General features: G+C 45.6%; 5 protein-coding genes and 2 long non-coding RNA genes across 17 annotated transcripts in view; 3 read left to right on the plus strand and 4 right to left on the minus strand.

Moving 5' to 3' along the window:
* Window positions 1–5,656: 5,656 nt before the first annotated feature.
* Window positions 5,657–31,933, plus strand: zgc:123278 (UEV domain-containing protein). 5 transcript variants are annotated; one of them, XM_030381088.1, is made up of 7 exons: window positions 5,657–5,791; window positions 7,430–7,495; window positions 23,267–23,354; window positions 23,483–23,561; window positions 23,672–23,835; window positions 24,247–24,361; window positions 31,084–31,933. In XM_030381088.1, exons 3-7 carry the CDS (start codon window positions 23,352–23,354, stop codon window positions 31,191–31,193), a joined length of 471 nt encoding a protein of 156 aa, XP_030236948.1. In that variant the 5' UTR covers window positions 5,657–5,791; window positions 7,430–7,495; window positions 23,267–23,351; the 3' UTR covers window positions 31,194–31,933. The 5 variants fall into 5 exon arrangements, with proteins under 5 accessions (XP_030236948.1, XP_030236947.1, XP_030236946.1 ...); XM_030381087.1 differs by having other exon boundaries at window positions 23,496–23,561; XM_030381085.1 differs by lacking the exons at window positions 5,657–5,791; window positions 7,430–7,495 and adding an exon at window positions 22,840–23,090 and having other exon boundaries at window positions 23,496–23,561.
* Window positions 31,934–38,104: 6,171 nt separating this feature from the next.
* Window positions 38,105–66,535, minus strand: LOC115561228 (vascular endothelial zinc finger 1). 6 transcript variants are annotated; one of them, XM_030381094.1, is made up of 8 exons: window positions 66,433–66,535; window positions 49,295–49,417; window positions 48,684–49,031; window positions 47,595–47,664; window positions 45,745–45,916; window positions 42,731–42,772; window positions 42,310–42,378; window positions 38,105–42,124 (listed from the first exon to the last, which is right to left on the minus strand). In XM_030381094.1, exons 1-8 carry the CDS (start codon window positions 66,471–66,473, stop codon window positions 41,799–41,801), a joined length of 1,191 nt encoding a protein of 396 aa, XP_030236954.1. In that variant the 5' UTR covers window positions 66,474–66,535; the 3' UTR covers window positions 38,105–41,798. The 6 variants fall into 6 exon arrangements, with proteins under 6 accessions (XP_030236954.1, XP_030236955.1, XP_030236950.1 ...); XM_030381095.1 differs by having other exon boundaries at window positions 48,684–49,036; XM_030381090.1 differs by having other exon boundaries at window positions 48,684–49,417.
* Window positions 66,536–84,801: 18,266 nt separating this feature from the next.
* On the plus strand, window positions 84,802–86,453 carry LOC115561563 (gap junction delta-2 protein). The gene is made up of 2 exons (XM_030381705.1): window positions 84,802–84,976; window positions 85,143–86,453. The coding sequence occupies exon 2, from the start codon at window positions 85,184–85,186 to the stop codon at window positions 86,285–86,287; it is 1,104 nt and encodes a 367-aa protein (XP_030237565.1). The 5' UTR covers window positions 84,802–84,976; window positions 85,143–85,183; the 3' UTR covers window positions 86,288–86,453.
* A 617-nt stretch (window positions 86,454–87,070) lies between these two features.
* wsb1 (WD repeat and SOCS box containing 1) lies at window positions 87,071–97,766 on the minus strand. The gene is made up of 9 exons (XM_030381147.1): window positions 97,553–97,766; window positions 94,750–94,918; window positions 94,331–94,602; window positions 93,496–93,627; window positions 92,673–92,773; window positions 89,266–89,438; window positions 89,054–89,167; window positions 88,585–88,692; window positions 87,071–88,367 (listed from the first exon to the last, which is right to left on the minus strand). The coding sequence occupies exons 1-9, from the start codon at window positions 97,590–97,592 to the stop codon at window positions 88,205–88,207; spliced, it is 1,272 nt and encodes a 423-aa protein (XP_030237007.1). The 5' UTR covers window positions 97,593–97,766; the 3' UTR covers window positions 87,071–88,204.
* A 1,065-nt stretch (window positions 97,767–98,831) lies between these two features.
* Window positions 98,832–101,361, minus strand: LOC115561642 (uncharacterized). Of its 2 annotated transcripts, XR_003979944.1 has the most exons (4): window positions 101,328–101,358; window positions 100,697–100,735; window positions 99,326–99,527; window positions 98,832–99,227 (listed from the first exon to the last, which is right to left on the minus strand). It is a non-coding gene; the product is annotated as an uncharacterized LOC115561642 (long non-coding RNA). The 2 variants fall into 2 exon arrangements; XR_003979945.1 differs by lacking the exon at window positions 100,697–100,735 and having other exon boundaries at window positions 101,328–101,361.
* A 1,527-nt stretch (window positions 101,362–102,888) lies between these two features.
* LOC115561392 (uncharacterized) lies at window positions 102,889–104,164 on the plus strand. The gene is made up of 3 exons (XR_003979910.1): window positions 102,889–103,135; window positions 103,703–103,797; window positions 103,884–104,164. It is a non-coding gene; the product is annotated as an uncharacterized LOC115561392 (long non-coding RNA).
* A 23,992-nt stretch (window positions 104,165–128,156) lies between these two features.
* cuedc1b (CUE domain containing 1b) overlaps window positions 128,157–144,179 on the minus strand; it is a 23,409-nt gene continuing 7,386 nt past the window's right edge. The window contains exons 3-11 of the mRNA XM_030381427.1: window positions 135,521–135,639; window positions 133,996–134,119; window positions 133,642–133,864; window positions 132,156–132,221; window positions 131,995–132,069; window positions 131,816–131,909; window positions 131,210–131,268; window positions 129,049–129,119; window positions 128,157–128,747 (exon numbers count right to left, since the gene is read on the minus strand). Of these exons, the coding sequence (XP_030237287.1) occupies window positions 129,058–129,119; window positions 131,210–131,268; window positions 131,816–131,909; window positions 131,995–132,069; window positions 132,156–132,221; window positions 133,642–133,864; window positions 133,996–134,119; window positions 135,521–135,639 (822 nt within the window). The 3' untranslated portion in view covers window positions 128,157–128,747; window positions 129,049–129,057. The remainder of the gene's footprint in view (window positions 128,748–129,048; window positions 129,120–131,209; window positions 131,269–131,815; window positions 131,910–131,994; window positions 132,070–132,155; window positions 132,222–133,641; window positions 133,865–133,995; window positions 134,120–135,520; window positions 135,640–144,179) is intronic.

The following is a 144,179-nucleotide window of genomic DNA, read 5'->3' on the forward strand; positions in this document are numbered from 1 at the left end:
TTACCTGAACTGTCTGCTATTGGGTCCTACCTGCCTGCCTGCCACCCGCCAACCGTGACAGTTTGAAGAATCGTTTCAATTTCAATCTTGAACAAAAAAATCGTGATTCTAATTTTTCCAAAATCGAGCAGTCCTATCTCAGAGTGCTCTAACCCTAATGTCTCTGCCTCAGGGTGCTCGACCCTAATGTCTTTACCTCAGGGTGCTCGATCCTAATATCTCGATCTCGGGGTGCTCTGACCCTAATGTCTCTACCTCAGGGTGCTCGACCCTAATGTCTTTACCTCAGGGTGCGTAGACCCTAATGTCTACATCTCGGGGTGCTCTGCCCTAATGTCTCTACCACAGAGTGCTGATGCAAATGACTGTTGCGCCTGACGCAACTCTAAAATGGGTTGGTCTGAAACCCGTAGGTGTGTTTTGGGCGTAACGTGCAACAAACCAACGAGGGTTCCATCTCCCATCCCCTTTAAGATCCAGCGCATTTGAACTTAACAAGTTGATATTTTGACAACGCGTTTGCAGTCTCTGCTGAGACAGATGCATGACCACATGAATTTCAAACATCAAGTGGCTCAGTTTATGGCCTAATAATATGGCCTAATTCACACATGGAATAGCGTTTTCCTCTTCAACTTCAGAAACTGAGTCGTCATGTCATCGAATTGCGGTAAAGAGAACTTAACACATATATGATATGCGGTCCTGTGGCGACAACTGTGGGTCTATTCAATGATATGTGGCAATACATTACCAAACATCGTTTTACCAGTACTGTATACATTATCGGTATCGACTTATAATATACTTTGCCATGGACTGTATTAGGCGTTACGTGTTTAGTTTGCTTGTGTTTAAACAGATGGGTGCATGCACGTGCCAAGCATCATTCATTCTTTTAAACACTTACACGCGGTAAAACAATGTTTTCTCATGATCAAATACTCATCAATCCTAAAAGTTATGGGGTTGTACAGGATGTCTGTGTCAGAAAATATGTGTTTGCTGTACTGTGTTTGCAGATGCATTGATTTAAAAGTACAACTTATTACTGCTGCATCAGCTGTTCTTTCCCAAATAATTTAACCACGTTATCATTTACCCTGAAACAAAATCTTGTTTTTGGAAGGCTGGGATATGCTTTGCTCGAGTTTATTATTGTTATAATTATTATTTTAATGCATGGCATAGCCTACTACAGTGTTGATTCATGCAGCCCCTATGGAAATGTTTCCACAATCCACATGCTATTTCTATGCAGTTTCAAACATATGAACAATCTTTGATATTTCAATTAGGCTAATTGTTTTCATGTGCTGTACATAGCCTATGTGTGTGTGTAAGCTTATGTTACAGTTCCGACCTGCCTAGGCACGTCAAAATAGCAACACCGATCGCGCTATCCGCTAGGGCATTTAGACAAGGTCTGCGCCGGTCAGTGGCGCAATTACTTTATCGATCTGTAAGATAGCACCATGTATAATTTGTGCCGGAACACGCCTCTGCTTTTCGCGTGTAGTGGAAGGAGCAGGCAGTATAGTGGCGCGAGTTGCAGGGGAAGATCAGCTTTGCGGCGGGTGCAAACTAGCAACGATACATGCGTCGGTGTAGAAAGTAAATTGTGGGCGGTTCTATGGCAATGCCGCTATTTATCCAGCGCAAAAATGAATCTCGCCCAGTACTCTTGGCTCAGTTTATGGCCAAATAATATGACCTAATTCACACATGGAATAAGGTTTTCTTCCACAACTTCAGAAATACTGAGTCCTCAAATACATTTCGGCAAAGAAAACTTAACACACATATGATATGCGGTAACTTTGGTTCTATTTAATGATATACGCAATACATTATAAACATCGTTTCTTATCAGTGTTGCATTATCGTTATCGACTTGTGTTCCTAATATGCATGTGTCCCCCCGTTAATATACATTGCCATGGACTGTTTTATGTGTTACGTGTTTAAACACATATAGATGCACACACGCGCGCGCGCATTCATTCATTCTTTTACACATACACACACTTGATCAAATACTCATCAATCCTAAAAGTTATGGGCATGTGCACGATGTCTGTGTCAAGAAAATAATGTTTTTACTGTGCGTTGTTTGCAGATGCATTGATTTAAAAGTACAACTTATTACCGCTGTATCAGCTGTTCTTTCCCAAATAACTGTCCAAGAATGTGTGGCTAGGTAGATGAGAAAAGCAAAGTGTTTGCGCGAGGTGCACAAGCAACATTATGCATGCGCCCTTAAAATAGCATCTGAACAACGTGGCACTGACTTTAAACCAGGTATTTCCTGGTTTGTGGCGCAAGTGATTTCTGAAACTGCAAAATGGCACCAGGGAATGTTTGCGCCAGAACACGCCTCCTCCTTTCGCCGAACCGCCCCTTGGGGCGCAAGATCATTCCCTAATTTAGCAACGCGTGGCGCAGGAGGGGAAAGAACGCTCTGCGCCAGTTCCTATGCACCAGTAATTAAGTCAATTGCGCCAGATGCAAGATAGGGCCCCAGATGTGTTTGGGCTTGCGTCGTAAAGGACTGTTTTTTATAACTGTTTGGATGCAAAAATTGAAACCATTATTGTTCATGGCTCCGGACATAGCCGTGTCCTCCTGGTTCTGGGTTGGGTTTGTCTGTTTCTTCTGTCACACTAGATGAGCTCATGCATGAACACCAATACATGGCAACTGTGAAAATTGTTCCCGACCCACTCAAACCAAATGCGTCCTCAGTTCCATTATTGTTGGTGACCAGCTTGTTTTGGGTTCACAGCCCCCAATTCTCTCTCTCTCTCTCTCTCTCTCTCTCTCTCTCTCTCTCTCTCTCTCTCTCTCTCTCTCTCTCTCTCTCTCTCTCTCACCATCTTTCAATCATTACAGCCATCTGATGAAGTGATTAGTTTAATGTAAAGCCCATTACCCATCAGACAGATTTCACAGGATCAGAGTAGAGTAGAAGCGGAAGCATACGACACTATTGCAAACATAAGATCCACACAAGAAAGTGTTACATGAACGCACACACACATGCATTGGTGCAGACAGAGCTATTATGGATTTCTAGCCCAATCAAGCCCTTCAGGGAATTGCCCCATCAGCAAATTGAAATGAATGAACTTCATTAGAAATGCAGTAGCAACATTACATTTTACACATTATCTCTCTCTCTCTCTCTCTCTCTCTCTCTCTCTCTCTCTCTCTCTCTCTCTCTCTCTCTCTCTCTCTCTCTCTCTCTCTCTCTCTCTCTCTGAGAGTCTTTTCCCAGTCTGGTGGGATCATTCCAAATCATGCAACATGTACAAAATTTTATGTTAACCATTAGAGATGAAACATCTACAAAGATCATGAGCAAACACCTGAATGAAGCTCAGAGCTTTGTGACACCTACAATCTCCAACCCCTCCTAGGAATCCTCTCTCTAGGCTTTTTTTCTTCTTTTTACTATGCATCTGAGTGTAGGCCACAAACGCAACTAACTATTTACAAGTGCAAAAACGCCAACATATTCTTTATTTTGCCGACCACTTGTTTTTCATCCCGACAAATGTCCTCTGGTACTTTCTCGTAGATCGCACCATCTTTCCCCGTCTTTGTTAAATGTTAAAGTGCACACACACACACACACACACACACACACACACACACACACACACACACACACACACACACACACACACACAAAAGACACACGCAGAGACACACACACTCAGTCACACACAAATACAGCGGTAACACGAGAGCTACTCACCATCCTACCACCGGTTCCAGAATCCCCACTAATGTCCGAAAGTCACCTGCAGCTCTCCATGTCTCGCACGTCACACCCCCCCCTACACCCACACACACTGATATCGAGGGTGGAGGGGGTTTGGGGTGACAGACACAGTGACTGTAGTATTAAATGTCCTGATGAAAATAAATTCCTATTGATTGTTGCTTCAAACTTTTTCAATCGATGCTTGAAATCCCTGATGTGTCCAAACTGCCGTCCCTGGTGCTGCAAGCGGCCACTTGTTTTGCCTTCTGGTGCGACACTAACAGTTATTGGGGATGCCTGGAAAAGCCCAACTTGCAAAAGGCGTGTATTATACAAAATTAAAAAAAAAAAACGCAAAACGCTTCACGTAAATCCTCTCTCTATTCTCTATATCTACTTAAGACAAAATATGTGCTTAGGATTTCTAATAAGAAAACCCCAGGCTGCTAATGCGGAGAGAGTGAGGTGGTCCAAGTAAAGTACCCCACATTCAACAGCCGGTCTAAGCAGGTGGGCGCTCTGAGGGGGGGGGGGGGGGGGGGGGGGGGGGGGGGGGGGGATGCTGTGTTGCAATGCGGATGCTGCCGCAGCAGCTCCTCCTCAGCCTCCGCTGTTCCAGATGTGGAGAGCAGAGCTCCGTGTGAGGTACAAGCCTGGGCTGGCTGCAGGGAGGGTGCTTGGGGTGATGGTGGTGGTGCTGCGGCTGCTGCTGGTGGTGGTGGGAGTAAACTGCTTCTGGTGGTCGAGGCTACGCGATGAAACCTTCCTACCTGTTGTTGGCGTTTCATTTTAATTGTCGCTCTCCTCGCGGGACGCAGGGCGACGTCGGAGCGAGATCTGCAACATGTGTCCTCCGTGAACCACGTGAGGTCCTCTCAGCGTGCTGGGCTCACTGTTCGGACAGAGCCATGATGGAGACGGTTAAAGAGAATCAAGCCGCCGGTAAGGCGTCGGGGAGCTCTCCATGTCGCGCGGTGTTCTTGCGGTGCTGCTCGTGCGCGCGTCCTGCAGACTCTGCAGAGGATGCGTAGTCCGCGATATCTGCTGAAACAAGGCAAAATGCTCCCCCATCTAACGAGGATTCTGATCAATCAAATGGTCTGACCCACGTGTAAAATTGTCCAAAGTGGCTTTAACCCAAATGCAAACCATTTTAGTCCGAGGAGCTTTATGTATTTATTTTTGTTCGGCCAAAATAGTTGGTGGACATACTAGGACGAACTCCGTTCAACTCTGTTCCTGTTTAGCAGATTTGCACTGAGACCATGAAGCTGCTGATCCATCAGTTAATCAAACGACAGCCCGTCTCTTTGTCTTAAAGGACGCGTCCCGGGGGGAACTATTAATTGCGTGCGTGTCATTAGTTGTCAGTAGGTGTCATTAATGGTTTGTGTTGCAGTTCAAAGGTGTAAGAATTCCACTTCACGTGTCACAACTAATCAACAACACACATAGCGGTAGTTAATCCCCATTACCTGTTAGTGCGTGTGTGCGTGCGTGTGTGGTGTGTGTGTGTGTGTGTGTGTGTGTGTGTGTGTGTGTGTGTGTGTGTGTGTGTGTGTGTGTGTGTGTGTGTGTGTGTGTGAGAGAGAGAGAACGTGTGGGGGGTGTGTCAGTGTGTGTGGCGGAAAGACACTCATACATTGATCCTTCTTGTGTCCACTAGATGGCAACGCCATAAACAAAAATTGTGTAGCTCCACGATTCATTATTTACATGAATCTAATGTTGTATGATGTAAAATAGCTAAACCGGAGAAGATTTGTCTTCTCAACAACATAAAGACAGGGCCAAAGCAAAATAAGTTGTCATAGAAATACAATAATTGTACATTCCTCAGCATTGCACAAACAATGACGGCAGATGCTTCTTTATTTTCTCAGACAGATGGTGCACTTTTATCACACGTACCAGTCGACACCCAAGCAGTGCTGTGTGCCGTGCCGCCGTCAGGATGGAAGAGTAGACAGGGGTAGCAGCGTGCGTTCTGGAGGTGGTTCATGAAGCATCTCTCGAACACAGGTAAACAAACAGTTTATTGGGAGTGGGCGGAATGGTACATAAGCCAGTGGCCATGTTTGTAGCTTTTAACTTATCTACAAAATCATAAAACCTTATATGATGTTGTCCAATATGTGAAATACTGTGTAGTTGTAACTAGGGTTAGGTTTAGGTTGGTAATACCTCAGATATTATTGCGTACTTCCTAGGAAATTAGGCAACCAATTCTTAGAAACACCTATTAATTCAAGTTACAATTGTAGTTATCCAAGGTTTATGTTGGTAACAGCCCAAGTTTAATGATGTACTATCTAGAAATCAGCATAGTACTTTCCAATAAATTACTTTTTCTTACATAGTTATTATTCATAGCTACACCCATTTAGAAAGGGTTAATTCGATTTACCTTAGAAACTATGGAATTACTTACCCGGTAACAACCTCCGCAGGAACAGTTTTCCTCTAGTGTCATGGTTCATCTTCTTAAATACTGGGTACAAAGCTATTTGTTCCCATGGTGTTACCACGTTATTACCATATAATTTTTAATAGATACATTCCATTGTCCATGCAGTAAACTGGAATTTGTACCATACGTTCTGCAACGTTACTAAGTAAAGCATGACAATTTACCCAGTAAGTTAGCTGAAACTGTACTGTTAAAGGAAGCCTCGTTTGTTTCCATGGTATAACCAGGTTCGTACCAAATAATTTGTAATAGATTATTCCCTTTTCCATGCAATCAACAGAAACTTGTACTATATATGTTCTGCAATGTCGTTCACTTTAATTTCAGTTGTAAAACCCCAAACCACTGTTGGTGAAAGGCATATTAAAATTAAACAAAATCAAAGGCTTATCTTTCAAACAATGCATATCTCACAAACAGGAACTGAACACTGAAAAAATCGGACAAAATAAAGAGCCGTCCACATCAACTCAATTTAAATGATACCATATAGTACATTTCAATAACTTATCATTAGCGATGACAGAAGAGTAGATTTTAATGTCACATAGCTCCACGATGCTTGCTTTAGGTAAAGTATAAAAATGTCCATACCAGAATGAAATATCATATGTAGATATAAAACTAAATAGGTAAAATATAAAAACTTCTAAGCTGAATTTGTTAGCTTTCATTAAAGTGAGACAAAAAAAGCACATTTTATTATACACAGCAACTTCAGAAACACCAACAGCTTCAAGGACTGCTTCTATTGGTTTGCCCTGGCGGAGAAAAGTAGACACTCAGAGAAATTTACAAGTAATTAAATTCAGCATAACACTATATCCAAATATTTAAACATTATCAACCAGTAACATTTCAATATCACTGCAAAATGGCCCAAATTTAAAAAATACAATGATGAACTGATATCCAAATGCAGAAGGATAGATACTTTATTGAAATGTGGTAATCAAGCTAACCTCTTTAAGACCACTTTAAGTCAAACTCACCCAGAACTCGGCAGCTCTCAGATCTGGGGCTTTTTTTGCACGGCTGACACTTCTTTGGTGAAGGGAGAGCCGAGAGCGCAAGTCTTCTTGTCCATCTTCATTCCCTTGTTATCCTGCTCCAGTGATGAGTCTGATAGGCTAGACGCAATGCTCAAAGGAGATCCCATTCAGTTTGTCAGAGATATGGTGTCTTTTCAGATAGTTCCTGATCCTGGAACACTCCGGGGATGAAGCCCACAGATAGTAGGAGGGGAAGAAAGAGAGGTAAGCAGAGGCAAACACTGTGTAAGTGGTTAAACCTGTTAATTTTCCGTTGTTGTTTAAAGCTCTATAGAAGCACCGCTTGGTGGTTCATTGTGGTTGTGGACAACAGTGTATCTTTACTGTAAGCGATAAACAGTCAAATGGAAATAAAATGGAAAAGTAATCACTTGAAATTGACAGTGCATCCATCAAATTATTATTTCCTTCCACCAGTTCTATCACAAATCTTTTTTAGTTATTTAGTTATTTAGCTATATAAGTATTGTAAGCATGGCAACAGTATGCTCTCCTCAAAACCTGAGTTAGTTTGACAAATAACTCCTGATCTGGCATCAGGCTTCAGGTTATATTCCCACACAGGTGTGGCTTCCCCCTTCATGCACTGACCATTCACAACACTCTATGCTTCAGGCCTCGAAGGTGGACACCACCGTGACCCCCATCCCAGTTCCCCATTAATTAAACATTGTGGTGGACTCTATGGACATAAACCAGTGTAATAAACCTTGCCTCTTTGTTAGAGGAGATAGAGAGCACCTTAACAATTATGTAAGGAAACAAAACGAGGAGGACACTGTAGAACCACAATCAATTATCTTTATTAAACCTACTTTAGGAGACAACGGGACGGGAACACATGTGAATGAACCTTTAGGTTAGACCCTCTTTTCCTGGACATTTCTCGGGCATTAAGGGCATCAGCCACCCGCAAAAACCCCCAGCAAAAGGGCACGGCGCACAAATGCTGCTCTGCAGCCACACCAAACCCCTTAGGGCACTGCACATCAAACTTGCACTGCAACCCACTACACAGCAACCGGTGACGTCAGAGCCCCACTGTAGCGCACTGGACGAGCGGTCTTACCCCTACTACTTCCCCCACTCGGTCCCCTGTACTGCCGCGTCTAATTAAAATACATTTCATTACAGCACTGAACTCCAAATACACAATACAAAAATATATATCTAGCTAACAGCTACTTAACTCTCCCAAGAGTTGAGACCCTCCCCCGGGGTCATAAATAACCACACTGTGTTATTGACAAGTTTTCCCTTGCTCAACTATGCAGGTTGTAAGTGTGTTCTGTATTAGGAGTTATGTTATGATCTGAGGTGCATTACGCACTCGCATCTCGTTTTGTGTTATAGTGACGCTGTCACTTTAAGATCGACGCATCAATGTACTATCTCGTTCTCTTTTATAGGGATGATGTCTCTTTAAGTTTGCGCAACTTCTTTGTTGATATGCCGGTCGGCACCATGTATGTTTTTAACGTCGACACACCGGTGAGTTGTCGGCGTGGGAAATGGTCTCATAACTTCTTTATCACAATTTCCACACTGATGAACCCAACGTTTGTGAGGCAAAAGTTGCACAGCCCCAACCTCACCAAGTACGGGGCCTTGCCACTTCCGTCTAAGTTTGCCTCGATCTTGGACTTCCCTCGGCCAGTCACCGTGATGTCACTGCAGAAATTCCTTGGCATGATGAACTTCTACCACCGCTTCATTCCCAAATCTGCTGCACTCCATGTCCCCCCTGCAGGAGGCCTTGAATGGGAAAGCACCCGAACACCTGCTGTTCCTTGGAGAGAGACACTGCATTCACAGATAATAAGACTGCTTTGGCCAACGCAACGATGCTGGCACACCCACCACATATCTATTGACATATCTATTGCCATCACCACAGACGCTTCGGACTATGCCGGTGCCGCTGTGCATAAACAGTGAGTGAATGGCGCTTGGCAGCCTCTCACTTTCTTTAGCCCGCAGTTACGCCCCAGTGAACGTAAGTATAGCACTTTTGACTGGGAGCTGCACTTTACCTTGCTATTCAACACTTCCGTTTACTGACTGAGTGCCGACAGTTTACAGCTTTCGTCGACCGCAAGCCTTGACGTTTGCCATGGCTAAGGTGTCTGAGCCGTTGTCTGCCCGCCAACAGCGACAGCTCCCGTACATCTCAGAGTTCTTTACAGATATACAACATGTTGCAGGCAAAACCAAACTCGTCACAGACTGCTTCTCTCCTGCCATCGTGGGGGCAGTCCAAATATGGCTTGACTACACACACATGGCAGCCGATCAGTCCACCGACCCGGATGTACAGTCAATCCGGACTGCTGCCATTGGACTGCTGTTAACGTAGTTTGCCTTCAGCGGAGGTGGGACCATGCAGCTTTGTGACATCTCCGCTTGAAAGCCAAGGCCTATCTTTCCCACTTATTGGAGCCTCCATGTTTTTGAGGCTGTGTATGGCCTCTCTCACCAAGGTCGAAAAACATCTCAAAGGTTAGTGGCAGCCAAATTCGTCAGGCATGGGCTCAAGAAAGATGTGAGGGACTGGGCAGACTCTTGTGTGGAGTGTCAGCGTTCCAAAATTCACCGCCACACAAAAGCACCTCTGGCGCATTTCCCTGTGCCGCAGCAAAGATTCCACCACATCAACATGGACTTGGGGGCCCTCCTCCCTGGGTCTCACTTACCTCCTCACCATGGCTGGTAGGACCACTCGATGGCAGGAGGCTGTCCAACTGACAGCAGTGTCTACTGCTGAGACGGCCCGGGCGTTCATTGGGACCTGGGTCGCCCAGTTTAGCAACCCGTCTGACCTCTTTTCAGACGGGGCTCACAGCTTACCTCTGAGCCCGCAATTGCGACAAGCCTGTCCACACGGGCAAAAAACTATCTTTTATCCTCCGTTTTCCTTGGCAGCATTTCAGGAATTTCTCCGTAAAGCCGGACTCATTTCAAAAACGCATCTAGCTGTAGAAACACTCATATTCAAGTACATAGTACATATTCAAGGCCTCTATGTGGCACTGATTCTCCACCAAATAAAGAAGACAAGGGGGATCATATGTATCAAGCCTGCGCGCTGTATACAAACATCGAGGAGGAAAAGGCAGTTAATAATAATACTTTTTAATCAAGTTAAGTAAATTTTTATTTCTATAGCGCATTTACAGACGGCACCAAAGTGCTTCACAAGAAAGTGCTCAAGCGCAATAAACAAAGAAATGGCCTTAGTTTGACGGTCGGGATTATTGCCGCCGCCTTGTGGGGGTAACACAGTCCTTAGTCTGGAGAGGACTGAATGGGACAGGGTCTAGGTCCCCCACACCCAATGCCTATGGCTTCAATGTCCAAGTGAGTGAACACGTTGTGCGCTGTTAAGCCGTCTAGAGCAACGGTAGCTTCCTAGACAGGGTAAATTAGGTTTCAGGATGTCCTAAGTGACCGTCTGAAGTGTGTGCAGTGTTTGCGACCTGACCTAACCCTACCTCTGATGTTTACTCAACATGAAACACAGCTTATATTTGGGGGAAATGGTTCAAAAGACACTTGCCAACGTTCAACACAGTTTACATACATGTGTTCCAATAAACAGTAACATTTAAACTGGGAAAACATAGATCACATTTCCGTATTAGATCACCAGACGTGCATTCAACGTTCGATTCACAATCACAATCTAATTATACATATGTATATATATATATATATATGTAACAGGGTGTCATATCTCTTAAATTATAATTACACAAAATTGCCTTTGTTTGGTTCTATTACCTGAAATGTAGCTTTCCAATGCCGCCTTATGTGCCCCTTACTATTTGATTTTGTTCTTTGATTTGGCTCCACCTCCTTCAGTACTCCCGCCCACATTCCAGAGAACCCCATAAGTTTCCCGTGCCCCCTGCCCTCTTCCCTTTGTTCTGGTTCCCTTGGGAAGAGGTGTGTACATTTATTTTGTGATCAAATCTTTGACCATCTTATAGCTTATCATTATTTATATTAGTTATTTTGATTATACATTATTTAATTGAAGTCTGGGGTAAATATCTATCCATGCATAGATTTCAGTGTTTTGGGGAACTTTGTGTTTTGTTGCGATGTCCTAGCATGCACCTGACCCTTGTGTAGTCATGCTAGTTCCCCTCCCCCCCTGTGTGTTTCGTAGAGGAGTTGGAGTAAGGGCACTTTCTAAGAGGAGCTATTTGTTCATGTGTACCTTCAGGTATGTCTTTTATTTCTTTTATTTCAATAATTTTGGTTATAATATTGTATGTAGGGCCCTTTGTTCTGGTTCCCTTGGGAAGAGAGGAGTTGGAGTAAGGGCACTTGCTAAGAGGAGCTATTTGTTCATGGTTCTGCGTCGGGTTTTAGTGGACCAATCACAGCCCTTGCTGTTGCGTCGCCTCGACGGATGGTTACGATTTTTGGGAGGGGCATGTCCGGCCCTTGCGTTGGACGCTAAGGAGGATCCACAAGGACGTAAGGGTTCCATAACCCCCTTGCGTTGCGTGAACGTGGAACCATAAAGAGCCCAGTTCGTTCAGTCACAGTTCTGTTCGGGCTACCCACAGTGTGTGTGAGTGTGTGTGTGTGTCTGTGTCTGTGTCTGTGTGTGTGTGTGTGTGTGTGTGTGTGTGTGTGTGTGTGTGTGTGTGTGTGTGTGTGTGTGTGTGTGTGTGTGTGTCTTCTGTATCAGTGTAAATGGTTAGGTTTGGTGCAGGGATTAACAATACCGCAGCAATGATCGCACTTCAGGATGTACGATGGCTAGGAGGGCAAACTTCTCCTGAAACGTCCACAGCTTTCGGACAGCTCAAGGCAACAACGTAGGACAGCGTCCTCCCTAGTATTCTCACATGGAGAGCCTCTTTTCCACCGTCACTTTCACTGACGTCTAGGCTCACTCCACAACGAAATGCTCAAACAGATGCCTCACTCCCAGTGGTGTAGTGGTCCCTGGAGAAGTGGGTATACTCTAAATGTTTGCCCTTTTTTAACGCAGCCCAGAAAAGCCCCCTTTTTTTAGAAACAGTGACATGTGAGACTACTCTATTTAGTTTACCCAAAAATCCTTCAGTAGCATTTGCTCATAGTCACATAATTTCTGCTGCTTGATCTCAGGGAGGAAGGATTATGAAATTAATATACCAACACTGGCCCACAGACTAGTGACAGACAACTCTGCATTTTGAGTGAACTATTCCTTATTCCTGGAATGACACGTATTCTCTCACTTGGCAACTCAGTAATGTATTTTGTAAACTGTGTCTTTGAACAGCTGATTTTCAGCATGGGCCAGAGTGGGCCACTATTATAAAGTAAACATGACTTGATCAGGAGCAGTTTGTAGGTATTACTGGTCACACAGGCAGCCTGCATGAATGTAAAATATAAATGAGGCAAACATGGTGTTTCAGTAATTTTTTTAACATTTATTTAAATAAAATACTTCAGATCTGAATTTGACAATGCATCCTTGTTCATATTTCATCTTAGATTAAAAAAAACGCACATCATTCTCTTCCACATAAATCATCTCGTTAGATATATATAATATCAATATATATTTAAATAATCAAATGATGATTGAACATCATCATTCAAATTATTCAACAATCGAATCAGTAAAGGCAGCGAGTATTAGCCAATAAGAGGCAGAGTAGCGTGGGTCATGGCGCACAGAGCTTTTGGCCGTGATATTACAATTATATTATATTATATACTATACTATTATATATAGAGCTCCGGGAGACGCAAACCGCAACAATCACTTTCTCCTCCATGCTGTAGTTCAACCCGGACTGCACTGCACTGATTTTGACGGTTGAACGATGATTGGCTGTTACGTTACACATGTCACTCAGTGGCCACGCTGTTGATCGCTGATCGGCTGTCATCACGCGAAATTCGCATCAAAGTTTAAATATTTCAACTCGAGCGAATTTGTCGCTGCACAAATCCTCGTGAACGCGCTCGCCTATGCGAAAGTGTGGCGCGACAAATCAAAACTTTCTCTCGCGAAAAATTCGCCCGATACGCGTCTCTAAGTTCACTTGTATGGGATCTTGTCGCCCCGTCGCATTTAGTGTGAACGCAAAAAAGTGGGCAATTTGGCTTGCAGATACTTCTGAATGGTGTGCATCTGGGGGGATTTAGAAGTGGGTATACGCAATGATGACTGAAAAATAAGTGGACTACACCAGTGCTCCCAGCAACCGAGGTGACGCAAAACCGTACTAGACTGAATTTAGCACTAATAAAACAAAACAAAAACTTACATACAACCGCCTTATAAGGGCTTTTTATGGTTCTACGTTCCCGCAACACATGACCACGCAGACGCTTCGACGAACGTGAACGTTAATGGTTCTGCATCGGGTTTTAGTAAGCGGACCAATCACAGCCCTTGCTGCTGCGTCGCCTCGACAGAAGGTTACGATTTTTGAGAGGCGCACGTCCGGCCCTTGAGGTGGACGCAAGAAGGGTATGCAAGGACATAAGGGGTCCGTAACCCTTGTGTTGCGGAAATGTGGAACCATAAAAAGCACTTTACTTCGCCTTGCACACAGCCGGGATCCTTCACTATATCGGCTCCCTTTCCCGCTCGTTTTCTCTCCCGCCTCTCTTTCCTTTCCCTGCCCATCATGCGTCATAAAAGCCGGTCAATTTGTACCCGCTACATAAGGCAAAAATAAAAAAAGAAAAGGGTTAAAAGACAATCACTGTAGGAGTTAAAATAATGCAAAAAAAGAGAAGAGAAAATTAAAAGGTAACCAGGGGACACTATGCACTGGCACTTAAAAAGACACTAATCAAAAGCTAGTGAAAAGAGGTGGGTCTTTAAATGAGACTTAAAAATATTCAGAGACTCGGCTGCACAGATGTGGAGGGGGTCTGGGGGATGCTACTGCAAAGGCTCTGTCCCCCCTAGTTTTTAGCCTGGACCTGGGCTCTGACAACAACAGTTGGTCAGCTGACCGTTAGCTGACAGTTAGTAATTATATTAACCAGGGGGTTCTGTATTTAAAGCTACAAAAATAATGCATCTCAAACAAACAAATTTGACGGATATCTAAAGTTGCCACCTGGTGGGGGGGCAATGATGCCCGGAAAACGCCAGATATGTCTAATCGGTCGGCCCAAACGACTGCGATTTCCCAAAAAAAGAGTGTGAAAAAAAGAGTGTGAAGCTCTGGGGCAACACTGCGTATCACCCCCAGACTGTTTCGAGGTCTTCATCGTGCTATGAAGGCCTTTCTTCGGGCCTTCCTCAAAGAGAGTGGCTGGGTGGACAAGCTCCTTTGCGTCATGCTGGGCCTTAGGACTGCCCCTAAGGAGGACCCCAGTCCCCATCAGAAGAACTGGTGTTTGGCTAGCCACTGCGACACAACAACTCTGTGGACACTACAACTCCCTGGTCTGCAGCCCACCAACGGAATGTGCTTCAGGATAAGGCTTTTTGTGCGGGTACCCACTTCTCACTAGGGATGGGAATCGAGAACTGGTTCTTGTTCAGAACCGGTGCCGAGTCAACCGATTCCTTGGCATCATTAGCAAGCCTGCTTAACGATTCCGCTTATCGGTTCCGGTCGCGGCAAATGCATCATGACGTCACACACACGCTGCTTTGTTTTGGTTCAGAACGCAGCAAACATGGCGCCGCCGAGGAAGAAGCGCATTGTGCGTTCACACCAAACGCGATGGGGTGACAAGATCCCATACAAAGTGAACGTAGAGTCGCGTATCGGGCGAATTGGGCTTCTCGGGGTTTGTTTACCGGCGTTGCTATGGTTTCCGGTCGTGTGTGTTCCAACGGTTTATTAGGTAGGCCCATCTAATAAATCTCTGTCTAATCAATACTTCATTTTGTTTATGTCAGTTTAATTTTGTTACAAGTTGAATGCAAATGAGCACTGTTCGCATTCCAAAAGGCACAAGCTCTTACTCGACTGTTTTCAGTCTGTGTTTTTAGTTATATGGCACATAATGTTGGCATTTGGGCTTCAAAAGCCAAACATGTATTTTTTTGTCTAGACCAATTGATTTGAAAATTTACAATTTCCTGATGCTAGACGCACTTCTGATCAGATATTAAAGAGATGTAATACAAACAAACACATTTGTACTTATTTTCTGACCCAATGAGAATCGATAAGAGAATCGATAAGGAATCGGATCGAAAAGCAGAAATTCCCCTATCAATTCCCATCCCTACTTCTCACCACTGCCTCCCACAATCCTTCACTCCCTCACGTCAGCAGTCAGCGGAATCTGTCTTCATTCATCTTGATACAACCCGGGGTGGGGTGGGGGGGTGGGCTCTTCCATGTAGAGGCATAGAGGCTTGGGACAAGCATTTTGTGGTAGACATTGGTGGTAAGGCAGGGCACATATCTGTGGGCCGCCTTAAGCCAGCTCATCTGGATCTGGACAGACCTATGGCGCTCGCCCAGCCTCCACAACGGGGGCGTCCTGCCGCTCACCATACTGTGTTATTAACATGTTTTAACTTACTCCACTTTGCAGGTGTTTGTAGTGTGTTCTGTATATTGAGTTATGTTATGATCTGAAGTGCATTAGGCACGACACCTCAATGTACTATCTCGTTCTCTGTTATAGGGACGTTGTCTCTTTAAGATCGCGCAACTTGTTTGTTGATATGCCGGTTGGTGCCATGTTTGTTTTGAACGTTTTTAGCACTAAAATTTAGCAGTTCGATTTAGCATTTCAATTTTGGATTTAGATTCATATATAAAGATTAGGATTTACATTAAACATACAATTTGGCTTCAGATTTTGCATTTCGATTTTGCATCGAAATAGCATTTAGTTTTAGATACGATTTAGATAGAAGATTTAAATGTAGATATGAAATGTAGATTTAGGATGTAGTATAAGTTTAAGATGTAGGATTTAGATTAAGGTATAAGATTTAGATTTAGATATAAAATGGAAATTTAGACACAAAATGTAGATTTAGGATGTAGATTTAGGATGTCGATTTTAATTCAAGATTTAACATATGATTCTAATTTTATATGTGTTAAAAAGTAAGTTGCAAATTGAAATTGAAATCTGTATCTCAAAAATAGTTACATATAGTAAATACAATAGTACATACTGGGTACAGACTAGACGATCATTCAATTGTAGAAAACGACCATGCAGATAGATTAAGATATATTTATCTGAACTGTTTTGGCTGTTTAGTGTGTGGAAGGAAACTATTTGGCCAAAAAAGTACCACACACCAACCAATTCTCAGGAAAAGCCAGGTCATTAAAAAAAACAACTTAATATACCCAACAGCACAGGATGATCAGTAAAAGAAAACTGCTACAACCATCAAAAAATCTGGGGTTTGCTGACGAGAGTCGGAAGGGAGAAATTGGTAACAAAATCGGGCTAATTTACCTGCAGTGTGTACCCAGCGTAACTTTTACAGATTGAATTATGATGTTAAAAATATCTTAAAAACATAGTTTTGATTAGAACTCTGATCATTAAACATGAATTTAGATGAGATAAAAAAAAACGTCACCTTATCGTGGTGGAGAGGTTTGCGTGTCCCTGTGAACCTGAGGGCTGTGTTGTCTGGAGCCTCGTGCTCCTGGTAGGGTCACTCATGGCAGAGTGTTCTCAGGTGAGGGGCCAGACTAAGAATGGTTCAAAAACCTCAATGAATAACTTAAGAAGAGGAGATGTGGCCCGGCCCGGAGGAAGCCCGGGGCCCCCGTCTGGAGCCAGGCCCAGACGGAGGGCTCGATGGCGAGCGCCTGGTGGCCGGGTTTGCCACGGAGCCCGGTCGGGCACAGCCCGAACAAACTACGTGGCACCCCCCCTCTCATCCCATGGGCTCACCACCTGTGGGAGACCCGTTGGGGTCGGGTGCGCAGCCACATGGGTGGCAGCGAAGGTCAGGGGTCTCGACGGACCAGACCCGGGCGGCAGAAGCTGGCTCTGGGGACGTGGAACGTCACCTCGCTGAGGGGAAAGGAACCGGAGCTTGTGAGGGAGGTGGAGCGCTATCAGTTAGATCTGGTGGGGCTTACCTCCATGCACAGTCTCAGCTCTGGTACCGTACTCCTGGATAGGGGTTGGACTCTATTCTTCTCCGGAGTTGCCGAGGGCGTGAGGCGCCGGGCGGGTGTGGGGATACTCATAAATCGCCGGCTGAGCGCCGCGGTGTTGGAGTTTACCCCGGTAGACGAGAGGGTCGCCTCCCTGCGCCTAAGGGTCATAGGGGGGAAAACTCTGACTGTTGTTTGTGCGTATGCACCAAACAGCAGTTCAGAGTACTCGGCCTTCTTGGAGACCCTGAATGGAGTCCTGTATGGGGCTCCAGTAGGGGACTCTGGAGTTCTGCTGGGAGACTTCAACGCCCACGTGGGCAACGATGGAGACACCTGGAGAGGCATGGTGGGGAGGAACGACCTCCCTGATCTAAACCCGAGCGGTCGTTTGTTATCGGACTTCTGTGCTAGTCATGGATTATCCATAACGAACACCATGTTCGAACATAAGGGTGCTCATAAGTGTACCTGGTACCAGAGTATCCTAGGCCGAAGATCGATGATCGATTTCGTGATCGTGTCATCTGATCTGAGGCCGCATGTTTTGGACACTCGGGTTAAGAGAGGGGCGGAACTGTCATCCGACCACCATCTGGTGGTGAGTTGGATCAGGGAATGGGGGAAATTTCTGGATAGACCTGGTAAGCCCAAAGGAGTAGTGCGGGTGAATTGGGAACGTCTGGAGGAGGCCAACGTCCTAGGTATCTTCAACTCACACCTCCGGCTGAGTTTTTCTGGCATTCCTGTGGAGGTTGGGGACATTGAGCCGGAGTGGGCGGTGTTCAAAGCCTCCATTGCTGAAGCTGCGGTGGCTAGCTGTGGCCTCAGGGTCTTAGGCTCCTCAAGGGGCGGTAACCCTCGGACACCGTGGTGGACACTGGTGGTCAGGGTCTTATGCCGCTTTTCCACTGCATGGTACCAGCTCGACACGACTCGACTCGACTCGACTCAGCTCGCATTTTTTGCGTTTCCACCGCGAAAACATGGTATCTGGTACCTGAAGTGGCTGCTTTTTCTAGTACCGCCTCGCTCTAGGTTCCAAGCGGCTGAGCAGATGCTAAAAGGTGACGTCGGCAGACGGCCGGCCACTGATCAGAGAGTGTGACGAAGTCACGAGAGCGACATGGCAACCATGCTGGTAACAGCCATAGCAGCGCCGCAGCCAACATATTCCACTTCTTCAACTTCTTCAACATGCCAGCTAATAATAGTAATGTTATCGATGTCCTCCATTGTTGTTATGTGGGTTCTCTCCATGTGTGGGTTGCGTAGGTGTTGTTTGCGTCGCGTACAAAAATACGTCACGGCCCTTTCGCGCAGCCGACCCCGCCCACATCCAGGAGGTACTATTTGCGGTGGAAAACGACCCGTGCTGCTGCCGTGTCGAGTCGTGTCGTGTCGAGTCGAGTCGAGTCGAGCTACATGTGCGGTGGAAAAGCGGCATAATAGTAATGTTATCGATGTCCTCCATTGTTGTTATGTGGGTTCTCTCCATGTGTGGGTTGCGTAGGTGTTGTTTGCGTCGCGTACAAAAATACGTCACGGCCCTTTCGCGCAGCCGACCCCGCCCACATCCAGGAGGTACTATTTGCGGTGGAAAACGACCCGTGCTGCTGTCGTGTCGAGTCGAGTCGAGTCGAGCTACATGTGCGGTGGAAAAGCGGCATTAGGCTCCTCAAGGGGCGGTAACCCTCGGACACCGTGGTGGACACTGGTGGTCAGGGAAGCCGTCCCATTGAAGAAGGAGGCCTTCCGGGATATGATATCCTGGAGGACTCCTGACTCGGTTGCAGGGTACCGACAGGCTCGAAGGGCTGCAGCTGCTGCTGTGTCGGAGGCTAAGCAGCGGGTGTGGGAGAAGTTCGGAGAGGCCATGGAGAAGGACTTTCGGTCGGCACCAAAGTGTTTCTGGAAGACTATCCGGCACCTCAGGAGGGAGAAACAGGGACACTCCAAGCTGTGTACAGTAAGGATGGGACTCTGTTGACCTCCACTGAGGAGGTCGTCGGACGTTGGAAGGAACACTTTGAGGAACTCCTGAATCCGAATAACACGCCCTCTATGTTGGAGGCAGAGCTCGAGGTTGATGGTGTTTCGTCGTCAATTTCCCTGCTGGAGGTCATTGAGGTAGTCAAACATCTCCGCAGTGGCAAAGCCCCAGGGATTGATGAGATCCAGCCAGAAATGCTAAAGGCTCTGGGTGTTGAGGGGCTGTCATGGTTGACACGCCTATTCAACATCGCGTGGGAGTCGGGTACAGTGCCAAGTGGCAAACCGGGGTGGTGGTTCCCCTGTTCAAAAAGGGGGACCAGAGAGTGTGTGCCAATTACCGGGGTATCACACTTCTCAGCCTCCGTGGTAAAGTCTACTCCAAGGGGCTGGAAAGGAGGGTTCGGCCGATCGTCGAACCTCAGATTGAAGAGGAACAATGCGGTTTTCGCCCCGGACGTGGAACTACGGACCCGCTCTTCACTCTCGCAAGGATCCTGGAGGGGGCCTGGGAGTATGCCCATCCGGTCTACATGTGTTTTGTGGATCTGGAGAAGGCGTATGACCGTGTCCCCAGGGAGAAACTGTGGGAGGTGCTGCGGGAGTATGGGGTAAGGGGGTCTATCCTCAGGGCCATCCAATCTCTGTACTCCCAAAGCGAGAGCTGTGTTTGCTTACTCGGCAGCCAGTCAGTTTCGTTCTCAGTGGGTGCTGGTCTCCGCCAGGGCTGCGCCTTGTCACCAATCCCGTTTGTGATATACATGGACAGGATATCGAGGCGTAGTCGTGGTGGGGAGGGGTTGCAGTTCGGTGGTCTGAGAATCTCGTCACTGCTTTTTGCAGATGATGTGGTACTCATTGGATCATCGGCCTGTGACCTTCAGCACTCACTGGATCGGCTGGTGGCCGAGTGTGAAGCGGCTGGGATGAGGATCAGCACCGCTAAATCTGAGGCCATGACTCTTAGCAGGAAACCGGTGGATTGCTTACTCCGGGTAGGAAATGAGTCCTTAGCCCAAGTGAAGGAGTTCAAGTACCTCGGGGTCTTGTTCGCGAGTGAGGGTACTATGGAGCGTGAGATTGGCCGGAAAATCGGAGCAGCGGGGGCGGTATTGCGTTCGCTTTACCGCACCGTTACGAAAAGAGAGCTGAGCCGCAAGGCAAAGCTCTCGGTCTACCGGTCGATCTTCGTTGGTTACTGAAAAAATTATATAAAAGTTAACTTTAGTTGATTGGAATAAATAATGTTCCTTCCCTCTCTCACACAACCCCAGACACACAAACACACACAAAATTGATACACTTTATGTAGTGTAGTGCAATCATACAGCCAGTCAAGACGAGCATGTGCTCACCAAAATGGTTGGCTGGTTGAAGCAAGCCCCCAGGAACAGTGTATACTTGTCAAGTCAAGTCAAGTCAAGTTTATTTATATAGCACATTTTAAAACAACAGTAGTTGACCAAAGTGCCGTACACAAATACAATATAAAAAACAAAACAAAGAACAAGAAGGCTTAAAAATGCATATTAGCAACCACAATGAATAAGATAAAATAAAATCTTAATCTGTATTAAAAGCCAATGTAAAAAAGTGAGTCTTTATTTGCGTTTTGAACTGGTCTATAGACTGGGCAGATCTCAGACTCAGGGGGAGAATGTTCCAAAGATTAGGAGCGGCCACAGTGAAGGCTCTTTCGCTTTTTGTTTTTTGTCTGCACCTAGGTACATCCAGCAGCACCTGCTGAGCTGACCGAATTTCTCTAGATGGAGCATGGATGCAGAACAGCTCCTACAAATATTTAGGTGCCAGCCCATGTAGAGATTTAAAAGTATACTTCCACAATCCACCAGTGCTCAGCGGCCAAGCCTGGTATTGCAGCTGTTTAAGCGGGCTGTGGACGGGTCCCTCGATTCAAGGGGCCCAGAAGTATATATCTCCGTTCACTCCAGTACAAGTGGGGAACAGGAATGTGTCTCCGCAAAAAAATTCTGGATATCAACCAAAGGCTCATAATTATCTGAACAGTATCTGACAGTAATATTCCAAGCTGTCAGGATGCGTTCCCCCTGTTCTAAATGGTCAAATTTAGTGATATCAGCCTGAAAATCACAGCACTTATCTGTTGTGGGGAAATAAGTCAGCAGTATGAATTTCAGATGTGTGAGCCTCCTTTCCTATGGAACAGAGGGGGAACAGTATCTGACAGTATTATGAATGAGCACACTTCCTTCCAAAAGTCCATAACATTCAAAATGAAAAGTCTCTCACAAAAATAATATTTTTTATTGATAGAAATCTACAATACAACATCTTCAGATAAAACTCGCTAAAGGAAGTCAGTTTTGAACCTTAGCTCTCTCCAAAGTGCCTCTGTGGTACGAGCACAGCAGCTCGTGGGCGATTTTTTTGTGTACGCGCGCTTCCTTCGCTCTTCGGGTAATTTCGGACGGGGGCGGGGACTAGGGGAAACACATCTCGACGGGGAAACCGATCTCGACACAACACCGGCCTTGCGCTGGTTTGTTGGGGGGGGTGTAAATATAGTAAATATTTAATATGACACGACTCTTCTCAATGCTGGAACGCTCCGTTCACTTGCATGGGCCCTCCACAGCGCCAGGGTCTTCGGTTACTACAAATCGTAACAATAAATTGTAAAAAGACACCATGTGAAGTTATTTTTTTCGTTTGGCAAGTAGCCGCTCATTATCGAAAATAAGCCCCTTCAGGTCGAAGCAAGACACCTCCGTTTCGCGTCGGTGTCCGGTTCGCCCTGTCTGGGGTTATTTTCCCGATAATGACCGGCGTTCTATTATCCCTTACTTAACGTCAATTTTACTCTGTATGTGGAAGGGAAAATAGCTTTATTTGTAATTACAATATTAGGCTGCTGTATTTTCAGAGACCCCCACAGGTATTTGAGTTTGCTGCTTTCATGGGAGCCAGACCTCTCAGCTCAGCTCCTACTGGCTCCCACCTAACTCGAACCCTGCTTCCATGGTCGGTAAACAATGCGATTGAGATCGCTCAGACCTTTCGCTGTTGATACTACAATGCTAACAATGCTAAAAAATAAGAATATTACTGCGTCCGGTACGTCATGAACTAGGGCGTGGCTAGGCTCCCATGATGCGGAAGCATATCTCTCCTTGATGTTCCCCTGCGCCATTGAGCAGTTTACATAGGAATGAATGGGCGCCATTTTGGAATCCGGTGTCCATTCTATAATATGTCCATGGGTTGAAGCAGCCTCACCTGCCCAAGTCTGATTGGACTATGGGGCTGGTTGAGGCTTTACAACTGTTGCACATTGAGTGATAAGTGTGCAGTTCAAACAAACCATCTCCACACACTGGAGATCTCCTGCATGGCAACATGGAGCACCGTTGTCATGTTTATTGGGATTATTCCTGGTAAAATAAAGGTAAAAAAAACAAAAACATTCACTGCAACTTTTACAATTACCTGGCTTCAAAAGCACCTCCCTGCGTCCTTGTCTGGATGAGTCCAATACAAATCACGTGGAGTCTCATGATAACCCTTCATTGGTCTACGGTGGACCGACCATAAAAAGCCTGTCCATAAAGTGACGAGAGAGATTACATGTAGAGCAACCAGCTGAGGGTTTTTTTGATCGGACCTGGATTTTTGTTTGTTTTGTTTTAGATTTCAAACAAACATCACTATATTATGATACAATGGATTCAATTAAGAAATTGCTTCCCAAGGTAAGATTAACATTAAGTATGACACTCTCTGAACAAGTTAGATAGTTATATTTTCCCTATAAAGCTGTGTGTGTGTGTGTGTGTGTGTGTGTGTGTGTGTGTGTGTGTGTGTGTGTGTGTGTGTGTGTGTGTGTGTGTGTGTGTGTGTGTGTGTGTGTGTGTGTGTGTGTGTGTAGACGTATTTTCAAAGGAAACGGGTTGCTCAGGAGGTGTACATTGTAGTCACTCATTACAAAAACCTAATGCCAGTGCTGGACAATTATGGTGAGTATGCGGTATAATAGATGTTTTGTTATATATCAGTCTTTCCGATACTCGCTCAGATGAACTAAGAAGTCATTGAATTACTTAAAAACATATTTTGTAAATAGTAACTCCTCCTTAACCCATAGCTTGTGTTTATAGTATTCAATGACGGCAGAACAAACTACTTAATGAGTTTATCGGGAACCATTCCCGTCATGTTTAAAGGTAAGAACCCTAGTTGTGGGACACATTATAGCTAGCTAGCTAGTTATAACAGCTCCTCAGAAAGCTAACATCTTGTATCCAACTGCCTGTGGTTTTCTTGCTGGCTACAGACACGAGCTACAACATCCCAGTGTGCTTATGGCTGGATGAGAGCTACCCCCAGACAGCCCCTATCTGCTATGTAAAGCCCACCAAGGACATGGTGACGGTCAGGGGGAAACACGTGGACAGCAACGGGGAGGTGATGCTGCCCTTTCTGCAGGAATGGAGCCAGGTTAGAGCGCACACGCCTACAGTCATCACATCCCATCTGGTCGACTACTAGATATTGCAGATGATTAACCAACAATCACACAGAGCAACATAACATGAAAAGAACATCTGCATTAAGTCATGTAGCAGACACTCTTATCCAAAGCCACTCACAAGTGAGGCAGAGGGCCATCAGAGCTAATAGGTGACAGAAATATGTTGTAGTGCTGCACAACCTGTTCTAAAAGACCAATTCCAGAGCAACTTGAGTCGGTACAATTCAAGGAAACTGAATACAGGCTTAGTAAAACAATGACAACACTGATGCCAAAGTCCTCCTCACTTTCGGAGACCACGTGTGCGGCAGGATTAGATTGGCCGTTGTCATGACGCCTGCTTATGGCGTCTGATTGGGTCTTTTCCCCGGCTCCAGGAGACGTGTGACCTGGTGAGCCTTCTGCAGGTGATTTCGGCCGTGTTTGGTGAATCTCCGCCCGTGTGTGTCCGCCCCCCACAGGAGACTGCCCAGGAGACGGCCCAGGCCTCGTGTGAGGATCCAACCACACATCACGTGTTAAAACACTTCCACAGTAACCATAGATATATATACTGACTAGATGTCACCTGAGCTGCTCTGTTCAGTGAAACGTATGCGTCAATAGACGTTTTTACACTGCCAAATATGCCCTTCTTATGCACGCCTTTTTTCCGGCGTGGTCCACGCGTTTACACTGCCCGAGGTATATTGCCGGCTTTAGGTAACACCCCAATTAACCCTCCAGGACTCTGCACACATCGGCGGTTTCATTTTGATGTCAATGCGATTAGACGGCTCTGCGGTTCCAGGGGGGTGGGCTTGGGTAGAGGCGTTGCTGCGCTGTCTCTACAACAGAGAGACAACGCAGCGATCCAGTTTGAACAGACCCCATGGTCACGTGAACCAGGCTGAACAGACCCCATGGTCACGTTAACAAGGCTGAACAGACCCAATGTTAACCAGGCTGAACAGACCTCATGGTCACGTGAACCAGACTTATCAGACCCCATGTTAACCAGGCTTAACAGACCCCATGGTCACATGAACCAGACTGAACAGAACCCATGATCACATTAACTAGGCTGAACAGACCCCATGGTCACATTAACCAGGCTGAACAGACCCCATGTTAACCAGGCTGAACAGACCCCATTTTAACCAGGCTGAACAGACCCCATGTTAAAGCTATACTGTACGATGTGAGAGAGCTAGCATGATTTGAAATTAGCTTCTCTTCGGAGTTCCGTTTAACTCCTCCCCCACCCTTCAGGACTCCCTGCCCCAACCCCTCGACACAGAGCCGTGCACGAGCGCTGCTGCTGCATACGGCTTACTTCAACGGCAACCATTGCGTCACTTTTCAGGCCATTCAACTCCCTCAGCTGTCGCCATCGCTGAAAAGCTAATCGAATATTTATTCTCGTTTTTCCTCGAGCAGTCTCCAACTTCTTTTTTGTTGCTGCCTTTTCAGTTTCTGTCTTTCTTTTTCTTGCCTTTTTAAAAGGATGAACCGGGGCAAGTAACGGTGGCAGTGGTAACTTCAGTTGTTTCTCTTCCATTGTGTAAACGTTGTAGGCTCACTAGGTCTAGTCCACTGTCATGAACTACTATGACAACAACGCTTTCTTTGCCCTCCGTGAACGCGCTCAGGCCGGCTCAGGCCCGTACACAGAGGGGAGAGAAAGCGCAGGCTTGTGATTGGTTCTTTAGATCCGGGCACAGTGTCTCCGATTGGTAAGCATTTTAACAGGTTTATAGCAGATACAGAATTTGTTTTTTTTTCGCTTCTTTTTCATTGCCCATAAGTTATTTATTGCTGTCAGGATGTAAAAACCAATTTCAACAACATATTAAAAAGTGCATATTACTGGATCCCGTACAATATGCCTTTAACTGGGCTGAACTGACCCCATGGTCACATTAACCAGTCTGAACAGACCCCATGGTCCCATTAACCAGGCTGAACAGACCCCATGTTAACCAGGCTGACCAGACCCTGTGGTCCGCTTAACCAGGCTGAATGGACCCCATTTTAACCAGGCTGAACTGACCCCATGGTCACATTAACCAGGCTGAACAGACCCCATGTTAACCAGGCTGAACGGACCCCATGGTCACATTAACCAGGCTGAACAGACCCCATTTTAATCAGGTTGAACAGACCCCATGTTAACCAGGCTGAACAGACCCCATGGTCACAAAACCAGGCTGAACAGAACTCCATGTTAACCAGGCTGAACAGACCAAATGGTCATGTGAACCAGGCGGAACAGACCCAATGTTAAGCAGACTGAATAGACACAATGTTAACCAGGCTGAACAGACCCCATGTTAACGAGGCTGAACTGACCCCATGGTCACATTAACCAGTCTGAACAGACCCCATGGTCACATTAACCAGGCTGAACCGACCCCATGTTAACTAGGCTGAACAGACCCCATGGTCCCATTAACCAGGCTGAACAGATCCCATTTTAACCAGGCTGAACTGACCCCATGGTCACATTAACCAGGCTGAACCGACCCCATGTTAACCAGGCTGAACAGACCCCATGGTCACATTAACCAGGCTGAACAGACCCCATTTTAATCAGGTTGAACATACCCTATGGTAACCAGGCTGAACAGACCCCATGGTCACAATAACCAGGCTGAACAGACCAAATGGTCATGTGAACCAGGCGGAACAGACCCAATGTTAACCAGGCTGAACAGACCCCAAGTTGAACCAGGCTGAAGAGACCCCATGGTCACATTAACCAAGCTGAACAGACCCATGTTAACCAGTTTGAACAGACCCCATGTTAACCAGGCTGAATTGACCCCATGGTCACATCAACCAGTCTGAACAGACCCCAAGTTAACCAGGCTGAACAGACCCCATGTTAACCAGGCTGAACAGACCTCATGTTCGCATTAACCAGGCTGAACCAGTCGTGGCATGTTAACCAGGCAGTGGTCTTCACGGAAGCCTCGTTGACGGGTCGGGGAGGAACGTGCCTCTCCCACTCAGTCGGAGGCGAGTGGCTTACACCCCCCACAGCACACGTAAATGTGTTGGAACTCGCCGCTGTGAGGAAAGTGCTGTTGCATTTCTTTCACCTGGTACATGGCTGCCACGTTCTGATCAGCACAGACACAGTTTGTCGGCGGCAGCGTACATAAACTGACAGGGGGGAGTGTGCTCCTCTGCTCTCCACCGAAAGGCGGGCGAGCTCTGGCTTAGGACTCATCAGTGTCTCCTCAGCCTAAGAGCCCTGCATATCGCGGGCGCCAAGAACTTCGGGGCGGACCTCATGTCTCGCGGGGGTCCCCGCCGAGACGAGTGGCGGTTACATCCTGACATTGTCAGACTGATCTTGTAGAGGTTCAGGACGGCTCAGATGGACCTGTTCGCGTCGAGGGACAACACACACTGCATGTGGTGGTTCTCTCTCAACCCTCGGGATCTTCCCCCGTTAGGGGTGGATGCATTGGCACACACACCTTGGCCGCGGGCTCTCTTGTTTACGTTTACCCCGCTCCAGCTGATCCTTCCTCTTCTGGAACAGGTCGGACAGGAGAGATTGTCCCTCATTACAGTGGCTCCGTAGAACCACTCAGCTCTGTGGTTTCCAAAGCTAACGGCGCTCTCACGGAATGCGCCGTGGTCGGTACTGTTCAGATCGGATGCACTGACAGTGCACCACCCGCCCGATGTATCGGGACAGCGGTTGGTTTGGCTCCTGAGAGGTCGATCCTGCAGGGAAAAGGTTTGCCTTAAGCGGTTATCAACACTATGCAGAGTGCTTGGGCACCTTCTACTTCATCCCTCTGTGCAGCAAAGTGGGGCGCTTTCTGTAATTGGTCTGACAGGAACCACGCTGTCCCATCCCTATGCAAGGTGGGAAGCGTGCTTGTGTTTCTGCAGGACTTATTGGAAATAGGTTTGGCCTTCTCCGCTATCAAGGTCTATGCGCCGGCAATGCAGGCTGTGATGGTAGCCCGGTCTTCAGCCATCCACTGGTCAAGAGATTATTGCGTGGGGCTAGATGTGTTAGGTCGGTTTCGCACTAGCTTACAACATGCTGGGATCTCCCCACCGTGTTTCGCGGGTTTTCCAGGGACCCTTTCGAGCCTCTGTCTCAGGCCCCTTTGGATGCCCTGTCTTTTAAGACGGCGCTCTTATTAGCTTTGGTTTCTGCCAAGCGGACCGGTAAGTTGACCGCTCTGGCCATCAGCCCGAGCTGCTTGTTGCTTAACGAGGACAGCTCCTTTGCACTGTTCAGACCCAATCCTGCGTTCCTCCCAAAGAACATTCACAGTTCTTTCCGGTTGAGGGATATTGTGTTTAAGGCTTTTCACCCCCCGCCTCATTCTAGTGAGGCGGAGGCGGAGTTGCATCTCCTGTGCCTGATGCGGGCGCTGGCTATGTAGGTACATGTAACGCCCATCGAGTGGGCGTTACAGCCCACTTGACTCGGAGCGTGGCCGCTTCAATGGCTCTACTCAGAGGCGTTTCGGTTTGAAGACATCATCGTGGTCTTCCCTGGCCCCTTTGTCCGTTTTTACATGTTAGACATGTCCAGGGGTTCACTCGGCCACTCTGTGTTGGAGTCCGGGGCCCCTTCTACGGCTTAAGAATATAGGTATGTTCTTTTAAGTGGCATCGTTAATATTCTCTCGCCAGCTGGCGAGTTGGATTTGACTGCCAGTATTTCTCTTCCGTCGTTTTTCAAATGAGAAACGGACTAGGGGGGTTTCCAATTGGCTCGCCAGGTGACGAGTTGGATTCGTCTGCCAGTATAGCCCTCCGGCCGTTTTTTTCAAATAAGAAGCAGACAAGAGAAGTTCCTTATCGGCGAGTTGGACTCCATAGCTCCATCCCCGGTGGTAGCGGATCTAATGGAAACCGTATTACTCTGGTTTTTCTTTACATTTTCATGGATTCCATGAAGCACGGATTGAGCCAGAGTTTAACAGACTCACTTTTTATCTTGATCATCGCCTTGGTTGATCTAGGAGGAATTCGTTTTTTATTAAGCTGTTGTTTTACGCACATCATCTGCTTTTTTGAGTCTGATGTGCCCTGGTGACTTAAGTATTTTGACTGGCGTCCAGCAGGAGTACATTGTTTGGGCTCCGCTCGCAGCTTCACCTTAGCCCATAAGGCGAAGCCTAGACGGCGTAGCCTACATGAAATAGAACGATAGTTCTGATATTTTAACTCTAGTTCCATGATTGTAGGCGTAGCCGTCTAGTTTCCCACCGGCTGTACCCTCCAAATGCTGAAAGAATAGCATGGAGGATGAGCGGTTGTATGCGCCGCATTATATACACAGTGCTGTGGGAAATGTGGGCGGTGCCCACGTTGATTGTTGCATAGTTTACATTTGCAGTACGCGCGGGCACGCACAAGGGACAAGCCCATAAGGCCAAGCCTAGACCGAGGAATTTCGGCAAGCATTTCCAAACCTGTCGCCATCTCATTGCGTCTCACACTCACTCGCTCAGTGAACTGCCTGCTGTTGCTATGACTCAGGGGGCGAGCTGAGGGGCATGCCCACTCACTAGCCTCTGCATGCAAGGAGAGTTGGAACGGCTCGTGTCGTGGATAAAACCCACGGTGTAATACTTTAACAAATTACGAGAGGTCGAGAAGAACTAGGGTCGAATGATCAACATCACTTGAGTTGGTTTGCAAAGAACTCGCGAACAGTCTCGGAGCTCCGGGTTATACCCTAATTGTGTGGCCTCCCCCAAGATGTCCTTGGCCAATCATAATGCTCTAAACTACGGGCCCACCCCGTTCCTCATTAGCATTTATGTCCCGCCCACGATGTCTAAAATACATTCCATACAGTAATTCAAGCATTACGTACAAAAGGGTTACATATTAAACATTAGTTACATGAAGTTACATATTATACATTAGTTATATGTGAGGTCTTTAATTAAAATCTATTCATCGCCTTGTTTATTAACCTGATCTTAAATCACCATGACTTACCACATGGGTTTAAGAGAAGATTGAGCCCTGTGAAAGCAATATTAATTTAAACAGTAAAATATGCATTTGTAATAGTTAACAATGCCACTTTATTTGTCTGTGGCATATACAGTCATAATCCTAAAGTAGTGTCTGATTTTAACCGGGGTATGGATTAGTTAACCTAACTCCAACTACAGAATATACATTCTAAAAACAGACGAGGAACCAGTGGGCGTAACATGTTTCTCTAAGAGGCCATTTACATGAGGCGTCGGGGGTTCATCGGAATGCAGGCTTTAGTTTAACACAGGAAGGCCAGTTAATATCAAGTGTATAATATTTGGCTCCGTTGAAAATATATTTACCTTATATTTTCATATAATTTATACTTAAAGTTAACATTACTTATTATATCTAAGTTAACTGAGAAATAGACTGTCATTGACTACAGATTGATGTCTTGTGTGAATGTTTGCCGGTCAACCCCGAACTCTCTGAGGTGTTGAATAACAATGGAACAAGGTCTGGAGCCTGTCCCTCTCTCCCCTAATATACATTTGGCAAATATCCTTTCAACCCTTCATTATTTTCTACCACACTCGCTGCACAGACACAGAACGTTATTTTAATAAAAGTAACGATAGTAAGAAAAATTGGGAATCGTATAGTTTTTTGCCTGAGGGTCAGAGGCGCTGCATCCCATTAGGCATACCAGGCAATTGCTTGGGGCCCCGGGCCACTACTAGGGGGCCCCCTAGAGCCAAAAAAAAAATAATAATAAATAAAATCGCTCCCTTCCCCCCCCCCCCCCGGTCAACAATCGCTCCTTATCCCCCCCCCCCCCCGTCAACAATCTATAAGGTATCATGATACCTTTCTAGTATTGGTATACCGTGCAACACTAGGCTGAACAGACACAATGTTAAACAGGCTGAACAGACCCCACGGTCACATTAACCAGGCTGAACAGACAAAGGGCGTAGGTTTGGTATGAGCTTTGGTTGGGACACACTAAATCAAATCAATAAATTAAAATAATAATGTTTCGATGACGGATTCATAGGACCCTTAATAATACTAACAAATACAGCAGGGTTCCTACAGATTCCATAGGTCCCCAAATAATAGTTCTGGAAATACCAAACATGCTAAAACAATGTTATGGCCCAGAGGTGACATATGCTATCTGGGCCTTTGTCCGCTTGGGGCTGGGACGCTGCTGTGGAATAGTATCATTGACGTCAACTCGTTGGACATTGCAGGCTCTCTCCAGTTCTACAGACAAGCAGAAGGACTTGATGAAGACGCACAACTATTTCTGACAACAGAAGATGATCAGCCTTTTCATCAAGACAATGAAACTAACTGTTAAAACCTACTATATATTTTCCATTATAAAATCAATGTAGGCCTATTATACATTTGTAAATGTGTTTCCTTTAATATAGCAATATCCCCGCTATTTAGTGTCACTAGCCTATTGTTTGATAAGTTTTGTATTCTTTTTGAAGGTCAATGTTTAAATAATTTTCTGCTGATATATTCTAAATAGACATAGGTTAGTATAGTAGCTAGGGTGTATTATACACATACATATAATGTCTAACACACATACATTTATGCATAGATATTTGTATATGGTGTATAGCCTTTTAGCCTACCTAATGCAGCAATCTTTCTCTCCTTGCTTCCCTCTACTTATCTCTATATATTGAATGCATGCGACCAGCTTTACATAAGTCTCAAACATTTGTGTTTTGTTAATCATGATGCTTAATACTGTATATATATCTTTAGTGAAAATGACTACAGTAATCTGTCTGTCCCCAGTGATTTACAGTTCACAAGATGTGATGACAAATGTTATTTCTGTTCCAGGCTAGTTCCTATGTGTTTTTATTTGGTAATCTACGTTTTAAGAATTGATGAATACAAGCTTGAGATTGATTATTAATTAATCACAGCAAATTGTTGTGTTTTATATGTGCATGCATGTAGGCCTATGTCTGCAGATATGCTTGTATGTATGCATGTGTTTATGTTGGTGAAGGGATATACAGACATTCTTTGTACAGTTTGTTGATTGTTGTATACCCAGCTCAAATAAAAAGATTTAAAAAAAAATAAGCTGCAGTTTGGATGTTATTAATCCCTTCACTTCCTGCCCATCTCATAATTTTTCTTCACTGCTTATGCCGTGGGACTGTGAAACCGCTCAAACCATGAACCATTCAGATGCAATTTCTGATCATTTGTTATAATCACTACTAAAGGTTGTGGTAACTCGGTTAGGTAGGAAGGCTCAAAGCAAGGGCCAGGCAGGGTGTGAGGGTCCAAAGCCTCAAACGGCGGTTTATTACACTTGGTATCAAACAGTTTCTCAAGCGCACGCTGTACATCCAAGGCGGGGGGTTGCTCGAGTCGTGGTCCACGTGTCCGCCGTGCGGCTCACGGTGCGGGGTCTCGGTCCTCTGCGTCGTCCTCTCTTCCACTCGACTCTCTCCCTTCTGTCGGCTGGTGGCCTCCTTTTAACTCCTGGGTGCCTCCCGCCCAGGTGTTCCTCGTTTCCCCGATTGCGGCTCTCCGGAGGACGGGGTTTGTCGCCGGCTGTTGGCCACCGGCGGTATATCCCGGCCTCGACTCTCCCGAACAGGGGGCGTGGCACCGGGGGAATGCCACACACTCCCCCCCTTTGCCTATGCCCCTCCGTGCGCGGGGCCCAGCCCCCGCACGCATCTCGGCGGGAAAGAGCGTCGGCGTTGGTGTGTTCCCGCCCCGGCCTATGCTCCACGGTGAAGGAGAAGGGCTGGAGGGACAGGAACCACCTCGTTATCCGTGCGTTCGTGTCCTTGGCGGTGGCCATCCACTTCAGTGGGGCGTGGTCCGTCACCAGGACGAACTGGTGTCCTAGGAGATAGTAGGTTAGTTTATTGACGGCCCACTTAATGGCCAGCGCTTCCTTCTCCACCGTGCTGTAGTTCCGCTCGTGGGGGAGGAGCTTCCGGCTGAGATAGGTCACCGGGTGCTCCTCTCCGTTCCGGGCCTGGGACAGGACCCCACCTAGTCCCACCTCGGACGCGTCTGTTTGAAGGGTAAAGGGGAGGTTAAAATCAGGGGTGACCAGTAGCGGCTCACTACATAAGGCCCCCCGTAGGTCCTCGAAGGCCCTCGTCGCGGCCTCCGTCCACTGGACCCTATCCGGGAGGGCCTTCCGGGTGAGGTCGTTCAGGGGGCAGGCTAGGGTGGCATACCCCGGGATAAAACGCTGGTAATACCCCACCAGCCCCAGGAACGATCTCACCTGCTTCTTGGTCTGGGGTTGGGGCCACTCCCGGATAGCCGCCACCTTGTCCTCCTGGGGTCGCACGTTCCCCCTCCCCACCCGGTACCCCAAATAGGCCGTCTCCTCCCGCCCCAACCGGCACTTTGCAGGGTTGGCGGTCAGCCCGGCCGCCCGTAGGCCGTTAAGCACGGCCCGCACGTGCTTGACGTGTTCGTCCCAGCTGGCGCTGTGGATGATTATATCATCGATGTATGCCGCGGCGTAACTGCTGTGCGGCCTTAGGACCTGGTCCATCATCCGCTGGAACGTAGCGGGGGCCCCGTGGACACCAAAGGGCAGGACAGTGTACTGAAACAGGCCCCCCGGCGTCGCGAAGGCCGTCTTCTCCCGGGACGACGGTGCCAGGGGGACCTGCCAGTACCCCTTGGTTAGGTCCAGCGTGGACAGGTACCGGGCCGGTCCCAGCCGCTCGATCAGCTCGTCTACTCTAGGCATGGGGTAGGAGTCAAAGTCAGACACTTCATTTAACCGGCGGAAGTCATTACAGAACCGGTGGGTCCCGTCCGGCTTGGGCACCAGCACAATAGGGCTAGCCCAGGCGCTACGGGATTCCTCAATTACCCCCAGTTTCAGCATCCGCTCCACCTCGGCTCGGATGGCGTTGCGCCGGGACTCGGGTACCCGGTAGGGCGGGATCCGAACCGTCACCCCCGGAGCGGTCCGGATCTCATGAGAGATCACCGAGGTCCGCCCGGGCACGTCCGAAAACACGTCCCGGCTCTGCAGCACCAGCTCCCCGAGTTCTTGTCTCTGTGCGGGGCTGAGGTCGGTCCCCATCGGGACCTCAGGGATCGCGGGCCGAACCATCAAGGCCATGGGGGCCCGTAGGGGGGGGTCGTCCCCACCCCGCCACTGTTTTAATAGGTTCACATGATACACCTGGGTGGGCTTGCGTCTCCCGGGTTGCCTCACCTTGTAGTTGACGGGCCCCACGGCCTCTACCACCTCGTACGGCCCCTGCCATTTCGCGAGAAACTTGCACTCGCTGGTTGGAACCAGCACTAAGACCCGGTCGCCCGGTCGGAAGTTCCGCACGCGCGCCCCCCTGTTATACACGCGCGCTTGGGCCTGTTGTGCACGGGTGAGGTGGTCTCGGACTATGGGCCAGACCTTGGCCATTCGGTCCCTGACGAGCTCCACATGTTCGATGGTGGTCCGGTGTGGAGAGGGATGACTCTCCCACGCCTCCTTCGCGAGGTCCAGTATTCCACGGGGCCTCCTCCCATAAAGGAGTTCGAAGGGCGAGAACCCCGTGGAAGCCTGGGGCACCTCACGAATGGCGAAGAGGACGTGGGGGAGTAACTGGTCCCAGTTCTTCCCGTCCGCCTCGATGCTCTTCTTGAGCATCCGTTTGATGGTCTGGTTGAACCGCTCGACTAGCCCGTCCGTCTGCGGGTGATACACCGAGGTCCGGAGCTGGGAGACCTGTAGCAGTTTTAGTAGCTCCTTGACTACGCGGGACATGAAACACGAGCCTTGATCGGTGAGGATCTCCTTTGGGAGTCCCACCCGGCTAAAGAGTAGCACTAGTTCCCGGGCTACCGCCTTGCTAGTCGCCGCACGCAGTGGGAGGGCCTCGGGGTATCGGGTCGCATAATCTAATATGACGAGGAGATATCGATGACCCCGGCTCGTCCTGGGGAGGGGTCCTACAATGTCCAGCGCTATTATTTCGAAGGGGGTCTCAATAATGGGCATCGGTATGAGCGGGCTCCGCTCCACTGCCCGCGGGGCTACGCGCTGGCAGTCGGGACACTCCTGGCAGTAACGCGCTACGTCTCTACGAACCCCGGGCCAATAGAACCGCGCCACCACCCGCTCTCGCGTTTTGTCCATGCCCAGATGTGCGCCGAGCAAGTGTGTGTGGGCCATGAACAAAACCTTAGACACGTAGGGTCGCGGTACCACCAATTGTTGTATTACCTCCCCCTCGCGCACGTCGACCCTGTACAGCAACCCCCGCTGAGTGCAGAAGTGGGGGTGGGTCAGGTGGCTCACTGAGTCCCTCACCTGACCGTCGTGGGCGACCACATGTCCCCACGCGTGCCGCAGGGCATCGTCCCGATGCTGGGCCATAGCGAACTGTCCCGGCCGGGCCGAGTTCTCCCCCCCGGCCTGGGCGAAGTCCGATAGCTCAGTTAGGGGGGAGCTCTCGGGCTCCTCGGGGGTGTTCCCCCTCTCGGAGGCGGTAACGGTGTCGGAGCTGGGCCCGGCTCCGTCTCCCGGTACCGGGCGTACCTGGTCCCCGGTAGATCGGGGCGGGCTTCCCGGTGCCGACGGACCCTCTCCTCCGGAACCCGGCGTGTCGTCCGTCTCGGTCCGCGTGGCGGTCGGTCGGCGGGTCGCTCCCAGTGCTGGTCCGTGGTCGGCGGCGGTCGTCGGGGCGGGTCCGGACTCCGACCCGGACTCTCGCGTCGGCGGGCGCCTTGCCCCTCGCTGGGCCGGGCGTCCGCTTCGGCCGGCGGGACGGTGCAGCTCTCGTCCCCCTCGGTTCCCCCTCATGGAGCTCCAGAAGCGGGTGAAGATGGGGCAGTCCCGGCCGATCAGGAACGGCACCGGAAGGGTCGGTACTATCCCGGCCCGGGCGACGAAGACCCCCTGTGGTGTGCGTACTACCACGTGGCAGGTTTCGTACGTCCGGGTGTCGCCGTGTACGCAGGAGACCTGCATCGGGGTTCCCGGTCTGCCCCCGGCTAGGTCGGCCCTCACCAGGGTCACGGCACTCCCCGTGTCCAGCAGGGCATGGGTGTCCTGGTGCATCACCTTGATGGGGACGGTGGGGGAGTCCTTGTCGCCCTGTGTCCAGCAGGTCGCCAGCATACAGGTGGGGCGGTCTCTCGGGGCAGTGCAGGCGGAGGGCATGGGGACGTCCTGTCGGTCGGGACAGTCCCGGACCAGGTGTCCCCGTTGTCCGCAGTGGTAGCAGCGCAGGATCTCGGGTTCCCCTCGTTCTCGGGGCGGGGTGGACGGCCGGGTCCTCGACGGCGGTGTTGGAGTCTCTCTCCGGGTGGCCCGGGGGTTGGGCCTCGGGCCCGCCGCCAGCCGCTGGGCCACCTGCCAGTTCTCCAGCTGGCGCACGAGGTCGTCCACGGTCTCAGGGTGGTGGTGGGCCAGCACCCTCCGGGCGTCGGGGGGCAGCTGTCGCACGACGTTGTCCACCACGACCCGATCCACGGGGCTGGGTCCCGCTCCGTCCACCAGCCACCTCCGGGCTAGCCGACATTGGTGGGCCACCTGGGTCCGTACGAGTCCTCGGACGTCGAACGTCCACTCGTGGAAATTGAGGGCCTTCGCAGCAAGGCTATGTCCATAGTAGGCCAAGACGGCCGCCTTGAGTGCGGGATATAGGCCCGCGTCCCCGGGGTTGAGGTCCTGACTCGCCTGCTGGGCGGGTCCGGTCAAAAACGGGGCCACTATACAGGCCCACTGGGCCTCTGGCCACCCCTCCCGGGTTGCCACCTGCTCAAATGTTTCTAGGAAGGCCTCGACATCGTCGTCGGGTCCTAGCTTTGTGAGCCGGCTCGTCGGGGCGGTGATCGGCGGGTCGCGGGTGGCCTGCTGGGTCAGGCGGAGCACCGCCTCCGTCAGCAGGGCCAGGCTGGGGTCCGACTCTCTCGGGCCGGCTGGTCCTGCGGCTGTCCCGGGGTTCTGCATCTACGTCCGCGGGTATTCACCTCCGCGAACGGAGGAACCGCACCGGGAAAAAAAAGAAAAAATCCAAAAAACGAGGAGCCACTGCCAAAACGCGGGGTGGGGTCCTTACCGGGAGCCGTACGTGGACCGAGTTGCCCGCAACCTCCACCATATGTGGTAACTCGGTTAGGTAGGAAGGCTCAAAGCAAGGGCCAGGCAGGGTGTGAGGGTCCAAAGCCTCAAACGGCGGTTTATTACACTCGGTATCAAACAGTTTCTCAAGCGCACGCTGTACATCCAAGGCGGGGGGTTGCTCGAGTCGTGGTCCACGTGTCCGCCGTGCGGCTCACGGTGCGGGGTCTCGGTCCTCTGCGTCGTCCTCTCTTCCACTCGACTCTCTCCCTTCTGTCGGCTGGTGGCCTCCTTTTAACTCCTGGGTGCCTCCCGCCCAGGTGTTCCTCGTTTCCCCGATTGCGGCTCTCCGGAGGACGGGGTTTGTCGCCGGCTGTTGGCCACCGGCGGTATATCCCGGCCTCGACTCTCCCGAACAGGGGGCGTGGCACCGGGGGAATGCCACAAGGTAAAAACGAAACATTGCACTATTTAGGGAACAGAAATGCTTTGCAGTGTAAAGTTGCTTAGAGAAGCCGTCGGGGTAAAGATGCCACCCACACATACCAGCTTTCCAAAAAATCCTGATGCTCCCCAAACCTTGGCAACCTAAACGTATCTTCTCAATATCCTTTCAAACTGTATTGATACACTAAAGCCAGTGCAGGGCTGTTACGCCCTCTATTGGGATGTCTTGGAGTACTGTCCAAAACGTGTGTACTAACTGTTTGGGATCATTGTGGACCACCTAATTGATGTGAACTCATCTGTACACTGGACCATGACATCGCCGTCTTCATGTGATCGAATTCATCTAATAGCGATGGAGAGACAGGTTTTTTGAGCTGGCAAGGGGTGACATCTTTTCCCCGACGGCTTTTCTACACAACTTTACGCCACTGCAAAGGATTTCGGGTCAAATTAGTGGCTGAGTGCCCTCCTTACTAGTGTTCCCTAAATAGTGCAATATTTTGTTTTCCTTCTATAGCTTTTAGGGAATGACAGAAAAAGGGAGGCAATTTCAACCCAGCCTACTAGACCTCTATGTCAAGCAACTTGAGATATGATCAACAAACCACTGCCTTACCTCATAGATCCTCAATGATCTGTAGAGGCAGGATATCACCTGATATAATAGGATATTACAATACTCATCTTACTGCAAATCCTTCGACTGAGCATTACAGACCAGCCAGTTCATTTGTTTCTTTTATTCAGCCGAATCCAAATAAAAGGCACATAACATCGCTATAATGCATACATAATTATTCTCAACAGATTTACATAAAAAAAACGAATGTAGGAATGTTTACCTTTCTGCTAATCAGAAAGTATACTCTTCATATATACAAAAAAATGACCTTTGTTAGTGTCCTAATACAAAAAGATTTATAAAAGGTAATATGTTTCTTAGTGCGTGTCGACATAGCTAACACAATTTTTAACTAAATGGTAAAAAGATCTACAATCATTTGCCTTCACAATATCTGCCAAATTCATCATGAAAATAGTTAAAATACCGTACAAATTATATTTTGGTTGACGAAAGGCTTTGTTTACAGTTACATAAAATGACACTTATGGTTGAATGTCAACAATATATTCACAGTAACTGTTGAGATGAAAATACAGGTTTCCATCACACCAGTATTTTAAATTTGATAATCATTTGAAAAGGCAAAACGTGGACTTTCAACTAAAATAATTTAGTTTCCCTTTACACAACTCCACCACAGTACATGTTGGAGTGAGATGTGGATACTTATTGTAAAGGCACAGCTTTATCACCTGGGACACCAAGGTACAGTGTAGTGCCTGAAAACTAGCTAGGGTCACATCTAGAATGAAAACACAACTCTTTCACCAATATAACTAATGGTCCTTAAATTAATGATTCCCTTAAGCAAGCACAGCGTTGTTTGCGTTCTACGTTATATGGGACAAGTCTGTCCAGACATGGACACAGGTTTTGAACAGCAGGAAGTGAGCCACAGGGTCACGTGCTCCGCATCCATTCTGATACCAGCTGACATTCTCACATTCAGGAACATTCACGTATGCCATCAGTGGAATAGGCATTAACAGATAAAATTGCCAGTTTATGCAATATTTCACCCACTTTGTGTATTTGGCTTAATATTCACATACCCACCATCAAATCAATTCAAAAGAGCACATCTCACAACCCTGTTTGGTACGAAGCAGTCCATTATCACCTCCTATTCACTTGCATTGAGCCTTCAAATATTGTCTGAATGTGTACTTTATTGTTTTAGTTGAACTTAAGTGCATAGACCATTATGTCCAAGTGGTTGCACTGGGATGTCGCCTGGCTTCATAAAGGAAGGGCGGCAGAGCTGTGGGTAGGAACATTCAACTCTATGAACGCCAGTTATGTCCTTAGGTCCAAGTCTCATGTCTTTAACTTGAGACTGTGCTCATTCATTAATTGGGTGATAAATTGAGGAATTTATTGGGTATTTTATTTTAGATTGTTTGCTTTTTGCTTGATTGATTAATCTTTGCAGGCTGTTGTAATATTCAATACAAAAACTTTTCACTTTCAATTCTCCACTGATTGCCAGTCTCAGAGCAGGCCAGTCTCACGAGCAGGCCAGTCTCACGAGCACGCCAGTCTCACGAGCACGCCAGTCTCACTAGCACGCCAGTCTCAGAGCAGGCCAGTCTCAGAGCAGGCCAGTCTCAGAGCAGGTCATGCTTCGAGCAGTCTCAGAGCAGGCCAGTCTCAGAGCAGGTCATGCTCCTAGTAGTCTCATAGCAGGCCATGCTCCTAGTAGTCTCATAGCAGGCCATGCTCATAGCAGTCAAGTCTAAGAGCAGGCCAGTCTCAGAGCAGGCCATGCTCAGAGCAGTCTCAGAGCAGGCCAGTCCAAGCCAAGTCTCTAGTTCAAATTCTGGCAGCTCAATGCTCTGCTCTACCTATGTCCAGCCAGTAATGTGGAAGTAAAAGTGGGTGAAGTATTGGCTTAAGGGACCTTTGTCCTTCTTTATCACGTTTCCATAACCCAGTGAAAAAATATAATGACCAGATTGACGTTGTGGCTACAAAAACTGAGAAACAAAGAGAAAGTAAACAAATGCTTTATCTTTGAGGAATTTAGGAGTCGAGATGTCTGAGTGAGGTATTTCCTCTGGGTTTCATAAATAAGAATAAAAAATACCAGTATACTTCCTGAGCTAGGAGCTACAGCGATGGCATCTTATACCTGTGATATGAGATCCACAAGGGTAAACTTAAAAATCACTCATATGACTCCTCAGGCCCTTCTCTGGGGGCCTGTTTGCAGTGCCGCCCCTGGGCCGGTGCCGTCTACATAAAGGAGTTAATAATACTGCCATCTGGATGGAATTGACTGTTCACAAGTCATATCTAGCTTTACTTTATCATAGCTAATCATTCTGAAAAAACCAAACAAGGTAAAACGTTGTGTTCAGGACCCTTTCCATGACGCCCACGTCTACAATGCATTATCAACATACCTGTGGTTTATAGCATTGTATAATCATAGTAATAAGCACTTGTACATATTAACAGTTCATTTTCATCCCAACACATTATAAAGCATTTGATAACTTATAAGGTCAAGACAAGTATCAAAATGTTAATAATTGAAGTCATCAGAATGTTTTTGCATGATCATGGTGTTTTATAATTCTCGTAGTTGTAATACATTAAAAACAATGTATAATGCAATCACTTATTATGCATTATAATGTTGAACTCTTTGAGGGGTCTCTCAAAGAGGTTCATGACGTCGTTAAGATTTTTCAGTCAAGCCAAGTTTATCCATGTTATGTTATTTCATTCTACTGAACTAGTCGTGGGTATCGTAAGCTGACATAGCGTTCACTTGCTAACTTGCCATTAAGGTAGTAACCACCCATACAGCTGTAGCTAATGCAGTGTGGCTAATTCAATGATGGAGAAGAAGTGTGCCGCTTTTATCCGTGATCAAATGTATACAAAACACAACCGTGTCATGGTGTGGAAGGTTGTTGTAAAGTTAAAACTACACATTAGCTAGGTGACTGGGTTGTAATGGGATCCTCACTCGCTGGAAAACTCTGGGATACGGCAAGTACACAATCCTATTAAATGTAGAACCTGGGTCTAGTTGACTTTAGATACTTTCATGTGTTTTTGGGGGGAAACATTATGTGAAAGTCCATAATTTAGTTGTTCATCATCAAAAGTCTTACCAAATAAATCCATATTTCACCGCTCTGTGTTGTTCTTGCCAAGATTTAATTAAATGATTTTGTATTTACTTAAGCACCCAATGCCCACTTAGAGTAACTAATAATCAAACGATAATTGATTATAACAGTGATTATAATTCACAATGCAATGGATTGCAACCACCAGAATTATTTTTACCCTCACTCTTTGATCCTTGCAGCAAAAGAATGCCAGTGAGTGACCAGCAGTCATGAAGTATTACGATACGTGACTACAATGTTTTATAAAGCATTATCAATATTCATGAATTCATGAAACTTAGAACTAGTGCTATAAGAAGATCATAAAGATGTTTATAATGCATTAGAGACACGGGCGTCATTGAATGTGATAACCTACGTCCCTTTTCATCTAGTCGTGTTGAAAATACATACAAAATATTGAATACTGATCACCTAAAACATTGAAATAAAACATCTGTACAAAATAAAAACATTTAAATCAACACTAGCAACACAATTGTTTTCGGATTTTCAACGCTAAAGTCGCATGGGGACACTCTGATTCGTACCTTATGCCCGGGACAAAGTGGGGTGGCTAACAAATCAAAAAGGCAAAAGAACTAAAGCAAACGGTTTTCCGTTCGACAGCGTCTTGTCCCAGACATCACCTGAAACAGGAACCCAACGTTACCAAGGAGGGCAGGAAGGCAGCACCTGGGAGAGGAAGGACATGTTGTCCATGGGCCTCATGGCCATGTTCAGCGGGCCCGAGAGGTTCATGGCCAGTGGGTGGGCCAGGTTCATGTGGGCAGCGGCTGGGAGGCTGACGGCCGCCAGGCTGATGGGCCCCGTGATGGTGACCCCGGGGTGCTGCAGGTGGCCCCCCGGGGAGCTCTTGCTGATGTTCATCTGTGCAGCGATAGTGACTGGGTAGCTGCTGTTACTGCTGCGGTTCATCGTTGACGGGTTGGTGACCGGTGTCACAGGGGTCGAGTTGTGCACAATGTTGGGATCTGTTGTTAAATACATAAAAAAAAACACAATGCAGAAGTGTTGGAGACTGAAGCAGCTCTTTCGGTTTTATGTTGAATTTCTCATGAGGCGAAGCCCACATGCAGCTGTCTATTGTGGAGGCTTAATGCATCAATGCAAAGAACAAAAACACCACTTTAGATGTTAGTAGAGGAAAAACACCTACCTTGAGTTCGAGAGATGTCAATTAGGACTTGGAACGAGTTATTTAAAATCTCTCCTACAGTCAACTCACCTGAGGGGTAAATTCAAAGAGCAGGATCAAAAGATTAACCATCTAACAGTGACTTATTAACCTACTGTTTGAGGCCAGTGACAGATTAGGATCTATGCAGGGCCATGTGTCCACATCAATGCTATCAACCCTATATTAAGGTTAATATCTGGTTAATCAATTGATCCTGCTTCCTTGAAATTAACTCTTAGCACTACATAATAGCACAGCTATGAACAAAAACAGCATATATGATGACTAACTTAAGACACCAGCCCTGGTTGTTTGAGCTGTATAATTCTGTTAACATTTTGCCACAATAGTCCCATCAATGTAACGCCTTTGGGGTCACTGCTAATGACTACAGCATTACCTTTCTGTGGCACTGTGTTGTTCCACTGCCAGTCAGTTACGCCTAGTTCAAAATAGACACATGGGTTAGAGAGCAGCATCAGTGCCCTTAACCGGGTGCCACTTTCAACAGTAAGGGCGGAGGGCATTCCCTCTGATGTTCACATTCTTCATTTCTATTTGACAGGGCTTGCTTCTCAGCAAGATATCTGGCATTGACTGTCACACCACTTCATCCTCTAGTAGTAGCATGGCTGGTATATCTAGAACAAAGACTCCTGCACAACAATGCACCATCCATACCATGTTAAAAGAGACAAACAGAAGTGAGAGGACAGACTCCAACCATCGTAACTGTCTCTACTCAACATCCACCACCAACAGAATCTGGCTCAATACTTGATCTGCAGAAGAGCCTTTAGAGGGAGTTCTATAAACCCTAGCAGTGTAGAACTCTGGTTTCTGGAATCAGGACACATCAGTATGGAGTTAGAGAAGGTTTGTGTGAATAACCAAACAAGTTCTTTTTTAAATTTCTCCTCATATAGAAGACAGTGCTGCTGTTTCTGTTTGTTGCCGGTGCACCGCGCTCGACGTTTAACTGAAGCCGGGAGAGACTGTTACCACTAAACCGATCCCCCAGTCTGGTGTTGTCCTTTCAATTATTTATTATTATAACCCAATGATCACCAAGGACAAAAAAACGAAACTCAGCACAAGAACAATGTACAACCACAGCAAAACAATATCCACAATGTACAAAGCACAGGCCTTCTCCTGTAACTCTATAGACCGTAGGGATCTCCTTATTTTATCCCCCTGCAGGAACGTGAACCGAGGAGGTTTTGTGGTCCGTTTTCACTTCTCAGCATGTCTAGGAAGGTCTGCAGCAGTCGTTGCTCTTTCCTTTGGTCTATCCTAGACCTACGCTAACAGACACTTGCATTCCTTCCAGGGCATAGCAATGCATTGCTCTGCAAAGACACACACACACCATGTCAATGCTATTGGGTTGAGCTGTGCTAGGTAGCTCATTCTAGACCAAACATAAAACACATCACCTCCTCCACTACTATTGTGCAGCACCGAATATCTCCCATCTCAGGATGGGCCGGCCAGCCCTACTCGGCCTGCCTCCAACATCCTCAGCGAGGAACAGTCGTCCTATGGAGAGGAACATCCCTCTCCCCTGAAACAAGATCCCATGGCCAACAAAACCAGGTACTGGACCGGTAAACGAAGGCTTGGCAGACTTTCTGGTCCCCGTCCCGGGACCTTCTACCCCCCCTCCCGGGACATCCAACCCCCCGTCCCGGGACCTCCTAGTCCCCGTCCCAGGACGTCCTAGTCACCGTCCCATGGTCACTCAGCAGTGACCATGGTGACTATGACAAAGATACCCCATTCTCATTGGTTAAGGCTAGCGCCGTCGATTGGCGACTGCGGTGCAATACATTTTTTACCACTTTTTTGCAATACAAAGAAAACATACCGGACACAAAACAGGCCGGTACAGGCCATTGTTGTCTTTGTAACGGAAGGGGGGCTGTTCAGTTGACCACCACTAGTTGCTATCCAATCTTACACTGGACCTTGTGTGTGTAAGAGGTGAAGGGGTCTGAACACTTTGGAAAGCCACTGCATACAGTGGTTCACCCACATGGATTCAGCAATGGCGTTAGAGGATCGCAGGGGTTAGAGGATCATGGTTACGAAACCATGAAAATAATTACATTCATGTTTGCTTGATTGATGCTAGGGTTAGCATCCATACCCTACCCATATCAGTCTTGATTGTCGCATGTGAAGTAATATCTTAAGAAACTAAAGCAATGTATCTGATAGGGGGGTAGCAGGTCAGGGCATGTGCAGTAAGGGATAAAAGGCAATGGACAGGTGCGCAATACGGTACGGCAGAGAAACAAAAAGACAGCCATGTAATCATTATAAACCGTAATAGTCATTAGCAGCTGGTCCCTTTTCTACGTTATTATACACACAGCCAGTAACAATGAAGACCATCAATAACTTCTCTGAATCTGGCGCTGGTTATAATCAATGAGAACATAAAGTTAAAGACAGATGGCAAATATCCAAGAGGAAACAACCTTACTACTGTGCTGGGATGGGAAGGCGAGCAGGAACGGGAGCCGTTGTTAGTTTAACTCTGGGACATGAGGAACCATATGGACTGATGTGCTACACCAGGGTCCGTCCCTGACCTGCATCACTTACACCAGCTGCAGCACATCAAGTATGTTGAGCCGCTGATGGTGACCCCATCCTTATGTCCCTCTGGCTGAGGCCAGTGGGGGCTTAACCTAAACAACACCTAAGTAAATTACCGACTCCCTCTACACCCATCCGCCAACACTATAATAACCCTTTCACATGTGCACTGTAGGACAGACATGCTCCGGATTATACCCGGAGGGGCTGCATATGGAAATGCAAATGTGCGAATCCTCCCCTCGGGCCTTTACCGGGAGTTTCTGTAGTGTTTACCGGGAGTTTCCTGTCCTATAAAAGTTTTTGCCCTTGTTTATTATTTAGCCACTATTACATTAAAAAGATGGTGTCATACTAACTGCAAGCCCGAAACAATCTATACTAATTAGGAATCAAGCTCATGGATTGAATTGGGGACCACAAGTATAACCCATCCTTTGAAGACTCGCTGCCTATAGAATTGCAAATCGCCAGCAGGTGGCAGCATTTACCCTGCTATCCAATCACAGGCATTAGTCCTTTGTCTAATCATTGAGTTACATGCTACACCATAGAGCAATTTAAAATAACTACACAGGGTTGGAATATCAAAATCAGATATCTGTGCTTGTAACTTGAGTCTTCTTCTCTAATGAAATTAGGTTTGGGAAGAAAGACCAACATAAGATCCCTGGAAAGAAGGAGCCCGACTTTTCTTTGGCACCCAACTTGCTGGTTTACAACTTTTCACCAAGAAGTTGGGTCTAGATGTGTCACATGTCCAAATGAGCCTGGAGCGAGTACAGAGGAGTGTGCAGGGGATCCTACCTTTGTTAGTGCAGGCAGTGCTGCTGAAGCCTGCCTGGCCGTGGGTCTTCAGGTGGCTGGTGATGTAGGCCGCACTCAGCATCTTGCCACAGATGTTGCAGGTGACTTTGCCCTCATGTCTGATCATGTGGGAGCGCAGACGATCTTTGGTGGCAAAGGCTGAAGTACATGCCTATGGATGGTAGCAACACAGAATTTGAGATAATTGAACAAATGATCCCAAACCATCCATTTAAAGATTGAAATAATACAATACAACTTGGAACCACAAGAAAATAGAAGAAAGCCAAAATGGACAGAAGAGTCACTGTATGAATCAGAACACATTTTGATCATAGGTACTGGGTGTGTTTTTAAGCAGAACTGCATATTTACATCATAGTTACTCGTCCCAACTAGTAGATGATAGAATATTATCTGTGATGTGTCACGTCGTTTTTCATTTATGGCCCAATTCTTGATTTCCATTTACCTCACAGAGGTCTGGTGTGATAGGTGTAAGCAGGAAAAATGTCTGCTAATAGCCATGTACTGTACTTGAGAACAATTTGGAGGTACTTTAAACAAAAAAATAATCAGTATTCATGCATTCATTTTATGCTTCTTGAAACTTTTACTCCACTACATTTTAGAGGGTCATATTGTAATTTATTATTGCATTTTTTATACTACATTTATTTGTTAAATAAGGTAACCAGTTATTTGCAGATTTTAACAAACTTATGACATAACATAACGGGTCATCAAGTAATTAAAAAGAGCTCCACTAAACGTACATATATATGCATCCCTACTTATAATCTAGTGGTGGATTCTGAAATGGACCATTCTTAACTTTTTGGGGTATATTTGATTCTAATGTACCATTACATAACTGCAGGACTTTTCCATGTTACAGTTTTCCCCACTGTACTTGCTGCTTCTCCAGCGAGGCAGGTCCCTTCCTCTCTGGGCTCTGCCAGATGGGCACGGTGTCTCCCTCTTTAGTTACGGCGCACACCTACATCATCACTAGTAGACTGGGTCGGACGCTCGCCTCCCCAGACTATACCAGGAAAGGTCAGACACCAAGCAGCCTCACACCCTGTTGGTTCACCAGGAGGCACAAATGTTCCCCTCCAGAGAGACCGTCTACACAGCACTACAACCGTTCTCCTCCAGAGGGCCCGTCTACACTGCGCTACATAGCTACATCTGCACTCCTCATATAACGTTTTTCTTGTTATCAAGTATTAAAAGATCATCCAGATATCCCCATAGGCTATTGCATACTTGGTTGACTAGTTGAATCATACCACAGGGATCGCCTATGGCTGACCAGAAAATGTGGGTAAGATGAAAGGAAACTGAATCATAGGAATCACCGATGTCCATTGCCAGATCATGTTTGTTAATCAAACAGTTGATACATCTCTCTTTGTTCTATTTATATTCTTTAACATTTTTTGGTACTTTTCCTAGAACACCTAAACCGAAATAATATTAACCTAAAGCTTATATATTAGAGTATATAATCCGAGTTAAATGTTCAATCGTGACACTAAGACACTACACATTTTGATTCCTACTCTTCGGATTCCAAATGTTAAACATTGACATGCTGACAATGGTTATTTTGTGGATTTAAAGTTTGTTTCATTCCAGTAACCTCAGTTAAGGAACTCTGTTCAGATCTTAGGCATACCAATGCTTTTGCCGTCTCTTTCCAGGAGATTCAGGAGGTCAGCTATACTATACACTGGATCATGCCAGCCTGATACTTTAACACATGTTCCTGTTAAGCTTATGGTGGTGACATTAGAAGTCTGAAATAAACAACTACACTTTAAAGAAAACCTTCTTAATCTTACCGTTACTTGGCACTTAAAGGGCCTCTCTGATGAGTGGACATGTTTGACGTGACAGCTCAGGTGGTCGGGTCTGTGGAGGAGAGGGAGAAACATCATAAGGTGCCCCAAGAGCAGCTCTGGGATGAGGTGTGAAGGGATGATGATCATCATGAATGTGTGGCGATCATGTTAAGATCAGAACCTTGAAGGAAGATTTCCAACACCAATTGAGACCTAATTTCTATGTGCCTTGTGCTTTTTACATCAGTTATTATGAGCGTAATGCCTTCTTCTATGTATGCGGTTTGGGTTTTCAGGACAGTCAGACAGTTTTCTAGCCTGGCTATTGGCAGACCAAGCGTAATCGTAGATTGCACATTGGTCTTGGGAGGCTGCTGTAATTTTCTTCAGCACAAGAGACGTGATCAACAGGCTTAGTTCAAATTACTCTGGACGCAATTGGCCGCTTGCCGTCAATTCGCTGTCGTCATTGTGTTAAACCAGCCAATAGCGCGCCAGGGGGAAAAGCCAGCTTGGTGATTGGCTCCCGCAAAAGCATATCGGAAGCAGAAAGAAATGCATTGCTCCTCTCCTCTCCCTGCTGCAGGGCGAATTCAAATCGCCGGCAAAACGGCTGGGGGTACCCAGTCTAACAGTTTTCCTCACTCCTCCTGAAATCCTTTACTGCCACCTGAACTTAGGTCAGACCGTGGCGGCCTCACTCAAATTCCCTGGTTGATCCTGCTGGATAGGCTGATTTATTTTCAAAGATTTCGAGTTCACATGTGTTATAATGGGGTAAATAGCTGTTGTAGAAAAGTATAGTGCGGGTTTCAGATGAGTGGATCCAACTCACGCTTACCTTTACTAATTTCTTAAGTTTCATTCTTTAGAAACCAAACCAAGTGACCTGTGGTCTTCTGGTTGTTATGATTAAAATAAACGTTATCAAGCCAAAAAAAGAGAACGCTGCATTAATTATCGATATTGGTAACCTAATAGAAGAAAAACATAATATCTGCCTTAATCATCGGTAGACTTTCCTCTCTCTCTCTGTGTCTGTGTGTTTGTCTGTGTCTGTGTGTTTCTGTGTCTGTGTCTCATACACACCTTGAGAACCCCTTCCCACAGACAGAACAGATGTAGGGCTTGTGAACCGCCCCGTTGTGTGAGCGTACATGACAGGTCATGCGGTCCTTTCTCTTAAACCTCTGCTGGCAGATGGGGCACTCGAACGGCTTCTCGTCAGAGTGCGACAGCTTGTGGCGGTTCAGGTGGTAGACGTCACGGAAAGCTTTCCCACACATGTCGCAGCCGTGGTTCTTCTTGACGGGCTTCGGGGGCTTCTTGGCGACGCCGTGCTGGTGCTGGTGCTGCATGGGGGCCACGGCGCCCGTCCCTGTGGAGGTGGTGGCGGTGGTCAGGATGCCAGCCACCGTGGAGATGTACGAGTGGCTACTGTTCTGTCGTGATACAGTGGAGATAAGAGGCACCATAGTAGGAGCTGTGGGGCTTTTCTTAGGCCTGGACACCATCTTAATACCGGTGTGGCAAGACTCATGCCGCCGCAAATGATAGCTGTCCCTAAAGGCCTTGTTGCAGTAGCCGCAGATAAAGGGTGTCTTTGTTTTGGGCTCTTTCTTGACGATGGCGATTTGAGCCAAACCTCCACCACCGATCCCATTAGCAACATTGTCCTTGAGGAGTTCTGTAGCACTGACCTGGGGCTTCTGTTCCATGAGGATAGGCAGAACTGGTTTCTGATCAGTAGGCTCAGAGTTGAGGAGGGGGAGAAGGCCGTTTCCAACAGCGTGATGCTGGTGGTGCAGAGCCTCGTTGGCCTGCTGGAGAGACAGACACGAGAGGTGTTAGCAGATTTTAATGGACTCATCACTCATTTAGGGTCCCACTGTTAGTCTGGCAATGTGTGCATTTGTCAAGGATGTGGCTTAACTGTTATCAGAGAGCTAGCAAAATGTCAGTTGGCGATATTTTACACTGCAAAAACCCAACAGTAAAGCGGCGAAGTGTACACAGTATGCAAAACTTCAGTTTCGAGGGGTGGCACTAGTGTTGCCAACTCCAACACCCGCAAAAGAGCACGATGAGGGCACCAAAGCAAAGGGGGGGGGAAGGATGAATTGTAACAGCAATCATTGTAAGCCGCATTCCAACGACTCAAGGAATTCCACAAAGGTGACAAAGATAACCGACACACTGACCATTCTGCCAATTAATGGATCATATGGAGCCACGGTACAGTTTGCCAGGTCCAGGTCCACGGGTCCAAATACAGTTACGAAATTGCCCACCCTAAACTATAGGTCTAAACTCTTTTTGCTTTTTATTTTTACTATCACTATTATTATTTTGTTTTTGTTATTCATTCTTGAATGGCTTTATTGTTGTAATGTGCAAAATTTGTTGTTTTTGTTTTGTCTACATATTCGAAATAAACATGAAAGAAAGAAAGAGAGGGTGAGGGAACACATTTCATATAGGCTAAAAGACGTGCAGTCGGTTAGCTTTACAACTGACATTTGGAGCTCCGGTGTGTGCCTAAGGTATTCTCTCAATTGAACTGCACAATGGTTGGACTTCACATTAGCTTTTAAAATTGCAGTGTTGCAAGCAATGTCTCTGTGCTCCTTGTACCAGTGTGGATAGCGAGAGGCTGTTCCGCAGCATCCAACATTGTTGATGCAAGTAGAAACAGGGTAGGAGAGAGCGCTGAAATGCTCATCTTCTTGAAGAAGAAGCTGCCCTTGCTCTTGAAATTGTGAGCACTACCAAGTTGCTACTGCAATGTTTAGCCTATTTGTTTTAACTTATTTTCATTTTTAACTGTGTGTAGCTGCTGCACATACTGTTTTACACTAATTGCAATTCGTTATTTTATAATTTTTTGTTTTTAACTTGCTGTAGCACCTCTTGCTGTTTTATACTGTTATTTTTTTATTTAGTTTTGAGTTTCTCTTTTTCAGTTATGACAAACAAACTAGATAATAGAAGTTCTAGGGCCTTCATTCTATGTTTTTTATTAAGTCATATTTTACAAAGGGTTTACCCGAGCCAGGCCATACAGCAATCTTACTAACCATAGGGTTAGTAGAAAAAGAAATATTTTCCGGAATCGGTATCTGGAAGTCACTGAGTCATCTATTGTTGTACCACATGGGGAACTGCGCAATTGTGACTTGATTATGTTGTGCTGAGACTCCTCTTTTCACTGAGCCACAGACATGGGAAGCACAAGCATAATTTAAATGAAGTTAAGAATGTCCTTAAAATATGTGCAGAATAGCTCCTTCCTTAGCATCACTTTTCATAACTCTGTGTAGTTTTTATCCATGAACTGACCTTTCACTCATGCTTTGACCATCCTCCATTGCCTTTGGACAGCTGTAACATCACATGTACCATTTGTCAAGAGCTCTCTGTACCAATTCACCAATGTGCCAACCTGCTCCTCACCAAGGGTAACAGCATCTTCTCGCCGTGCATCATGAGAAACACTGAAGAAGCCCTGATGACCTCTGATGTCTTTTCTCTGTAACATTCATCTGCAGACGTATAGCAATCTCTTGTCCTGCTGAGCACAAAGGTGCACTACATTTTCCCCTTATCATGCCGTAACCAGGCAAGCTCTTGCAGCCCACTGGATTCAAAGGGGTGATATCAGGAATAGTCAGGGGCATGACTGTATCAGCGGCCGGCTGCTTAAAAACTGTACTTTGTTCTTGTGTGCCATTTTCACATTTACTTTCCAGCTCTCTATATCACAGAACAAAGTTCTCATGTTATGCAAAGTATCCAGGGTTGTTCCAGTGGCCAAGGTTACATCCCCAAATGTGTTGAATGATTATCCCCCAGGCGCTTACCTCATTAGTTATGAAAGGTTTGAACGAATCGTGAAGAGGAGCTCTCTGGCCATGACACAGAGCCACATTGACCCACTCAAATTCGTGCATCAAGCAAGGAAGAGGGGATGCCACAGCAACATTGCTGGATTTGGTTGTTAGTAGGGATGGGCATTCGATTAAGTTGTCTTAGTCGATCGTCGGGAGAATTAACGATCAATAAGTCGATTAATCATTAATATTTTACATTTAAAAAAAAATATATAGCGTGTTTTCCTCATTGGGATCTTTATTATTAGATGAACAACTCAGTTAAACCAGATCCGTGCGCTACTCTGCTCTAAGCAAACGGAGCATGCAGCTCGAAGCCGGTGCTCATAAACATAACTAAAAATAAACACAACCCTAGTTTCTTCCCAAAATAATAACAACATCAAAAAAACAATCATGTTATAACTTAACCCACCAGTCTACGAATTTTTGCTCAGAAAGATGAGCATGTTGACATGCTCTGGGGTCAGACGCGACCGCAGCCTGGTGACCATCAGTCCAGCCGCCGAAAACACCCGCTCTGAAGGGGACCGACGTTGCCGTGATGCACAAATACCTCCGTGCTAACTTGGCAAGGCGGGGGAACAACTTTCCACAATCCAGGGGCTCAGAAAGTTCTTTATTTCTGCTTCGATGCTAACCTCGCCTTGAGTGGTAGGCCTATAGTGCTCCCCAAGAAGTCATTTTTTAAATCATAATTGTCCCACACCAGACTTCGCCGTGGCCTCGTCCACTTCATGATTACATCGCCGTGTTCCAGTATCCATACTATCCGTACTTACTAGTCTAAGTTTGAGTACGTAGGGCGTTTCGATTCAGATCGGGCGAAAATAAGTGTACTGAAAACGGGAAGTGTGTGGCAATGTACACTTTTCGTACTCAACGGCAGCCATCGTAGCCACGTAGCGGAAGAGGGCGGAGCCAGGCTGAGCCAAAGTCGGCGCATTTTCCACATAGCCTGCATTAATAGTCATTTTGTAGTTTTTATAGCTTTTAATAGCTGCTAGGCGTAAAGAGTTCACCGTTCAAAGCGGGATGTTTATTGCGGGGGAGGAGCCGCAAATTTAAATATTGCCCCCGTGTGGTAAAATGTTTAATTGCCCACTGCGTTAGTTTAGTCGATGAAAAATGTACTTAATCGACGAAATTCTTAACGATCGATTAGTCGATCGTCGATTAATCATGCCCATCCCTAGTTGTTAGACACCTGGAGGGCAAGAAGACGCATCATGTACGCTTATGCTTTTTTGATTTCTCGTCAGCTTTCAACTGCAGCCCCATATTCTAGCTCGCAGGCTTTCTGAAACATCTGGCATTCACTTTGGCATTATATGTTGACTTGTTGACTTGACAATGAGGTCACAGAAAACCTGTGTTAAAGACACTTCATCTGAGGCCCTGATGTGTTCTACAGGATCCCCCAGGGGTGCTTTTTGTCACCTTTGTTATTTGTGCTCTGCACCAAAACTGCCAGGGTATATTTCAGTCAAGGTTCATAACCAAGTTTCCTGATGATTCAGTGATTGTCAGCCTCCTGCAGGACCATGAGGTGGGCCATGGTCCAGTCTTGGACATCTTCATCAAATGGTGTGATGACTCATATTTGCAACTCAACATTTTACCTCACAGTTATTGAGACCAAAATTATCCCGGTTTTCGGTATTATCGCGGTATTTTTAAATACCCAAAATATGCCCATACTTCAGACTTAGTCCTCTTAGAAGGTAGGGATGGGCAACAATCGTTGAATAGTCGGAGTCATGTAGAATATCGAATAATGAATGTGACTATCGTAATTTATAACACGGCTCTTCTCAATGCTGTTGAACGCTCCGTTCACTTGCATGGGCCTTCACGACTTCCGGTGGTGAATCATTTTTGGATAATTCACCGTTGCTAAGTGTATAATGGCCGCTGTCAAGGAAATTTGATTTTTTTGCTATCGTATCACTCCGCAAGTAGTCCGGTAACTTATCAACCCCAGCGTCCTCGGTTGTTAAGCGACGTCAACATCTTTGGCGGACTATTTCTCTGCTGATCAACACTACGAATGCTGGTTACAAATAAATTGTAAAAAAATAAAATAAATTTGATGTGTCTAGTTCATCGTCATGCAGGCTGTGTTCAGTTAAATAAATAAATAAATATCGATCTGTTTTCGGCGCATGTAAGCCTATCTGCCTAAGCCCACGTTTAAATAATTTTGATGTTGAATGTTGATGGCGCAGTTGGTGAAATAAACAGATTGATTTCATACAAATCATAAAAGCCTCTCCCTGTGTCATTGTGTTTTGCGTGCATCCGAGGTGCGCGTGTGCGTGCGTTGGGGGTTCTTGATTGACCGATTTTCGAAGATTATTCGAATACTTCTCAGCAAATATTGAATAGTATTTTTTGTCCAGAAATGCACATCCCTTTTAGAAGGCTGATGGATGTCTTGAGTGCCGTCGTAGACTACACAGTGCACCTGCGCGGTAACTTCAGGAGACTCGGATGAAGCGCTGGGAAGGATTTAAGCACATGGTTTCCATAACGCGAGCGCGGTTATCCACCGCGATAATAATTTTTTGGAAATGAAAACGGTAATTGTTATCGACAACATTTTTATCGGGGTTTACGTTACACCGGTAACCGTTACATCCCTACATGACACTCAAGAGAAATCGAATTATTGCGTTAGTACAACTAGGGATGGGCCGATAGTCGATTCTATCGACTATCGACGATAGATGGATTCCATGGTCGATCGTCTCAAGTTGCCGATAAAAAGGCGATAATTATATATTTGAATAATTAATTGTTAATTATTTATTTTTATTTTTATTTTTAAAAAGCGCTGTGGTAGCTATTTTTTCAACTTAAAAAGCCCCGCAAATTGTAATTGAAATTAACTGGCACCGGTGAAAAACATACTATGTAGCGCTGACCTGTCGTACTCACTTACTGGAGAGGGGAGGGGCTCGAAACCTACCCGTCTGCTCGCACGGCGAAATGACATCACACCCCGCTGCACCATTTCCGGGTCACAGCTGTGGTACATGAGCCGTGTTCAAAATCGTTCCCTATTCACCCACTCGCTATTCCCTATAGTGTTCATGATATAGTGCACTACATACATTCTTGTTAAATCCCAAATAAATTGTTGATATTTCTAAACGAAAGCCGGAGACTCCATCATTAAATGTATTCGTTTTCGCCGCTTGCGGTTATTGAGCTTCTTCTTCTCCTCCGGAAAAACACGACCGCATTGCATTGTGGTATATGGGAGTAACACCTAGGGAACATCATATGTACAGTTTGTAGGCTACACTCACATTTTGCGTATTTTAAGTGCACTATATAGGGCATGAAATTAACCAGTGAGAATTTGAACAACACTACAAAATAGCGAGCACCCTATATAGTGCACTATATCCGTGATAGGGAACGATTTCGAACACAGCTACGAGCTGTGTTTCATCATGACAGCGCTGCCGGCGCCGACGCATCGAAACTTAAATCAGCGAAGGCTCACGGCTCACGCTGGTCCAAGGGGAAGACCATCGTATTCGTTTTTAAGAAAAAAAAAATTCAAAGTGATAAAATGTGAAAAAAAATTCAAAGTGATAAATTATTATAAATAATTAATATTATAAAATTATTATAAAGTTGCCCCCCCCGATAGTATCGACTATCGGCGATCGCTAGGGGGCGCTATCGGACGATGGAAGCTTGTAGACGATTGCCCAACCCTAACTGTACGTCCACACCAGAAGCGAATTGAGCGACCAAATCGCCGGAAGTCATTCACTTTCTATGGGCAAGAGCGACCAAAGCGACCAACGCTACCAGCGGCCAAAGTTGAGCGACCAGAGCGTCAAAAAGAAGTTGAAAACTTTTTAACTTTATGCAAATGACTATTATTCGCTTCAGCGGCCAATCACTGACAGCCAATCGGAATGTAGACGCTCTTCGCTTGCGTGGATCCCAGGGAACATCGGCAGGCACTTTGGTTCCTACCTACCTTTATTCACTCACTGAACAAAATCGGCTGAAGTATTAATCGCGGCTGTAACTGGGCACCCGGTGTTGTACGAACCAACCCTTTTTCAGTTCAGAGATCGAAACGCCATAGTGGTTTGGATATCAAGTGATGATAAGCAGGAGTATTTATAGGCTACATCTAGAACGTTCGTATTTAAGCGGGAATCATTTTAATTTGCTCTCCATGCCACCAATCTAACCAACCAATCGCGTGTAGCATGCTTTAAACAAAACCAAAAAAGTTTTTGAAATCGTCACATAAACAAACTAATCGACAAGACGAGGGATAAATGACAAGGGATATATCTCTTGTCTTTTATCCCTCTATTCCCCACCATTCACGGAGCCTGAGGTGAATAATTGTTAATTAAATAGTCTAGATAGATAGATCGCCTAGTCAAGTCTTTATTAATACCAAACGACACAAATCGTCGGGAATCCATTTAGGTGGTTCGGCCCACACAGGACAGTAGCCTACAAGACCACACAGAACAAGTCTGACTGGACATACACACAATACATCACATTAAAACTAGACACGCGTTGATAGATAGATAGACAGATAGGCCTAGAGAGATAGATATGTTCCATTATTTGCCTTGCGGAGCCAACCAGTCCTGTGCGCGTATGCAAATTAGCCATGTGCGCCAATGTCTATTTGTTTTGAGTGCGACGAATGAGTGCAGATCATGATTTGCAGATGCAGATCAGTGAAACATATTTTAACTACTACAGCACGCAGGGTTTTTTGTTCTCGGTTGTAATTAGCCTACATTTTAGGATTTTTGTTTTATATTGGGGGGGAATCACTGTCCTACTTGTTGTCGAAGCACTTTATCGAACAAGCAAAACCGTCTCGGCAATATGGCAAAGGTGTATGGGAGAGTTCACTATTTGATATGGCTGTCTGTAGTGCCTACTAAACGCAAACGGCTCCTTTAAATGCGTCTGCATAATTGAATTGTACGTCATGAGCGACTTGAGCGACCAAAGCGAACAGAAAAATTCGCAGCGAAACTTTGTGAGCGACCAAAGCGTCAAAGGCGCTTTGGTCGCTCCTGGTGTGGACGTACAGTAAGTCCAACTATGATTGGATTATTAAGATGCATTAGGGCTGTAACGATACACCAACTCACGATTTGGTTTGTATCACGATTTTTGACCCACGGTTCGATACATCCCACGATTCTATTAAATTTAAAAAGCATTTTATTTAAACAACACTTATATAACAATTAACTTAATGTAACATTTAATAACAAATAATTTGGAACACTGAACTGATTTGAACAGAAAGAATACTATTAAAGTATAGCAAAATGCATGAATAAATAACCAAAGATTGCAGATGGAGGGTGCTTGCAGGTAGGCAAAAACCCTCAACTAGTTTTGTGGTTTAGGCTTATGTATTTGAAAATATGAATGTCAAATAAATAATAGTAATTTGAATAGTTTGGTAGCACTAACCAGCGTTTCCGCTAGAAAAAACTGTGCCAGTCAAAGTTATCTGCATAGGTTTCATTTTCGGTCAAATATCCTATTATGGCTTCTTATTTGGCTATGGAGCTTAAATAATGACATAATCAGGCCGTATAGAATGCAACATGTTTAATAGCCTAACTTTCAAATAGATGGGCAAAAACATGAACGTCTGATTCGCAATAACGAGGCAAAGTGTTACGAGTAGCGTAAGTGTGTGTGCGAGAATGGCAGTGTGTGTGTGTGTGTGTGTGTGTGTGTGTGTGTGTGTGTGTGTGTGTCGTCAGCGTGTGAGTGGACGAGCGAGGAGAGCGAGTGGTAACGTGGGTGTGTGTGTCCAGTGAAGAAACAAACGAGTCCAGTAGAATAAAGTACCCAGCCTGTCAATAATCGGTGGCCACTTCATTCCGACTGCGAGACAGATTTGTGGCATTGAGTGTCGCGATTTCGGTTACGATACGCATATTGTTACACCCCTAAAATGCATGTACACACATCAAATCAAATCGAATTGGGTTTCTCATAGTCGGATTAAGAACCCTATATTATTTGATTGATAGTTGCATTAAGCGTGCATGACTAAATTCTAGGGGTGTAACGGATCACAGAACTCACGGTTCGGATCGTGTCACGTCACGGGTCGGATCAACAACAAAAAAGATAACAAGACAAATGTGACTTAAAATAAAATCTTCAAATGTGTAAAAACAAAATAAAAATAAAAATTAGGTAATAATCCTGCTTCCTTTAAGCATAGTAAATATTTAAAAAAATTGCTTCAGTGTTTCACTCAGTAAATGTCTTAGTCAAGGTGGTCAAAGAGCGGGGGGGGGGTCTCCGTTTCAATTCAATTGAATAGTATTACCGATGCATTATTGATCTTTATTTTTTACACCTGATGGAAGTATGTTTTCTTTCCCTACGAGATTTCTACTTTGTTAATGCATAATAATTAAAAAAATATTATTAAAAAATGTAATAAAATAAAAATAAAAAATATTTTCTTTTAATAAAAAGGGAACATTGGTAATCAAGGCAGGGGCGGGGCCCTATTGTTGTTAAGGCGGCCGCTGTGTTGTTAAGGCGGCCGCCTTAACAACACAGTGTTGGGGGAAACACTGTGCTGTTAAGGCAGCCGCCTTAACAACAGGGGAAACACTGTGCTTGTGTCCACATAAAATTAAATCGGTATGCATTTATAGATAGTAAATAAAATAAAATAAAAAACGTTGTCCAAAGGAAGCACAGCAGACCTGGATTTACAACTTTAAATTCAGGATGTCTGCATTGCCTGGGGAGAGTATGGTAGCGAAATACAATTTCTGTCTGGTTTTATTTGGCATTTTGTTAATCCATTGATTTCTGCTGGAAGACTCATTGCTCGTTGACCGGAAACAGAAAGGGCGGCTGGTTGAAGCCTTTTCGCTCGGTTCTAGCCCTACTGTTGATACGGAGAACAGAGCGAAAAGACTACAACCAAACATAAACAGCCAATCTCCGTTTCCGTTTCAATGGGATTTACGAAACGCCAAATAAAAGACAAGAGAAACTATTTCGCTACGATACTTGATTAATAACATCAACGAACAGCACTAACCACTCGGCGAGTTGCACATTTCTGAAAACAAACGTTTAGGCTTGTTTTAAGAACAGGTTTGTGACTGCCCAAAGCCAGTCATTCTGAAGCAATTCGAAATGAGCAAAATACCTGAGACTAGGGATGTAAACAATTAATCGATTATCGATTAATTGTCGATAAGAGATTACTCGATTAAAATAAATTACTTGCAATTAATCGAGTTTTTAACCCGTAATTCCCCACCAGTCCACGTGAGGGTGCGCTTGACGCCAGACGTACTTGACGCACACGCGGTAACACAAGCGAAGCAGGACAAGACAAACGAAAAGCGGGACACTGACACGATGAAGAGGGCAAAACGGAGTGCAGTATGGAGCCACTTTAAGTTGTTTAATGACGACAAAGACGCCAAATGCACAATATTTGGAAGTATTTTAAAGTACAACAACTCCACGACTTCGTTGAATTACCACCTAAATGTGTCACATTCAGCCGTGCTACAAGCAGCGAGTGGTTCTCAATCTCAGCCTACAATCACCACAGCGTTGGGACGAAGGGTATGTGACTCCACAAAAGCAGAGGGCATTACCCAGCGGATCTGTAACATGATTACTACAGACCTGCTGCCGATAAATGTTGTTGACGGACAGGGATTTCGAGAGGTAATAAAGTACATCGAGCCAGGGTACAATATCCCCTCTAGAACAACCATAACCACCCGCGTGGAAGCAAGCTACGCGAGGAAGAAGGCCGAGTTCAAAATAGGGATGTTTTTGTTTTGTTTTACGAAGACACACCTCTATCATCAGGCAGCCTATATTTTAGGTTGACTAGAGCTACGACAGTTCAGTCCTGGACGTTTTTTGTTACTAATGTTATTGTGATATTGTCCCATTTCCCAGTTTAAGGGGGATTAGAAATGCTGCCAATAGTCCACATGTGACACCTTATTTACTTTTCAGAATTTATTTTATTATGCTGCTAAGAGACAGTGCACTAATTTATTTTCATGTTAAATGTTCCAATGTAATATTTTGATTTTGGTTGATTTGGTTCAGCTTCTCAGAAGAATTGCCGCTTATCAAGTAATCGATCATCGATCGATAAGATGAAACAACTATCGATTAATGAATTACTCGATAATTTGCATCCCTACCTGAGACAGGACCAATGGTCAACATTTCCACTATATTTCATCCCAGACAAACCAGAAACGGGGCTCAATGTGCTAAAAACCGGAATTGTCCTTTGAAAATGCGCTGCTCACGTGAACATACAACTTTTTTTTGTTTTTTATCAGCTGATCCGCAGATCGCTTGCGTCCCGAACCGTGAGGGTTGATCCGGACGGATCACGGGTAACCCGTGAACCGTTGCAGCACTACTAAATTCAATCGAATTGGTCTGGACTTATAGGATATATGTAAGGGATACATTATATTATACATTATCCCGCCTATTACAAGCTACTTGCCAAAACGAAACAATATCTTCACACTGTGTGTCTTTTTACAATTACCATTCGTAGTGTTGATCAGCAGAGAAATAGTCCGCCAAAGACGTTGACGTCGCTTGGCAACCGGACACGCTGGGGTTGATAAGTTACAGGGATATAGAAAAATTTTATTCAGATTGAGCGTATATATGATAACTTTTTATTCTGATTGAGCTGTTCTTCCACTTCTAATTGGATCAGAAGTGTCCATAAACGCGGCTATGTGGCGGAGCTATTGTGTGTGTGTGTGTGTGTGTGTGTGTGTGCATGAACGTCCTCACGCTCTGGCGTCAAAGGAAATCAATGAGAGCAACTGACAACTATGCCGGTAAGAAACTAAAACTGTGATTCTGGTTACGATGTGTTGAATTTTCAGCGGTTGACCAGATGGCTTCAATGAAACCAACTGAAAGTAGCAGAAAGGAGTGGTTGCATCCGGCGTTACATAAAACGGTGATATTGACGACCCCCTTGATAAAAAATAAAGGGCAATTTTATAAATCAGCGACCAACCCCCGCCAATAGTATCGACTATCGGCGATCGCTAGGGGGCGCAATCGGACGATGGAAGCTTGTAGACGATCGCCCAACCTTAGTTCACACTACGCTTCGATTTCACAAAAGGCTGAATTAAAAGTTTTTCTGTCAAAATATATTTTCTTTCTTCCGACATGTTTATAATATTCATTCATTCATTGCGCCGTGGCCGAATTATATTCTCTGATATTATAAATCTTAAAGACTGCGTCGGGTTCTCAGACTCTCTGGTACTTTCCCAAAAAGACTCGTAGTGGGGGTTATTTCTCCCATGGTGGGGAATGAATTGGGGGGAAGGAACTTTGGCTTTGACTCTCTGAAGTCCAGAATGAACCGCGACATGGAGAAGAAAGCGATTATTGCGTATGAGGGCCTGCTCCGCAGCCGGAGTTGCTGCTCCGCGGCCGGAGGAGCTGCTCTGGTGGGATTTTGCATACGGCGACAATCCCTTTCTCCTTCGTGTCGCTGTTTAATCTGGGCTTCAGAGAGTCTGAGAAATTACATGGACCCGAAGCCATGCTTCGGCCAATGCCATGCTTCGGCCAATGAATTGATTTTCTCACCGCCATGTATAATTGGAAAATTGCAGTTGTCAAACTGAGGAGCATAGTCGAACTATGGCTTTAATCTGATTAAGCTGTGCATGTAAACGTACTGACTGTCTCCAAGACAAAAGAGATCAGGGCTCCAGACTAACTTTTTTCCTTGGGTGCACTGGTGCGCCTAAATTTTTAATTTGGGTGCACCAGCACGTATTTATGGTGCACCCAAGTTTTGAGTTGTTGAGGGGAAGGGGGGGGGGGTTGGACCGTTGTTTACCGGCGTTGCTATCGTTACCGGTCTTGCGTGTTCCAACGGTAATAAATCGCCGTCTAATCAATACTTCATTCACTGCCTCTTCCGTGGTTATTACAATATTATGAATAGACTGCTCTGTAAAAAAATAAATAATAATAATTATACCAGATACATTTTCAGTCGCACCGGTGCGCCCAAATAAAATATTTGGTCGCACTACCCCGAATTCTAGGCGCATGTGCGCCCAAATTAGGCGCACTCTGGAGCCCTGAGAGATGCTTATCAACTTTCGTGAAACCCTCCTGTCACGGCACCGACTTTTATCAATGGTTTAGTTGTGGAGACAGTAAGCAAGTATAGATACTTGGGCACCAACCTGGATGATAAAATTACTTTTGATGCAAACACTAAGTCTGGCTATTGCCAGACAAGATCAATCGTAGATTGCACGTTGGTCTTGGGAAGCTGCTGTCATTCTCTTCAGCACAAGAGGCGTAATCAACGGGCCTAGTTCAAATGACTCTGTACATGATTGGCTTCTTGCCGTCGCTTCCCTGTAGTCTTTGTCTTAAACCAGCCAATAGCGCCAAGGGGAAAAGCCTGCAAAAACGATTGGAAGCAGAAAGAAATGTATTGCTATTCTCCAGACCCTTGTGCAGGGCGAACTCAAATCGCCAGCAGAATGGACGGGGCTACCCAGTCTAGCCAACACTGTCTCCATCTGCAAAAAGGCCAATCAGAGACTGCTTTTCTTCAGGGGTTGCTTTTCTTCAGAGTTTATAAATGTTGACAGATCACTTTTGAAAATAATTTAGCATGGTTCAGCATGGTTAACACAAATTGACTGGGAAATATTATTAATCTTTCAACAATTGTATGTTGAAATTGTCTCTTCATTTATTTAATCGCAATTTCTACAGTCTAGACAGAACGTCTCACCTGGGAGAGTTTGTCGACGGCGGGGCCGTTAAAACAGTCGGAAGGGGGGAGGGGGTGATATCAATAACGCAAGACAGTGCGGAATGCTCGAGGAGGTGGGTAATATTTAAAAATAAATAAAGTGTAGTCTAAAGACTAGGGCTGTAACGATACGCGTATCAAACCGAAAATCGCGATACTCAAAGCCACGATCCTGTCTCGCGGTGTGAGAAGGCAGAAGCGCGATACGCCCTTTCTAACTCTGCTGTCAAATTGTCCGATTGAAATTTGCTAATAATTTGTCTAAATAATAGTCTGCTGACAGCGCCCCCTCCTATCGATGCCGTAAGTATGCGACTGCAATCCTCCGTGGCTACGGAGGATCGCATTTCTCCACAGCCGTCGAAGTGCTCATATGCGATATGAACGACATTTATCCAGAGGGGCCTGTGTGATCCTGTCTCTAGTGTTTTGTGTGATTTGACTGGCAGTTTGTCTGCTTATAGGTCGGAATGAAGCGGCCACCGATTATTGACAGGATGGGTACTTTATTCTACCGGACTCGTTCGCTTCTTCACTAGACACACGCGCTACCGCTCGCTCTCCTCGCTCGTCCACTCACTCGCTGACGTCACTCACACACGCATACGCACATTGCCATTCTGGCGCACACATATGCTACTCGTAACGCCTCGTTATTGCGACGTTCATGACATTCAGGTTTTTCTCCATCTATTGAAAGTTAGGCTATTAAACATGTTGCATTCTATACGGCCTGATTGTCATTATTTAAGCTACATAGCCTAATAAGAAGTGCTAATAAGGATATTTGACTAAACCAACCAAACAGTTGAAAAAAGCATCCTCCCACACGTTATTTCTTTATTCATTTAGCTATACTTTAATAGTATTCTTTCTGTTCAAATCTGTTCAGTGTTCCAAATTATTTGTTATTAAATGTTACATTAAGTTAATTGGTATATAAGTGTTGTTTAAATAAAATGCTTTTTAAATTTCAAAAAATCGTGGGATGTATCGAACCGTGGGTCAAAAATCGTGATACAAACCGAATCGTGAGTTTGTGTATCGTTACAGCCCTACTAAAGACATAACGTCTCATCTGGGAGAGTGTGTTGAGGGCGGGGCTGTTATCTTGGGCCCCGTCCACACAAAGCCGATTTCATGGCGAAACCGCAAAGGTCTTGTACGGTTCGACCTTCCGTCCACACGAAGCCGGCGAATCCGCTGACCGAACCCGTAAACTTCTGAAACCACCCTCGGAGGTGGTTTCAAATCTACCCGGTTTCGTGCGTACAGCTGCTGGCTGCTTAGCACTTGTGCACTTGATCAAGGGCCTCTACGAATAGTCAAATCTCCTAACCTTTATGCCTCCTTTCCTTAACCTTTGTGGAAAACGTCATCGGGTCAAGGAGAGATGAAAAGGTGCTTCCTTTCGAACATCGGAAAAGACAGCGCTGTGTAAAATGAATTCGACTCCACTTTTCCTGACCAATGTCATTGCGCAACGGGGAGTATTGCTGACATCTAGCGTCTCTACGCAGGAACTAAAGTTTTCCGAATTTGGTACAACAAGCGCTCTTTTGGTCTATGCGTATTGATTTCAGTCAGGTTGTCGCCAACAGTGAGAATCACTTAGGTCGGACTTGGCCAACGAAAATGTTTTAGGCCAATTCACAATTCAAATTCACACAAAAAAAGAGGCTCAATTTATGATGAAATTAACTGCCCCCAGTAGTCTTTCTTAAATCTGCATTTTATTTTCTTACGGTGTATTGTTTGCTTAACAATAACCAACAATAAATGATTTCATTTCGATTCAAATAATGTATCTGGAATTGGTATCTATTATTATCAATTGTATTTTCTTCTCTTCTATTCTTCTGCTTTAACGCGTCTCTCATGCGTCTTCGCATAGTAGTCGATAAACTTTGTTGGTGGCATGTTGCTTTAAATATTGCCGCCGTAAAGGATTATGGGTTTCCACTATCTCCTTTCCTTTCACAAAGGTTGCTCAGGAGTAACCTATGCTTAAGGAGGGTTAAAGGAAGCATCGAGGCTCCTTTCCTCAGCATTTTTTTAATTCAACCACCTTTCCTCCAAGCACTTCCGGGTAATCTCCATATGAAATAAAATTTCCTTTGCAAAAAGAGAATTCGTAGATGCCCCAAGTGGGCATTACCCAATGCCGATAACGGGCATTACATAGCGGTATGATTTTAAACTTTAAAAGTAGTCACCACAGCGCTGTTTTTTCTGGCAATACAAATGACCCCCAAATGATCACCTTGGCATCGGCAACTTCAGACAATCTACGACGTACTCCATTGACAGTCGATAGAATGAAATGTCATCCCTAACCTGTATAACGTGGTGAAGATGAGCTGGCACTGCGTCCTTTCACCAACGTATCAGATGTACTGCGTCCTTTCACCAACGTATCAGATGTATTTAGAGGATTCAATCACACTGAAGTTTTGCTTATTAATCTTAGTGCAACAAAGATTATCCTATTGTAAAATAGAATAAATATGATCAACTGGTCAACAATCAAGTGTTTAGGGTGTATATCTTTGGATAATCCATGGCGAATGGCTGTTTGTGAATGAGAGGGATGATGATGGAGTGGTCGGGTTTTGGAGACGCAACATAGACCATCACTCCAACGAAACTCTTGCGATACAACGGCACACCTTCATGTTATCATAAGCAACCCATATTCACGTCCTGCAGTCCAGGTAAGTGCCGGCGTAGACTTCCAGCACTGTACCATGGGATCCAATTAAGGGCAGTGATTAATAACATCTGCTTTTAAGCTGCACGTAAAATTACATCATTCATTTATAAATAAATTAAAAAGGATTAATAAAAAATAATAATGTTGTGGAGCAACAATGCAATAGAATCTCTAAAGAAACACCATGTGATTTAGACATCAGAAGTGTTGTGAAATAATTTATATAACAATTACGAAACTGTCTAATCGTGGATATTCCTAATACTTGTTGCATCTCTAGTGAACAATAGTTATGATTAAAATGACGGGCCCCTGTAATCTGCACATGATAAGGTTGATCAGCTGATGGTCAGCGATCAGGTGTTTAGTATGTATATCAGGAGCTCAGAGGTAAACATCTTAGACTGGAGGGTTTACAGAAAATAAACATCAAAGCCATATTTACCACAAGTTACACAGGACTTTTTAGTCAGACCTCTCCTACTTTTAGCTCGTTTTGCTACCAGGCAGTGGATGAATACATTGATGGACTCCCTTCATGAAGCCCTTGGCCCCTTCAGCTATAGATCTTTCTTTGCCAGGTCTGACCATGACAGGACACATGTAGAGTCTAGGGTCTACACTTGAACAAAATGAATTAGGTTTTCATTTCCAGCTCTCTTTACACCTCCATGGGTCACATTCTGGGAAAATATAATACTGGGAAAAGTTTGGAATGGGAGTGAAGGTCCCATTCCAACAATCCCCTTTGAACAAGCACTGGTAAACATCGAAGTTATTTCAAAATACAGACACAGGCTGTAACGTTTACTGGAATGGACGTTAATGTGGCCAAAGACTAGCCAGGTAGAGGTCTGCTAGTCGTGTTAGCATACACAGACCTCTCAGACCAGAGACTAACCTGGTAAAGGTCTATCGTGTTAGCATGCACGGACCAGAGATTAACCAGGTAGAGGTCTACTAGTCGTGTTAGCATTCACGGACCACAGATTAACCAGGTAAAGTTCTGCTAGTCGTGTTAGCATGCACAGAACTCTCGGACCTCTCGCGCGCGTGAACAGATCCCACGCCAGCCTCGCGAGAGCCGGCGGGTTTAGATCCCACCGATGAAAGGACGATCATCTAAAATCAAAGTATAGCTATGAACGCATCGTCCAAAAGTCGACCGTAGACGGACATAAGATGAAGCTCTCCGAACATAAGCAGACCAGAGACCGAGCTAGCCCCCCGTCCGTCGGACGAGGAGGTTACCACCTTTGTTTTGCTCGGATAGTTTCACTTTATTTCTCTGCGTACGGTTTTAGAAGAAGACCACAACATTTTCAAAACGTTCGTAACGTGTTACCGATGCGCGATGCTACTCACTTGGAATAAGAACGTACTCCAGCTCGGTTCCATAATTGCATCTACTAAAATCTGCAGGAATTACAACAAAGCGACTAAACACGGCAGCTGCAACTTCCGGTCAGCTACGACTTCCGGTCAGCTCCGCTCGCTCTGGGATAACGGCCGTACATATATATATATATATATATATATATATATATTTATATTTATATATTATTAATATGTTTTGTCCAAGCGATACGATACATAAAACGAGCGATATATTTATAAATAAGTTTGTGTGTGTGTGTGTGTGTGTGTGTGTGTGTGTGTGTGTGTGTGTGTGTGTGTGTGTGTGTGTGTGTGTGTGTGTGTGTGTGTGCGTGTGCTTGTGTGTTTTGTTCAGACTGGTCGGAGTGAATAGAAAGTTATGAAAGTATTTTACTGAGGATTAGTAGAGGTAAATCAGGCAGTAATCAGTAGATGACAGTCTACCTGCAGTCTATGGTACAGAGACACAATGAGCATGAGGCTATTAAAGGGAGGTATTCACGGCCCTCTTCTTGCGGGTCATTGGGGCCATCACTACACGACATGTGGAACATGTCTGCCTCTTGGAGCCGTAATGTCCGTCAGGGTAGATGTCTCTGGACAATGACATTTTCAGGGAAACAATCCTTTTCTTGTAAATAAACACAGGCGCATATCATGTACAATCTGGTTAACATGATCTTTGGACATGTCTGATCTTAGATTTCAAGGCCAAGAACTGGAACCTGGCCTGCTACAGGTTCCAGGGGGTCTGAGAAATGACAGACAACCAAAGTGAACCGACAGCTGTCAAATGAAAACATATTTTTTCACTAGACAGCAATGTAAAGCGCAAACATACGGGGGAATCAAACGACCCAAGAAGATTACCTCACAAGAAAAATAGCCCACTAGATCGGATGCTATCCCAAGATGGAGAGCATCGCGAGGAGCTAGAGAGAGGACTCGGGCTGAAGAGACGCCGACCTCACAGCATGTGTTCTACTAGACAGCTAAGAACCATATGGCTCCTCTTGTAATCAGAATCATAGTACAAAAAATAGTATTATTAGTACTATCAACACTAATAAATTATTAGAAACAGCAATATTTGACCTCAAAACAGTAATAATAGCAGTAATATTAGTGTTAAAAATAGTAATATCAATGCTTCAAACAGTAATAATAGTAATAACCAGGGACTGCAAAAAAATGGTTTAGTTAGAAATGTTCAATTTCAGCTCAGTGAAGCACTTTAAACACCTTATTTTTCTTTTTATTTATAATTGTGCTTCAAATAAAGACACGCATTTCTCTACACCTTATTCTTGTTTAAAAATCATTCACATTATATGAAAGTTATGAACAGAGATATAAAGGTGACCTCATTGCGTCTGGAGCCCTGTGAAGTATTGATAAATGTAATGCATTCGTTAGCCCACCCACCCAAAATCACCACCAGCCGTCACTGGTAATAACAGTAATAATAGTAACAACAGTAATAATAGTACTAACAACAGTAATTATAGCATGCAGTAAATTATTATGATGATACTGTTGAAAATGCTATCCTCAATGTCGATAGTGTATTGTATGATGATAGCACAATGCAGTTATATTGCTTAGTCATTGTGGGGGGACCTGCTACAGTGGCGCACAACGTGGGGCGGGCGCAGACATGGACCAGTCACCGCTAGGAAGCGTGCTCGGGCATTTGGCCCAGATGGCGGAACGGCAGGGCCAGCTCCAGCAGACCCAAAGCGAGGTGCTCACAGAGCTGGCCCAGTCCTTGGCGGCCGATCGGGCCGTCCTACGGGAGCTACTCGCCTCCGGGGGACGCGGCGAGGGACCCAGGGGAGAAGGACCCGTGGCCAACATCCACGTCCCAAAGATGGGGGAGGCGGACGATGCAGGGGCCTTCCTGGAGACTTTTCAGGGGTCTCCGGGTGGCCTCGTCAGGAATGGGCTCATCATCTCCTGCCGGTCCTGACGGGGGAGGCCCAGCTTGCGGCCCACAGTCTGCCGGCCGGGGCCCAGCGGGACTATGGGACCATTGCCAGGGCCATCCGGGACCGGCTTGGCCTTTACCCGGAGGAACATCGTCGCCGGTTCTGGACGCTGGCGTTCACCGAGGGGGACCGTCCCTTCGCCTTTGCCAAGCAGCTGCGGGACCAGGCGAGGAGGTGGCTGGTTCCAGACAAGAACTCGGCAGAGGACGTGGTGGAGCAGGTGGAGAGGTTCGTTGAGGGGCTTCCGGCCAGGACCTCCGCCTGGGTCCGGTACCACCGGCCCGAGAGCCTCTCCGCTGCAGTCAACCTGGCGGAGAGCCACCTGCAGCCCCCACCAACGGCCCAGTGACCACCAACACCGGTCCCACGCACCGGTGCAGCTGCCCTACGACGGGACAGGCCAAGCCCGGCGCCGAGGGGGGGTCCCCGTTCCGGAGCGGGCACGTGAATCACCTCCCACCCCCACTCCACAGACGGGCGCTCAAACGGCAGGGGAGGGGTGCTGGAGGTGCGGGCGGCCTGGTCACTTCCGGCGGGATTGCCCTCTAATGGAGGTGGGCCAGGTCGTCCGCGTCACCAGTGCCCCGTCTCCTCCCCACGGTCCCGGCGAGGCGTACCGTATCCCTGTGAGGATACAGCGGGGTATGCACCAGGCGCTGTTGGACTCAGGCTGCATGCAGACCATGATCCACCAGCGTCTGGTGCGGTCCGAGGCATTGGTGGAGGCGTCGAGCGTTTTGGTGAAGTGTATACACGGGGATGTGCACGAGTATCCTTTGGTCCCCCCTATCGAAATTCGTTGTGGGGGGAAAAAGCATAGTGTTAAGGTGGCGGTTAGTTCGAGCCTCACGCATCCCTTGATTCTTGGGTTGGATTGGGCTGGGTTTCCACAGGCTGTTATGGGGACTATGGGGGTGCGGGCACGATCGGTAGGGACATGTAAGTCGTGTGCTGTGTTCTGCGCCGAGGCGGGGGCGGCCAACGCTGCTCAGGGATCGGGGGAGGCGGGGGATCCCCAACCCGAGGTCCCAGCGCCGAGGTTCCCACCGGTGGAGGATTTCCCCCTCGAGCAGTCTCGGGACGCCACACTGAGCTCAGCCTATGACCAGGTGATGGTTATTGATGGGAGTAAGGTCCGGCCAGACGCAGCGCTGACTTACCCACACTTTATGGTGGTTAGGGATAGGCTTTATCGGGTGAGTCGTGACACCCAGAGTGAGGAGGTTTTTACCCAGTTGCTGGTACCCAGGAGCCGCCGGGAAATGGTTTTCCAGGCGGCGCATTATAACCCAATGGCGGGCCATTTGGGGTACGATAAAACACTTGGATAGTGGCCCGGTTCTATTGGCCGGGGATTCGGGCGGAGGTGCGCAGGTGGTGCGCATCCTGCCCCGAGTGCCAGTTGGTGAATCCCCCGGCCGTCCCCAGGGCTCCCTTACGGCCCCTTCCCCTGGTGGAAGCCCCCTTCGACCGCGTTGGCATGGACATTATCGGGCCATTAGAACGTTCCTCACACGGCTATCGATTTGTGTTGGTCCTGATCGACTACGCAACCCGATACCCGGAAGCAATTCCATTGCGCAACATCTCTGCGAGGAGTGTTGCGCAGGCGTTGTTTCACGTCATATCGTGGGTGGGAAACCCGAAAGAGATTCTCACTGACCAGGGCACCAATTTCATGTCACGCACGATTAGGGAACTTTACGGGTTGTTAAAGGTCAAGGCCATCCGCACAAGCGTCTATCACCCAGCCACGGACGGCTTGTGTGAGAGGTTTAACCGGACGTTAGAGTCTATGATCCGTAAATTCGTACACGAGGATGCTCGGAATGGGCATCAATGGCTAGACCCTCTGTTGTTTGCAGTGCGGGAAGTGCCCCAGGCTTCCACAGGGTTTTCCCCATTTGAGTTGCTTTACGGGCGCAAGCCCAGGGGTGTCCTGGACCTCATTAAAGAAAAAATTAAACGAAATCCAGTACGTCATGGACTTGTGTGCAAAGCTTCACTCACTAGGGGTATTGTCACGTGAGCACTTGCACCGAGCCCAGGAGAGTCAGAGACGCCTGTACGACAGAGGGACTAGATTACGCGATCTCACTCCGGGGGATAAGGTCCTAGTACTATTGCCCACCTCTAGCACCAAATTACTTGCGAAGTGGCAAGGGCCCTTTGTGGTCACACGGCGGGTTGGGGACGTGGATTACGAGGTAGCGCGTTCGGACAGGGGTGAAAGCAAGCAGGTCTACCACATCAACCTCATAAAGAGGTGGAACGATACGGTCCCTGTCGCGTTTGCGTCGACGTTACCGGAGAAGGAAGAGCTCGGGCCGGACGTCCCTAGCCCAGGCCCCACCCCCCCGGTCGGTCAGGGCGAGGGTCTCTCAGGGAGTCAGGCACGGGACGTTGCCGGTCTGCAACTCCAGTTCGCCGACGTGTTTTCGCCCCTGCCCGGTCGCACCCCGCTAATTACTCACAACATCAAGACGCAGCCCGGTTTAACGGTGCGGACACGCCCCTACAGGCTGCCCGTCCACAAACAAGATGTGGTGGTGCGCGAATCGGCAACAATGTTGGAGTTGGGCGTGGTCAAGGAGTCTCACAGTGACTGGTGCAGTCCCGTCGTGCTGGTGGGGAAGCCGGACGGGTCTGTCCGGTTCTGTGTAGACTATCGTAGGGTGAATGCGTCGGATTGACGAGCTCGTGGACCGGCTTGATGTGGCCAACTATTATACGACTCTGGACTGCACAAAGGGAAAAAATACCGTGTATATAATCCTCCCTTTTTTTCAGCATTTGTACTCATCAATGGAAAACAAAGAAATGACTTCCAGCCTTAAGATGACCGGTGGCAGCGGCGTGGGCGAGGCCACGGACCAACGGCCCTTTTCAGGGCCACTGGAGAGCGCTCCTATAAGAGCTGGGGGGCCCTTTTCAGGGCCTCAGGGCGCCTCCTGTCCCGCTTCCCTGGCGCCGGGTGACGGGCACCTGGCGTGTTTCAGGTGCCTCGGCGCTGAACACGCCGCGGCTGCCTTGGTTGCTCCCGCCTCCTGCGCCGCCTGCCGCGCGCTGCCTGAAGAGGGGCTCCTCTCCAGGCACCTCTTTTTCTCCCCGTCGGTGGACCTCGCTGAGGCCATCGACATCTTCAGGGCTGGCGTTCCGGACGCCCAGGACGCCGACGACGAGCACTTCGAGGTTGACGAAGTCGCCTCCTTGGACGACGTCTTTGCTGGTTCTGCGTCCGAGTTCTCCCGCTCCGGGGCTTCAACCAAAGTCACTGTCGTCCGAGGGAGAAACCATGCCGGATGGCCGATCTCTTCGGCGAGATCATGGGTGAGGCGGCGGCCATCAAGGGCATCCCTATGCTAGCCCCGCCTCTCGCCCCCATGTCGGATGACATGCAGGGCGAGTGTTTTCGCACCCTGTCTTCCTCCCGGCGGGCTACCCAGTGCCCCCTGTTCCTACCGGTTCTGCACCTTTTCACCACTGCGGGTGGGGACCCCTCTACTCTGAAGACCCCGGTGAGGGCCTTCACTGACTTCACCAACATTGAAGGGTGGGCTGATACTCAGGCGAGGGGGATCCCTCGCCTGGAGCCTTCCCTAGCAGCACTTCTCTGTCCGGGCACCGGATGGCCTCCTAACGAGAAGCCGCTGCCCCCCGCCCGCCTCCCGAAGCAGATTACCGGCCTGACGGACAGGGTGTTCGTCTGTGCCTCGCAATCTGCGGCGGCGGTCAACAACATCGCCCTGCTCTCCTCTGCCCTGGTCTCCTTGTCGGCTGGCAGGGAGGCTTACGGCCCGGAGGAGGCCGCGAGATGGCTGACGGTTTCCCGCTTCTCCAGCGCCATCCTTCAGCTATGCCAGCCGATAGCCGTTTCAGCCGGCCGGCATATGGCGTGGGCCACCATGATCCAGAGGGCCATATGGCTCTCTCACACTGCAGTTTTGGAACGAGAGCGGGCCAGCCTCGTGGCCCGCTCGGCCCATTAGCTCCGGATGGACTTTTTGGGCCCCGGTTCTCGGAGGTGCTCGCTCACCAGCAGTCTGTCCGTGAGAATCGTTCCCGGTTCGGGGCGATTCTCACGGGCTCCTCCCACCAGCAGGCCGGGTGGAAGCGGGGTCCAGGCCGGTTCCAGCGCTCCAGGGGGCCACCTCCACCTCCAACCCCAATGCCTCAGCAGCAGTCGCAGCAGCAGAAGCAACAGCAGCCGCCGCCGCAGCCGGGGAGAGCAGCACCGCAGGGCCAGAAGTTCCGCAAACTTGCTAAAGAAAAGAAAGACCGTTCGACCGAACGGCAATACATACTCCCTAAAGAGCGATATTCCTTTAGATTACCTCTTTCCCCCCCTCAGCCAGATGTCTGTAGGGTGGCGGCCGGATGGCGTGTTTACATAACCTCTGGTTCACCTGCTTCTAAGAAGCGGCGTCCCTTTGAGCTTCGTGGACGGACTGGAGACTCATTACACGAGCCTGTGGATACGGCCGCTTGTACTAGTTTCCTAGTTTCCCACATTATCCCCTCTACCTCCCTTCTACAGTCTGTGGAAGGTGAGAAGACGGGTCTGCGCGCTGTGGTTACAGCCAGCGGACAACACACGGTCACGAGTGCTACGGCTAGAAGGCTCGTTGCCTGTTCAGTGGACACAAGCGCGGCGTCTAGACAGCTCGATGTTTGTACAGCGACTAGCTCTGTAACGTCTACCACGCTCGCTGAGCCTCCTCCCTTTCATGGGATGCCCCCCTTGGGGGCCGAGGAATACGGGTTATTCCTGGACAGCGTTCCTCAGCTGTCAGCTCGCCCTCTCTCCTACCGCTATGCGTGTTGGCTAGAGCGGTGCGTTCTACCATTGTGGTTGGACAACACGTTGAGATGGGGTCATCCCATACAGTTCAAGCACCGTCCCCCACCCTTTCATAGCGACTCAGCCGCTATGAAAGCGATGCTCTCGCCTCCTCGGCGAGACGCCATCCTGTTGGCACTCTCCCGCTTTAAGGTTCTCAGAAATGTGGCCGCGCTGTCCACCATGCGCCTGTTAGGGCTGGTTCTCCTGGGTCTGCTCTTTATGAGCAGACTCCAGCGGTGGTTTGCTCACCAACGGTTGGACCCCGTGCGACACAAGCTCAGGGTGCTCCTCTTACCCCGTCCGGTGTCACCAGACTTGGAATATTGGGGAAACCCCCCCGCCCTTCTCAGGCGTTCCTCTCTCACTCGGTGGGAGGCGAGTGGCGCACGCCCCCTACAGTCCACATAAATGTGTTGGAGCTCGACGCTGTGAGGAAAGTGCTGTTGCATTTCTTTCACCTGGTACGTGGCCGCCACGTTCTGATCAGGACAGACGGTGTGACGGCGGCGGCGTACAAAAAACAGGGGGGAGTGCGCTCCTCTGCTCTCCATCAAAAGGCGGTCGAGCTCTGGCTTTGGGCTCATCAGTATCTCCTCAGTCTGAGAGCCCTGCATATCGCGGGCGCCCAAAACTTCGGAGCGGACCTCATGTCTGACGAGTGGCGGTTACATCCCGACATTGTCAGACTGATCTGGCAGAGGTTCGGGAGGCTTAGGTGGACCTATTCGCGTGCAGGGAGAACACACACTGCAGGTGGTGGTTCTCTCTCAACCCTCGGGATCTTCCCCCGTTGGGGTCCGGATGCGTTGGCGCACACACTTTGGCCGCGGGTTCTCTTGTATGCATTTCTGATTCTTCCTCTTCTGGAACGGGTCAGACAGGAGAAATTGTCCCTGATTATAGTGGCTCCGGAGAACCGCTCAGCTCTGTAGTTTCCAGAGCTGGCGGCGCTCTGATGGACGGCACCGTGGCCGGTACCGTTCAGACCGGACGCGCTTTCACAGGCCCATGGGACGGTGCACCACCCGCCCGATGTATCGGGACGGCTGTTGGTCTGGCTCCTGAGAGGTTGATCCTGCAGGGCAAAGGATTGCCTGAAGCGGTTATCAACACTATCCAGGGTGCTCGTGCCCCTTCAACTTCATCCCTCTATGCAGCGAATTGTTGCGCTTTCTCTGATTGGTGTGACAGGAACCACGCTGTCCCATCCCATTGCGAGGTGGGAAGCGTGCTTGCGTTTCTAAAGCACTTATTGGAGAAGGGTTTGGCTTTTTCCACTATCAAGGTCTATGCGGCAGCTGTTTCGGCTGGCCATGCGGGCTGTGATGGTGGACCGATCTTCAGCCATCCACTGGTCAAGAGGTTCTTGCGTGGGGCTAGACGGGTTAGGCCTGTTTCGCGCGTGCTTACACCACGCTGGGATCTCCCCACCGTGTTGCGCGGGTTGTCCAGGGACCCTTTTGAGCCTCTGTCTAAGGCCCCTTTGGATGCCCTGTCCTTTAAAACGGTGCTCTTATTGGCTTTGGTCTCTGCCAAGCGGGCCTGTGAGCTGACCACTCTGTCTGTCAGCCCGAGCTGCTTGTTGCTTAACGAGGACAGCTCCTTTGCGCTGCTCAGACCTAATCCTGCGTTCCTCCCTAAGAACATTATAGTTCTTTCCGGTCTAGAGATATTGTGCTTAAGGCTTTTCACCCCCGCCTCATTCTAGTGAGGCGGAGGTGGAGTTGCATCTCCTGTGCCCGGTGCGGGCGCTGGCAATGTACGTGAAACGCTCGGCCGCGTTCCGCTCCACACAACAGTTGTTTGTGTGTTATAGCGACGCTAGCTCTCTCTAAACAGCGGTTTTCTCGCTGGATATATGAGGGTGTTTGCTTAGCTTACGCTCGGCAGGTCTTAGCGCCACCATTGGGCATTAAAGCTCACTCGACATGGGGCATGGCCGCTTCAACGGCTCTACTCAGAGGCGTTCCGGTGGAAGACATTTGCGCGGCTGCGTCTTGGTCTTCCCCCGGCCCGTTTGTCTGTTTTTACATGTAAGACATGTCCAGGGGCTCACTCGGCAACTCTGTGTTGGAGTCCGGTGCCCCTTCTACGGCTTAAGAATGAAGGCATGTTCTTTTAAGCGGCATCGTTGAAATTTCTCTCGCCGGATGACGAGTTGGACTTGACTGCCAGTATTTCTCTCCCGCCGTTTTTCAAATGGAAAGCGGAGTAGAGAGGTTCCTATTGTCTCGCCGACTGACGAGTTGGTTTTGTCTGCCAGTATGGCCCTCCCGCCGTTTTTTAAATAAGAAACGGACGAGAGAAGCTCCTTATTGGAGAGTCGAACTCGGTAGCTCAGCCCCCGGTGGTAGCGGACCTAATGGAAACCGTATTACTCTGGTTTTTCCCTTCACTTTTCCTGGATTCCATGAAGGACGGATTGGGGCCGGAGTCTTTGCAGACTCACTTTTTTCTCTTGATCTTCGCCTTGCTTGATCTAGGAGGAATTCTTTTTTTATTAAGCTGTTGTGTTCTGCACATCCTCTGCTTTTTTGAGTCTTATGTGCCCTGGTGACTTAAGTTTTTTTGGCTGGGGTCCAGCAGGAGTACATTGATTGGACTCCGCTCACAGCGTCACCTTAGCCCATAAGGCGAAGCCTAGACGGTGTAGCCTACATGAAATAGAACGATAGTTATGATATTATAACTCTAGTTCTATGATTGTAGGCGTAGCTGTCTAGTTTCCCACCTGCTGTACCCTCCAAATGCTGAAAGAATAGTGTGGAGGATCGGCGGCGGTTTGCGCCGCCTTATATACACGGTACCGTGGGAAATGTGGGCGGTGCCCACGTTGATTGGTGCATAGTTTAAATTGTTCAGTGCGCCCAAACACGCGCACGGGACAAGCCCACAAGGCGAAGCCTAGACGGCTACGCCTACAATCATAGAACTAGAGTTATAATATCATAACTATCGTTTCTGCCGGCGGCCCGCCGCCCACTCTCGCGGGAGTCTCGGGCTCGCGAAGCACCGAAATGCTTTACGGCACTACAGACTCACAAACACAGAACCGGCTCGATATAAACACCATTTTTTTCCCGATTGTTACATTCATCATGGATCAGCCGACTAAAAAGAGACAGAGAAACCCAATGTTGGAGAAACAGAAGAAGAGAAAAGGGAGACTGACCAACAGAGAGGCCAGACACGAGTAAACTTTGGGCGAACATCACAGGAATAGCGTGAACTGAAAGAAAAAGAAGACTGCAAATCGGATGCCGACTTGCCATGGACGTGTTGCTCTTGAAATTGTAAGTAGGCCTACCCTTGAACTCTGTCCCCTTTGTATCATGGCTTGTTGATGTTGATAGTCTCAGTAAAAATATGTTTGCTCAACCGTTTTGTTGTGTGCCCTGTGTTTTTCTAGCTTGTTTGCTTGGGTGTTAGCGTACTCGCTACCAAACTTCCGTCAAGTTGGAAAGAAATTGGCAGATTAAGAGTTTTCGGTTCAATAGATCATCACTGAAACATCGTTGCGACACAAATGACACCTCTAGCTAAATGTAGTAACCTAGAGAACCAGCAACAACCTTGTTTTCATCCAAATGAGCCGTCTTTAGAGAACGTTGAATTGCATTGGCTTCTATGAGCTGTCGGCTTTCAGCCGCGAGCTTAGGGACCGTCTGCAAAGTGCAAAACTGAAAACGACCACAATGGTCAAATTTCAATAGCGTCGCCATTGTTGAGTCTAGAGCCCCAAAACTTGTTCCATATAGGCATGGCCTCTCCATGGTCTTACTACAACCTTTAGTTTGAAATAATATATCTCTTTAATGTATCTTTTTAAGGATTTTTTGTTTGCAATAATTTCATTGTTGAATCTAAAGCTCCAAAACTTGCTCCATGAAGGCATGGCCACTATATGGTCTTACTACAACCTTTTCTTTTGAAAAAAATATCTCCTTATTTTTTAGGAATTGTTTTTGGCAACAATTTCAATAGTGTCGCAATTGTTGAGTCTATAGAGCCCCGAACCTTGTTCCATATAGGCATGGCCTCTCTATGGTCTTACTACAACCTTAACTTTGGAAGAATATATCTCCTCTTGTTTTTGAGGATTTTTTATTTGGCAACAATTTCAATAGCGTCGCCATTGTTTTATCTAAAGCTCCAAAACTTGTTCCATATAGGCATGGCCTCTCTATGGCCTTACTACCTTTTCTATTGAAAACTGTATCTCCTCTTATTTTTGAGCAATTTTTATTTGGCAACAATTTCAATAGCGTCGCCATTGTTTTATCTAGAGCTCCAAAACTTGTTCCATATAGGAATGGCCTCTCTATGGTCTTACTACAACCTTTTCTTTTGAAAAATGTATCTCCTCTTATTTTTGAGCAATTTTTATTTTGCAACAATTTCAATAGCATCACCATTGTTTTATCTAGAGCTCCAAAACGTGTTCCATACAGGCATGGCCTCTCTATGGTCCTACTACAACCTTTACTTTGAAAAAAAATATATCCTCTTATTTTTAAGGATATTTTGTTTGCAACAATTTCAATAGCGTCGCCATTGTTTTATCTAGAGCTCCAAAACTTGTTCCATATAGGCATGGCCTCTACCGGTCTTACAACAACCTTTACTTTGTAAAAATATATCGCCTCTTATTTTTAAGGATTTTTTGTTTGCAATAATTTCAATAGCGTCGCCATTGTTGACTCTGCTCCAAAACGTGTTCCATATAGGCACGGCCTCTATATGGTCCTACTACAACCTTTACTTTTGAAAAATATATCTCCTCATATTTTTGAGGAATTGTTATTTGGCAACAATTTCAATAGTGTCGCCATTGTTGACTCTAGAGCTCCAAAACGTGTCCCATACAGGCATGGCCTCTATATGGTCTTACTACAACCATTAGTTCGGAAAAATATAGCCCCTCTTATTTTTAAGGATTTTTTGTTTACAATAATTTCAATAGCGTCGCCATTGTGGAATCTAGAGCGCCAAAATTGCTCCTTAAAGGCATGGCCTTTATATGGTCTTAATACAACTTTTTCCTTTGAAAAATGTACCTCCTCTTATTTTTGAGCAATTGTTATTTGGCAACAATTTCAATAGCATCGCCATTGTTTTATCTAGAGCTCCCAAACATGTGCCATATAGGCATGGCCTCTCTATGGTCTTACTACAACCTTTACTTTGGAAAAATACCTCTTACTTTTAAGGATTTATGGTTTGCAATAATTTCAATAGCGTCGCCGTTGAATCTAGAGCTCCAAAACTTGCTACATAAAGGCATGGCCTCTATATGATCTTACTACAACCTTTACTTTTTAAAAAAATATCTCTTATTTTGCGAGGAATTTTATTTGGCAACAATTTCAAAAGGTTGTAGTAAGACCATATAGAGGCCATGCCTTTATGGAGCAAGTTTTGGAGCTTTACATTCAACAATGCCGAGGCTATTGAAATTGTTGCCAAATAAAAATTCCTCAAAAATAAGAGGCGATACATTTTTCAATAGAAAAGGAAGTAAGAGCATAGAGAGGCCATGCCTGTATGGAACAAGTTTTGGAGCTCTAGATAAAACCATGGCGGCGCTACTGAAATTGTTGCCAAATAAAAAATCCTCAAAAACAACAAACAACACAGCATCTGCCTATGACAACTCTCCTGCGGGGACTAGCGACAGCATACAATCTTGATCCCTGAATCCGTTTCCCTGTAATTCTGTACACAAGTGACTTGAGAAGATACATAAATGAACGATAGCTGCGCAAATTGTTCATGCTATCATTATGTATTATGTTGGCCAACACTCTTACACTGATCGTTCTGTTCAACAACCAAAGATAAAACATTCTAACCTAAGATATTACATCTCCCCGTCAACTATAAAAAAGGATGGGTTTATTGTAACACATACACCCTTTAAAAATGTACAAACTTGTCTACTCTTTATGAACATCTACCTCGGACATGACTCCACGCATTCGCCGGCTTCTTTGAAAACAAATGCAAATGCTAACGTAGAAGTGGATGAGGAAGGGTCGTCAACGAGTTGTTACGACAGTGTTGTAAAATATATCCTCTGAATCTGTAGGGGGAGCTCAATGCGAGCGCAAACCAAGAAAACCGCGAAAGAGTGGCCAAAGTTGCATAGTTCTCCTTTAAACCTTATGTATGCAATCAATCACTGTGATCGATCCAGAGAAAATTACAACGGTTTATGGTTACGTATTCTATCTTTGGAAATAGTTAGAAGTAACATAAACTTAGCCTGGCTCCGCCCACCTAAGTACTATATTAAAGAATGGAAAGTGGACTGAAAAATAGCCGCCCATTCATTCCTATGAAAACTGCTCAATTGCGCAGGGGAACATCGAGGAGATTTGCTTCCACTACGGCGTGTCATGGGCGCCTTGACACGCCCTAGTCCGTGATGTACCGGATGCAGAAATATTCTCGTTTTCTAGCATTGTTAGCATTGTAGCATCATGAATAGCACAGTTGCGTTGTTTATGACCATGGAAGTATAAGTTACTAACCCCCCCCGATGATTCTCTATAGGCCTATGTGATCTTTAAATTACACTCCTCCTGCCATCTGGGCAACAATTATTGTTTAACAATAATAAAAATGTATATAATTTATATTATTAATTTAGATTAGTTTGTCAATTTTTGACCTATTAAGAAAACACACCTTGTATATAAATTTTCATTTTTGTATTTTAAAACAAAAATCTAAATTACAACTTGTTTTTTAATATATCTTTCTGTTTTTGAAAACGAGAATCGAATGACCAAATTTATACACAGACCCATCAGATCTGGGCCCAGTTTCCCGAAAGCATCGTTAGACTAAGTGGATCGTGAAGTGCGTCGTACGAGCATCGTACAGTTTTCACACCGTTTCCCGAAAGCATTGTTGGTAACGAACGTCGTGAAAATGCTCGTAGCTAACGAGGACTCCAGGGTACTCGTAGCGTAGGACGCTAAGAGCAACGTTAGCCTACTATAGCCTCAGTGGCGTCACCAGCGGACATTCCTAGTATTGGATGCGTTTTATTAAAACACATCCAATATCACGGAACGCCCAGCTTGAGCCATTTCGCAACCAAAAACCGTGGTTACCGCCGATATATTACTCATAGTCTACTGTTAGATTTACACAGCAACAACATTAATTTATTGCAGCAATTAAAAATTCCAAAAATACATGCGCAGCATGTATTATACCGATCAAACGCCACGTCACAAGGCATATAATAAAATCAAATTATTCCATTGCTCTTGTGTGGGGGGTCGCTTTCGAGCTGCACTTGCTGTCTCCCTCTGATTTTAATTCAACCATCGTGGTTAAATGTCCTCATATTGATCAATGACCGCGACATAGGCTATTAGACATGCATCATGCTGAGACCAGCGGGTTTCGGAGAATTTCTGCAGGCGTTTTTTGTTGCGATTGTTTGCATTAAGCACTGCAGGCGCTTCGGTGAGGCTGTGATGAAGTTCACTAATTATTGGACCCTGTCTAGACAGTAACAAACATCCCTGACCATAGTTAATCGCGTTTGTAGTCTACACTCATGGTGAACTCATTATTGCATGCGGGTAGGCCTCTTCTTTCATAAAAAAATGAAAACATTCGGGAGTATGCAATAATACAAATTATTCTAAAGAGGTCAGAGACGCCGTGCACAGCCCCGCCTTCCCCAATGAACCAAGAAACCCCACGCCGTGACGAACGAGGGATTTGACCCCCTCGATTTTACACATGAAACTTGAGATAAGAAGGTGAAATCGCCGGGCGTGGCAAGCTGCGACCGAACCGGCTTGGTAGTGTAAAAAGACCTATAGCCAGGGCTCAAGTTAGGTGGGAGCCAGTGGGAGCTGAGCTCCCATAGAGAGAGGTCTGGCTCCCATGAAAGCAGCAAACTTAAATATCTGTGGGGGTCAAAGATATGCTCAAAGGTAAATCAGCGTAATTTAACACTGACTGTATCTTTTTAAGGGTAAAGAAGAAACGGTGAAGAACCGTAGGCCTACTATACGCCCTATCCATTGTATGGGTCTGTAAAGTGCTAATAAAATCTATCAAATGTATTTATTAAGCACCTTTTATAAAAAGGTAATTGGTTGGGGGGGAGATCTTATGTTTATGTATGTTTTTGTCATGCCTGTCGTCTACGCTTCAAACTCGTGCATACTGCACAAAATATGCAACAGCGCCCGCCCCCTGGGGTCACACTTTGTGGCTATGTGGCTCGCATAATTCGGTGTAATACCGGCTACAAACAAACGTGCTACCTTGTTTCATTTTAAAGTTTGGCCCTTCATCCCGGCGAACCGCTTGAATCCACTTCTGCCTTAGACTCAATTCAGTCGGGAATCTATGAAAACTTAAGTGGGGTTGGCGTTGTTTGCTAGATGTACCAAGTGGAATAGAGCAGTGACATCTAACCTTTGTTTCAGCCATTGTTGAACTGCGCCGGAAGTTTTCATGCACAACGGAGACAAATCCTGCCATGGAACAAGGAAGCGTGATGATCCCCCATTCGGATCCATGGAATCCAGGCTGCCTAGCAGCGCGAAATGAAATTGCGCAAGGCATCATGGGTATAGGGTGGTCCAGAGTCTCTACAAATGAAATGAAGCACGAGAGTCTGGTAGGACCAGGCTAACATAAACTACTACCTCAAGCTACTCTTGGATTGAGTGTGTTAGCAAACAATGTGAAGTTGGCTTGTTGGCTGTCCCTCTCATGTTTCCCTGTGATGGGTCTTGCCCCCTGCTATAGGGGGGATTCCAGGTGAGGTCTCATCAACAGTTGACATCTCCTCCCTAACGAGGAGATATCACATTTTGTGCAACGGTATTCACATGTCAACAGAAGCACTTACAAAAATCTTGAGATACAGAAAGGACATGATCAGTTCACAGTATTAATATGGCTACATTGAAAAAGATGACGTGTGTTTTAGCTAACGTTAGTTATTATACTTATTAATGTTGAGGGCGGAAATCATTTAGCAATATATTCTTCATTCTGTAATTACTAAGGGTTACATTCTTTCAGTGCGTCACTATGCATACTGTGGTTTATTACGATGCTTTTATGCTAATGCAATTACAAAGGTTTCTCATCAAACTAACTTTCTTTCTTGCTTGATTGAGAGGGGCCCCAGAGGGCCCCAGTCTCCGACCTAGAGGAGCCAGGTTCCCCCCAGAGGGGCCCAGGTTCCGCCCAGAGGGGCCCCAGGTTCCACCCAGAGGGGCCTCAGGTTCCCCCCAGAGGGGCCCAGGTTCCGCCCAGAGGGGCCCCAGGTTCCACCCAGAGAGGCCCCAGGTTCCCCAGGCTCCACCCAGAGAGGCCCAGGTTCCGCCTAGAGGGCCCCAGGTTCCACCCAGAGGGGCCAAGGTTCCGCCCAGAGGGGCCCCAGGTTCCACCCAGAGGGGCCCGAGGTTCCCCCCAGAGGGGCCCCAGGTTCCCCCCAGAGGGGCCCAGGTTCCGCCCAGAGGGGCCCCAGGTTCCACCCAGAGTGGCCCCAGGTTCCCCAGGCTCCACCCAGAGAGGCCCAGGTTCCGCCTAGAGGGCCCCAGGTTCCACCCAGAGGGTCCCACGTTCCGCCCAGTGGGGCCCAGGTTCCGCCCAGAGGGGCCCCAGGTTCCACCCAGAGGGGCCCCAGGTTCCCCAGGCTCCACCCAGAGGGGCCCAGGGTCCGCCTAGAGGGCCCCAGGTTCCACCCAGAGGGGCCCAGGTTCCGCCCAGAGGGGCCCAGGTCCCACCCAGAGGGGCCCCAGGTTCCACCCAGAGGGGCCCAGGTTCCGCCTAGAGGGGCCCCAGGCTCCACCCAGAGGGCCCCAGGTTCCACCCAGAGGGACCAAGGTTCCGCCTAGAGGGCCCCAGGTTCCACCCAGAGGGACCAAGGTTCCGCCTAGAGGGCCCCAGGTACCACCCAGAGGGGCCCAGGTTCCGCCTAGAGGGCCCCAGGTTCCCCAGGCTCCGCCCAGAGAGCCCCAGGGTTCTGCCAAGAGTGGCCCAAAGTCCAACATAAACTGCATTTTCTCTTGGACGAATGTCTGGTAGGTAAGTAAGGCCTGTAAACAGTCTCAGAAGTGTTCCCCATGAGGGCGGCGGGGCTGACCACAAATGATAGCGCCCCTTTGGGCGAATTGGTCCCAAGTTTTCGGAAACCTTCTTACTGGGAATACAGATATCATTGACGACCGCGATGCCTCGGACATCCATGCTGCCCTACTCCATGCTCGCAACATTCCCTGTGATGGCACCCCTCTTCAACTCAGCTGCTTCCGTCTAGACAGACCAGAACTATCCTACCAGTAACCAATGGTGTACTCCAGCCTGTCATCCACACTAGTGCAAGGCATAACACGCAAGGCGTAGTCGCCCACCCGAGGTGACTCACTCAGGAAGAGTCAGCCCCCCAACGAGCCTTGTCAGGATCGAATCAGAACCTGAACCCCATGCACTTATTAAAAAGAATGAGATGGACAATATTCCTTCAGTGATGGCTTACTGAGTTTCCGTTTGTGGCTATTCTGTACCTCGTTTTATTTGCCATCTCATTTTCTGTTGTGTGTGAGTTTCCAGTTATGTCCTTATTTATGCGGTTGCACTTAGATAGCCGGGCCACTCAAATTATCGAATGTTACTGTTTTCTCTAAATAACGGTCTTATTTCAGTGACATCAATAAAATATCTTTGGTTACTATGTTGATGGTCATATAAGACATATTACCACGTTTAAAGTTCCCTCAGCTGCTATAGGACTTCTGTTACGAGCCCCCTGTTTAGAGCTGCTATAGAGCTGCTGGTACGAGTCCCTCTGTTTAGGGCTGCTGGTACGAGTCCCTCTGTTTAGAGCTGCTGGTACGAGTCCCTCTGTTTAGGGCTGCTGGTACGAGTCCCTCTGTTTAGAGCTGCTGGTACGAGTCCCTCTGTTTAGGGCTGCTGGTACGAGTCCCTCTGTTTAGAGCTGCTGGTACGAGTCCCTCTGTTGAGAGCTGCTATAGGACTGCTGACATTACATCTGCTACATTTTGAATACATATTCTAAGTATTCAAAGTAGATATTTTTCATATATTTGTGCCCAATAATATCTTTGTGCTTAATTCGTGTTGCCATCCTAGTTGTGAATGACGAGAGAAAGAATAAGATCATGTTTCTATAATGTTATGCTTATGTAACTTATGTAACTACAACTATTGCTGTATTAGTTGTTCCAGGTTGATTTAGAAAACCAGCTACAATCAACACAGATCAGCCTCTTGTTATTTTACTTTTGGTAAATTATATATTTTTTATCTTTGGGTTAAGTCACCGTACAAATGAGTATTGGTTGTTTTCCCGCTTATACATACTGCCAAACACAGGATGGTTTTGTGACCCTTTTCCAGCCTTTTCCACTGTTTTTTGTCAGACTATTCCAGGCTGTTCAGAAAATGCCCCCCCCCCCCCCCTCTTTGTGTTTTTAAATCTTTGTCACACTGTACTTGCTTTGTGCAGACGTTGAACAATGCCAGTTTCAGATAAACTGGCTGGAATATGTGAGGTCAGCCTATTGCTCACAACATGCTCAGCAACATTCATTTCCATCCATCATCTGCCAACACATAAAAAATAGGCATGCAAATTGCATAGCAATTCTTCCCAATTTGTTTGACAGGACTAAATCAGGACAATCTGAAGGTGAGTTGTATTGGCTTGTTCCGGAATGGAAACCTTGTATGGAGTAAATATTCTGCTTTTCCATTTTAATTACTTGCTCAAGCCGGGCACCTCATTTTATAATATGCTAATATTCTCTTAAAGATGTTGATTTCACATAATGACAATCATGACTTTTCACCCTTAGGGTCAAGTATCCTGCCTTTTCTTTCTGCCTCAGGGAGAGCCATGGGGGACTGGTCAATACTGGGACGTTTTCTGTCCGAAGTGCAAAACCATTCCACAGTGATAGGGAAGATTTGGCTGACCATGCTGCTCATCTTCCGCATCCTGCTGGTGACCCTGGTGGGAGACGCCGTCTACAGTGACGAGCAGTCCAAGTTCACCTGTAACACCCAGCAGCCCGGATGCAACAACGTCTGTTACGACACCTTTGCACCTGTGTCACATCTGCGTTTCTGGGTTTTTCAGATTGTGCTGGTATCCACTCCATCTATCTTCTACATCGTTTTTGTTCTCCATAAAATTGCCAAGGATGAGAAGCTGGATGTCCAGAAAGGAAAGTTCATAATCCAAGCCCCCTCCAAAAATAACTATGTTGAGCTTGGTAGCAGTTGTATGGAGGGCACCAGGGTGGAGCCCATCTACAGTCCCAAGTACATGGAGGAATGGGGCACAAAAGACCAAGAAGGAATGGAGCAAAGTCTCCTTGACGAGGATTATGCTGAACTTGGTGAAGATCCAACCCAGCTATCGAGCCAAGTCCTACTCATTTACATTCTTCACGTGTTGTTACGTTCTGTTATGGAGATAACCTTTTTGGTGGGCCAGTATTACTTGTTTGGTTTTGAAGTGCCGCACCTGTATCGCTGCGAGACCTATCCCTGCCCAACACGCACTGACTGCTTTGTTTCTCGTGCCACAGAGAAGACAATTTTTCTGAATTTCATGTTTAGTATCAGCCTGGGCTGCTTTGTTCTCAACATCGCCGAGCTTCACTATCTTGGCTGGGTGTACATATTCCGCATCTTGTGCTCAGCTTGTTCTACGTGCTGTACTCATGAGAGGGATGCTAAGGGGCGGTACTCCCACCAGAACCCCTTGCTGCTGCAGCTGAAGCACTCCCTCAGGGGGAGGCTGGTCCTACAGACGCCTGCCCCCAGGAGCCAGGAGAAGGCTCGAGGTCTGCTCAGTCACGCCCCGGCCATCTCCTTTGAGACGGATTCCACCGTGGAATGCACCTCCAAGAGGACTTTAGAGGAGAGGGACAAAGTGAAGCTCAAATTAGCCAACATGGCAAAACTAGGAAGAACTAAGAAGTCCTGGTTATAAAAGGCATTTTAGAAATGCAATACAGAAATAGTATACTTTGAGGTATTTCACATTTTTTGGCACATGGAATATGTATGTACGGAGCTATAATTAATATATTGCATGGATTAGGTGGTCAAAAAAAGGTAATATGACTGGATTAAATACTTAAATTAAAGCGGCAAAAAACCACTCAGTTTTTCCGATCAATTTGTGTATTGAAATTTGTGAAGTTAAGAATTTATTCTGAACTGTTTGAGAACCCTTAATGTGCAGGTATATAATCTCGGTTTCGTCTGTCGCACTTTTCAACATTTTTAAACCAATCTGACAGAAGTTTCTTTGACTTCTGTATCACTCCACTAGAACTGGATCACTATTTTTTTTATTTTTAATTGAATCCCTATCACTAATGAAAGTCAATACATATTTGTAATTGTTTTTCTATTCAAAATTGTTCATCGTGCCTTTATACCCAATACCCTTAAAAACATTGTTTTTCTTTAAAAGCCTTTATTTTAGCTGTAAAAGCTATACACACACACACACACAGGGCATTGACATAAATTAAACATACTGATATGTTTGTTTTATATTGAATGAGGCAGCATTATAATTTGTCTCAGGCAGTCAGGCCAGTACAAATTTGAATGCATATACCGCACTTAAAATATGGTCTTCACCAACCAACATACATCAATACATCAACCTCTACAAAGTCTCTTAAGAGTGGAATAGGCATCAACCTTTTTAAGCTTACCATTTAAGTTATTGCCAAGAATGTTTGACATAAGCAAACCAAAATGTGGAAATGAAAATTGTACATTCCTGCACGCCAATTTTATTTATGAAAAAGCAATTATGTATTTATAACAAAGCCTCAGAGGGAGAAACGTATATATGGACTGGAACCAACATTTCAGAAATGCACAGAAAGGACTCAAACGATTGGAGCTTATGACAGAACCCAGTGAAAAGGACTTGGATTGATCCAACTGATAGAAATTCTTTTGAAGCAACCGGTCCCCTGCAGGAGAACCAACAACACATTGAGGGGCTTGGAAAGGAGTTATTTGTGTACAGCATGTGTGCAAGGTATAGGACACAAGGCCATACATACTATCACAGTCAGAGTTCGGTCTCTATATGCAGACAACATCCTGTTTTTTTTGCAAAATTATATCGTTTCTTGTAATAAAAATTCCCCATGAAGAGAAAAGAAGCAAAAAATGTAAATAATTGGCTCCTTGCTATCAAAGGCTAGAAAATGAATTAGGATGCATACATAACCTGGCAAAATAGTCCTGTACAAAACACGAAGATCCATCTAAACTTGTACATTCAGTTTACAATATTGGTACAGAGCTTAGAAACCGATGGCCTCTGATTTTATAAACAGGAAAACCAACGAGACCTCTTGAATCTGATATCCAGCGTGATAAAGAGCCCTGGGCTGGAGGGGCAATAAGAGCACAGATGCACCTTCCTGCAGAGCACCCACACACTCTGCTGTGGAGAGGGCCCCACACATCAGTACCCTGCCTTCTAGCACGATAAACCTCAATACAAGCAGGAGCACAGCATTCTCTCTCAGGCTAGGAGTCACAATAGGACTCTCTTGCCCAATCCAGCACGGAGTCAAAACACAAAGCTGATCACCTGGAGCTCAATAACCGCCTCAGGTCACTTTAACCGGTTCCTGTGTTCCACTGAACTATGCCTCCTGCCATCATCGTTTTCCCTCAAACCACAAAAAAATGCAATAAATACATAGCAGCCCTCAGACAGTAAGAATTATACGATTGTGGTTTTGCGTGAGCTCTTGTTTCTCGGCACTTATGAGTTGATCTTGTTTTCTGTGGACATGCGTGGAGTCAGAGGACTCTATAGTGAGCTCGTTTCTCGGTACTTTGACGTTTTCTGTGGACGTGCGTTGAGTCAGAGGACTCTGTAGGCAAGGTAGTCGCAGAGTGGCGTGGGGATGACCAGCGCCTCCACCTGCTGGGTGGACATCAGCCGACGCAGCGCCATCCGGCACAGGTGCTGCAGGGGGGGCGTGCTCCGAGGGCATGCCCAGAAGAGCACGCTGCCGTCACGGGTCCTAGCAAAGAACAGCGGGTCAGATCACTGCAGGTAGCTGACAACACAGGACTGATGACGGAGTCACTTTAGAGGAGACGGATGATGTCTCATCAGGGACGGAGCGATTCTTCTCTAAGAGTTCATTAGCAGAAATAGATCTCCTGAGACGACCGTTATTACAACACGGAGCAAAATAAAGAAAGAGATCAAACAGATGGGAGAATGACGAGCCTCACCCTGCAGCAAGCACCGTCCCGTCAGTGGAGAAGGCACAGCTGAGGCCGCTGGCCAGGCCTGCGATGGCCTGGGGAGCCTTCTCTTCAATGCTCCAGAACCGCAGCAATCTGGAGGAAGAATTAGGATCAGGTCACAATAACACGGTGCATCAATAGTACCATCACGATGCACACAGCCTGTGAAGGCTGAAAAGGCTGAAGTGACAACAAATTCCCTAAAAAACATTTGTGTGCTCATCCGGGAATAGGCAGCCGTGAACAGGCAGCCATACAGCGATAGAGGCCTGCAGGTTTGTTTAGTACTGGGTTTGAACACTGCAAGTGGGGACCATTCACTGAGCCCAGCCTTCTTGCCATCTATGACCAATCCAAGGACTACTGTTGAACAGAATGTGTGCTACATCTGAGACTTTGAAGCACCACTAATCAAAACAGTTTGAGGCTTATTGCGGCAATTCAGAAAACCTACCGGTCATCAGCTATACTGGCGATGTGTCGTCCATCATGGCAGAAACTGACAGATCGCACCCAGCGGTCGTTGGCACCACCCGCGAATATTGGCGACGGTGGGGGAAAGAGATGACTAGAGGAGGAAGGAAGAGGATGAGAGAAGAGACACACTAATGGTGTTCAGGTCAAACAAGGCTTTGATACTCTTCAAAGTAAATAGACACGTCTCACCCCTGTTCTAGCAGAATGGTGCCCTTGTAGGGGTCCCACACAATGACCCGGGTGTCGTAGGAGGCGGTCACCAGCAGAGCTCCGTCGGGGGAGAACTCACAGGACACCACGTCGTTGTGGTGTCCCTCCAGCTTCCGGACCAGCGAATAGTCATCCATGTTCCAGAGGAAAACCTGCACCGGGAACAGGCGTGTTATAGCCGGGGCAGTGGTTCAGTAGGCAGATTTAGGTCCTATCTTTAATACTAGGCACATTCAATGAAAATATTATTACCATCAACCCAAGGCTCTGCAACAAGTCCAAACCAATATCAGTACACAAGCAGCAGGTCAAACCAAGACTGACTATTCTGTACATTTGATCTAACCCGACAACATATTATAAACTATGCTATATTGTACGACTTTGAAATGCATGCCTAACAAAAAAAGTTAACAAAAAATAAAGAGAAAAACAAGCAGCAGCTTGAGGTGACATAAATAGTTCCTCAACTGGTTCTCCATTGAGTGTTAGTTCACCGTGTTTGTAAACGGTTCCCACCTCCAGCAGAAGCCTACCAAGAGACAGATGCTTCAGGAGAAAATAACATCCGATGTCCAAGGATGGACTTTGGCACTCATACCTGCATCTTTCCACCACAGAGAAACCAAAGGTATTTGTGATCTTAGTTTAACTGCTTCATGTTCCAACTCAGACATGCTTTACAATTTTAGAAGATTTTTCAGATCAAATAAACATATGACAGCATAAAATACATTGCATTTAAGCAACCAAAATGTGATTATATCACAATACATCTACATCATTAACGTGATTTGATCACGTTCTCCTCTCCTGCTCATCAACGCCTGAGCACTCCACTGAGGTACATTAGATTCACTATCTATGACTGGACATGCTAATTAGAGCTGCTATACGCTGTCCATCAAGACTAATTAATACAAGTCTTATAATGTATTCAGAAATATGCAAATGGTTCTAATATTTAAATAATACAAAAGGCAATTCATAGCCAAGAAAATACCTGATTCCAATTTTCATGGCACTAATTCCAATTCATTACTATACTAATGTTATTGTATATTATCCATGGTAAGATCGCTTCATGTGTTTTGAACCAAGAACATTTTGTAAATTGTCTTTGAAGGCACAAAGAAGGCCGTTCATATCCCTGAAAGAGGAGGAGTATGGTAAGACCTTTAACATTTATTCCTCAAGACTTACTGGTAAATTTTCATTAGTTACTAGTGCTTGTTCTTCAGTCACTATTCCAATAGTGTCTAGTACCCATTTCATTCGATACTATTGCTTGTTCTTAAGTTACTAGACACTATTCCAATAGTGGCTACTATCCATTTCAGTTGTACTAGTAACTTTTCATTAGATACTAGTGCTTGTTCTTTAGTTACTTTTCCCAATAGTGTCTTGTATCCATTTCAGTAGTGCTATTAACTTTATTCGATACTATTACAATAGTAACATATAAACCCTGATAATCAAATTAATTGAATGATCAACCCGATAGAGCCATGTTTGAGCGACTGCTCTAGAACCACAATGACAAATGAGTTCAATAGATCCGGCCATAACATGAGCTTTTGGATATTAGAGAGCCAGTGAACCCAGTGAATGAGAGTTATAACGTTATGATGTTGCATAGGAAATGCCCAACACTGCGTCTGGTATCTTCTCTAAACTGGGGACTTATTACAGTAACGGTAATAAAAGGACAGATTACTATGTTGACGATCGTATCAGACACATTACCATTTTTCAGACAAAAAAAAAAGGGTTTAAGGTCCACCGGCTCTTTGAATTGATGAACTGATAGCCATCACAGAATACACTCTCTGCACGACCCAAGAGACCCTGTTGAAACCCTCGACAAAGTGCTCCTAAATGCGGATTGTTTGGGTCCTCATTAATATTTAGAAGTCAATTTCCAATTCATATAGATGTCACAATGTCAATGTTGCTGGTACTTAATGGGCTGGGGATAGCTTTCATCTGACATTAACTTTAAATAGTTACAGAAACTAGAATAGTTATTTGTAAGTCTTGAGGAATAAAAGGTCGAAACCTATAGCCATTGAGGAGATGGGAATGTTGTGATGTAATTAGTCTTCTCTTTGTAGTTCTGGTGAAACAGGGATTTTGGTGCATATGGGAAACTCGCACGGTAAAAACTACCGCGTTTTGAGAACTTGCCAAGTTAAATCTATCTAAAATATAATCACATCCTATTCTTGTGAAAATTACATCCTCTGAGACATTACTCGACAAGCTTTGAAAGCCTTTGCTGCTATAAAGCAGCAAAATAAAAGTGCTTGCTTACATTAGGACGTGAAATTTAAAGGTGTGCATTATTTTGGACCCAAGGGCCTATTCAGTCTGTCCAGCAGGATTTGAGAGCGTAGTCGGCATTATCTATCAAATTGCGGCAGCGTGCTTTATGCTTCCGGTAGCTGCTGGAATGTGAGGAGGCCCTTGGGTCAACAATAGAGACCTGATCCTTTTACTACAGAAGATGTAAGGAGTTGGAGGAAAGGTGGGGAGGAGGGTTGGGAGGGAGGTGAAGGAGAGGAGATCCCATGATTTTGATCAATACTTTCAACTGAGAATGTAGGAGGAACTGCAGCAGCAGAGGGAGACGGACACGGAGCAGAACCTACGTACGGAGAGACCTCGCAGGTCAGGTGCCGGGGCATAGGGCACAGTGCATCCCTGGTCTGCACCGGCTGTCAAAATGCCAGCGCGGCGCTCCCTTCAAAACCAATCACACACAGTTCTGCCACGACCTGTGACAGGGAAGCAAGACACACACACTTGTAGGGACACACATAGCCCAACATAGCCTGAGTAACCAACAGCTGTCCACAGGGTTTGTACCCATGGTCATATATGACGTGCTGCACATGTAAATCGACTTCAAAACCTTTTCTTGAAATCCACTTCTACTCAAGTAAACGGGCGCATCTTCAAAACTGATTTAAAGTGTTTGAGGGCAGCCAGCGCCATTTAAAAAACATTGTTTTCAGTCGCCCTTGTGCGACAATATGATGGAGAGTTGATGATAGTGCAACATAGAACTGTTTCTTAATCCAGTATAACTAAACATTGGTGTTCCCCTGCCCAGGTGATTCCTGAGGTCACTCCTTTGTGCCGTCACCAACCCACCCGTCACATTCTGCATGCAAACTGTCAAACTATCCCCAGAATTCATCCAATTAACATCCAAAACAAAGGCTGTGATGCAAACTCTTCTTACGACACTAAGCACACTCATACAAGTGTATAAACTGTTTTATTTGAGCGTGTACTTCTTTACCAGTGGGCACAAACAATAAACAAATAGCAGTGTGAAGAAATCAAAACAATATCGGAAAAGGGTTTAAAAACCAACCTACCGCTTTACCAGCACCAACTGAACACAGGGTAGATGAGTCGGGAGAGAAGGCACTACAGTAGACCCAGCTCTGGTGCCCCCGCAGAACCTTCACCATGTTACCTAGAGACACGTGGAGAGTCAGGATGCACTACAGTAGTCTCTCTCTCTCTCTCTCTCTCTCTCTCTCTCTCTCTCTCTCTCTCTCTCTCTCTCTCTCTCTCTCTCTCTCTCTCTCTCTCTCTCTCTCTCTCTCTCTCTCTCTCTCTCTCTCTCTCTCTCTCTCTCTCTCTCTCTCTCTCTCGATGCTGCCTGGTCTGAACGTGTAGAGCTAAACGCTGCATCAATGGAATAGGTGGTGATTTACATTACATAAAAACAAAGAATGATTTGTAATAATGTATGGCACTAGCGCATGGCATTCACAAGGCTCAAAACAGATTGAGGCACTGTAGGCATGTATCTATTGCAACCGATACCTAAAAAAATAGTGCTTCACTTTTGCTCCATTTTATGCATCATGAGGAAGCAGCTAAAAAAATTACGTGAAACTGAATTATCTGTGGTGCAGTGCATTTTGAAAGTACGTAGCAGAGGTGTCTATTGATTCATCCCATGTTAATTTAAAGTGCTTAAATTATGGAGTGTTTCTAGATCATAGATCCCTGCTCCATGTGCATGTTGGGAAATTATCCATCCATGACAAACAACATCTTTGGTCCAACTGTAGCAGCTGCAGTCGATGACACGCTTTAGAGATTGGACAGCACAGATAACAGATACATCGTCACTTTGCAGGCACACACAATTCCTTCATCTCTTGCATTAAGAACACTTGTCCATACCGTCATCCTTCAGATCCCAGACGCGTAAAGTCTTATCCCGGGATGCAGAGACTAGCATGAGGCTGCCATCAGGAGCAAAGGTCAGGTCTCGCACTATGTCAGTGTGGTCCATCAGATTCAGCAACAGCTTTCCTGGAAAAGCATGATAAAGAAACAGTGAACACAACCTTATAAACGTTGTGATATGAAAAGGGTCAACAACATTAAAAAAGCTTTATCATTAAACCAATTGAAGACGAGCGTGATGTCCTGGCGTGACAGGCCCCACACAACGCTTGAGTCGGGGCGTGGTTGCAATGGGTCGATTTTATATCATACCTTCCCTGTTAAACCCCCATGTCGAGCTGTGACCGTGAAGCAAATATTTCTTTATTTCAATATAATTTTATCTGAAATTAATGTGGTGTCAGAGATTGTGCATCACACACACCCACACAGTTACGACTGTAGTACAATCATTTTTATTCAAGCAATCAAATGTGCATATTATGTACCTCTTTTTGGAAAAAGATCTCACCAGTAGAGCACCTTAAATGCACCCGTTTGAACCCTATTCCCAATCCAGTAGACGTGTGCTGGTGGTCACATGGTATAGTAACCTACTCCCAGTCCAGTAGGACATGTGTTGGTGCTTAGCAGTGTATAGAACCCTATTCCCAGTCCAGTAGACGTGTGCTGGTGCTCACCAGTGTATGGAACCCTATTCCCAGTCCAGTAGACGTGTGCTGGTGCTCACCAGTGTATAGAAACCCATCCCCATTCCAGTAGACATGTGCTGGTGCTCACATGGTATAGAACCCTATTCCCAGTCCAGTAGACGTGTGCTGGTGCTCACCCGTGTAGACGTCCCAGATCTTGATGCGTCCATTGTTTAGGCCTGTTGCCAGCAGTAGCTGGTCCTGGCCGAACTTGAACCGGTGCCACTCGATGTTCACGCAGCGGCTCTGCTTCTCTGGCACCGATGACCCGAAGGCCAGCCCCCAGACGATGTCCCCGCAGTCAATGGTGTGGTTGCAGGGCTCGTCTGCGGCCGGGGGGACGCGGCATTCATCCCCATCCTGGTGGCCTCCTGCTGGGTTGGTACCTTCACTAGAGTGGGACGTGGAGCTAGAAATGGACGGTCACATAAAACAGAATCATAAATAATGATGCTTTGTGAATGATCCATAAGCACATGTGGCTGTGCGGTTCACTTATTCCTTTTACAATTAAAAGCTAATTAACAAAACAGGATTAAAACATGGCACTACTTACAATTTTGTGAGACATTTGGACCAGGGAACAAGCCTCACGATGCGATGCCCTTGAGACCAGGCAAAGTAGGAGCCATCCGGTGCAAAGGCTACAGTCCAGGTTTCCCGTCCAGACTTCTGGTCAAAGGGAGCTACAGGCACTGACAGCTCACCGATGAACTTGGCCTTACCTGGGAAACAAATAAATGGGGCATGATCAGAGTGAGGCTGCATCAACTTGAGGGGGCTCGACTGTTGGCCTTAATGTATTGCGGTCAATAGATCAGAACAACTACATGCCCTCCTTCAATGTTGAATCAAATGACCCAACCCTGTCACCCCTCAGGAAACCCAGGTATCTGTGACACTTTCAAGTGAAATCTACGTCAGTTCTGTCATGTTTTTCCCACGTGGAAACCATGTTTAAACCATATATCTCGTCCTAATGAAGGCATGCATGCCTTCACTGCTGTTGCAACTCATCAAATTAAAATTTTCCTTTAATTAATTTCCATTTTCTTTTTATGACCAGATACCGGTATGGACATGGGGGAAATAATGCACCATTGTGACCTCCTAGACCAGGCCTATTCAACTAGCGGCCCGTGGGCGAAATGCGGCCCCTCTTAATTTTTTTCTGGCCCGCAACAGTAAAAAAGCAAAAAAAAAGCGAAATAAAATAAAATAAAGGAGAAACATAGTGGCATGCAAATCAGGTTTCTGTGTGTAGCTTATTCTGACAATGTTTGGCTCAACCGATACGTGTGAGTCTAGCTTTTCTCATATGAATGCCATCAGAACAAGGACATGTTGCTGCATGACCTATGAGAAGCTGCATGAGTGTCTCAGGATGAGCCAAACTAGGCAAACAAGGCAGTGCAATCTTTCCTACTGACTCACTGGGTCAAAATGTCTCATATGTACAGTAGTTCTGTTTTGTGATGATTCAAACAACATTGTTGAATTCTAAATATGTGTCCAAAATATGTGAGAACAAAATCTTTTATAATGATACGATTAAAAATGAAGTAGGAAGGAATGCGTCTGACAAGTTTATTCCATGTAGTAGTACTATATATATTAAGTTAACACTACTTTAAGTACGATTTATTTGTAGCGAATTCATTCACGTAGTTTTACTCTGTGTGGCCCATGAACCCCCTGTGGTTTTCCTTTTCGGCCCACTTGTTAAGGAGGTTGAATAGCCCTGTCCTAGACCATAGTACAGCGTGACACGGGAAAACAAGTCATAAACGGCCTGCAGTGGATTCCTTCATAATACGTTGAGGAGAAACATCTGCAGCCCATTGGGCCCGGCTGTGGAAATACTCTGCCTTTGAATAGGAGAAAGAGTGCTGTGCGGAGATGAATGAACGCAACGATATTTATATTTAAAAAAAAAAGCAGAATCAATTTGTGGCGCTCGGTGTTCATTCTGTGGCGCTGCGCAACACATTGGTCTATGTATGGAAAACACTGGACTTTTCACAGGAGCCATTTTGACATGCAACATCAGGGTGGACACAGGGGCAACTGACTCCAAGATCCAGTGAGCCAGCATGCCTCACCACCACCTAAATGGAACGGGGCATGTTATTAATTGATTTTGCAACGTCAAAGTAGCTACTGTTTAAAGGGCATATGGTCGACATGACGGGTGACAGCTGTTCCCCAGAGTCGAGGCTCAGCCTGAAAATAATGAGGAGTAAAGTTTGTTGATTGGTTCTAAACGTTGCGGCCTCATGGAAGTGTGGGACGGCATCGTCTCCTTTCCTAAAGGAGTGTCCAGTCTACCCTATCCTAAACGAGATGAGAAAGAAAGCATTGAAGCACTTTTCCTTAGCATTTAGATCATACAAAGATATCTTAACATTGCTGACCATACGATACTTCCGTGGTTCTGACAAACGATGCTACCTATCAAATCGTGCTACCTAGTGGTTCAATTCGACAATATTGATCCGTGGAGTAGTAGTGGTGTAAAATACATATACAGTACCCCAAAATCGAAATATCCCCCCCCTATTCTTAAAGTTTACATCGTCGTTTGATAGAAGCAATTTATCTAGATATAGGATATAAATGCTACCTTATGTGATTGGTAGCATATATATGGTACAGTATGTGTATCTTAGACAACTATTACACCACGGATCAATATTGTCGGCATGCGCAGAACCAATAGCCCAATGTGATAAGAAGCATAGATAGAACAGCGGGACACTGGACTACGGCTCACATGCAGAGGCCGGGATCTGCGTGTCTGAGGGGCCTCAGACCTGTCCACAACACTCACATCCCCCTCCTCTGGGCTCACACTAAAGTCGACAGAACCAACTAGCCCAGTGGGGCTGGGGATCACGATGTGTAGAGCCCTTTGGACAAACTGACCAAAAAAGATTAAAAATAAAGAGAAATCACTCATTGAAATTAGTATTTCGGGACATTGGTGATGAAGTTATTTTTCCAACAGTCAACAACAGCCCTGATACCAGTCGGGACACACTGACTTCCCACCGGACCCCAACGGAGACCAAACTCCTACTGGGCGACTCCCCAAGTCCCACGGAGGAACTAAATTGTGAGAATAGTGCAAATAATAATGCACACCTACACACAAGCAGTAGAGGAAGTATAAAGTGCAAATAATGCGCACATACACACAAGCACTAGAGAAAGTAAATTGTGTGAATAGTGCAAATAATGCACACATACACGCAAGCACTAGAGGAAGTAAATAGTGAGAAAAGTGCGAATAATGCACACATACACACAAGCATAAGAGGAAGTAACCAGAGGCCTGACACTTCAGAACTGTACCGTACCTATGTCCTGTTCGTTTAGAGAGCCCGGGAAGCTTGCCATCTAAATAAATACCTTCTTTATCTCGGACTGCAGACACTAGAATAATATAATATAATATATTCAGCTAAGAGTGTTTACTGGACCACTGAAGTCGGGATCGGGCTTCAGAACATTAATGGCCGCCTTCTTCTCACTATCGCTGGTGTTCGTTTACCCGGATAGGGGTGGTTCACGGGCGGATGTGACCAGTGTTGCCAGATTGGGCCAGATTTCCCGCCCATAGTATCGGCTGTTAAATCGTGACGTAACACCCTTTCAAAATAAAACTTCCGGGGCCCTGTACTGCGAAGCTCGATTAGAGGGTTAGCGAGGTATGTTGAGCTGAAAGCCTGGGTTAGCTGTACCACGAAAGTCGATCTCTTTAAGCGTCGCTGTATCACCATGGTGACTTACGCTCGCAAACAAACATGGGGCCGGATTCACAAAAGTGTTCTTAAGATAAAACTTAAGAAGATTCTTAAGAAAAAATATAAGAAGTTCCTAAGAATCTTCTTAAACGCTATTCACCATTTTTTTCTTAAGAATTGTCGATTGTCATACGAACTTTAGTTTTCTCACTTAAGAAGATCTTAAATTGTTAACGTAGTAGAGGAATGCATGTAATGTTCATCCTCGTGCGCTCTTGTTCTTGCTGGAGCAGCGGAGGGGGCTGGCCCCGTTGCTATGTTACCTGTACTTTACCTGCGGCCGAGATGAGTTTTCTCAGAATGGTGGCTGGCGTCCCCCTTAGGGATAGGGTGAGAAGCTCAGCCAACCATGAGGAACTCGGATTAGAGCCGCTGCTCCTTTACTTAGAAAGGAGTCAGCTGAGGTGGTTCGGGCATCTGGCAAGGATGCCCACTGGGCGCCTCCCTTGGGAGGTGTTTCAGGCACGTCCAGTGGGGAGGAGACCTCGGGGAAGACCCAGGACTAGGTGGAGAGATTATATCTCAACACTGGCCTGGGAACGCCTCGGGATCCCCCCGTCAGAGCTGGTCAATGTGGCCCGGGAAGGGGAAGTCTGGGGCCCCCTGCTTGAGTTGCTCCCCCCGCGACCCGACCCCGGATAAGCGGATGACGATGAGGATGAGTATTATATTAGATATATATTAGAGAATTGTATTATATTATAGTATTATAGATTATATTAGAGTAATATATTATATATTAGAGTATTATAGAGTATATTAGAGTAATATATTATATATTAGTATTAATAATGAGTATTAGTAATATTAATAATAAAATAAATTGCTCATAGATTTTCAGGTGTCGTTTATTATTTATTTATTTACATGAAACTCCTCCTTACAAGCTCTTGTCTCCCTTGAATGCCGGTATTACATGGAGCGGGGACGGGGCCATCTCCCTCTGGTTCATGGTGGTCTGGAACATCCGGAAGAGGCAGCCGGTACATCATGCAGATGTTGTGCAGGATGAAGGCACAGGTCATGATTTTACACCCCTTTTCAGGGGTGTATTGGAGCACTCGACCAGAGCAGTCAATGCATCGAAATCTGGATTTGACAACCCCAATGCACCTCTCCACAACACTTCTTGTTTTGCGTTGTGCACGGCTGTAGCGCTGTTCAGGCTCTGTTGTTGGGTGGAGGATTGGAGTTATCAGCCATGGTCGTAGAGCGTAGCCACTATCACCTTTTATTGGTTAGGAAAGTAGGTAGGTCAATTATTGAAGTATTATACAGTGAATGATTTTGTGTAGTCTAAATTAAAATTCATCACTAGTTACTCACCTAACAACCATCCATCTGGCATTTCTCCTTCATTCAATTTTATGCCTGTTCCCGAATTCATCAATATGAAGGAGTCGTGGGTACTACCTGGCCACCTTGCCACAAGTTCAGTAACCCTTAGTGTTGCATCACAGATCACCTGAGTGTTAATGGAGTGGAAGTTCTTTCTATTGACAAAGCCATCTTCCTCATCACTTGGTGCCTATGAAATGAATATAAGTTAGTTAGCACATTAATCCCCACGTAACACACACATATATATATATATATATATATATATATATATATATATATATATATATATATATATATATATATATATATATATATATATATATATATATATACATATATATATATATATATATATATATATATACACATATACATATACATATATATATATATATATATATACACATATACATATACATATACATATACATATATATATATATATATATATATATATATATTCAAGTCAATATTTTTTATAAACAACATATAACAAAGCATAATGGATCCAAAATAACAAGAATACAAGAATAGGATATTTGTACATTATCATACTTTGATTGCAATATGTGTCCCGTCAACTGCGCCCAATACGTTTGGAAACCCTGCTATTTCAAAAAATTGCTGTTTGGTTCGAATGCATTCTGCGTCTGTTGCTGGAAACTTGATGAACTGCCGTGCTCTTCTACAGAGTGCATTTGTGACATCTCTGACCACTCGGCTAACGGATGATTGGCTCACACCGAGGGTGCCCCCCACCACCATTTGAAAAGACCCAGAGGCAAAAAATCTCAGGGCAGCCATAATTTGTGTTACAACTGGAAGGGGTGACGATCGCCTTGTTTTCATTTTCAGGTCATTTGATAGCATATCTGCTGAATAAATAATTGCAGGCCTAGGGAGCCTATATTGTCTAATCAACATGTGATCAGGGAGTATAAGCGGATCCATTCTGTCTCTCAATGGCCTTGGTGGATTTTCCTCCCTAACTGCCACCCAAAGAACTTCCATCTAAAAAAAAAAGAGTAATATGATTTCAGTGACTTGGCCTACTGAAATGATCTAATAATCTAAATAAATACAACTGCCTTCTTCATATACTTAAGAGAAAATTGAAGTATAATCAAACATCCTTGATAACTATTTCTTCTCAACACTGTCAGGTACTATCAATAGTAACTGACACAGAGTTTAGGCCCATTTCGTTTAATATTGTCAAAATTGGCTTTTTTGATATAATAAAAATAGCATGACAAGCTCAAATTCACAACATTGTTTAACTTATAGTCTTGGGTTAAGCAATATATTAATGAATTCATATAAATGTCATATAGATATGTTTAAAGAAAGACTTACCTTTTCACTGCAGCTGGTTTAAGACTGGTGAAGGGTTATCTTAAAGTTGTGAAGAAATTTGAGAAGAAATTCAAGAACTTTGTCTTCAAGAATCTCATTTGTTTTGAAATACTTTCTAAGGAAAAAACTTAGGAATTTAGGAAAAAACTTAAGAAGAAAGTTGAGAAAACAGTTAATAAAAAAATAAGAAATTCTTCAAGAATATCAAATCTTCCTAATTTTTTTCTTAAGAACATAGTTATGAAAAAAGATCTACTTAAGAACTTTTTTCTTCCTAAGAATGCTTTGTGAATCCGGCCCCTGGGGCCGGATTAACAAAAGTGTTCTTAATGTGTAATTCCGGCGCAAATTGAACCCAGGATCTTTGTTTTGGCATTAAAACCCATCAAATAAGCCTTCCAGATACCTTTTTCATTGAAAATCGAGTATTATAGTTTGCCGGGCGCAATGTTTGGCGTCCATGTTGTTGACTTGGGGCAGTGTTTCGCTTCTAAATCCGCATTTTTGAACCACTAAATAGCACCAAACATCTGCAGTCGCATGACTAGGGTCCCTACACATAAAACGAAGCACAAACAACTTAGTTTGCAAACCCGGAGTTTATTTAAAAAGACAGTTTAACAAGCATTACCGGTAGGTCCGTGTTTACAGGAAGTCCACACAAGTCGATTGCCGAATACGCCGGAGTTCAGTTCAAGGAGGAAAGTTTTGGAATTTATAATTTATATAATATATATTTATAAATAATATATAGCAAGTGTTGACACGTAAATTAAAGGAATTGCATATGTAAGTTACAGTTACAAAATAATTGTTCGCTACAATCAAGCATGGCACGTTGTTGACGGAAGACGCACTGCACACGTGATTGACGCATAGAGTGAAAGGACAGCTCAAGCATCTATCCGTAGCCACTTGCCGCACTCGAGGGATTGCATTCCTCTTCAATGAAACTCCTTTTGGGTTCTTTGGGTCAGCAGCTCTTTTGGGAATGATGATGTTGTCCTTACCAAAATGAGCACTGCAGACACGGTGATCCTTCTACATTAGCGTCTTGATTGGCGTCTCAATGTCCATATTCAGAACAATAAGCCACTGGTCTACCAGAGATCGGTCATTGTACCGCAATGGCAGTCTATGGAAAGTTTCTGGAGTGTAACTTTTCTTTCTTTTTTCCGCAGCCGGGGAAAACACCAACACGAACCATCTCTCTCTTGACTTCAAGCTGTGGATGGTTCGTCTTCTCCGGTGCTTGAGCTGTCCTTCACTCTATGCGTCAATCACGTGTGCAGTGCGTCTTCCGTCAACAACGTGCCATACTTGATTGTAGCGAACAATTATTTTGTAACTGTAACTTACATATGCAATTCTTTTAATTTACGTGTCAACACTTGCTATATATTATTTATAAATATATATTATATCAATTATAAATCCCAAAACTTTCCTCCTTGAACTGAACTCCGGCGCATTCGGCAATCGACTTGTGTGGACTTCCTGTAAACACGGACCTACCGGTAATGCTTGTTAAACTGTCTTTTTAAATAAACTCCGGGTTTACAAACTAAGTTGTTTGTGCTTCGTTTTATGTGTAGGGACCCTAGTCATGCTACTGCAGAGGTTTGGTGCTATTTTGTTGTTTCAGAAATGCGGATTTAGAAGCGAAACACTATGCCCCAAGTCAACAACATGGACGCCAAACATTGCGCCCAGCAAACTATAATACTCGATTTTCAATTAAAAAGGTATCTGGAAGGCTTATTTGATGGGTTTTAATGCCAAAACAAAGATCCTGGGTTCAATTTGCGCCGGAATTACACTTTAAGATAAAACTTAAGAGGATTCTTAAGAAAAAATATAAGAAGTTCCTAAGAATCTTCTTAAACGCTATTCACCATTTTTTCTTAAGAATTCTCGATTGTCTTACGAACTTCTTAGTTTTCTCCCTTAGGATGTTCTTAGATTTTTATCTTAAGAACGCTCGCGAGGTTTTTGAACCAAAGACAGTTGAGAGAAATTGATTTGTGAAAAATGGAGCAAGCAAAAACTTCTCCAAACAGGAGTTGGAGGTGATGGTCGATGAGATCATCATCAGAAAAAGATTATTGTTTGGCAAGCTAGACAGTGTGATAACACCGGAAAACAAAAAGAGGGCGTGGGCCAAAGTTGCCCTGACTGTATCTGCACTGGCGGATATTGGAATCGTTCGCGATGTCAACGCTGTAAAAAAAAAGTGGGCGGACATCAAATCTATTGTAAAAAAGAAGGGAACGGAGAGGGCAAGAGAGTTGAAAAAAACTGGAGGAGGGAAGACCACAATCCAGCTGGACCCACTGGAGGAGAAATTGTTGGGGGCGATTGCCGAAACGTTAGTTGAAGGAGTAGGTGGAGGAGTGGACACCGGAGAACCGGGAGAAGACGATAGCCTGCAAGCAGGAGGTAAGCCAATCAAGACTGTCAACTGTTGTCTAGCGCTTGCTAGTTATTATGACGACCATGAAACCGTAGAGAAGAGAGACCATTATTGATTGAGTTACGTCTCAGATGATCGCAGTTTACCTAGGCTTGGTTACTTTGACCGTGACAATTTGTTTCCAGCCTACCAAAACGTAGAACTAGCTGCTAGCACAACACAAGCTGCCACTAGACTGGCGTTGGCTGTGTTGTCGTCAAAGAAACGAGCTGTTAGACTGGCGGTGGCTGAGTTGTTGTCAGTGTTTAGTATAGATGTATCTATTTATTGGTTACAAGTAGTTCAGCTATTGGCCCCATGGGTTGTAAGCTGTCAACAACATTGTGTCCTGTGAAAAGTGTTTGATAAACGGATTAAACCTTATGCCATTTAATAAACCCAGGCAAAGTAACTCATTGTTTAAATATTAGAACTTGATCAAGTAGGCTACTGTGTGTAGCTTACAGAGCAAGCACTCACCCTGCTAATGTAAGTTGTTTTAGCCAGCTGCATCTAACATCACATTTCTTTCTGTTTCTGTTGCTTTTCTTTAGATTCTTTGGTCGTAATAGCAGTCAACCAGGATGCAGAACAATCCCACGCATTCAATGCAGCTGAACCAACACAAGCCCTCACAAATCATCAAAACGTAAGTTAATAAGTGTATCAGACACTAACTGTTTTACCTAACCATACATTTTGATACTGTTTAATTTACAATCGTTCCACTCACAGCTGTTACAGAGTCCCGGGGATGACCTGACATTATCACAGCTAATCTCGGAAACCTTTCATACACCTGCCACATCCAGAAGCAACACAGAGGACATGGTCTCCCTTCAGCGTCAGCTTTTGGAGGAAGTTAAAATGCTGAGGCATACTCAGGAGCAACTTCTGCAGGTGGAGAGGGAAAAGCTGCTCGTCGAGAGGGAGAAGCTTCGCCTTGCCCAAGCCAAGTTTGATTTAAAAAAAAAAGAGTGTTGAACCTAGAATAAAATAGCAATCACTGAGAGGTTTTCATGTGTTGTTTATTGTGGTTTTTTTTATTGAGGTCTTGTCTCACTTGCACAAGTGTTACATGGGGCAGGGACTGGGACATCTCCCTCGGGGTCATCATCATCTGGGATGTCAGGGATTGGCAAGAGGTACATAATTCAGATGTTGTGGAGGATAAAAGCACAGGTAATAATTGTACATGCCCTCTCAGGAGTGTACTGGAGCACTCCACCAGAACGGTCGATACACCTAAACCTTGACTTCACTACCCCAATTAACTGTTTTTTGTTGTGCCCGGCTGTAGCGCTCATCTGGCTCTGTTGCAGGGTGAAGGATGGGTGTCATCAACCATGGTCTTAAGGCATAGCCACTGTCCTGTCATAGAGGACATTAGTTAGGGCAATACAGTATGTTTTTGTTTTAACCTAAAGTAGAATTCATGTGTAGTTCTCACCTAACAACCAACCACCGGGCATTTCTCCCTCATTCAATTTAATGCCTGTTCCTGAATTCATGAGAACAAAGGAGTCGTGGGTGATAACCGGCCACTTCGCAACAAGGTCTGTCACTCGGAGCGTTGCATCACATGTGACCTGTGTGTTTATCGAGTGGAAATTTTTCCTTCAACTAACGTTTCGGCAATCGCCCCCAACAATTTCTCCTCCAGTGGGTCCAGCTGGATTGTCGTCTACCCTCCTCCGTTTTTTTTCAACTCTCTTGCCCTCTCCGTTCCCTTCTTTTTTACAATAGATTTGATGTCCGCCCACTTTTTTTTTACAGCGTTGACATCGCGAACGATTCCTATATCCGCCACTGCAGATACAGTCTGGGCAACTTTGGCCCACGCCCTCTTTTTGTTTTCCGATGTTATCATACTGTCTAGCTTGCCAAACAATAATCTATTTCTGATGATGATCTCATCGACCATCACCTCCAACTCCTGTTTGGACAAGTTTTTGCTTCGTTTACAGGCGATGTCTCAACTGTCTTTGGTTCAAAAACATCGCGAGCGTTCTTAAGATAAAGATAAAAATCTAAGAACATCCTAAGTGAGAAAACTAAGAAGTTCGTAAGTCATTCGACAATTCTTAAGAAAAAAATGGTGAATAGCGTTTAAGAAGATTCTTAGGAACTTCTTATATTTTTTCTTAAGAATCTTCTTAAGTTTTGTCTTAAGAACACTTTTGTGAATCCGGGCCCTGGTCGGGAGCAGCTTTTCAGCTTAGTCTATCCGGAGATCGGCTACTTATATCGGCGTGCGCAGCTTCCTAGCCCCTCCTCCGATAACTGCGTCACCATTTGTGGGTCTTCCCGTGGACCTCGGCGCACTTATCGTACAGGCGTATCTCCGGAGACAGAGGGTTTTTCGGGACAGAACCGATCCCTTGGCATTGTCTGACGATATTCTTTATGAGAGATACAGATTCTCATCAGAGGGTATTCGTTATTTGATCTTCCTTGATGGACCGTATGTAGTCAAGGCCGGATTAACCATTAGGGCAACTGGGCACTTGCCCAGGCCCGTGACATCAAAGGGGCCCTTGACAACGTTGTTGACAAATATCACGTTATGAACGCAGTCCTCACTTTCCTTGATGTGAGCACTTTATTGCAACTCGTTCGATCAAAATATAAAAAAAACTGTTTGTGTATGTTACCGGCACCAGATCTAGGGGAATCTGGGCAGGTACAAGGCCCACAGGCTGGTTTGGGCTGTGGGTAATATGAAGCGGAGAACAACCGTTTTCAATCTTGCTCAAGCGATCAACAGTTTATTAACTCGAGCTTCGTCTCCATGGCAACCCACTATGTCAACAGTGCACAGTACCATCTAGTGGCATGAAAATAATACAATAGGGTCAATATTAACCGCTATTGCAATTAACAGCTAAAACCAGAAAATGGGTGGGGGGGAACTGTTTTATACCACAAGCCATTTTCTATGCCCGTTACAATCTCCCCTGCTTTAAAAGTTGTCTCCTGACATCTAGAACTAAACTATCTGTGGCGCTGTGTCAAGTTAATCATCGATCAGAACGTCAGATCAGGAGTCAACTGTCGAAAGGTCAGGTAAGAACAGTCCCCAGGGGTCATCAGTGTCAACAGGAGTTGAATCTGCCGAACGTCAGTCACAGGTAAGTCGTATGTAAGTAAGATCGCATGTCAATGCCAATGTTCTGGTCACTGTCAATTCTTCCGTATGTCCATACAGCTTGGGGAGGGTGGTAGCACATCTCAGGAAACACTGGGTAGGTGAGCATGGGATGCGGGACACAGTACAATGCATTTGCTCCCATTCTCCAAGGCTGGTAGGAAGGTTGTCCTGAATGGTCATACGTGAAGATGCTTCTGGGTTTCACTGGTCTGGTGGACCTCCGTAATTGCTGTTCTACCTCTCTCACTGGCTGAGGAACAGGTACAACATATGTCTCAGAATCCTGAGGACTTCCACTCCACAGCATCATCCCTGTGTTGTTCCTCTCCTTCCACAGCTGGGGACAGATCTATCCTTCGTGGTGCGGGCATTGACTCTCCTGTCATCGAAGGGTCAGATGCTTCTGCCTGCCATTCATCCTCAGACTCCAGTGCTTGGTTCAAAGGCTGATATGCTGGAGCCACAGCCCTCAGCTTGCTGTGAAGTTCACGTTGAGGTGAATGGTGTCTGACAGCGTTTCTTTCATACACAGGCAAAGGTCTGAGGTTGTATGAGCACTCTCCCTCATCACAGGAGGTGCTGGAATTTGACTTGGTGGCTTCTCTGGGCTGAACATGATGTCTTTGTCTTTGTGGCTTCTTCTCCACACCAGTATCACGTTCCTCATGGCTGACTGGCAAGTCACTGACCGGCAAGAGGAGGTTGCGGTGGAGAACCCGGAGGGTTCGGTCACCTGTTTCTACTTGGACACGATAAACTGGACCGTCTCCTAGCCTCTCGATGACACGGTGGATTTTCCCCTCCCAGTAAGATCTGAGTTTTCCTGGGCCACCTCTCTCAGACAGGTTCCTGACAAGCACACGATCACCTGGATGCAGCAGAACACCCCTGGCACCTTGGTCATAGTGCCTCTTCCCTTTCTTAGAGGACTTCTTGCTGTTTTCTGAGGCAATCCGATATGCCTCCTGCATCCGGGAAGCCCAGGTCTGGGCATACTCCTGCCGTGTCTGTGCTTGCCGATCTGGGTGAAGGTTGAAGATCAGGTCGATGGGGAGCTGTGGATGTCTTCCAAAGAGAAGAAAGAAAGGTGAGTAGCCTGTTGCCTCATGTCTTGTACAGTTGTAGGCGTGGACAATGCTGGGAAGATGGTCTTTCCACTCTGCCTTCTTTTCCTCATGGAGCGTTCTGAGCATCTGGAGCAGCGTTCTATTCAAGCGTTCGACAGGGTTTCCCTGCGGATGGTAAGGAGTAGTTCGGGAGTGAGAAATTCCTGCCAGCTGCTGGAGTCTCTGAAACAGGGTGTTCTCGAACTCCCGGCCCTGGTCATGGTGAAGCTTTTGAGGGTACCCGAAGCGTGGAATGAAATCGTAGAAGATCTTTTCAGCCGCTGTTTTGCCAGTCTTATTTCGAGTTGGGTAGGCCTGAGCCAAACGGGTGAAGTGATCTACTACAACAAGGACGTACTCATAGCCTCCTTTACTGGGATCGAGATGCATATAGTCGACAGAGAGCAGCTCAAAAGGGGCACTGGTTGTGATTGAGCCCATTGGTGCTTTCTCATGGACAGCAGGTCGCTTTTGCTTAATGCATGAGCACTGTCGGATGACGTAGTCTTCAATGTCGCGCTGCATAAAAGGCCAGTAGAACCGCTGCCTTGCGAGGTGGATGACTTTGTCAGCTCCGACATGTCCCATGTCATCATGCAGGTGTTTGAGTACAGTTAACTTTAGTGCTTTGGGAAGGACTAGCTGTTGATTTTGTCCTGACTGCCTGTACAGAATTCCTTTATCCAGTTTGAGCCTGTTCCACTCATGTGTGAGCCGTCGCGTTCCTGATTGTATTGGCCTCTGGTCTTTGTCTCTTGGATTCCATCCGCTCCTTTTTAACTGGATCACCTCACCAATGGATTCATCCGCTTTCTGGGCATCTCTGATGTCCTCTGGGGTGAACATGGGTGTACTCACAGAAGGAGGGTCATCATCAATGGTGGAGATCTGAAGGGCGGCAGCCCAGGGTACATCCTCATCTCTCTCGGCTTTGTTCCCCTGCCAGATAGCAGATACAACCTCAGGTAGCATTATCTCAGAGTACTCCAACAAGTCATCTTGGAGCTTCACTGGATACCTGGACAGGGTGTGAGCGTCAACATTTGCCTTGCCTGGCCTGTACTTGATGGTAAAGTTGAAGTCAGCTAATTCACCAACCCAGCGGTGTCCAACAGCATTCAACTTGGCCGTGCTCAGGACGTAGGTGAGGGGGTTGTTATCTGTATACACAGTGAATGTTGGTGCATAATACAGATAATCACGAAATTTATTGCAGACGGCCCACTTCAGGGCTAGGAACTCAAGCTTACTGGAATGGAGGTGATAATTCTTCTCAGCAGGCGTGAGTGACCTGGAACCATAAGCAATAACCCGGAGTTTACTATCCTGTTCCTGGTAGAGCACAGCCCCCAAACCTTCATTGGATGCATCAGTGTGCAGGACAAATGGCAAATGGAAGTCGGGGTAGGCCAAGATGGGGGGGTTAATCAGCATGTCAACAAGGCGGGACACAACAGCACTGTGTTCAGGGGTCCACTGAACTGGTGTCCTGGATGGTAACTGGCCACTGTTCTTGCCTTTCTGGTTGGACTTTGCTGTAACAGGACTCTTGTTGGAAGCAGCAGGCTGTTCTTGGAGCTTAAACAGTGGTCGGGCTATTCTGGAGAAGTCCTGGATGAATGAGCGATAGTAGCCCAAGAAACCAAGCAGAGCTCGGACCTCTCCCACATTCTTTGGCTGTCTCTCCTTCATATGCAACACCGCTTCCAGGTCTTTGGGGTCTATCTGAACACCTTCACTTGTGACCAGGCGTCCGACATACCTGACTTGGCGTTTGAACAGCTCACACTTTTTCGCGCGCAGCTTCACACCATGCTCTCGTAAGCGACACAGCACTCGTCTCAAGTCCTCAACATGCCCCTGGAATGTCTTGGAAAAGAAAAGGACATCATCCAAATAAGGAGAACAGCATTCATCCCTCAGACCAGCCAGCATGCCTTCCATGCAGCGCTGAAATGCTGCTGGAGCATTGGTGAGGCCAAATGGGAGGCGTGCCCACTCATAAAACCCCCAAGGTGTGCTAAAAGCGGTCAGGTGACGGCAGCTCTCTTCAACAAAGCCTTGGTGGTAGGCACTGCCCTGGTCAAGTATGGAGAACCATGAGTTGCCTCCTAAGTTGTCCAGGAGGTCTTGGATGCGGGGAAGTGGATGACGGTCAGGGATGGTTTTGTTGTTCAGCCCACGGAAGTCAACACAGAGCCGCAAGCTCATGTCCTTTTTTCTCACACAGACCACAGGAGAAGAGTAAGCTGAGGTGGATTTTCTGATCCAACCACGGTCAAGCAAGTTCTGAACGTAGTCTTTCACCTCTCGATACAAGGGCTTTGGGATGGCATTGTAAGACTTTTGGACGGGTGTTTCATCTGTGAGGTTGATTCTAAGTTGTAGGTCAGGAATACAACCAATGTCAGCATCGTCTTTGGCAAACACGTCTGACTCCTTGAACAACATTTCCTTAACTACTCTCTGTTCATCCTCTGCTAGATGTGATACGTCAACAGGAGGGTGCCACTTTTCTTTGATCTGTCTGTCTTGCTCATTGTTCAGGTAGGTCACTGGATCTGTGTTTAGCTGAGCTGAAAAGGTTTGGGCAGCGTCATGCTGCATGCCCTCAGGACTCAGGACAGGTTTCACATCAGCCATTTCCTCAAGGGTGCCGAGAGTGGTTCTCTGGGGCAGATAAATGGCATGTCGGGTTGCATTTTGGATGGGAATTTTAATTCATATTGATGACCCACAAGGAACGTCGACTAGGGCAGGAAACAGTTCTAGACCCTCAGGGCAGGTGTTCTCTATGAGAGGCTGGAACAGCATGGTACGATTCCCTGATAACCCCCTAACCCGGCAAAGTATTTGATAGACTCGACCAGCAGGGATAGTGACACCTTGCCTGCCTATGCGCACCGTACATAATGCCGTCTCGTCACTGGTTGTGATCTGTAGGGCAGAGACTAAAGCCTCAACTGTGTTTTCAGGGACACTCAAAGCATCAGTCAGGATCGCAGTCACATTAAGGGTATTGTCATGGTCGTTGACGATCTCGGCTATAACGTTGCTACCTAACAGGGGACAGTGACAACTCTGACTGACAAGAAGGGGCACTCTAATTATCAAAGACCCATGGCGCTCACTACAAATCTGCAAGTGAACCTCAGCCCATCCATCCAGTGGAACTTGTGTACCATTTGCTGCTGATATTTCAAAGGACTGATCGGCAAAGAGGGACTGAAGTGGTTGGATTTTGACACGGGGTGATGCACTGTCTATCCAGGTTTTGCTGACCATCGTCACCTGAGCACCTGAGTCTAAAAGCATTTCTATAGGCACACCGTTGATGTTGCAAGAGACGGTACAACGTTTCCCTATGAGCTGTGCAATGCGTTTCTTTGGGTCTGATTGGCATGGTGTGGCTGACGGCTTGATCTTAAATGTGGGCTTAACACTGTTTATGATCACTGGCTGCCCTTTTCCTGTGACCGCTTCCCGTTTCCCGATGACCTTCTTTGTAAACAGCCGATGGCTCGGTGTCCTGCCTGGCCACAGATAAAACAATGGGGACAGCCCATGGTTCCGCTTGTTATACAATCCTGGCATCTACCCTTTTTGTCGACTGACAGTAGCTGCGGACGACTAAATGAGGTACTAGGGCCGCCAGACTGTATGCATTCTGCAGTCCTGTCAACGAGGGTCATGTGTCTGGTCAGAGAAGACACTTGTGCAGTCAGTTGTCTAATAGCAGCACGATTAGCCTCTAACTCGGCATCAACTAGAGTCGGTGTATTCATGTCAGTCTGTCCATTACCGTCATGTTGGGCAACACTTACAGTCACTGGTCGAGACTTAGATACAACACCCAGGCGCTTTAACCTCCCCTCTTCCTCAGTCATGGACCTAGTCATCTGTTCTAACAGAAAGTCATCACTAATCTGCTGGTGTGAGAGCGGAGGAACCTCTTTAACCCATTAACTGTTAGATCATCATTGTTAGTTAGCATTTCCCTAAATGTACCTGGTTTAATTACTTTAAGAACTGCTCTAATGATCTCAGCCTCACTAAACCCTTCTTGTAAAGCAGTGTCAATCTGCTTACAAAGACCCTTAAAAGACATGTCAGAACCTGTATCAGATATCTGACCACCGTGCATTTTACACTCTCTGCGTGGAAGCAGAGCAGTAACGTTAGACAACCTTACAACCTGCTCTGTTACAGTGGAGGATAAGCTTGACCGACCATGGTGGACACTGCGGGATCCAGTAACAGTCAGCTGGGCTGGCATCTCTGGATTGTCAGGTGCATGGTTGTCCATTGGTGACGTGTGTGTGTGCATGTCTCCCGCAGCATTCATAAGAATGAATGAATGGTGGAAACACCAACCTCACCAGACCTAGCGTCTGTCAATGTCAGATCATGCAGCAGGTCCTGGAGGGAGAGGAGTTGAGCCATGCCTTCATCTTCCATCGCTTTCCACCTCTCGCTCCTGGTGTAGTCGAGAATGAAGTCGTACAGCTCTGGTTCATTGAAGCTCTCAGTGCTCTCGCTGCCATCTTCGACTGAGCTGGCAACCAACTGCAGTTGACTGGAACTCAGCGCTGGAAGTTTTTTGTTAATCTGGAAGATCAGCATCCGCCGTGGGGTTACGATGGCCATTGTGATGTCTCACTGGTGACTGTCGCTCTCTGGATGACGTTAAACACAACAGCCTTCCCTGAAGCTTGGACACCTGGTCTCACCGTCACAGTGACCGCTCACCCTGCTCTTGAATGCTTGATCCCGGACGAGCCCCCAATTGTTACCGGCACCAGATCTAGGGGAATCTGGGCAGGTACAAAGCCCACAGGCTGGTTTGGGCTGTGGGTAATATGAAGCGGAGAACAACCGTTTTCAATCTTGCTCAAGCGATCAACAGTTTATTAACTCAAGCTTCGTCTCCATGGCAACCCACTATGTCAACAATGCACAGTACCATCTATTGGCATGAAAATAATACAATAGGGTCAATATTATCCGCTATTGCAATTAACAGCTAAAACCAGAAAATGGGTGGGGGGGAACTGTTTTATACCACAAGCCATTTTCTATGCCCGTTACATGTATTCTAGAAGCGGCAAAAACAGTGTTTGTGTAGTCTGAAAACATTGTTTGTGTAGTCTAATCTGCCTGCACAAATGCCGCTGAGGCTGGAGATGAGCGTTGTATGGGGAGAAGCAGTGTAGCAAGATGGAGAAGCAGTTGAGCGGGAGTGCTAAAAGAAAATTGAAACGAAAAAAATAATTGAAGTTAGCCGACAATTTGAAACACGTACCAAAGATAGCCAATTTTTTCTCTCCAAATCAGTGCCCTGTGAGAAAAGGCGATGAAAACGATAAAATCCCTCTTTCACCTGTGGTGGCTGTGGAAACGCCTACCGTTAACGTTAGTGGTGCTAGCACTAGCCGTCAGGCTCCCACCAGTGTGGAAGCTAGCACCGAGCAATGGGACGACAGCCAGCTGAGCAAAGAACAAGAGGATGAACAGCCTCCACATCACAACAAACATGATGAAATTCCAACTGAAGGAGCTGAGACAGCAGGTAGCTCCAGCCCCTGCACCACCTTCACACTACCGTCAGATCCGGCACTTTGGGGACCCCTGACAGAGACGCTGAGGGAGGAAGCCATCCACAGAGGACCCGCTGCCTTCCACAACCGGGCAAGCAGGTACCCAGCATCAGTGAGGGAGTCTGGGCTTGGGTGTCGAACCCGCTCTCTCACGAATGACTTATTTAATTGCCGTCTCCAGAACAATGAAGACGTCCCGAGGGAATGGCTACTTTATTCGCCATCTACTGGCTCTGTCTATTGTCATGCCTGCAAACTCCTGTCACCCCAAACCCAAAAACACGCCTTCATCAGTGGATTTAGCGATTGGAAACACTCTGAGAGGATCGGGGACCATGAAAGAAGTTTTGAACACAGACGGAATATGTTGTCTCTAATACAGAGATCCCAAGTCGGTTGCCGAGTGGATGCTGCACTTGTCCGACAATGTGAGGCAGAACATCGGTACTGGACCGAGGTACTCAGGCGTGTGGTTACTGTCATCAAGTTTTTGGCAGCTAGGGGGTTAGCATTCAGAGGCGACAACGAACTGTTGGGCTCAGTGCATAATGGGAATTATCTTGGGACATTGGAATTCATTGCACATTTCGACCCATTTTTAAAAGAACACCTTGCAAAACTTGGCAACAAGGGGAAAGGTAAGCCATCATATATTTCTTCCACTGTGTGTGATGAATTTATTGCGTTAATGGGTGACAAAGCAAAGCAAGTCATTGCAGATGAAATAAAGCAGGCAAAATATTTCTCTGTTGGTTCATTGGATTTGAGCCCATCCACAGCCACACAGGCCTTAGTTTAGCGGAGACTGTAATTAGCATGGTGCGAAACCTTGGCCTGGACATGGCGAACTGTCGTGGTCAAAGTTATGATAATGCTAGCAACATGTCAGGCAAGTATAACGGACTCCAAGCTCACTTAAAAAAAGTTAACCCACTAATCCACTATACACCGTGTGCCGCCCACTCATTAAACCTTGTTGGTGTTAATACCATTGAAGACTGTAGTGCAGATGTCATCTCTTTTTTTGACCTTCTACAGTCTCTTTATGCATTTTGCAGTGCTTCAACTCATCGCTGGAATACAGTTTTTAAAAACGACTTTAGCATTAGCCATACTTTAAAATCCCTCTGCGGTACGAGGTGGAGCTGTAGAGCAGACTCTACGAAAGCTCTTTGCCGAAATTACAGGGCAATTCGAGATTCATTGGCCAAAATATCATCTGACAGTGTCGAAAAAGAGCGATGCAAACGTGAAGCTTCTGCGCTGGTTGCGAAGCTTGATACACTTGAAAGTGTTCTGATGACCATGGTGTGGGACAGAATACTAGGCAGATTTAAAGCAACCAGTGACAAAATCCAAACGAGAGACCTAGATTTAGCAACTGCTGTGCGGCTTTTACAGTCACTGCTCTGCTATGTTGTCAAGTTACAAGACCAGTTTGCAGAGCTGGAAGAATCAGCACGATCTGTCAGTGCTACACAGGATTATCAATATGACATTTCACGTAGGCGAAAAAGGAAGAGATTTGCTGACGAGAGTGACAACGATGAGGAGGTCGTCTTTAGTAATGGCAGTCTAAAATTCAAAGTGGACACATATTATGTGATAATTGACAAACTCACTGCTTGCCTAACCAAACGGATCGGTGCCTACACAGATGTCATGTGTGTGAGCTCTTTGGCGTCTTATTTGACAGGGACTATGTTGAGCGTGATGTGCGCGACCGAGCTGCTAGGCTGACATCCACATATCCTACAGACCTATGTTGAAAAATGGACAGTTGTGAGGCATTTCTTGTTTGAGTTAGTAATATGTGTTTTAATGTGAGTAAATAATTAGGCTAATATGTGTCTATGAATTGATATGATATATATGTGTATATGAATTGATATAATGTATATGTATATGAATTGATATAATATATATATATGTATATGAATTGATATAATATGTGTGTATGAATTCTAGTGTGTTAATTGTTACTGCTGGAATTGGTTATTGGTTGGAATGGTTACTGGAATTAATAAGTGTGTGTTAATGAGAGAAGTTTTAAAAGTAAAGATAGGTCATTAGGCCTCATAATTGTTTGTGTAGTCATGAGTTCAGTCTTTAAGGGAGGCCAGTTGTAAGGTCCATTTGTTTAAATAAAATAATAAGGATATATAGTAGTGAAGTAATCAACATCAAATGTTGAATTGTGATACAATAAACATGATCTTGACTTTGAAATTACATGCAACTGTGTAGCCAATGGTTTATTTTTACTAAAAACACACTAATTGCCTGCTTCATGGCTGGTGATAATTTCACATTTTTGCATTTTTTAAATGTTCTATGGTTTTAAGTTAAGGCCTACCTAGCTGTTTGCTGTCAAGACAATTGAAACATTCAATAAGTACTCCTCAAGCCACCAAGTTCTGATGATAGCGACTTTACGATTGTTTGGTGGCGGCGGGGGGGGGGGGGGGGGCTTGAGCCTTGTTGCCCAGGGCACAGAAAATTGTTAATCCGGCCCTGCACATAGTTGAAAACGTAAAGAAATGTCAAATGGCTTAAATCAAGTTAAGGTATTTGAACAGTCTAAATGGAGTAAACAATGCAAACATGCACACCATTTAAAAAATGTAAAAAATGTTGAAACAAATAAAGAGAAGAGTTAAAGGGGACATATGAAAATAACACTTTTCCTGGGACTTTGGGTGTTATTTTGGGTCTCTGGTGCTCCCACATGAATACAAACTTTGAAAAAAGTCTGTGCATGATTTTTTGAGTGAGATATTCATTTCTGAAACTACCCCGCCTACAGTTACCAAACAAGCAAGTCAGTTTCAGCGCCCCCTCCTACGTAGGAAGGGAGATGACTATTACCGCCCACTTCTCCTCACCCCTCCAATCAGAGCATAGCTAAGATTTTGTGGACCGGCAGGCGAGCAGCTCCGGCGGGGGGAACTCGGCGGCAGACCGGCAGCTCAGATCCGAAAGTACAATGCCTTAACACACTGAAAAGCAGCAGAAAATTGGTCTTCAATGAGGTGACATTAATAGGAGGCCTGTCGAGTGCTCAAACGTAAGCACCACCCCATTTTTTAAGGCTTTAAGAGACACCGATATTGACCCAGTTAACCACATGGACGGTCAATATGGCGACGGCACTAACCCCTTCGCGGCTAGCATGGAGCTAACATTAGCTGCGGACGGAGGTATAGTTCACGGCCAGACGCCGTCGCTCAACCCAGCTTTGCCCCCCATGCCACCGCCATCAAGGTTGACCAACCCATTCCTAACGCCGGTGGGATATAAAGTAAATGGTGAGTCTGAGTACTTTAATCAGCAAACCTTTGACTGTCCCAAACATATGCTAGCCAACCCGGTTGCAGCTTTACCTTACGGTTCGGAAAATAGCCTGCTCAAACGTTTGCCCTACACATGCCGCTTACCAGCTATCTAACCCGTTCATCCCCGTGAATTGTACGGCACAAAAACCCTTTTGCCCCGGCCCACGTTCTGTTCCCCCAGTTCACTTGAACACCTTTTCCATCCTCTATGCCCAAGCCTGTGGAACATTGTGGAGTAATAAGCTATGATGATAACTATGCCCCAGACCGCGACACCTACCAATACGGCCAGTCAGCTGTTAGAAGGGCCAAGTCGGCGCCACGGTCATCACACACAGCGCCAGATGTTGTAACAATGGACAATAGTGACGATGAACATTATGGATATAGAGAGAATTCCAATATTGAAGCCAGGCCATTTGATGGAGCGGGGTCCTGGAAAGACTTTATTCACCGGTTTGAAGGGCAAGGGCAAATCATTGGTCATGTGCAACCATGGCGGTGTAACTGAGATTCAGCCTGAATGGCGCGGCTGGAGCTATCATCCATAAAAATCCCAGATCTGACCGCTGGAGCTACCAGCGGATTGTGGCTGAAATAGAGACTGCCTACGGGCCACGCTCCGAGCATGCAGCAGCCATCGTGAATTGAGACGGCGGGTTAGGGGGCAGAACGAAGCGCTGCACCTCTTAAGGGATGATACCTACGAGAAAGTATCCATCGTGTATGCTGCCCGTACAGAGCTGGAGCAGGACGCCATCAGTGTGGACGCCCAGGTGATGCAAAAACGACTGGAGAAGCAGCTGCGCACCCTGTCCAGATTATATGACATCGCACACAGCTATGAGACCACCAGAAGGGCCGCCAGAACAGTCACACAATTCATGCAGCCTGGCCAACGCAGCTTTGTAAATCAGAGAGCCAGGGCCGCCATGGTACGTGAAAATAACAGCATGCCAGCTTATCTCGAGCCAGTGGGGGTAGCTGTCTGGTCCATCGACTCACCAGAGAGGGCTCCAAGATTTAATAAGCAGTGGCGCCAGAAGAAAGACAAAAATGTCAAAATGCCTATGGGGGATGTTCAGTGCCACAACTGCTCCGGTCTAGGGCATATGCAGAGAAACTGCCCTTCTCCCCGTCAACCCAGACAGCAAGCTCGACTATGGTCACTGTGAGATAACCCTCTGCGGAGGGAAGGTACCTTGTTTTAACCCAAGCCATCAGTCCCGGGTGCACATTGTCAGAGTGGCCAGCACAACAGTGTTGGAATTGGAGTGTGAGTATGTAGTCCCCGGCACCGCCGACCTCTGCCATGCAGCCGGCGGAGACCTGATGCTGAGCCCAACTAAAGGTTTTCATCGAAAAACACCACGTTGTAGTGGCTCACATCATCGTACAGGCGCAGCGGTCCACCAACGTTCCCATTAGAGTCTTCAACCCTGGTGACTTACCTGTCACGTTGAAGAGAGGCGCTATGGCAGGGATCCTACAACCAGCAACGGTGTTAGGGAAGCTGGAGCCCTCGCCCCATCGGCCTCTGAGCCTATTAACTCTGTCTCTGCTTCTTTACCCAGCCACCCGCCGGTCCTGTATAATGAGAGCTGTGCTAGTCTGCCCAAGGGGGACCATGAGAGGTTGGCCCGCCTGCTGCGGTCATACAGTGATGTCTTCTCCATGGGGCCCACTGGCCTTGTGCAGCACGACATCCTCACCACCCCTGGTCCACCTGTGTAGCAGCAACCACGCAGGATGGCTAGAGACAAACAAACTGCAGCAGACCAGCAGGTGCAGCAGAGCCTGGACACTGGTGTGGCCCAACCCAGCAACAGCAGCTGGGCTGCGCCAATCGTTATGGTGAGGAAGAAGGATCAGACTTCGCGGCTATGTGTCGACTACAGGCCCTTAAATGAGAAAACCATTAAAGATGCTTATCCCCTGCCCCGCATCCAGGACACCTTAGACACAGTGTCCACCGCCAGGTACTTCAGCACGCTGGATTTAACATCAGGATACTGGCAGGTGGAAATGACGCCGAGAGCTCGAAAAGCCACTGCTTTCTGCACCCGTAAGGGCCTGTTCGAATGGAATGTGATGCCTTTCGGACTATGCAATGAGCCGGCCACATTCCAGAGGCTCATGGACCGTGTCCTGGCCGGGCTGCAGTGGGAGACCTGTTTGGTGTACCTCGATGATATCATTGTTCTGGGGCGGGACGGCACCGACATGTTGGAACGGCTCAACCAAGTGTTCAATAGACTACGCGCAGCCAACATGAAACTTAAACCTTCAAGTGTTTCCTGTTCCGCGAGCGAGTGGCTTACCTGGGGCACATCGTCTCCGCCAAAGGTGTCGCCACAGACCCCCAAAAGATTCAAAAGGTGACTGAGTGGCCCACACCCCAAAACGTCTCTGAAGTGCGTCAGTTTGTCGGCCTGGCTTCGTACTACCGACGCTTCGTCAAAGATTTCGCCACAGTTGCCAAGCCCCTCCACAAACTCTCCAAAAAGTATGCACATTTTAACTAGACGGATGAATGCCAGGAGGCGTTTGAGCAGCTGGGACCCCGCATACGGCCAGGGGAGAAGCTGCTCGTCCTCTTTTGAACTCAACCCTTCAGCGTCGACCCCGGAGGGTCCGCAGAGCTTGGGGACTGGATTGGTCACTGAGCAATCCAGTCATATTGCCTGAGGTTGGGTGTAGGCGGATTGCTGCCCTCCTCAGAGGAAAAGAGTTCCAGTAAAAATAAATAACAGACAAAAATAAAAATAAAAGAGTTCCAGTATTGTCAAAGCAAAAGAGTTAGAGTATTGACAATAGCAACGATTTCCAGTATTGCGTCATTACAAGTGTGACTTGACTATGTTGAGGTTAAAATGTGAAGTTTTATACGATATGGGTTTTATATAATTGTTTACTATCAACAGTTGGTAATTTCAATACTAATGGGCCTCATCGTTTTGTTAAAGCATCCATGGAATGTTAATTGCTAAGATACTTAATGAGAATGCGTGTGAAATACAATGTGAAAGAAAGAAAAATGAAATGTTTAATAGAAAATATTGCCCTATTTTTGCCCTTAAAATCCTACACCCTTGAGTAACCTTACGCTATTGTTGAGTAGAGTTGTTAAAGTACTAGTCACTTTTTTCCCATTGGATGCATGAGTGTTTATGCCATTTGCTTACATGTACGAAAGAAGGAGTATGCAATATGCTATTATTTACTTTTCACCTAAACTTTCCAATGGAAGAGGACCCCTTCAAGGACTGTGGGAAACACGGGTTATGGTTGGGGATGTTTGTATAATGACTGTCTAATAAATATTTTCCTGTGTACAGTGTAATGATGCTGGAGATATGTTAAGGGTTTAAACATTCTCCAGAGTGAGGGTAGTGTTGCAATCTCTGCCTCCCCTGGCGGCTTGTTGGGAAAATATGTGTGTGACGTAGTAGAACAGGTGTGTTGTGGGTAGTGAAAACAAATGACAGCGTTGGAATCAGTCTGAGTCTACGGTGCGAAGGTGTAATCCATGCTCCAGCCGAAAGCTAGCAAGCAAGTGCCTTTGATGCTCGTGAATGTACCACTGTGAAGGAATAAAACCTAGTTCATTGCTGCAACCAACCAATGCCTCACTGATCGTGCTTCGGCTCTGTTAACCCAGACCACTAGACGCACGTTACCTGCAACGAGCCAAGTTATTAGTATGAGACCAGCTCGCTCCCAACTACGGTTCAGAGCGTGAAAGCTGTGAAGGTAACATTAGCTTTCATAGCCACTTGGGCTGCTATCTAGAACGTGCACACACTCGAGTTTAGCGTAACCCCGGCATAACATATTTAAGCTTTGACTAAATGTACAATGACATTTGACTGAATGTAAAATGAATATAAATGCTGCCTGTTGTCTTTTATTTGTTCTCAGGGTCGGATGGAACGGCAGGCAGAACATCCCCAAAATTAAATTCAAAATGATTTGAAATAAAAATAAATTGATATTTGTTAACGTACAGCTGTCTTGTCTTTTGAATAGGCTTGGGGTCAACATTAGCAAAAGCCACGAGCCAAAATGCAGGTATAATATGAATGTGGCTTGTAGATTTCAGACTCGATTTTGTGGGTTCTATGAAGGGCAAATGAGGACTGCACCATGCAGATCCGCCCTAACGTCCTTGCAACGTTATGGCAACCTTTTTGAGGAAGGTTGCTACAATGTCACCAGTAGGCCTATGTCTTTCGGTTGCTATGACGTCGCCAGGACGTGGCGGTTACGGACGAGCAACATCGCCAAGAAATGTTGCGGCAACTAGTCATGGGTCGTTCACCACCGAATCAGTTCGAATGAACGAATCTTTAAAGGAGACATATTATACCACCAGGTGTGTGTGATTAGCCTTACAAGCCATTTCGAAAATCTGCCCCATATGAAATCGCTAGCGGGCGTGTCCATCAGATCTGTGCTGGATAGATGAGCAACGTTTCCACTAGGTAGGCTAGTAGACTGATCTATCCAGCACAGATCTAGGTGGACAGGAGAGCTCCAGGACTCCCACCGGAGCACCCGGAGTGCTCTAGAACATTCACAGAACACGGCCAAAGGCTGTGTGGGCCTCGCCGATGCATCGACTGTAAACAGAGCGCATGGATTTTATTTATTTTTTTATTTTTTCCAAAGGTCACGTAAATAAAATATACAAACAGAGCTTTTTCTCCCCGCAACCTTATATTGATTGAGTCTAAAACATTCTCATCGATTCAGCCGATGAGAGCAGGTAGCAATCAAGTTGCCATGGCCCATGGGTAAACCAATGATTAGGCACCACCACACAAGTTAACGAAAGATCGCTGTAGGCTTCAATATCATGCAAGCACTTATTTTTATTTTGTCCTACATCACAATTGCATGCTTTAATAAAGCATTGTTTTCGTTTGGTTTAGTTGCTAACGTGCTTCACTGCTTAATAACTCTACTTGGAAGACGCCATTTAATACTGCACCCCATTATGTATTAAGGGTATTTATGAAAAAAGGCTTTATTTATGAAACCAACAGGGGGTGCTGAAGCTCATTATTTGTACCACTTAGCTAGAAAACCAAACAGCACTCCCTTTCAAACTATCTATGCAGGTTATGTCCAATGAAGAAACAGAAATGGGACCATGTAATCAAGAATATAAATGTAGACACTAAACACAATAAATATACTGGATGGCAACCAGGGGGGTATACCACGAACCTTGCTGAACATACCCAGGCTTTCTTGGGAAAACCTGGCTCGACAGAGCCGCAACTCGCAATCAGAGTTAAATGGTACCACGACGCTCACTTTAGATTCAATTAGTTGAACCAGGTTTTCCGCTTTAGGTTCAATGCGCGTTCACATAAAAGGGGCGTTTCTCGCGTCATTTGACTCCCCCTTATGCTAAATAAATCGCGCGAGAGCGGTGTATTTCATCCAAGGCGAGCAGTGTATTATAATGAACTCCTACGAGAAATTCAAAGTTCAAATCACAGCCACGGGGAACACGGTCGCCCATAATATGGCTAGGGTGGCGTGCTGGCAAAAAATAGCCGACCGTGTTAATTCGTAAGTGAAAAGATTCTGCATATTGTCTAAAAAAGATTATGTATCATCATCCCTTTTACCCCCATATATGTGGGGCCCCATGTTTGCTCCTATGAACATGGGGCCAAGTCAAAAATAAATATAAAAATATTATTCAATGTGGTAAGTTGTAAGCACCCATTTGAATAATTTCAGGTGAATCTAGCCTATGATTTGGTTTTCCGACTATGGAGGTGATTTTTCTTAATAATTCTCACAGCTATAATATGAATTTGTAGAATAAAAAATGCCTAGGCCTATTTGTGTCACTGACATAGCGGTTATATAAGGGATAATGGACAACACGGCACTTGACCATATGTACGTTAAACGTGCGGGGTCACTTTCGAACTTGAAACACAGACACACTGCGCAACACTAGCCGCGTTTACATGGCACATCTGATCCGCATAGATTTCTATGCGGAATAGATCTGTTCCTAAAATGTGATCCCCTACTGTATGCATGGCAGTAACAAAAGCGTCCGTTATGTCTCTCGCGCACACCTGACACATCTCTGGACCGGCGGCGACATAATGGACGTCCTATCGCTATTTGGCATTGTGAATTTGATTTTAATGAAAGCACAGCAGGAGAGAGCTTTTCTCTGCCTGCTCCTTCAATTAAGAAGGAGGACAGCACAGCTACGTCCGATCTTTATATTTACCCTCACCTCCGCCGCAAACAAGAGGAATTTGAATGCGAGTCCGCAGCCAAGACTGGTGGGAGAGAGTGGTCTTTCTAAATTAAGAAGTATTTTAACGTTCAGCCTGCAAAAGTACTACTGTAGTAGTAGCCTACTCATTTACAGTTATCTCGGACGCGCGCGGACACTACGATACGCGAACATGTCATTAATAAACACCCATGTCCCGTCGCTTAGCAACCGGACACGCTTACCGGACTACTTACGTTACGAACAAAGACGTGAATCAGGCAATAAATCCACTTTCCTTGACAGCGGTCAAGTTCAGTGTGCATAAAAGTACCAACGGAGCTCAGTGGACCAATTGCGAACTACTGCAGCTGCTCTAAATTAAACCCCAATTTGTTCGGAATAAGTGTATACATGTCGATTAAAACGGACTACACCACCTCTTCTATTCGACATAGAATTCTATGCCGAACAGATAATTGTATTCCGAATGAGGCGTATATATGATCATTTTCTATTCCGCATAGAAATCTATGCGGATCAGATGTGTCCATGTAAACGCGGCTAGTAAGTGCATGGCTTCTTTGTGTAGCATTGACTACATACAGGGCCGGATTAACAATTTTCTGTGCCCTGGGCAACAAGGCTCAAGGCCTCCATAGAAGATTACTCAGTGGCCTTCCTTCTAGACTTTAAATATGCAAACTGGTGCACAATATCTTCAAAATCAATTCCCTCAACAACTTCATTTTCTATGGACAGTAAAGAAAGGGCAGAAAGTCTTGCCTGTGTCATAGTGGTTCTTAATGCATTTTTAACTCGTTTTAAAACAGAAAAAGACCTCTCACCCTCACAATTTGAGACGGGCAGAGTTAAAAACATTTTAAGCGCAACATATATATTTGGGAATGTTGTTTTAAGGCCATTTGTTTCAAGAATCTGCAATATTTTAACAGGGGAAGTCTCACTCGGCACAAAGTGTGTGAACTGCATGAGCTCGTCTGCTAAGGACGCATCTAGGTCTGTAGGATATGTGGATGTCAGCCTAGCAGCTCGGTCGCGCACATCACGCTCAACATAGTCCCTGTCAAATAAGACGCCAAAGAGCTCACACACATGACATCTGTGTAGGCACCGATCCGTTTGGTTAGGCAAGCAGTGAGTTTGTCAATTATCACATAATATGTGTCCACTTTGAATTTTAGACTGCCATTACTAAAGACGACCTCCTCATCGTTGTCACTCTCGTCAGCAAATCTCTTCCTTTTTCGCCTACGTGAAATGTCATATTGATAATCCTGTGTAGCACTGACAGATCGTGCTGATTCTTCCAGCTCTGCAAACTGGTCTCGTAACTTGACAACATAGCAGAGCAGTGACTGTAAAAGCCGCACAGCAGTTGCTAAATCTAGGTCTCTCGTTTGGATTTTGTCACTGGTTGCTTTAAATCTGTCTAGTATTCTGTCCCACACCATGGTCATCAGAACACTTTCAAGTGTATCAAGCTTCGCAACCAGCGCAGAAGCTTCACGTTTGCATCGCTCTTTTTCGACACTGTCAGATGATATTTTGGCCAATGAATCTCGAATTGCCCTGTAATTTCGGCAAAGAGCTTTCGTAGAGTCTGCTCTACAGCTCCACCTCGTACCGCAGAGGGATTTTAAAGTATGGCTAATGCTAAAGTCGTTTTTAAAAACTGTATTCCAGCGATGAGTTGAAGCACTGCAAAATGCATAAAGAGACTGTAGAAGGTCAAAAAAAGAGATGACATCTGCACTACAGTCTTCAATGGTATTAACACCAACAAGGTTTAATGAGTGGGCGGCACACGGTGTATAGTGGATTAGTGGGTTAACTTTTTTTAAGTGAGCTTGGAGTCCGTTATACTTGCCTGACATGTTGCTAGCATTATCATAACTTTGACCACGACAGTTCGCCATGTCCAGGCCAAGGTTTCGCACCATGCTAATTACAGTCTCCGCTAAACTAAGGCCTGTGTGGCTGTGGATGGGCTCAAATCCAATGAACCAACAGAGAAATATTTTGCCTGCTTTATTTCATCTGCAATGACTTGCTTTGCTTTGTCACCCATTAACGCAATAAATTCATCACACACAGTGGAAGAAATATATGATGGCTTACCTTTCCCCTTGTTGCCATGTTTTGCAAGGTGTTCTTTTAAAAATGGGTCGAAATGTGCAATGACTTCCAATGTCCCAAGATAATTCCCATTATGCACTGAGCCCAACAGTTCGTTGTCGCCTCTGAATGCTAGCCCCATAGCTGCCAAAAACTTGATGACAGTAACCACACACCTGAGTACCTCGGTCCAGTACCGATGTTCTGCCTCACATTGTCGGACAAGTGCAGCATCCACTCGGCAACCGACTTGGGATCTCTGTATTAGAGACAACATATTCCGTCTGTGTTCAAAACTTCTTTCATGGTCCCCGATCCTCTCAGAGTGTTTCCAATCGCTAAATCCACTGATGAAGGCGTGTTTTTGGGTTTGGGGTGACAGGAGTTTGCAGGCATGACAATAGACAGAGCCAGTAGATGGCGAATAAAGTAGCCATTCCCTCGGGACGTCTTCATTGTTCTGGAGACGGCAATTAAATAAGTCATTCGTGAGAGAGCGGGTTCGACACCCAAGCCCAGACTCCCTCACTGATGCTGGGTACCTGCTTGCCCGGTTGTGGAAGGCAGCGGGTCCTCTGTGGATGGCTTCCTCCCTCAGCGTCTCTGTCAGGGGTCCCCAAAGTGCCGGATCTGACGGTAGTGTGAAGGTGGTGCAGGGGCTGGAGCTACCTGCTGTCTCAGCTCCTTCAGTTGGACTTTCATCATGTTTGTTGTGATGTGGAGGCTGTTCATCCTCTTGTTCTTTGCTCAGCTGGCTGTCGTCCCATTGCTCGGTGCTAGCTTCCACACTGGTGGGAGCCTGACGGCTAGTGCTAGCACCACTAACGTTAACGGTAGGCGTTTCCACAGCCACCACAGGTGAAAGAGGTATTTTATCGTTTTCATCGCCTTTTCTCACAGGGCACTGATTTGGAGAGAAAAATTTGGCTATCTTTGGTACGTGTTTCAAATTGTCGGCTAACTTCAATTATTTTTTTCTTTTCAATTTTCTTTTAGCACTCCCGCTCAACTGCTTCTCCATCTTGCTACACTGCTTCTCCCCATACAACGCTCATCTCCAGCCTCAGCGGCATTTGTGCAGGCAGACTAGACTACACAAACAATGTTTTCAGACTACACAAACACTGTTTTTGCCGCTTCTAGAATACACAAACACAGTTTTTTTTATATTTTGATCGAACGAGTTGCAATAAAGTGCTCACATCAAGGAAAGTGAGGACTGCGTTCATAACGTGATATTTGTCAACAACGTTGTCAAGGGCCCCTTTGATGTCACGGGCCTGGGCAAGTGCCCAGTTGCCCTAATGGTTAATCCGGCCTTGACTATGTGGCTTTATCAAAACACATTTCAAACTCACTTTGCACTAAAGCACTTTTCTGCAGGAAATGCATTTTCTAGTTCTTATGTTATTGAGTTTGAACTTTTTAGCATTTGGATAGTTGATCAATGTATTAATCCTGCAGTGTACAGTATGTGTATTTTATGGTGTGTTCCTCAATCCTCGGACGCCAGACTTCCGAGTCGAAAGTTGAAGATCTCCCAGCTCTCTTGCGGCATTTCTCGGAGGCAAGCCCCCTTTTGTCTTCATCTTTTGGAAATCTGAGAGTATAACGAGAGCAGTGATGACGCTCTCCTCAAAATGACTGCGCCCGTGAAGAGATTTTTCTTTTGTTTTATTTGTACCACGTTGGTCATGTTATTGTAGATTTTCAATGATCTTTCCTTCTTTATTCTGGTCACCAATTTATGCATTGCAAGGGCCTGCTGTGCGTGCAATACAATGTAAAGTTGTGTTGTTTGTTTTCGGGCTGGTTTGCTAAAGATTTTACAATTGACCGCCAGTGCTGCATTCACTGTGCGAGTGAGCCTTCTGCCGGTGTCAGTGCCCTCTTGTGGCAGGGAGCGTTGCTTCCACCTGTTTGTAGACTGCTAGGGGGCACATTTTTATTGCTGGTGTAAACATTACGTTTGTGCCTTTGACAGTGGGCCGTCAAAAGCCGTCCGCGACGGACATACCCCTTTGCTGTGGAAGAGGAGCGTGCATCTGGCAGACACGCTTACCCTCTCCCGGCAGCGAGCTAGGTGGACTGCTTAGGCCTCTGGCCACTTGTAGAAGCAAGTAACCACTGTTTGGAAACAGGTTGGTTAAAGATAGTTGTTTGGCGACAAGCCTGTCGACAACCGCTTAGTAGGCACTAGCGCCCGGCGAGCGAGTAGTCAGCTCACTCTTTGGACAGTTAGTATAGAACCTTGGCACTCAGCAGTATCGTCGATGGTTAATCTGGGTGAGAAGAGGTAGTTGGATGACGCCATACGCACGGTCAGATAATTAGATAGGGGGCTGGCCTTAGTAGCTTACATCAGACGTGGCTAGCCAATCATGGCTGCCGTAGTGACAAAGTGCTTCTGAGGGATACGCGGGGAGGCGTACCCCATATGTGAGATACCTCACGAATGCTTGGAAGAGTACCCTTGGATTCCCTCCGCTTCCACGTGTCCGCAAGGATCCGCCTTTTACCGTCCAGTACGCATAGCAAGTGCGCAGACTACTCATGCTCCAGGACACAAAGATGTTTCTTTTGAAGTGAACATGTGCCAGGAGATCTGCCCTTACCCAAATGTTCAGTTTTTTTTAAGGAATATAAGGACACACAAGGGGTGTTGTACTCCTGGAAGAAGTTAGGATCAGGAAACACGCATTAGTGGAAGCAGACTGAAGTGGATACTCTGAGGGTCCGGAGTCGGACTGACGTGACCATCCGCAGCAGTCCACGGACGCGCATTGCGGACGTAGGTCGGAGGCTGTGATGTAGTCATCCACCCGGTTTCACGGACCCGCAGACACACCATGTGTGGACACACATAGCAAGCGAACTAAAGAATCAAACTAAGTAGATGCCTGTTGGAATAGATGTTGTGCGAGGGGATACGCCGTTGGCCCATTTATATAATTCGTCCATTAAACATATGAAGACTGCCAAAGGGCCTTGAACTGCCTCCAACCGGCAGGCAGGGAGGGAACGAAGGACCCAGACTGAACCATGTTGCAGGGCATCAATTAAAGGCCTAAATATCAAGTTGATTAAAATCTGATAAACTAGACATTTCAGTCTTGCTATGTATTTGTATCAACTATTGATATCACGTCAGTAGTCCCTCTCGTAGCCAGGCAGATAGGTGTTCTAGGGAAACGGTATGAAATGCCACAGTATGTTTTAGAAAAGGCAGAAGAATGTGGTCTAGTCATAAAAGACACCTCAGCCCTCAGACTACTATTTAATGCTCAGAGGGCAGGAATGGTACTACATCTCAAAATATGCAGGGCCAAAATTCACCTTTGAAAAAATGGAGGAAATGTGTGAAATCAAATTAAATAATTTTTTTATACTTTCATTTCTATTTAGCTCCACATCCAATTCAAACAATTTTCCAACACTTTTATTTCCGTTTTCTTTATTCCCTGATATTGTGTTGCAGAAATGAATATATCTGATAGAAAGTACAATCTTCATGTGATTACCATTGATTGAAATGCCGGCGGCCTCGTTTTTGAGCTATCAAAATACTGAAAAAGACTGCTAAAGAGAATTATTTGTCTGTCTCAGCTGAAAGGTTATAGTTCTTAAGGAGCAGGTCCAAACATCATCCAAACCTCTCATTAAGATCACAGCAATTACAGAAATAAATATATTCATATATACATAGATGTGGAAATAAATGTTTAGGGGAATAAATATGGGAATAAAATATATCCATACAGAAAAAAAACAAGAAAAATACAGAAATACAGAAATAATTATAATAATACAGCTAATGTACATTGAAAGTTACTTCATTATTTATTGTGTGTGGTTCACTCCATAAGAATAAGCAATGAAAGAGAAAATGCTGGTTAACACTTTGTTGCAATAGAGATCTGCGGACAGTCTAGTTCTGAATGTTCCTCTGGATGGGAGGTTGTTGTTCTCCAGGAGCCAGGAGTCTACAGGTTCAAACAGCAGCAGCCATGAATCCCTGTTGGGATTCAACACCCAAGAATCAAGGAAAGAGTTTGGTTGAAATGGCAGCAGAAACACACACTGAAAATTAAGCCGCGCTAAACTCAAAGAAAATAATGACTGTATTCTACATCTTCGTATTCCTGAATTTATGCCAATGTGTAGTTAGGAGCACTCAGAGAAAGAGGAAGGAATGCAAGGACCGGAATAGCTGCTTAATGCATCGACTACATTCATATGTTCTAATATGGTCTAATCCTATTTTAAACTGTAAACAACAAGATAAAAAGCCGTTTCAAAAGTAAAAAGGTAATTACTTAGAAAGATCAAGACTTGTGTTGTTCACTCTCCTCCGGGATGTCCACTCTTCTAGACTGGCCGTCCTCCTCTGGAACAGAGAACATGTGTGAGCAGAGAGGAACCACAGGTTGTACAGCTTTGCTTTTATGATGCCTCTCTTCCTTATTAGAAGTCCCTTCAGCAAAGGTCATGTGGGGATCGTTAAAGATCCCACATCATGCTTTTTTAAGAGTCAATATTGCATTTGGGGGTACTACTTGAATAGGGTTACATGCTTGTATGTTATAAACACCCTTTATTAACCTCACAGATTTCTGCAAAACCAGTTTCAGCATCTTTCAAAAGTGGTCAGATTTGAATCATGTCGTATTAAGGCCCCCCTTCCGAGTAGCCCAGTCTGTTGTGATTTGTCAGCTAACGCCCTCTGTTGCGATTGATTGAAAGTTTTGCACGCGTGTCGAGTTCACACCCCAGGGAAGTTGTAAACAATGTGACTTCTGCACTTCAGCAACTGCAAGTCTGATGTCACGCTGTTACGGAAGTAAAGTTTGCCTCGGACATACCGTCATAACAGTCTAAAAGCAAAGGGAAAAGTTGAAAAAAGCATGATATCACCCCTTTAAATTAGGTGAGGTACAGACCAATCCCCCAGGAACAGTGCATACTTCCGCAATCCACCAGTGCTCAGCGGCCGAGCCTGGTATTGCAGCTGTTTAAGCTGGCTGTGGACGGGTCCCTCGATTCATAGAGCCCAGAAGTAGATATCTCTGTTCACTCCAATACAAGTGGGGAACAGGAATGTGTCTCCGCAAAAAATGACTGGATATCAATCAAAGGCTCATAATTAACTTCATGCCATGTACTAAAATTGTTTTAGTTTTCTCTTTTCAAAACGCCACCTCAAGCGTTTTATTAGCCGTTATGTTATTGTTTTTTGCTGGAGAAGGAGGGGTTGGCAGCTGAAAGGAGTCGTAGTCAAACAAATGTTGTTTCGGCCCAGCATTCGAGAGGGCCTAGTGCACGGCTCCGTTAACTTCTCGTGTCCAAGGTTTTTTCCTTTTACTTAACATGAATGACGTCGATGGTTTTAAGGCATTGTGGTGACTTTTTATCACTAAAAGTGTTTTAGTGATAAAGGGATGGTTCAGCTGCTGCTCAATGACTCTCACGTTCCTCTGCTTGAGATCACTGCGATTCACCATTTATGGATCCATTTATTCAAAAGATCCAAAGACAAATAACGGGTGCATTACGGTATCATTTTTATAACATTGTTAATAGTCTAATAAACATTTCAGTTGCGTTAGTATTTAATTTTTTTTTTTAACGATGTTGGTGTATTACAATTATTTATGTGGGTACTCCGACCACATTGCTGATCGATATGTTACCATTTATTTGTATATAAATTATTGATTGCATTTTTAGTAAATAGTTGGAAGGAATCTGTTTCTTAAGCAATAACAGTCTGATACATCCAGTCTGAAGAACAGCACACATCCTTTTCTTTGAATCAATCCAAATGTGCACCTTTATATACGTAATGTTTCACATCCATTTCTGATTAAAATAATCTGTGGCTTCATCGATAAGCCGGCTTGGTGAGCCGGACGTTGTTCTGAACGCTCCCTCTACGGCCGCGCTGCCCCAACAACGGCACCCCTCTACTGTGATGTATTTTCTGTTTCACCCCAACCACAAAAAAACGAAAGGAATGGCATGCAAAGCACCAGTTTGATAGTCTTTACCCAACCATGCTTGTGTCCAGGGTCAGCTCCTCTCTGGACTATAATTATGCTAGAATTGGCACATTGCTGATCAGATTTTTGTTAAAAGGAGCATTCCTTTATTTATTACTATATGTGTGCTTGTGGTTTAAAGACAAGGCTCCACAGCAACTCTGAAACAATCTTGATTTTGCACCTTTCCTGTCTTTATTGCATTATCAACTACACCCCCTTCAAGGACAACGGCAGCCTCCGACTGGCAGGTCTGAGAGCAGGGCATCCAGCGGTAGACTTAACCCTCACAATTGTAAGATATATCCTCCGCCATCATGTTTTGCCAACCACTAGATTGAGAAAAGCCAAAGGGCTATTCCACTTCGTCTACTATAGTTTTGCTTGTTCTTGTGGTGTTCTCATTACAAATAGAAGATCTTGTAAAGCTGAACCTTACCACAGGGGTTTCCCTCCACAGCATCCAGGAGATTGGCCGTTGAGTTCGCTGTGACAAGACTGGAAACATGCTAAGAAAGACAACGCTTTCTAACTAACATGGGAATCATCATATTTAACAACATTCATGTGATGTTTCAAATATTGGAAGTAAATTAAAGCATTTATGTCGTCACTACATTCCAGCATTAACCATTTTACATAATGGTCCCATTTTACATAAAGTGCAGGAGCCACTAGGCTTAACTTCCACGTTATTGTTTGGATTAATGTTTAGGAGTACATTTGTACTACAAAAATGATTACGTAAATAGTTTAATATGTAAGAGCCAATGCGCTTGGAGCAGTATAGTGGCCAATGGTGAAAACGTTTTGATTATCTATTGTTTTTTGATATAAATAATAGTTTATTCTCTACATAATTATTGCGGAAATATATTTACAGACAGAAATGAGAAACAGAAGAGTCATGTCCAGCCTTATGCAGGAAGGACACCAAGACCCCCCCTGACCCCTGCAGACACCGGGACCCAAGTGGTGCTGGGCTTGTATGTTGATATTATTAATTATAATAAAACACGTTCATATGATTCGACTTGAAGGATACGAATGGTGTTTCAGCAGTGTCCTCCGTTTAGACTTTTTCCGCTTAGTCTTTTCTGAGAAGGTTCTGGCAATTTCAAACAGCTTCTTTCTTGTGGCTACACAAGAGAAAAGAGGACAACGGTCAGCACATTTCAAAATGTAAACGGTCCAAAGTCATCATAAAAAGTTGAGGCACATTACATTTGCCCATGTGTTTGAGTTTGTCCTGGAACAGGGCCTCATCCGATTCCCCGGGGTTGGAAGGACAATGCTCCCCTGGGTAAAAAGAATGAACATGTTGTGAGGAAGTCCCTCAACCTGTCACGGTTCACGGTTTCCCAGAAAGCTTGATTAAGATCTACCTGCAGAATTCTCCAGGCTAGATGAATGATTGGACTTCAACTTCTTTGATTCATACTTCAAGCGATCTACAAAAACAGAAGAGGTGTTAGGAACACTGTTTACCAGTGGTGAGGAGGGAAAGTCACACAATACATTTACATTTAGGGCATTTAGCAGACACTGTTAACCAAAGTGACTTAAAGGACCGAACGGTTAATACACACATTGACACACCGACGGTGGAGTCAACCACGCACGGGGACAGCAAGCTCGTCAGGAGTAGTTAGGCTTAAGTGTCTTGCTCAGGGACACCTCGACAAACGGAGTTAACCTGCTCTACCTCCTGAGCTAAACCGACCCCTAACCAACACACTAACTAACCAACAACCAACACAGCAAAGCATCGACCCCACGGCATGGGATTCATCGCAGAGCCAGAAGATACAACTCAAGGAAACCTTCATGGAGATACCTGCTCCAGATACATCCTGAACCCGATCCGATATTCAAAGTGTATTTCTAATTATAAGTGTTATACAATATTTTTCAATAGTAGCGCTATTCGATTATTGTATAATTGAGTTAAATAGGAGGACTCACAGACCAAAGGGATGGCCAACAGGATCTAAAATTGTCATTAACAATAAGCATTTTTACACTGCCAAGCAGGTACGGTCGCAACTTGGCACACCCTGAAATCTTACTGTCTTGCCTGTGTACAACCGAGGAAAATCCGCCTTCGTCAAGGAGCTGGCTTTCTTGGTTCATTGGAGTAGGTGGGACTACGCACCGAGAGTAGACCTCTTTTGAATAATATGCTTACTCTGAATGTTTTTCTATTTATTCAAGCCACTCACATGCACTAATGAGTAGACGACATCTAAGTGTAGGCTATTTAGTGCAAAAACTCCAACATATTCTTTATTTTGCTGGCCACATGTTGTTTATCGTGACAAAAGCCTCGTAAGGAAAGATCCTCTGCGTCTTTCTCGTAGATAACACCAGCTTTCAACGTGTTTGTTAAATACGACTGCATCACCTTCTCTCCCATGATGGTCCACAGTTTGCGGATTTTACCGTCTCTCCAGTTAGAACTAATCATGTTGATATCGCTGCGTTGTTTCTGTTGTAGAGACAAGGCAGCAACACATCTATCCAAGTCCCGGCCCTGGAACCACAAAGCCGTCTAATCGGATTTACATGAAAATTAAACCCCCCCAATATGTGTAGGGTCCGAGGGGGTAAATTGGGGTGCGAAATCAAACGCGCGGACCATGCCGGGGAAAAGCCGGCATAGACGGGCATATTTGGCAGTTTAAAAATGTTAGATAACTGTGCACCCCACTAGCTTCCACTCAGCTGTAGTTTTTAACTCTATAAAACAGAGGTAGGGACGTTAAAAGGCCAAAGCAGTAGAGGCAATAGTAAAGTCAGTTAGGTTTACTGTTTCTCTACTAGCCTGGCTAGTAGGAAAAATAATCCAGATTCACCCTGTTGAAAACATACCTCTTTCCAGAGCAATAAGGAAATCGTGGTTTCGCTGCAACTCCCTCATGAATTCCTCATTCTGCAGGAACATGGCAATGCGCTCATCTTCCAGGTACTGTTTCAGCTTCCCCTCTGGTTCAGTAGCTGCCCCTCTTGACCCTGAGGCACTGCCGGTTCCCCCAGTGGCCGGCGCGGAGCGGGCCCGGGTCGTCTGTTGGCTCTCAGAGATGACGGGGTTCGGCTGGGATGGCCAGAGGTTAAACGGTCATGGAGAAATATAGAAATACACCTCATGGCTCGCATCAGAGTACCATCACATTTCTTTAACAACTTGTTCACTTAAGATCAAGCTGGAAAGAGATCCTTGCTTACTTTAATGTGTTCTAGTTGTTGGGGCAAGATGCGTAGGAAGTCTTCTGGGAGGTTCCCTAAAAGCGGAGGATTCCAGTGCCGGTAGCTTCCCACCTGGCAACGAGTAGACGGCTGGGCTTCAAACCTATAAATCATATGAGGAGAAGGGATACAGCCATATCATGTTTGAAGCCAATAGCCAAACAACCCAACAATCACATGAGGAGAAGGGATACAGCTATACCATAAATGAAACCAATAGCCAAACCCCCACCCCTTCTCATCCATTCATTTTATGATGAGATGGCCAGAGGAAGGACCGTGACATGGTACATGCTCAGGACAGTGAGATGGTACATGTTACACGTTCAGGACAGTGACATGGTACACGTTACATGTTCAGGACAGGGATATGGTGCACGTTACATGTTTAGGACAGTGACATGGTACATGCCAAGGAGAGTGACATTGTACACGTTCAGCACAGTGACATGGTACACGTTCAGGACAGTGACAAGTTAAACGTTGAGGACAGTGTCTTGGTACACGTTGAGGACAGTGACATGGTACACGTGGAGGACAGTGACATGGTACCCGTTAAAGAAAGTGACATGGCACACCTTCAGGACAGTGACATGGTACAAGTTCAGGACAGTGACATGGTACAAGTTCAGGACAGTGACATGGTACACGTGGAGGACAGTGACATGGTACCCGTTAAAGACAGTGACATGGTACACCTTCAGGACAGTGACATGGTACTGTGGTAGAAATTAATGATTATATTCTATGGTAAACTATGATTATTATTAGGCCTGTATATCTAATGGTAGAAAACATTTAAGGTGTCTCTGGATTCTGATCCAGAGCTTGGAGCCTGGGAGTCTGAGGTTAGAACAGATGATGGAACCCCAAATAGGAGCAGGAAGCTACGGGGTTAAGGCGTGCTGACCTCAGACTAGTATCTTGGGCTATCTTTGTTGACCATTTGCTGACCATTCAGGTTAAGACGGATTTATGACTGAATGGAGGCGGACACCTCAAGGAGAAACTACTCTGTTTGTGTGTATAAAAAGACGCTGGAGTTTGTGAACCGCCAGTGACTTTGCAAACCCACTCGGCTGTTATCGTTGTTGTTGCTTTTAAACGATAAAGTCTATTGTCAATACTTGCTCCGGACCCCTCGGTTTCTTTTACTCTCTCTTAAATTAGTCGAAGTGTTTTATATCTCGGTTAAAATCTACCACAGTACAAGTTCAGGACAGTGACATGTTACATGTGCCATGTAACTGTCCTGAACATTTACCATGTCACTGTCATTGACATGGGTAGCTGGGCCCAGGAGGTCAAACCTCATCCATTCGGGTTATAAGCTATGGATACAATCCTGTTAACCGGTAGGTTGAACCAAAAATCAAATTAATGCAAACTAAAATAAATAATTTTCATTTTCACGCTCACACACAACGGTAAATAAAAAGCATTAAAAAGCTGTATTAAAAAAGAAAAGAAAAAAAAAGCTATATGCCACTCCAAAAGTGTATACCTTGGGGGAGGAGCCTGTGGATACTTCCTGTCATGTGCGTGCAGGTCGTATGTTGGAGGAGAGTAGCCGGGGGGCGGTTCCTCGTCTGAACTGTCAGGCTCCAAAGTTCTCTCCAGAATCTAGATAGAGCACATCATTACAATACTTAACATTTGTCACAAGTACGTTAATTCAAATTCAACAGTATTCAGGGCTCCAACTAAAAAAGGTCAAGTTAAACGTCCCTGTTGAGTTAACTTATCTCATTAGTCCACTTGTAACCTTTGAGTAAAATAACTCATATACATCATCATGTGTGTTCTACATCTTCATAGAATTTAATATCCACTATATATCCTAGAATGCATCAAACAATCTTTCATGGAATACCATTGGGAAAAAAACCTATTATTAATTGGGGATTTGAACCATTTGCCTCCATAACCTCAGGCAACGCTCTACCATTTGAGTACAGAGAGACTTTTTTCAATAGGGGAGATGAAAACATATTTTAGAAGAATATCCCAAAACATTCACCATCACTAACTAATATAAATGTTTGAAGCAACAATGTAATAAAGAATCACAAAAGAAAGTTGAGACCTGCATGGTAGGATATGACCAGGAACCTTCCAGCTGGGAGGCAAGTGCTCTCTACTTACTGAGCTATCAACAGACATGCATGTTTCAGGTTGTCCCTGGCACTTACACATTATGGTGACCAATGGGCCACATAATCCAAGTAGAAAACAGGGTTCATGGAATTGTGTGGAAAATAGAGGGAGTAGTTCAATTAGACTTAGTTTGGTTAGAATTGGTTTATTGGCCTCGGAGGAGATGAACATTTAAATGTCTTCAGTTATATAAAAACTGCGGAATATGTAGTGAGGAAGAGGACAATGGTCCCCATGGAGAGGTGGTAGGCCATGAGAAGCTGCATCATTTGAAACTAAGGTTGTGTGAGGATGCGTTAAACGGGACCTGAGAATTAGCCTTTTAAACTAGAAACCTGGACCCGTTGGTTGCACTAGAGACGGCTTGATTGGTCCCCATTTTCAGATTTTTACATTTTGGGCTGATCTCAATCAAGCTGGACATTTTGGCAAGAAGTGAGCCAGGAGAACATGACTAAAGAAGGGTTCAAATTAGGAGGAGCGTTTGGGAGATAAGGCTTCTTCATCCAACACGGCGGCATAATATCTTTGTAGCCGCCAGACCGTTTAGAAACTCTTGATACATTTTCCTATTCCAGTTAACATGCCTATTTTCCTTTCCAAGTGGCGTTTGCGTCCCTGGAGGCCATACAATGACGGATTACCGCATGGGCAAAGTGGGCACATGTTCAGGGCCCTGGCCAAGTGGGGGGCCCTTGATATATATATTTAATTATTTTCTTATTTATTTTTTTTATTAAAAAAAAAATCCAATGGCCAAGACTTTCGTCATAAAAAGATTGGAATGTCTTTGATTTGCAAAATAAATACATCATTAAAAAAGATGAATAACGGGACGTCAATGTCGTAGTGCTTGGTCAACGTTCAATTTCCCAGTCACAATGGAAAAACGTGTGCTAAGCGGGTCTGCATAGCGTAAACGAAAGAAAGAAAAATACACTGAAGTAGGGCTGGGCGATATGGGCCAAAATGAATATCTCGATATTTTTTTTACTATATCTCGATGCACGATATGTATCTCGATATATTTTGAATCTCCTCTAGAGCACATCATAAATGCTCGATTCAACCATGTCTGGCATAATGTTACGTCAGTAATAATTCTAGTATTACTGAAACATAAGTCTGCATGTAGATTACATGAAACAACATATTGTTTAAACTCATTAGTGCTTTCTATTGGAACAATTTAGAACTTGCACATAAGAAAAGGAAAATCACAGCAAGTTAGATTTACCAACACAGCATTTATTCAAACCGTTAATTATTTATTAACAGTTCGAATAATAATTATTATATATACACTGCCAGACGCAGGATCCAGTGCTATTCTTTTTCGAAACCAAATCCTCCGTTTCCATCCTTTTTTCTCTCTCTGGCTGTTCTCACTCACCGGTCTGAGGTACACACACCTACAGCAGCGCGCCTTCCAGACTACGTCACACATGCGCGTCCATGAGTCCATCTCGTGGACTCGCAATGGGCGGGGGGAGTGAGTGTGTTTAGAGAGCCACAGGAAAGAGCGAGAGAAGTTAAACAAACCCCGAGCAGCCCAATCCCTATGAGCTCCCCACGCTACGGCCATCCGGAGGCGCACAGAGCTTTTGGCCGTGATATTATATAAACAATTATATTATATTATATATTATTATATATATAGAGCTCCGGGAGTCGCAAACGGCAACAATCACTTTCTCCTCCATGCTGCAGTTTGACGGTTGAACGCTGGTTGGCTGTAACGTTACACATGTCACTCAGTGACCACGCTGTTGAACGCTGATTGCCTGTCATCACGCGAAATTCGCATCAAAGTTGAAATATTTTAACTCGAGCGAATTTGTCGCGGCACAAATCCTCGTGAACGCGCTCGCCTGTGCACGGCGAAAGTGTGGCGCGAATACATTTTTTTCGCCCGATACGCGTCCCTACGTTCACTTTGTATGAGATCTTGTTCGCGACAGGGGCATTTTATACAGAGAACATCTGGAGAACATCTCGCGATATATCGCATGTATTCGATAGATCGCCCAGCCCTACACTGAAGTACTGCCCTGGTACAACAAATGAAGAGTTTAGATGCAAAAGCCTCCAAGTCTGTCCGACTACTTTTTTTCTAAACCACCTTTTTTATCAGGCTTCTATGCTCAAGTTCTGTCATTTAATTTTAAAGGCAATCATAAGGTTATTATTTAATGAATAAAATTAAAATAATTTCAGATATGACACTTTTTTTAAAAAGGGGAAAGCTAACACAATCAATAATAAATTATACATTTCTAACGCCCGGATTCCACCGCACGCGTTAGGGCCGCGTTACGGCTGCGACTCTGCCCTGCTTGCATTTCCACCGGGCGCGTTACGGCAGCGCAATGCTGCCTTGCGAGCCAGCCGTATTCACGCGAGATCACGCGATAATCCTAAACCTAATGTACTGAACTTCCACTCCCAAAACGACTGCAATTAAATGCCACGCTTTGTCCTTCCGGCCATTGCCCTTAAAAAAAGGATGATTTGGTACATAAATGACTTCATGTTGCTGAACTTCGACAATGATTCTCTCGTCGTCCATGTTGCCGACCCTCTGTGACCCTTTGATTGATTGACTGCTGACCTGGTGCCACCGGTCATGACGCAATAATGTTGATGTGAAGTTGTGATAGGCTACATGAGCATGAGTATTGTGTTTTATTTAGAAAATTGACCGGATGCTCTATGGCTTTTACTTTTTCACTTCCTGCCCTGCTCGATCTGCTCTGTTGAAATTGACGCGGTTCAGCAACAGCTTGCGGCAAAAATAGAAATGCTACGGAATGATAGCGCTGCGTCACCGCGAGCCGCTCCTGGGACGCTGCTGAGACGTTCCGCAGCCGCGCCCGATGGAAATGGTCTCATTGATTAGAGTGGAACCCATCTACTGCGGTGACCGCGGCCAAGACGTGCCACAGCCGTAACGCTGCCGGTGGAATCAGGCCTTAAGGGGGTTTGGGATGTGTAGATGGGGAGGGGGGGGTAAATGTCCATTAGGGGTGTGCCAAATAATCGTCATGACGATGCATCGCGATTCTAATTTTCACGATCTACTGCATCGATTGTTGACGCCAAGAATCTATTATTAATTTAAAAAAATGAATAATTAAAAAAAATGAATAATTAAAATTGCATGAATGGTTGGCGAACATCAAGCATTTCCGGCCGCGCGATACTGCGACAAGTCATTCTTAAACAAAACATGGAGGAGACAGAAGAAATTCGCCCGGCTCCGTCACATTTCAAGTCTGATGTTTGGAAACATTTTGGCTTTAAAAACAAGGACGGTAAAAACGAAATTGATATGACGAACGCAATTTGCAAACACTGTTACATCGCAATGAAATACTGTGGAAACACAACAAACTTAAAAAGGCACACTTGCAGAGGCGCCATCCAGAAAAACAAGAGCCGCCAGCGCCACAACCACTGAACAACGCTAAACAAACAACATTCGATTGCAAGCTAGCCCCAACATCTACACGCGCAAAGAAGATTACAGAGTCAATCACCGAGTTCATTTGCCAGGATTTGCGACCATATAGTGTGGAGGAGAACCGTGGGTTTAAAAAAATGATCAGCACACTGGAGCCTCGCTATGTAATTCCGAGCCGGAAACAGTTCACTGAAGTAATGGTCCCACAGATGTATGGTGAGGTGAAACTACAGGTAAAAGAATCCCTGGACTCCGCCGAATGCATTGCACTTAAGTGCGATGGGTGGACTTCGCGAGCCACGGAGTCATACATCACAATTACATCTCATCATATAAACGAGGGCTGGGAGTTAGTTTCCCATGTATTGCAAACCAGGGCTTTGTTCGAGTCTCACACCGGCACCAACATTGCACAAGTGCTTAGGGCAGCACTCGAAGAATGGGATCTGACTGACAAAGACCCTGCAATAGTGACTGACAACGCATCGAACATGACAATCGCCGCTCAACTGGCAGATATGCCACGTTTCAGGTGTTTTGCTCACACATTAAATTTAGCATCCCAACGTGCCCTGAAACTCCCCGCTGTCAGCAGATTGCTAGGGAGAGTAAGACGGGTGACAACTTTTTTCAGACGCAGCACTGTTGCGTCCCACGTACTGCGTGAGAAGCAAGCTTTGTTGAGCCTCCCTCACCACAAATTGATAACCGACGTCGCCACTCGATGGAACAGCGCGCACAACATGCTGGAGCGCTTTTTAGAGCAACAGCCTGCCATCCACGCTGCGCTCTTGTCTACCGAGGTACGGAAGTCTGAGAAGGAAATCTGCACACTCACCGATTCTGACATAAAAACTGCAGAGGAGGTTGTCGCTACCATGAAACCCATGAAAGTGGCTACACTCGCCGTATCAGAGGAGGGCAGTCCAACGCTATCGATTGTAGCACCACTCCATGCCCAACTCGTCCATGAGCTCCAAGACAAACCGAGTGATTCCACCTTCACACGGGAGCTAAAAACCACAATGTGCCAGGATCTTAACAAGAGATACTTAAACGAAAAGGAAGCTCTGTATAAAGCCTCGGCTCTTGATCCCCGTTTTAAGGCCTTGCCTTTCCTTTCCGAGGATGAGAGGGAAGATGTCTACAATGGAGTAACTGCAGAAGCCACCAGGACCAAGTGGGCATTACAGGTAACATTAACAGCAATACAGTTGAAATGTATTATAGAAATATAAAATATGAACGGATGTATTCACAGTTTATAAAGCATAAATAAGTAATAAATACATATCTTTAACTAAATTCATAAATAAATAAATCCATCATAGGTAAATGCAGTTGTCATTGGAAATGTATTGTGCAAGATAAAATAATTCATCATTCTGAAGATTGTGTTGATTTACTATTTTCTAGCAAAGCACAAGTAGACTTCAGGCAGACCCAATGGAGGACAGCAGCCCAAACCCTGACCAAGAAGACATGCCTGCTGCATCTTCATCAAAAACATCTAAACGTTGTTCTCTAGCTGACCTACTTGGACAAACTTATGCAGCAGGTAAGATAAAAAATATGCTACCACAACATACTGAAAGAAATATTCTTAGTGAGTGTTTCCTAATTTGGGGATGCCCCACAAACACATGCATATGGCATTTAATTATAATGTAATGTAACAAATAACATGGTGATGATTTAATGTACTGAGTAATATAGTGTATATATCTATTTTATTTATGTATTTTTATTATGGCCTTGTCCTCCTATACTGCAGGTCCTGCAAAGAAACTGAAAACTGCTGAAGACCAGGCGAAAGATGAGATGGCAAGATACAAGGAGGAAGCATCCCTGGCACTTAGTGATGATCCTCTTGGCTGGTGGAAAGAACATGAGGGCCAGTATCCTTTTCTGTCTCGAGTAGCTAAAAAACACCTGAGCATTCCAGGTACTAGTGTCCCCTCAGAGAGAGTTTTCTCTACTGCAGGGGACATTATCTCTACCAAAAGAGAACACTGGACCAGCTTCTGTTCCTAAACAAAAACATAAAGCACTAAGAATGGCATTATAGCTGTTATTGCTAGTTCAACACTTGTTCATTTGTTTTTTGAGTGGATACTGGACACTGGACACATGCAGTTGATGCATTTTGCTGCGAGGGATGTTTGCAATATATATATATATATATATATATATTTTTATATAGTTTTATAAAGCCTATTCACTTTTTGTGGCATCAGTTTGTCCTCCTATGTTTATGAAATGATATTGTTGTTATAATGGCAGCTACTTCCAAAAGGGGAAATGTTTGAATGTTTTCATTTCATTGGTTTAAAGGACCACTGAGGCCATGTAAACGGCACTGATTATCCTTATTTTGTTATTTTAAGTTTTATAAATCCTTAGCACTTCTTGTCAGTGTATCCAGTAATAGTCGTTTCAATAAATACAGCTATGTATGAATTGAGTTGCTTTGAGTTATCAATTGAACACACTATCCAGATCATACACAGCCAGTCAGCCACTGGTAATGGCTTAATTTTTTTTTAACAGTGTTCAGTGAAAATTCGCAATGCATCGCAATGCATCGCAATAATTCAAGTATCGCGATGCATCGTGATAGAATCGCATCGTGGCATGTGAATCGTGATACGAATCGAATCGTGACTTCTTTGGCAATACCCACCCCTAATATCCATGTTCCAGACTAATTTTCGAATGAAACCTGCAGTCATGTACTAGTCCCATTCCTCTGCAGACTAGGGCCCGACCGATATTGATTTTTGAGTGCCGATGCCGATGCCGATTATTTTCAGAGAAAAATTACGATTACGATTTAATCGGCCGATTAAAAAAATAAATAATAAAAACAAAAAAAAGCATATAAAACGTAGTTTTTGATACCTTAAATATACTTTGAACACTTTTGACGAATATGTGAATTGAATGCGGAACCTTTGAGTGTTTTAGAATACATTTACAGTCAAAAATGAGTGTAATGTAAAATGTAAAATAAATAACTAACTCCCAATGTGCTGCGCTCGTGAGCAGTGACTAACACGTGCGTGCTGAGCAGTATGGTCTCACCGTTAGAGTCTACAGTATAACAAATTAACATGGCCTGGGACCTAAAGCAAAACAGGCACAACATGCTCAAACAACGCGTCTTGTGTACATTGGTGAGGTGAGCGCGCAGCTGCCTGAGCGAGCGTGCTTTCATGTTGTACGGTAAAATTCAATCTCCTCTTTTTTACTCCAGCTAAAGTTGTTAGTTAGCAAGGCGAGTAGGAGCGCAATCTGCAGGATACTAAGCGCAATAACATTTAAAAAAAAAAAGGATTATGATACTGTGCACAACAATGCCAGGTACCTCAAGTGAACTGGCGCTCATAGGAATGAAGGAAGTGTTTCCTCTTCATTGCCTCTCTTCTCCACGTACTCAATACTGCGGCCAATATAACCTTTTAAAACCTCCATCTCACTCCAGTTGAAGGTAAGTCATGCAACCATTTAAAGGAGGTGCTGTCGGTCAGGTCCAGGCGGTATACATTGAGTGATGTGAGAGGAATGCCTTCACCATGTGTCAGCGATCAAAAACTGGGGGGAAACTGATGGGGAGAACTTTTGTTCTGATTGGCTGACTCTGCATGAGACATCTAGATCCTAGACCAATCGGGGCATCTATTCCCTGATTGGTTCGGGGAATCCATCTGGGCTGTCAATCACATGCACAGCATTATCATAGCTCCGCCCCTGGTTTGTGGATGCTCCAACTCTCCTTGATGGAGAGGTTGAGGGAGCAGAGAGGGAGGAGGGGGCGTTTTCAATGAGGTTGTCTTCTGCGGTCTCGTTTTACAACCTCCAATTAACAAATTAACAAATTAACATTTAAAATAAAAAAATAAAAAAATCGGTTGTAATCGGCGTCTTTTTGGCCGATGCCGATTATTTTCGAAAAGGCTATAATTGGCCGATTAAATCGGCAGGCCGATAAATCGGTCGGGCCCTACTGCAGACACTAAAAAAGGCAAAAGGCCCAAATATATAATACTACCACTACCTCTTCTAATAATAATAACGAAAGTCACAAAGCATAACTTCAATGGCACAAAATGCCAACACATTTATTTTAACATAACAGAAGTCAAATACATTCAAAATATTTGCAGTACACAAAAATATACTAAATGATGATATATGAGGTAGAAATGAATATAAATGCTAAATTTAAAAAATAAAAATTCGAACAATATAAAAAAAATAATGGAAAAAAGTGAAAAGTGGTCAAGTAGATTAATTTCTGATGTTTGGGCATTAGATTCAACTGTAAAAAAGCTAATTACGTTACAAGAGGCTGACAAGAGGTAATGTAACGTGGAACTCAGTCATAAAATGACCATTAGATTCAGTGTAGTGTGTGAACAGTGCAACATTTTCTGATAAAAACTCAGGTATAAAACACGCATTAGATTCAAATATTATAGAATAAAGATTGAAAGAACAGTGCAAAATGTTCTGATATAACCTCTTGTGCAAACACAATATC

Source organism: Gadus morhua, chromosome 16 (genome assembly GCF_902167405.1).
Source record: "Gadus morhua chromosome 16, gadMor3.0, whole genome shotgun sequence".
NCBI classification, from domain to species: Eukaryota; Metazoa; Chordata; class Actinopteri; order Gadiformes; family Gadidae; genus Gadus; species Gadus morhua.

Coding starts and splice junctions, on each gene's coding strand:
- LOC115561563 (XM_030381705.1), top strand. CDS start 85,184: ATGGGGGACTGGTCAATACTGGGACGTTTTCTGTCCGAAGTGCAAAAC.
- wsb1 (XM_030381147.1), bottom strand. CDS start 97,592: ATGGCAAGCTTCCCGGGCTCTCTAAACGAACAGGACATAG. Junction 94,919..97,552: donor TCTAAACGAACAGGACATAG/GTACGGTACAGT, acceptor TTTGTTTCCCAG/GTAAGGCCAAGTTCATCGGT. Junction 94,603..94,749: donor TCCAAATGTCTCACAAAATT/GTAAGTAGTGCC, acceptor GTCCATTTCTAG/CTCCACGTCCCACTCTAGTG.
- zgc:123278 (XM_030381085.1), top strand. CDS start 23,061: ATGGATTCAATTAAGAAATTGCTTCCCAAG. Junction 23,355..23,495: donor GCCAGTGCTGGACAATTATG/GTGAGTATGCGG, acceptor TTGTGTTTATAG/TATTCAATGACGGCAGAACA. Junction 23,562..23,671: donor CATTCCCGTCATGTTTAAAG/GTAAGAACCCTA, acceptor TGCTGGCTACAG/ACACGAGCTACAACATCCCA.
- LOC115561228 (XM_030381090.1), bottom strand. CDS start 66,465: ATGGAACCGAGCTGGAGTACGTTCTTATTCCAA. Junction 49,418..66,432: donor GGAGTACGTTCTTATTCCAA/GTGAGTAGCATC, acceptor CTGTCTCTCCAG/CAGGCCAACGAGGCTCTGCA. Junction 45,917..47,594: donor CCTTTAAGTGCCAAGTAACG/GTAAGATTAAGA, acceptor TACCATCCATAG/GCATGTACTTCAGCCTTTGC.